The sequence below is a fragment of the Lathamus discolor genome, chromosome W, assembly GCF_037157495.1.
Source record: "Lathamus discolor isolate bLatDis1 chromosome W, bLatDis1.hap1, whole genome shotgun sequence".
Taxonomy (NCBI): domain Eukaryota; kingdom Metazoa; phylum Chordata; class Aves; order Psittaciformes; family Psittacidae; genus Lathamus; species Lathamus discolor.
The window spans coordinates 15,029,553-15,172,920 of record NC_088908.1 but is presented as its reverse complement, the minus strand read 5'-3'; positions in this window follow the sequence as shown (position 1 = coordinate 15,172,920).

Below are 143,368 nucleotides of genomic sequence, written 5' to 3'. Positions count from 1 at the left end.
GTGCATTTGAAACCATCGTTTCTGGTGCGCTCTCTCATTTCGAGAGGAGTTGTGACAGGGGAGGACGAGCGCTTGGACTCTAATCCCACAGCCGAAGGGCGAGCAGGGAAACTCCTGCTGGGCATCTTCAGCACACAGTGAGCTTTGCAACTCTGAAACACACATTGCTGTCACCTCTCACTTTCCTACCTGAAAGTCCAATTGAATCCTACTTCTCCTGTGCTTTGCTCCTTGTGAGCAGTAGCAGAATATAGCCCATACGTTTGGACTCTGCTGAAACAGCAGAAGAGACAGTCCAGAAAGTTCCCACTGATCATCTTCAGTGCACAGCGAGCTTTACAACTCTGCAACACACATTGCTGTCAGTCCTAAATTACCTGCCTGAAAGACGAACTGATTCCACCATCTCTGTGCCCGCTCTCTGCTGAGCAGCAACAGAGAGAGTAGAGCAGGAATGTTTAGCCTGGGCTAAAACAGCAGAAGAGCCTTGCAAAAAATCTCCTGCTTGATCATGTTTTGCACACAGTGAGCTTTAAACTGTGACACAAACATTGCTGTCACTCCTCACTTTATCTCCTAATAGTGCATTTGAATCCAAAGTTTCTGGTGCTCTCTCTCGTTTCGAGAGGAGTTGTGACAGGGGAGGAGCAGCGCTTGGACTCTAATCCCACAGACGAAGGGCCAGCAGGGAAACGCCTGCAGGGCATCTTCAGCACACAGTGAGCTTTGCAACTCTGCAAAACACATTGCTGTAACTCCTCCTTTTCCTGCCTGGAAGACCTATTGATTCCAACATCTCTGTGCCCACTCTCTGCTGAGCAGCAACAGAGAGAGTAGAGCAGGAATGTTTAGACTGGGCTAAAACAGCAGAAGAGCCTTGCAAAAAAGCTCCTCCTGATCATGTTTAGCACACAGTGAGCTTTAAACTGTGACACAAACATTGCTGTCACTCCTCACTTTATCTCCTAAAAGTGCATTTGAATCCAACGTTTCTGGTGCGCTCTATCGTTTCGAGAGGAGTTGTGACAGGGGTGGGCGAGCGCTTGGACTCTAATCCCACAGCCGAAGGGCCAGCATGGAAAATCCTGCTGGGCATCTTCAGCACACAGTGAGCTTTGCAACTCTGAAACACACATTGCTGTCACCTCTCACTTTCCTACCTGAAAGTCCAATTGAATCCTACATCTCCTGTGCTTGCTCTTTATGAGCAGTAGCAGAATATAGCACTTACGTTTGGACTCTGCAGAAACAGCAGAAGAGACAGTCCAGAAAGTACCCACTGATCATCTTCAGCGCACAGCGAGCTTTGCAACTCAGCAACACGCATTGCTGTCACTCCTCCCTTTCCTGCCTGAAAGAAAGACCAACTGAATCCACCATCTCTGTGCCCGCTCTCTACTGAGCAGCAACAGAGAGAGTAGAGCAGGAATGTTTAGCCTGGGCTAAAACAGCAGAAGAGCATTGCAAAAAAAGCTCCTGCTAATCATGTTTAGCACACAGTGATCTTTAAACTGTGACACAAACATTGCTGTCACTCCTCACTTTATCTCCTAAAAGTGCATTTGAAGCCAACGTTTCTGGTGCGCTCTCTCGTTTCGAGAGGAGTTGTGACAGGGGAGGAGCAGCGCTTGGGCTCTAATCCCACAGACGAAGGGCCAGCAGGGAAACTCCTGCAGGGCATCTTCAGCACACAGTGAGCTTTGCAACTCTGCAAAACACATTGCTGTAACTCCTCCTTTTCCTGCCTGAAAGACCAATTGATTCCAACATCTCTGTGCCCCCTCTCTGCTGAGCAGCAACAGAGAGAAGGAATGTTTAGACTGGGCTAAAACAGCAGAAGAGCCTTGCAAAAAAGCTCCTCCTGATCATGTTTAGCACACAGTGAGCTTTAAACTGTGACACAAACATTGCTGTCACTCTTCACTCTTTCTCCTAAAAGACCATTTCAATCCAAGAACTCCGTTGCCAGCACTCTGCTGAGGAGCAGAGTGAGCAGGAATGTCTGCAATCTGTAAGGCAGTGGAAGAGACAGGCTGAAGGCTGCTCTTGTGCTTCTTCAACACACTGAGCTTTACAACTTTGACACACACACTGTGGTCACTCCTCATTGTAGCTCCTAAAAGTGCATTTGAATCCAGCGTTTCTGGTCTCCACTCTCGTTTCAAGAGCAGCAGAGGAAGGTGAGCACGAGCGCTTGGAATCCGCTCCCAGTTCCGAAGGGCAGGGAGGGAAAGTCCTTGCAGATCATCTTCAGCGCACAGTGAGCTTTGCAACTCTGAAACACACATTGCTGTCACTCCTCACTTCATCTCCTAATAATCCGTTTGAATCCATGGTCTCTCCCGCCCTCTCTCGTTTGAACAGCAGCAGTGACAGGTGAACACGATCTCTTGGCCTCTGCTCCCACAGCCAAAGAGCCCGGAGTGAAAGCTCCGGCAGGGCATCTTCAGCACGCAGTCAGCTTTGCAACTGTGACACATATATTGCTCTCGCTCCGCACTTTCCTACCTCAAAGTCCAATTGAATCCAAAATCTCTGTGCCCTTTCTCTGCTGGGCAGAAGCAGAGTAGAGCAGGAACCTTTAGCCAATGCTAAAAGAGCAGAAGAGACAGTCCAGAAAGTTCCCACTGATCATCTTCAGCGCACAGCGAGCTTTGCAACTCTGCAACACACATTGCTGTCACTCCTCCCTTTTTGCCTGAAAGACCAGCTGAATCCACCATCTCTGTGCCCGCTCTCTGCTGAGCAGCAACAGAGAGAGTAGAGCAGGAATTTTTAGACCTGCCTAAAACAGCAGAAGAGCCTTGAAAAAAATCTCCTGCTTGATCATGTTTTGCACACAGTGAGCTTTAAACTGTGACACAAACATTGCTGTCACTCCTCACTTTATCTCCTAAAAGTGCATTTGAATCCAAAGTTTCTTGTGCGCTCTCTCGTTTCGAGAGGAGTTGTGACAGGGGAGGAGCAGCGCTTGGACTCTAATCCCACAGACGAAGGGCCAGCAGGGAAACGCCTGCAGGGCATCTTCAGCACACAGTGAGCTTTGCAATTCTGCAACAAACATTGCTGTAACTCCTCCTTCTCCTGCCTGGAAGACCAATTGACTCCAACATCTCTGTGCCCACTCTCTGCTGAGCAGCATCAGAGGGAGTAGAGCAGGAATGTTTAGACTGGGCTAAAACAGCAGAAGAGCCTTGCAAAAAAGCTCCTCCTGATCATGTTTAGCACACAGTGAGCTTTAAACTGTGACACAAACATTGCTGTCACTCTTCACTCTTTCTCCTAAAAGACCATTTCAATCCAAGAACTCCGTTGCCAGCACTCTGCTGAGGAGCAGAGTGAGCAGGAATGTCTGCAATCTGTAAGGCAGTGGAAGAGACAGGCTGAAGGCTGCTCTTGTGCTTCTTCAACACACTGAGCTTTACAACTTTGACACACACACTGTTGTCACTCCTCATTGTAGCTCCTAAAAGTGCATTTGAATCCAGCGTTTCTGGTCTCCACTCTCGTTTCCAGTGCAGCAGAGGCAGGTGAGCACGAGCGCTTGGAATCCGCTCCCAGTTCCGAAGGGCAGGGAGGGAAAGTCCTTGCAGATCATCTTCAGCGCACAGTGAGCTTTGCAACTCTGAAACACACATTGCTGTCACTCCTCACTTCATCTCCTAATAATCCGTTTGAATCCATGGTCTCTCCCGCCCTCTCTCGTTTGAACAGCAGCAGTGACAGGTGAACACGATCTCTTGGCCTCTGCTCCCACAGCCGAAGAGCCCGGAGTGAAAGCTCCGGCTTTGCATCTTCAGCACGCAGTCAGCTTTGCAACTGTGACACATATATTGCTCTCGCTCCGCACTTTCCTACCTCAAAGTCCAATTGAATCCAAAATCTCTGTGCCCTTTCTCTGCTGGGCAGAAGCAGAGTAGAGCAGGAACCTTTAGCCAATGCTAAAAGAGCAGAAGAGACAGTCCAGAAAGTTCCCACTGATCATCTTCAGCGCACAGCGAGCTTTGCAACTCTGCAACACACATTGCTGTCACTCCTCCCTTTTTGCCTGAAAGACCAGCTGAATCCACCATCTCTGTGCCCGCTCTCTGCTGAGCAGCAACAGAGATAGTAGAGCAGGAATTTTTAGACCTGCCTAAAACAGCAGAAGAGCCTTGAAAAAAATCTCCTGCTTGATCATGTTTTGCACACAGTGAGCTTTAAACTGTGACACAAACATTGCTGTCACTCCTCACTTTATCTCCTAAATGTGCATTTGAATCCAAAGTTTCTTGTGCGCTCTCTCGTTTCGAGAGGAGTTGTGACAGGGGAGGAGCAGCGCTTGGACTCTAATACCACAGACGAAGGGCCAGCAGGGAAACTCCTGCAGGGCATCTTCAGCACACAGTGAGCTTTGCAACTCTGCAAAACACATTGCTGTAACTCCTCCTTCTCCTGCCTGGAAGACCAATTGATTCCAACATCTCTGTGCCCACTCTCTGCTGAGCAGCATCAGAGAGAGTAGAGCAGGAATGTTTAGACTGGGCTAAAACAGCAGAAGAGCCTTGCAAAAAAGCTCCTCCTGATCATGTTTAGCACACAGTGAGCTTTAAACTGTGACACAAACATTGCTGTCACTCTTCACTCTTTCTCCTAAAAGACCATTTCAATCCAAGAACTCCGTTGCCAGCACTCTGCTGAGCAGCAGAGTGAGCAGGAATGTCTGCAATCTGTAAGGCAGTGGAAGAGACAGGCTGAAGGCTGCTCTTGTGCTTCTTCAACACACTGAGCTTTACAACTTTGACACACACACTGTTGTCACTCCTCATTGTAGCTCCTAAAAGTGCATTTGAATCCAGCGTTTCTGGTCTCCACTCTCGTTTCCAGTGCAGCAGAGGCAGGTGAGCACGAGCGCTTGGAATCCGCTCCCAGTTCCGAAGGGCAGGGAGGGAAAGTCCTTGCAGATCATCTTCAGCGCACAGTGAGCTTTGCAACTCTGAAACACACATTGCTGTCACTCCTCACTTCATCTCCTAATAATCCGTTTGAATCCATGGTCTCTCCCGCCCTCTCTCGTTTGAACAGCAGCAGTGACAGGTGAACACGATCTCTTGGCCTCTGCTCCCACAGCCGAAGAGCCCGGAGTGAAAGCTCCGGCAGGGCATCTTCAGCACGCAGTCAGCTTTGCAACTGTGACACATATATTGCTCTCGCTCCGCACTTTCCTACCTCAAAGTCCAATTGAATCCAAAATCTCTGTGCCCTTTCTCTGCTGGGCAGAAGCAGAGTAGAGCAGGAACCTTTAGCCAATGCTAAAAGAGCAGAAGAGACAGTCCAGAAAGTTCCCACTGATCATCTTCAGCGCACAGCGAGCTTTGCAACTCTGCAACACACATTGCTGTCACTCCTCCCTTTTTGCCTGAAAGACCAGCTGAATCCACCATCTCTGTGCCCGCTCTCTGCTGAGCAGCAACAGAGAGAGTAGAGCAGGAATTTTTAGACCTGCCTAAAACAGCAGAAGAGCCTTGAAAAAAATCTCCTGCTTGATCATGTTTTGCACACAGTGAGCTTTAAACTGTGACACAAACATTGCTGTCACTCCTCACTTTATCTCCTAAAAGTGCATTTGAATCCAAAGTTTCTTGTGCGCTCTCTCGTTTCGAGAGGAGTTGTGACAGGGGAGGAGCAGCGCTTGGACTCTAATACCACAGACGAAGGGCCAGCAGGGAAACTCCTGCAGGGCATCTTCAGCACACAGTGAGCTTTGCAACTCTGCAAAACACATTGCTGTAACTCCTCCTTCTCCTGCCTGGAAGACCAATTGATTCCAACATCTCTGTGCCCACTCTCTGCTGAGCAGCATCAGAGAGAGTAGAGCAGGAATGTTTAGACTGGGCTAAAACAGCAGAAGAGCCTTGCAGAAAAGCTCCTCCTGATCATGTTTAGCACACAGTGAGCTTTAAACTGTGACACAAACATTGCTGTCACTCTTCACTCTTTCTCCTAAAAGACCATTTCAATCCAAGAACTCCGTTGCCAGCACTCTGCTGAGCAGCAGAGTGAGCAGGAATGTCTGCAATCTGTAAGGCAGTGGAAGAGACAGGCTGAAGGCTGCTCTTGTGCTTCTTCAACACACTGAGCTTTACAACTTTGACACACACACTGTTGTCACGCCTCATTGTAGCTCCTAAAAGTGCATTTGAATCCAGCGTTTCTGGTCTCCACTCTCGTTTCCAGTGCAGCAGAGGCAGGTGAGCACGAGCGCTTGGAATCCGCTCCCAGTTCCGAAGGGCAGGGAGGGAAAGTCCTTGCAGATCATCTTCAGCGCACAGTGAGCTTTGCAACTCTGAAACACACATTGCTGTCACTCCTCACTTCATCTCCTAATAATCCGTTTGAATCCATGGTCTCTCCCGCCCTCTCTCGTTTGAACAGCAGCAGTGACAGGTGAACACGATCTCTTGGCCTCTGCTCCCACAGCCGAAGAGCCCGGAGTGAAAGCTCCGGCAGGGCATCTTCAGCACGCAGTCAGCTTTGCAACTGTGACACATATATTGCTCTCGCTCCGCACTTTCCTACCTCAAAGTCCAATTGAATCCAAAATCTCTGTGCCCTTTCTCTGCTGGGCAGAAGCAGAGTAGAGCAGGAACCTTTAGCCAATGCTAAAAGAGCAGAAGAGACAGTCCAGAAAGTTCCCACTGATCATCTTCAGCGCACAGCGAGCTTTGCAACTCTGCAACACACATTGCTGTCACTCCTCCCTTTTTGCCTGAAAGACCAGCTGAATCCACCATCTCTGTGCCCGCTCTCTGCTGAGCAGCAACAGAGAGAGTAGAGCAGGAATTTTTAGACCTGCCTAAAACAGCAGAAGAGCCTTGAAAAAAATCTCCTGCTTGATCATGTTTTGCACACAGTGAGCTTTAAACTGTGACACAAACATTGCTGTCACTCCTCACTTTATCTCCTAAAAGTGCATTTGAATCCAAAGTTTCTGGTGCGCTCTCTCGTTTCGAGAGGAGTTGTGACAGGGGAGGAGCAGCGCTTGGATTCTAATACCACAGACGAAGGGCCAGCAGGGAAACTCCTGCAGGGCATCTTCAGCACACAGTGAGCTTTGCAACTCTGCAAAACACATTGCTGTAACTCCTCCTTCTCCTGCCTGGAAGACCAATTGATTCCAACATCTCTGTGCCCACTCTCTGCTGAGCAGCATCAGAGAGAGTAGAGCAGGAATGTTTAGACTGGGCTAAAACAGCAGAAGAGCCTTGCAAAAAAGCTCCTCCTGATCATGTTTAGCACACAGTGAGCTTTAAACTGTGACACAAACATTGCTGTCACTCTTCACTCTTTCTCCTAAAAGACCATTTCAATCTAAGAACTCCGTTGCCAGCACTCTGCTGAGCAGCAGAGTGAGCAGGAATGTCTGCAATCTGTAAGGCAGTGGAAGAGACAGGCTGAAGGCTGCTCTTGTGCTTCTTCAACACACTGAGCTTTACAACTTTGACACACACACTGTTGTCACTCCTCATTGTAGCTCCTAAAAGTGCATTTGAATCCAGCGTTTCTGGTCTCCACTCTCGTTTCCAGTGCAGCAGAGGCAGGTGAGCACGAGCGCTTGGAATCCGCTCCCAGTTCCGAAGGGCAGGGAGGGAAAGTCCTTGCAGATCATCTTCAGCGCACAGTGAGCTTTGCAACTCTGAAACACACATTGCTGTCACTCCTCACTTCATCTCCTAATAATCCGTTTGAATCCATGGTCTCTCCCGCCCTCTCTCGTTTGAACAGCAGCAGTGACAGGTGAACACGATCTCTTGGCCTCTGCTCCCACAGCCGAAGAGCCCGGAGTGAAAGCTCCGGCAGGGCATCTTCAGCACGCAGTCAGCTTTGCAACTGTGACACATATATTGCTCTCGCTCCGCACTTTCCTACCTCAAAGTCCAATTGAATCCAAAATCTCTGTGCCCTTTCTCTGCTGGGCAGAAGCAGAGTAGAGCAGGAACCTTTAGCCAATGCTAAAAGAGCAGAAGAGACAGTCCAGAAAGTTCCCACTGATCATCTTCAGCGCACAGCGAGCTTTGCAACTCTGCAACACACATTGCTGTCACTCCTCCCTTTTTGCCTGAAAGACCAGCTGAATCCACCATCTCTGTGCCCGCTCTCTGCTGAGCAGCAACAGAGATAGTAGAGCAGGAATTTTTAGACCTGCCTAAAACAGCAGAAGAGCCTTGAAAAAAATCTCCTGCTTGATCATGTTTTGCACACAGTGAGCTTTAAACTGTGACACAAACATTGCTGTCACTCCTCACTTTATCTCCTAAAAGTGCATTTGAATCCAAAGTTTCTGGTGCGCTCTCTCGTTTCGAGAGGAGTTGTGACAGGGGAGGAGCAGCGCTTGGACTCTAATCCCACAGACGGAGGGCCAGCAGGGAAACTCCTGCAGGGCATCTTCAGCACACAGTGAGCATTGCAACTCTGCAAAACACATTGCTGTAACTCCTCCTTTTCCTGCCTGGAAGACCTATTGATTCCAACATCTCTGTGCCCACTCTCTGCTGAGCAGCAACAGAGAGAGTAGAGCAGGAATGTTTAGACTGGGCTAAAACAGCAGAAGAGCCTTGCAAAAAAGCTCCTCCTGATCATGTTTAGCACACAGTGAGCTTTAAACTGTGACACAAACATTGCTGTCACTCTTCACTCTTTCTCCTAAAAGACCATTTCAATCCAAGAACTCCGTTGCCAGCACTCTGCTGAGCAGCAGAGTGAGCAGGAATGTCTGCAATCTGTAAGGCAGTGGAAGAGACAGGCTGAAGGCTGCTCTTGTGCTTCTTCAACACACTGAGCTTTACAACTTTGACACACACACTGTTGTCACTCCTCATTGTAGCTCCTAAAAGTGCATTTGAATCCAGCGTTTCTGGTCTCCACTCTCGTTTCCAGTGCAGCAGAGGCAGGTGAGCACGAGCGCTTGGAATCCGCTCCCAGTTCCGAAGGGCAGGGAGGGAAAGTCCTTGCAGATCATCTTCAGCGCACAGTGAGCTTTGCAACTCTGAAACACACATTGCTGTCACTCCTCACTTCATCTCCTAATAATCCGTTTGAATCCATGGTCTCTCCCGCCCTCTCTCGTTTGAACAGCAGCAGTGACAGGTGAACACGATCTCTTGGCCTCTGCTCCCACAGCCGAAGAGCCCGGAGTGAAAGCTCCGGCAGGGCATCTTCAGCACGCAGTCAGCTTTGCAACTGTGACACATATATTGCTCTCGCTCCGCACTTTCCTACCTCAAAGTCCAATTGAATCCAAAATCTCTGTGCCCTTTCTCTGCTGGGCAGAAGCAGAGTAGAGCAGGAACCTTTAGCCAATGCTAAAAGAGCAGAAGAGACAGTCCAGAAAGTTCCCACTGATCATCTTCAGCGCACAGCGAGCTTTGCAACTCTGCAACACACATTGCTGTCACTCCTCCCTTTTTGCCTGAAAGACCAGCTGAATCCACCATCTCTGTGCCCGCTCTCTGCTGAGCAGCAACAGAGAGAGTAGAGCAGGAATTTTTAGACCTGCCTAAAACAGCAGAAGAGCCTTGAAAAAAATCTCCTGCTTGATCATGTTTTGCACACAGTGAGCTTTAAACTGTGACACAAACATTGCTGTCACTCCTCACTTTATCTCCTAAAAGTGCATTTGAATCCAAAGTTTCTTGTGCGCTCTCTCGTTTCGAGAGGAGTTGTGACAGGGGAGGAGCAGCGCTTGGACTCTAATACCACAGACGAAGGGCCAGCAGGGAAACTCCTGCAGGGCATCTTCAGCACACAGTGAGCTTTGCAACTCTGCAAAACACATTGCTGTAACTCCTCCTTCTCCTGCCTGGAAGACCAATTGATTCCAACATCTCTGTGCCCACTCTCTGCTGAGCAGCATCAGAGAGAGTAGAGCAGGAATGTTTAGACTGGGCTAAAACAGCAGAAGAGCCTTGCAAAAAAGCTCCTCCTGATCATGTTTAGCACACAGTGAGCTTTAAACTGTGACACAAACATTGCTGTCACTCTTCACTCTTTCTCCTAAAAGACCATTTCAATCCAAGAACTCCGTTGCCAGCACTCTGCTGAGCAGCAGAGTGAGCAGGAATGTCTGCAATCTGTAAGGCAGTGGAAGAGACAGGCTGAAGGCTGCTCTTGTGCTTCTTCAACACACTGAGCTTTACAACTTTGACACACACACTGTTGTCACTCCTCATTGTAGCTCCTAAAAGTGCATTTGAATCCAGCGTTTCTGGTCTCCACTCTCGTTTCCAGTGCAGCAGAGGCAGGTGAGCACGAGCGCTTGGAATCCGCTCCCAGTTCCGAAGGGCAGGGAGGGAAAGTCCTTGCAGATCATCTTCAGCGCACAGTGAGCTTTGCAACTCTGAAACACACATTGCTGTCACTCCTCACTTCATCTCCTAATAATCCGTTTGAATCCATGGTCTCTCCCGCCCTCTCTCGTTTGAACAGCAGCAGTGACAGGTGAACACGATCTCTTGGCCTCTGCTCCCACAGCCGAAGAGCCTGGAGTGAAAGCTCCGGCAGGGCATCTTCAGCACGCAGTCAGCTTTGCAACTGTGACACATATATTGCTCTCGCTCCGCACTTTCCTACCTCAAAGTCCAATTGAATCCAAAATCTCTGTGCCCTTTCTCTGCTGGGCAGAAGCAGAGTAGAGCAGGAACCTTTAGCCAATGCTAAAAGAGCAGAAGAGACAGTCCAGAAAGTTCCCACTGATCATCTTCAGCGCACAGCGAGCTTTGCAACTCTGCAACACACATTGCTGTCACTCCTCCCTTTTTGCCTGAAAGACCAGCTGAATCCACCATCTCTGTGCCCGCTCTCTGCTGAGCAGCAACAGAGATACTAGAGCAGGAATTTTTAGACCTGCCTAAAACAGCAGAAGAGCCTTGAAAAAAATCTCCTGCTTGATCATGTTTTGCACACAGTGAGCTTTAAACTGTGACACAAACATTGCTGTCACTCCTCACTTTATCTCCTAAAAGTGCATTTGAATCCAAAGTTTCTTGTGCGCTCTCTCGTTTCGAGAGGAGTTGTGACAGGGGAGGAGCAGCGCTTGGACTCTAATACCACAGACGAAGGGCCAGCAGGGAAACTCCTGCAGGGCATCTTCAGCACACAGTGAGCTTTGCAACTCTGCAAAACACATTGCTGTAACTCCTCCTTCTCCTGCCTGGAAGACCAATTGATTCCAACATCTCTGTGCCCACTCTCTGCTGAGCAGCATCAGAGAGAGTAGAGCAGGAATGTTTAGACTGGGCTAAAACAGCAGAAGAGCCTTGCAAAAAAGCTCCTCCTGATAATGTTTAGCACACAGTGAGCTTTAAACTGTGACACAAACATTGCTGTCACTCTTCACTCTTTCTCCTAAAAGACCATTTCAATCCAAGAACTCCGTTGCCAGCACTCTGCTGAGCAGCAGAGTGAGCAGGAATGTCTGCAATCTGTAAGGCAGTGGAAGAGACAGGCTGAAGGCTGCTCTTGTGCTTCTTCAACACACTGAGCTTTACAACTTTGACACACACACTGTTGTCACTCCTCATTGTAGCTCCTAAAAGTGCATTTGAATCCAGCGTTTCTGGTCTCCACTCTCGTTTCCAGTGCAGCAGAGGCAGGTGAGCACGAGCGCTTGGAATCCGCTCCCAGTTCCGAAGGGCAGGGAGGGAAAGTCCTTGCAGATCATCTTCAGCGCACAGTGAGCTTTGCAACTCTGAAACACACATTGCTGTCACTCCTCACTTCATCTCCTAATAATCCGTTTGAATCCATGGTCTCTCCCGCCCTCTCTCGTTTGAACAGCAGCAGTGACAGGTGAACACGATCTCTTGGCCTCTGCTCCCACAGCCGAAGAGCCCGGAGTGAAAGCTCCGGCAGGGCATCTTCAGCACGCAGTCAGCTTTGCAACTGTGACACATATATTGCTCTCGCTCCGCACTTTCCTACCTCAAAGTCCAATTGAATCCAAAATCTCTGTGCCCTTTCTCTGCTGGGCAGAAGCAGAGTAGAGCAGGAACCTTTAGCCAATGCTAAAAGAGCAGAAGAGACAGTCCAGAAAGTTCCCACTGATCATCTTCAGCGCACAGCGAGCTTTGCAACTCTGCAACACACATTGCTGTCACTCCTCCCTTTTTGCCTGAAAGACCAGCTGAATCCACCATCTCTGTGCCCGCTCTCTGCTGAGCAGCAACAGAGAGAGTAGAGCAGGAATTTTTAGACCTGCCTAAAACAGCAGAAGAGCCTTGAAAAAAATCTCCTGCTTGATCATGTTTTGCACACAGTGAGCTTTAAACTGTGACACAAACATTGCTGTCACTCCTCACTTTATCTCCTAAAAGTGCATTTGAATCCAAAGTTTCTGGTGCGCTCTCTCGTTTGGAGAGGAGGTGTGACAGGGGAGGAGCAGCGCTTGGACTCTAATCCCACAGACGAAGGGCCAGCAGGGAAACTCCTGCAGGGCATCTTCAGCACACAATGAGCTTTGCAACTCTGCAAAACACATTGCTGTAACTCCTCCTTTTCCTGCCTGGAAGACCAATTGATTCCAACATCTCTGTGCCCACTCTCTGCTGAGCAGCATCAGAGAGAGTAGAGCAGGAATGTTTAGACTGGGCTAAAACAGCAGAAGAGCCTTGCAAAAAAGCTCCTCCTGATCATGTTTAGCACACAGTGAGCTTTAAACTGTGACACAAACATTGCTGTCACTCTTCACTCTTTCTCCTAAAAGACCATTTCAATCCAAGAACTCCGTTGCCAGCACTCTGCTGAGCAGCAGAGTGAGCAGGAATGTCTGCAATCTGTAAGGCAGTGGAAGAGACAGGCTGAAGGCTGCTCTTGTGCTTCTTCAACACACTGAGCTTTACAACTTTGACACACACACTGTTGTCACTCCTCATTGTAGCTCCTAAAAGTGCATTTGAATCCAGCGTTTCTGGTCTCCACTCTCGTTTCCAGTGCAGCAGAGGCAGGTGAGCACGAGCGCTTGGAATCCGCTCCCAGTTCCGAAGGGCAGGGAGGGAAAGTCCTTGCAGATCATCTTCAGCGCACAGTGAGCTTTGCAACTCTGAAACACACATTGCTGTCACTCCTCACTTCATCTCCTAATAATCCGTTTGAATCCATGGTCTCTCCCGCCCTCTCTCGTTTGAACAGCAGCAGTGACAGGTGAACACGATCTCTTGGCCTCTGCTCCCACAGCCGAAGAGCCCGGAGTGAAAGCTCCGGCAGGGCATCTTCAGCACGCAGTCAGCTTTGCAACTGTGACACATACATTGCTCTCGCTCCGCACTTTCCTACCTCAAAGTCCAATTGAATCCAAAATCTCTGTGCCCTTTCTCTGCTGGGCAGAAGCAGAGTAGAGCAGGAACCTTTAGCCAATGCTAAAAGAGCAGAAGAGACAGTCCAGAAAGTTCCCACTGATCATCTTCAGCGCACAGCGAGCTTTGCAACTCTGCAACACACATTGCTGTCACTCCTCCCTTTTTGCCTGAAAGACCAGCTGAATCCACCATCTCTGTGCCCGCTCTCTGCTGAGCAGCAACAGAGATACTAGAGCAGGAATTTTTAGACCTGCCTAAAACAGCAGAAGAGCCTTGAAAAAAATCTCCTGCTTGATCATGTTTTGCACACAGTGAGCTTTAAACTGTGACACAAACATTGCTGTCACTCCTCACTTTATCTCCTAAAAGTGCATTTGAATCCAAAGTTTCTGGTGCGCTCTCTCGTTTCGAGAGCAGTTGTGACAGGGGAGGAGCAGCGCTTGGACTCTAATCCCACAGACGAAGGGCCAGCAGGGAAACTCCTGCAGGGCATCTTCAGCACACAGTGAGCTTTGCAACTCTGCAAAACACATTGCTGTAACTCCTCCTTCTCCTGCCTGGAAGACCAATTGATTCCAACATCTCTGTGCCCACTCTCTGCTGAGCAGCATCAGAGAGAGTAGAGCAGGAATGTTTAGACTGGGCTAAAACAGCAGAAGAGCCTTGCAAAAAAGCTCCTCCTGATCATGTTTAGCACACAGTGAGCTTTAAACTGTGACACAAACATTGCTGTCACTCTTCACTCTTTCTCCTAAAAGACCATTTCAATCCAAGAACTCCGTTGCCAGCACTCTGCTGAGCAGCAGAGTGAGCAGGAATGTCTGCAATCTGTAAGGCAGTGGAAGAGACAGGCTGAAGGCTGCTCTTGTGCTTCTTCAACACACTGAGCTTTACAACTTTGACACACACACTGTTGTCACTCCTCATTGTAGCTCCTAAAAGTGCATTTGAATCCAGCGTTTCTGGTCTCCACTCTCGTTTCCAGTGCAGCAGAGGCAGGTGAGCACGAGCGCTTGGAATCCGCTCCCAGTTCCGAAGGGCAGGGAGGGAAAGTCCTTGCAGATCATCTTCAGCGCACAGTGAGCTTTGCAACTCTGAAACACACATTGCTGTCACTCCTCACTTCATCTCCTAATAATCCGTTTGAATCCATGGTCTCTCCCGCCCTCTCTCGTTTGAACAGCAGCAGTGACAGGTGAACACGATCTCTTGGCCTCTGCTCCCACAGCCGAAGAGCCCGGAGTGAAAGCTCCGGCAGGGCATCTTCAGCACGCAGTCAGCTTTGCAACTGTGACACATATATTGCTCTCGCTCCGCACTTTCCTACCTCAAAGTCCAATTGAATCCAAAATCTCTGTGCCCTTTCTCTGCTGGGCAGAAGCAGAGTAGAGCAGGAACCTTTAGCCAATGCTAAAAGAGCAGAAGAGACAGTCCAGAAAGTTCCCACTGATCAGATTCAGCGCACAGCGAGCTTTGCAACTCTGCAACACACATTGCTGTCACTCCTCCCTTTTTGCCTGAAAGACCAGCTGAATCCACCATCTCTGTGCCCGCTCTCTGCTGAGCAGCAACAGAGATAGTAGAGCAGGAATTTTTAGACCTGCCTAAAACAGCAGAAGAGCCTTGAAAAAAATCTCCTGCTTGATCATGTTTTGCACACAGTGAGCTTTAAACTGTGACACAAACATTGCTGTCACTCCTCACTTTATCTCCTAAAAGTGCATTTGAATCCAAAGTTTCTGGTGCGCTCTCTCGTTTCGAGAGGAGTTGTGACAGGGGAGGAGCAGCGCTTGGACTCTAATCCCACAGACGGAGGGCCAGCAGGGAAACTCCTGCAGGGCATCTTCAGCACACAGTGAGCTTTGCAACTCTGCAAAACACATTGCTGTAACTCCTCCTTCTCCTGCCTGGAAGACCAATTGATTCCAACATCTCTGTGCCCACTCTCTGCTGAGCAGCATCAGAGAGAGTAGAGCAGGAATGTTTAGACTGGGCTAAAACAGCAGAAGAGCCTTGCAAAAAAGCTCCTCCTGATCATGTTTAGCACACAGTGAGCTTTAAACTGTGACACAAACATTGCTGTCACTCTTCACTCTTTCTCCTAAAAGACCATTTCAATCCAAGAACTCCGTTGCCAGCACTCTGCTGAGCAGCAGAGTGAGCAGGAATGTCTGCAATCTGTAAGGCAGTGGAAGAGACAGGCTGAAGGCTGCTCTTGTGCTTCTTCAACACACTGAGCTTTACAACTTTGACACACACACTGTTGTCACTCCTCATTGTAGCTCCTAAAAGTGCATTTGAATCCAGCGTTTCTGGTCTCCACTCTCGTTTCCAGTGCAGCAGAGGCAGGTGAGCACGAGCGCTTGGAATCCGCTCCCAGTTCCGAAGGGCAGGGAGGGAAAGTCCTTGCAGATCATCTTCAGCGCACAGTGAGCTTTGCAACTCTGAAACACACATTGCTGTCACTCCTCACTTCATCTCCTAATAATCCGTTTGAATCCATGGTCTCTCCCGCCCTCTCTCGTTTGAACAGCAGCAGTGACAGGTGAACACGATCTCTTGGCCTCTGCTCCCACAGCCGAAGAGCCCGGAGTGAAAGCTCCGGCAGGGCATCTTCAGCACGCAGTCAGCTTTGCAACTGTGACACATATATTGCTCTCGCTCCGCACTTTCCTACCTCAAAGTCCAATTGAATCCAAAATCTCTGTGCCCTTTCTCTGCTGGGCAGAAGCAGAGTAGAGCAGGAACCTTTAGCCAATGCTAAAAGAGCAGAAGAGACAGTCCAGAAAGTTCCCACTGATCATCTTCAGCGCACAGCGAGCTTTGCAACTCTGCAACACACATTGCTGTCACTCCTCCCTTTTTGCCTGAAAGACCAGCTGAATCCACCATCTCTGTGCCCGCTCTCTGCTGAGCAGCAACAGAGATACTAGAGCAGGAATTTTTAGACCTGCCTAAAACAGCAGAAGAGCCTTGAAAAAAATCTCCTGCTTGATCATGTTTTGCACACAGTGAGCTTTAAACTGTGACACAAACATTGCTGTCACTCCTCACTTTATCTCCTAAAAGTGCATTTGAATCCAAAGTTTCTGGTGCGCTCTCTCGTTTGGAGAGGAGTTGTGACAGTGGAGGAGCAGCGCTTGGACTCTAATCCCACAGACGAAGGGCCAGCAGGGAAACTCCTGCAGGGCATCTTCAGCACACAATGAGCTTTGCAACTATGCAAAACACATTGCTGTAACTCCTCCTTTTCCTGCCTGGAAGACCTATTGATTCCAACATCTCTGTGCCCACTCTCTGCTGAGCAGCAACAGAGAGAGTAGAGCAGGAATGTTTAGACTGGGCTAAAACAGCAGAAGAGCCTTGCAAAAAAGCTCCTCCTGATCATGTTTAGCACACAGTGAGCTTTAAACTGTGACACAAACATTGCTGTCACTCTTCACTCTTTCTCCTAAAAGACCATTTCAATCCAAGAACTCCGTTGCCAGCACTCTGCTGAGCAGCAGAGTGAGCAGGAATGTCTGCAATCTGTAAGGCAGTGGAAGAGACAGGCTGAAGGCTGCTCTTGTGCTTCTTCAACACACTGAGCTTTACAACTTTGACACACACACTGTTGTCACTCCTCATTGTAGCTCCTAAAAGTGCATTTGAATCCAGCGTTTCTGGTCTCCACTCTCGTTTCCAGTGCAGCAGAGGCAGGTGAGCACGAGCGCTTGGAATCCGCTCCCAGTTCCGAAGGGCAGGGAGGGAAAGTCCTTGCAGATCATCTTCAGCGCACAGTGAGCTTTGCAACTCTGAAACACACATTGCTGTCACTCCTCACTTCATCTCCCAATAATCCGTTTGAATCCATGGTCTCTCCCGCCCTCTCTCGTTTGAACAGCAGCAGTGACAGGTGAACACGATCTCTTGGCCTCTGCTCCCACAGCCGAAGAGCCCGGAGTGAAAGCTCCGGCAGGGCATCTTCAGCACGCAGTCAGCTTTGCAACTGTGACACATATATTGCTCTCGCTCCGCACTTTCCTACCTCAAAGTCCAATTGAATCCAAAATCTCTGTGCCCTTTCTCTGCTGGGCAGAAGCAGAGTAGAGCAGGAACCTTTAGCCAATGCTAAAAGAGCAGAAGAGACAGTCCAGAAAGTTCCCACTGATCAGATTCAGCGCACAGCGAGCTTTGCAACTCTGCAACACACATTGCTGTCACTCCTCCCTTTTTGCCTGAAAGACCAGCTGAATCCACCATCTCTGTGCCCGCTCTCTGCTGAGCAGCAACAGAGATAGTAGAGCAGGAATTTTTAGACCTGCCTAAAACAGCAGAAGAGCCTTGAAAAAAATCTCCTGCTTGATCATGTTTTGCACACAGTGAGCTTTAAACTGTGACACAAACATTGCTGTCACTCCTCACTTTATCTCCTAAAAGTGCATTTGAATCCAAAGTTTCTGGTGCGCTCTCTCGTTTCGAGAGGAGTTGTGACAGGGGAGGAGCAGCGCTTGGACTCTAATCCCACAGACGGAGGGCCAGCAGGGAAACTCCTGCAGGGCATCTTCAGCACACAGTGAGCTTTGCAACTCTGCAAAACACATTGCTGTAACTCCTCCTTCTCCTGCCTGGAAGACCAATTGATTCCAACATCTCTGTGCCCACTCTCTGCTGAGCAGCATCAGAGAGAGTAGAGCAGGAATGTTTAGACTGGGCTAAAACAGCAGAAGAGCCTTGCAAAAAAGCTCCTCCTGATCATGTTTAGCACACAGTGAGCTTTAAACTGTGACACAAACATTGCTGTCACTCTTCACTCTTTCTCCTAAAAGACCATTTCAATCCAAGAACTCCGTTGCCAGCACTCTGCTGAGCAGCAGAGTGAGCAGGAATGTCTGCAATCTGTAAGGCAGTGGAAGAGACAGGCTGAAGGCTGCTCTTGTGCTTCTTCAACACACTGAGCTTTACAACTTTGACACACACACTGTTGTCACTCCTCATTGTAGCTCCTAAAAGTGCATTTGAATCCAGCGTTTCTGGTCTCCACTCTCGTTTCCAGTGCAGCAGAGGCAGGTGAGCACGAGCGCTTGGAATCCGCTCCCAGTTCCGAAGGGCAGGGAGGGAAAGTCCTTGCAGATCATCTTCAGCGCACAGTGAGCTTTGCAACTCTGAAACACACATTGCTGTCACTCCTCACTTCATCTCCTAATAATCCGTTTGAATCCATGGTCTCTCCCGCCCTCTCTCGTTTGAACAGCAGCAGTGACAGGTGAACACGATCTCTTGGCCTCTGCTCCCACAGCCGAAGAGCCCGGAGTGAAAGCTCCGGCAGGGCATCTTCAGCACGCAGTCAGCTTTGCAACTGTGACACATACATTGCTCTCGCTCCGCACTTTCCTACCTCAAAGTCCAATTGAATCCAAAATCTCTGTGCCCTTTCTCTGCTGGGCAGAAGCAGAGTAGAGCAGGAACCTTTAGCCAATGCTAAAAGAGCAGAAGAGACAGTCCAGAAAGTTCCCACTGATCATCTTCAGCGCACAGCGAGCTTTGCAACTCTGCAACACACATTGCTGTCACTCCTCCCTTTTTGCCTGAAAGACCAGCTGAATCCACCATCTCTGTGCCCGCTCTCTGCTGAGCAGCAACAGAGATAGTAGAGCAGGAATTTTTAGACCTGCCTAAAACAGCAGAAGAGCCTTGAAAAAAATCTCCTGCTTGATCATGTTTTGCACACAGTGAGCTTTAAACTGTGACACAAACATTGCTGTCACTCCTCACTTTATCTCCTAAAAGTGCATTTGAATCCAAAGTTTCTGGTGCGCTCTCTCGTTTCGAGAGGAGTTGTGACAGGGGAGGAGCAGCGCTTGGACTCTAATCCCACAGACGGAGGGCCAGCAGGGAAACTCCTGCAGGGCATCTTCAGCACACAGTGAGCATTGCAACTCTGCAAAACACATTGCTGTAACTCCTCCTTTTCCTGCCTGGAAGACCTATTGATTCCAACATCTCTGTGCCCACTCTCTGCTGAGCAGCAACAGAGAGAGTAGAGCAGGAATGTTTAGACTGGGCTAAAACAGCAGAAGAGCCTTGCAAAAAAGCTCCTCCTGATCATGTTTAGCACACAGTGAGCTTTAAACTGTGACACAAACATTGCTGTCACTCTTCACTCTTTCTCCTAAAAGACCATTTCAATCCAAGAACTCCGTTGCCAGCACTCTGCTGAGCAGCAGAGTGAGCAGGAATGTCTGCAATCTGTAAGGCAGTGGAAGAGACAGGCTGAAGGCTGCTCTTGTGCTTCTTCAACACACTGAGCTTTACAACTTTGACACACACACTGTTGTCACTCCTCATTGTAGCTCCTAAAAGTGCATTTGAATCCAGCGTTTCTGGTCTCCACTCTCGTTTCCAGTGCAGCAGAGGCAGGTGAGCACGAGCGCTTGGAATCCGCTCCCAGTTCCGAAGGGCAGGGAGGGAAAGTCCTTGCAGATCATCTTCAGCGCACAGTGAGCTTTGCAACTCTGAAACACACATTGCTGTCACTCCTCACTTCATCTCCTAATAATCCGTTTGAATCCATGGTCTCTCCCGCCCTCTCTCGTTTGAACAGCAGCAGTGACAGGTGAACACGATCTCTTGGCCTCTGCTCCCACAGCCGAAGAGCCCGGAGTGAAAGCTCCGGCAGGGCATCTTCAGCACGCAGTCAGCTTTGCAACTGTGACACATATATTGCTCTCGCTCCGCACTTTCCTACCTCAAAGTCCAATTGAATCCAAAATCTCTGTGCCCTTTCTCTGCTGGGCAGAAGCAGAGTAGAGCAGGAACCTTTAGCCAATGCTAAAAGAGCAGAAGAGACAGTCCAGAAAGTTCCCACTGATCAGATTCAGCGCACAGCGAGCTTTGCAACTCTGCAACACACATTGCTGTCACTCCTCCCTTTTTGCCTGAAAGACCAGCTGAATCCACCATCTCTGTGCCCGCTCTCTGCTGAGCAGCAACAGAGATAGTAGAGCAGGAATTTTTAGACCTGCCTAAAACAGCAGAAGAGCCTTGAAAAAAATCTCCTGCTTGATCATGTTTTGCACACAGTGAGCTTTAAACTGTGACACAAACATTGCTGTCACTCCTCACTTTATCTCCTAAAAGTGCATTTGAATCCAAAGTTTCTGGTGCGCTCTCTCGTTTCGAGAGGAGTTGTGACAGGGGAGGAGCAGCGCTTGGACTCTAATCCCACAGACGGAGGGCCAGCAGGGAAACTCCTGCAGGGCATCTTCAGCACACAGTGAGCTTTGCAACTCTGCAAAACACATTGCTGTAACTCCTCCTTCTCCTGCCTGGAAGACCAATTGATTCCAACATCTCTGTGCCCACTCTCTGCTGAGCAGCATCAGAGAGAGTAGAGCAGGAATGTTTAGACTGGGCTAAAACAGCAGAAGAGCCTTGCAAAAAAGCTCCTCCTGATCATGTTTAGCACACAGTGAGCTTTAAACTGTGACACAAACATTGCTGTCACTCTTCACTCTTTCTCCTAAAAGACCATTTCAATCCAAGAACTCCGTTGCCAGCACTCTGCTGAGCAGCAGAGTGAGCAGGAATGTCTGCAATCTGTAAGGCAGTGGAAGAGACAGGCTGAAGGCTGCTCTTGTGCTTCTTCAACACACTGAGCTTTACAACTTTGACACACACACTGTTGTCACTCCTCATTGTAGCTCCTAAAAGTGCATTTGAATCCAGCGTTTCTGGTCTCCACTCTCGTTTCCAGTGCAGCAGAGGCAGGTGAGCACGAGCGCTTGGAATCCGCTCCCAGTTCCGAAGGGCAGGGAGGGAAAGTCCTTGCAGATCATCTTCAGCGCACAGTGAGCTTTGCAACTCTGAAACACACATTGCTGTCACTCCTCACTTCATCTCCTAATAATCCGTTTGAATCCATGGTCTCTCCCGCCCTCTCTCGTTTGAACAGCAGCAGTGACAGGTGAACACGATCTCTTGGCCTCTGCTCCCACAGCCGAAGAGCCCGGAGTGAAAGCTCCGGCAGGGCATCTTCAGCACGCAGTCAGCTTTGCAACTGTGACACATACATTGCTCTCGCTCCGCACTTTCCTACCTCAAAGTCCAATTGAATCCAAAATCTCTGTGCCCTTTCTCTGCTGGGCAGAAGCAGAGTAGAGCAGGAACCTTTAGCCAATGCTAAAAGAGCAGAAGAGACAGTCCAGAAAGTTCCCACTGATCATCTTCAGCGCACAGCGAGCTTTGCAACTCTGCAACACACATTGCTGTCACTCCTCCCTTTTTGCCTGAAAGACCAGCTGAATCCACCATCTCTGTGCCCGCTCTCTGCTGAGCAGCAACAGAGATAGTAGAGCAGGAATTTTTAGACCTGCCTAAAACAGCAGAAGAGCCTTGAAAAAAATCTCCTGCTTGATCATGTTTTGCACACAGTGAGCTTTAAACTGTGACACAAACATTGCTGTCACTCCTCACTTTATCTCCTAAAAGTGCATTTGAATCCAAAGTTTCTGGTGCGCTCTCTCGTTTCGAGAGGAGTTGTGACAGGGGAGGAGCAGCGCTTGGACTCTAATCCCACAGACGGAGGGCCAGCAGGGAAACTCCTGCAGGGCATCTTCAGCACACAGTGAGCATTGCAACTCTGCAAAACACATTGCTGTAACTCCTCCTTTTCCTGCCTGGAAGACCTATTGATTCCAACATCTCTGTGCCCACTCTCTGCTGAGCAGCAACAGAGAGAGTAGAGCAGGAATGTTTAGACTGGGCTAAAACAGCAGAAGAGCCTTGCAAAAAAGCTCCTCCTGATCATGTTTAGCACACAGTGAGCTTTAAACTGTGACACAAACATTGCTGTCACTCTTCACTCTTTCTCCTAAAAGACCATTTCAATCCAAGAACTCCGTTGCCAGCACTCTGCTGAGCAGCAGAGTGAGCAGGAATGTCTGCAATCTGTAAGGCAGTGGAAGAGACAGGCTGAAGGCTGCTCTTGTGCTTCTTCAACACACTGAGCTTTACAACTTTGACACACACACTGTTGTCACTCCTCATTGTAGCTCCTAAAAGTGCATTTGAATCCAGCGTTTCTGGTCTCCACTCTCGTTTCCAGTGCAGCAGAGGCAGGTGAGCACGAGCGCTTGGAATCCGCTCCCAGTTCCGAAGGGCAGGGAGGGAAAGTCCTTGCAGATCATCTTCAGCGCACAGTGAGCTTTGCAACTCTGAAACACACATTGCTGTCACTCCTCACTTCATCTCCTAATAATCCGTTTGAATCCATGGTCTCTCCCGCCCTCTCTCGTTTGAACAGCAGCAGTGACAGGTGAACACGATCTCTTGGCCTCTGCTCCCACAGCCGAAGAGCCCGGAGTGAAAGCTCCGGCAGGGCATCTTCAGCACGCAGTCAGCTTTGCAACTGTGACACATATATTGCTCTCGCTCCGCACTTTCCTACCTCAAAGTCCAATTGAATCCAAAATCTCTGTGCCCTTTCTCTGCTGGGCAGAAGCAGAGTAGAGCAGGAACCTTTAGCCAATGCTAAAAGAGCAGAAGAGACAGTCCAGAAAGTTCCCACTGATCATCTTCAGCGCACAGCGAGCTTTGCAACTCTGCAACACACATTGCTGTCACTCCTCCCTTTTTGCCTGAAAGACCAGCTGAATCCACCATCTCTGTGCCCGCTCTCTGCTGAGCAGCAACAGAGAGAGTAGAGCAGGAATTTTTAGACCTGCCTAAAACAGCAGAAGAGCCTTGAAAAAAATCTCCTGCTTGATCATGTTTTGCACACAGTGAGCTTTAAACTGTGACACAAACATTGCTGTCACTCCTCACTTTATCTCCTAAAAGTGCATTTGAATCCAAAGTTTCTGGTGCGCTCTCTCGTTTCGAGAGGAGTTGTGACAGGGGAGGACCAGCGCTTGGACTCTAATCCCACAGACGAAGGGCCAGCAGGGAAACTCCTGCAGGGCATCTTCAGCACACAGTGAGCTTTGCAATTCTGCAACACACATTGCTGTAACTCCTCCTTTTCCTGCCTGGAAGACCAATTGATTCCAACATCTCTGTGCCCACTCTCTGCTGAGCAGCAACAGAGAGAAGGAATGTTTAGACTGGGCTAAAACAGCAGAAGAGCCTTGCAAAAAAGCTCCTCCTGATCATGTTTAGCACACAGTGAGCTTTAAACTGTGACACAAACATTGCTGTCACTCTTCACTCTTTCTCCTAAAAGACCATTTCAATCCAAGAACTCCGTTGCCAGCACTCTGCTGAGCAGCAGAGTGAGCAGGAATGTCTGCAATCTGTAAGGCAGTGGAAGAGACAGGCCTGAAGGCTGCTCTTGTGCTTCTTCAACACACTGAGCTTTACAACTGTGACACACACACTGTTGTCACTCCTCATTGTAGCTCCTAAAAGTGCATTTGAATCCAGCGTTTCTGGTCTCCCCTCTCGTTTCAAGAGCAGCAGAGGAAGGTGAGCACGAGCGCTTGGAATCCGCTCCCAGTTCCGAAGGGCAGGGAGGGAAAGTCCTTGCAGATCATCTTCAGCGCACAGTGAGCTTTGCAACTCTGAAACACACATTGCTGTCACTCCTCACTTCATCTCCTAATAATCCGTTTGAATCCATGGTCTCTCCCGCCCTCTCTCGTTTGAACAGCAGCAGTGACAGGTGAACACGATCTCTTGGCCTCTGCTCCCACAGCCGAAGAGTCCGGAGTGAAAGCTCCGGCAGGGCATCTTCAGCACGCAGTCAGCTTTGCAACTGTGACACATATATTGCTCTCGCTCCGCACTTTCCTACCTCAAAGTCCAATTGAATCCAAAATCTCTGTGCCCTTTCTCTGCTGGGCAGAAGCAGAGTAGAGCAGGAACCTTTAGCCAATGCTAAAAGAGCAGAAGAGACAGTCCAGAAAGTTCCCACTGATCATCTTCAGCGCACAGCGAGCTTTGCAACTCTGCAACACACATTGCTGTCACTCCTCCCTTTTTGCCTGAAAGACCAGCTGAATCCACCATCTCTGTGCCCGCTCTCTGCTGAGCAGCAACAGAGAGAGTAGAGCAGGAATTTTTAGACCTGCCTAAAACAGCAGAAGAGCCTTGAAAAAAATCTCCTGCTTGATCATGTTTTGCACACAGTGAGCTTTAAACTGTGACACAAACATTGCTGTCACTCCTCACTTTATCTCCTAAAAGTGCATTTGAATCCAAAGTTTCTGGTGCGCTCTCTCGTTTGGAGAGGAGTTGTGACAGGGGAGGAGCAGCGCTTGGACTCTAATCCCACAGACGAAGGGCCAGCAGGGAAACTCCTGCAGGGCATCTTCAGCACACAATGAGCTTTGCAACTCTGCAAAAAACATTGCTGTAACTCCTCCTTTTCCTGCCTGGAAGACCAATTGATTCCAACATCTCTGTGCCCACTCTCTGCTGAGCAGCATCAGAGAGAAGGAATGTTTAGACTGGGCTAAAACAGCAGAAGAGCCTTGCAAAAAAGCTCCTCCTGATCATGTTTAGCACACAGTGAGCTTTAAACTGTGACACAAACATTGCTGTCACTCTTCACTCTTTCTCCTAAAAGACCATTTCAATCCAAGAACTCCGTTGCCAGCACTCTGCTGAGCAGCAGAGTGAGCAGGAATGTCTGCAATCTGTAAGGCAGTGGAAGAGACAGGCCTGAAGGCTGCTCTTGTGCTTCTTCAACACACTGAGCTTTACAACTGTGACACACACACTGTTGTCACTCCTCATTGTAGCTCCTAAAAGTGCATTTGAATCCAGCGTTTCTGGTCTCCCCTCTCGTTTCAAGAGCAGCAGAGGCAGGTGAGCACGAGCGCTTGGAATCCGCTCCCAGTTCCGAAGGGCAGGGAGGGAAAGTCCTTGCAGATCATCTTCAGCGCACAGTGAGCTTTGCAACTCTGAAACACACATTGCTGTCACTCCTCACTTCATCTCCTAATAATCCGTTTGAATCCATGGTCTCTCCCGCCCTCTCTCGTTTGAACAGCAGCAGTGACAGGTGAACACGATCTCTTGGCCTCTGCTCCCACAGCCGAAGAGCCCGGAGTGAAAGCTCCGGCAGGGCATCTTCAGCACGCAGTCAGCTTTGCAACTGTGACACATATATTGCTCTCGCTCCGCACTTTCCTACCTCAAAGTCCAATTGAATCCAAAATCTCTGTGCCCTTTCTCTGCTGGGCAGAAGCAGAGTAGAGCAGGAACCTTTAGCCAATGCTAAAAGAGCAGAAGAGACAGTCCAGAAAGTTCCCACTGATCATCTTCAGCGCACAGCGAGCTTTGCAACTCTGCAACACACATTGCTGTCACTCCTCCCTTTTTGCCTGAAAGACCAGCTGAATCCACCATCTCTGTGCCCGCTCTCTGCTGAGCAGCAACAGAGAGAGTAGAGCAGGAATTTTTAGACCTGCCTAAAACAGCAGAAGAGCCTTGAAAAAAATCTCCTGCTTGATCATGTTTTGCACACAGTGAGCTTTAAACTGTGACACAAACATTGCTGTCACTCCTCACTTTATCTCCTAAAAGTGCATTTGAATCCAAAGTTTCTGGTGCGCTCTCTCGTTTCGAGAGGAGTTGTGACAGGGGAGGAGCTGCGCTTGGACTCTAATCCCGCAGACGAAGGGCCAGCAGGGAAACGCCTGCAGGGCATCTTCAGCACACAGTGAGCTTTGCAACTCTGCAAAACACATTGCTGTAACTCCTCCTTCTCCTGCCTGGAAGACCAATTGATTCCAACATCTCTGTGCCCACTCTCTGCTGAGCAGCAACAGAGAGAGTAGAGCAGGAATGTTTAGACTGGGCTAAAACAGCAGAAGAGCCTTGCAAAAAAGCTCCTCCTGATCATGTTTAGCACACAGTGAGCTTTAAACTGTGACACAAACATTGCTGTCACTCTTCACTCTTTCTCCTAAAAGACCATTTCAATCCAAGAACTCCGTTGCCAGCACTCTGCTGAGCAGCAGAGTGAGCAGGAATGTCTGCAATCTGTAAGGCAGTGGAAGAGACAGGCCTGAAGGCTGCTCTTGTGCTTCTTCAACACACTGAGCTTTACAACTTTGACACACACACTGTTGTCACTCCTCATTGTAGCTCCTAAAAGTGCATTTGAATCCAGCGTTTCTGGTCTCCACTCTCGTTTCCAGTGCAGCAGAGGCAGGTGAGCACGAGCGCTTGGAATCCGCTCCCAGTTCCGAAGGGCAGGGAGGGAAAGTCCTTGCAGATCATCTTCAGCGCACAGTGAGCTTTGCAACTCTGAAACACACATTGCTGTCACTCCTCACTTCATCTCCTAATAATCCGTTTGAATCCATGGTCTCTCCCGCCCTCTCTCGTTTGAACAGCAGCAGTGACAGGTGAACACGATCTCTTGGCCTCTGCTCCCACAGCCGAAGAGCCCTGAGTGAAAGCTCCGGCAGGGCATCTTCAGCACGCAGTCAGCTTTGCAACTGTGACACATATATTGCTCTCGCTCCGCACTTTCCTACCTCAAAGTCCAATTGAATCCAAAATCTCTGTGCCCTTTCTCTGCTGGGCAGAAGCAGAGTAGAGCAGGAACCTTTAGCCAATGCTAAAAGAGCAGAAGAGACAGTCCAGAAAGTTCCCACTGATCATCTTCAGCGCACAGCGAGCTTTGCAACTCTGCAACACACATTGCTGTCACTCCTCCCTTTTTGCCTGAAAGACCAGCTGAATCCACCATCTCTGTGCCCGCTCTCTGCTGAGCAGCAACAGAGAGAGTAGAGCAGGAATTTTTAGACCTGCCTAAAACAGCAGAAGAGCCTTGAAAAAAATCTCCTGCTTGATCATGTTTTGCACACAGTGAGCTTTAAACTGTGACACAAACATTGCTGTCACTCCTCACTTTATCTCCTAAAAGTGCATTTGAATCCAAAGTTTCTGGTGCGCTCTCTCGTTTCGAGAGGAGTTGTGACAGGGGAGGAGCTGCGCTTGGACTCTAATCCCACAGACGAAGGGCCAGCAGGGAAACGCCTGCAGGGCATCTTCAGCACACAGTGAGCTTTGCAACTCTGCAAAACACATTGCTGTAACTCCTCCTTCTCCTGCCTGGAAGACCTATTGATTCCAACATCTCTGTGCCCACTCTCTGCTGAGCAGCAACAGAGAGAGTAGAGCAGGAATGTTTAGACTGGGCTAAAACAGCAGAAGAGCCTTGCAAAAAAGCTCCTCCTGATCATGTTTAGCACACAGTGAGCTTTAAACTGTGACACAAACATTGCTGTCACTCTTCACTCTTTCTCCTAAAAGACCATTTCAATCCAAGAACTCCGTTGCCAGCACTCTGCTGAGCAGCAGAGTGAGCAGGAATGTCTGCAATCTGTAAGGCAGTGGAAGAGACAGGCCTGAAGGCTGCTCTTGTGCTTCTTCAACACACTGAGCTTTACAACTGTGACACACACACTGTTGTCACTCCTCATTGTAGCTCCTAAAAGTGCATTTGAATCCAGCGTTTCTGGTCTCCACTCTCGTTTCAAGAGCAGCAGAGGCAGGTGAGCACGAGCGCTTGGAATCCGCTCCCAGTTCCGAAGGGCAGGGAGGGAAAGTCCTTGCAGATCATCTTCAGCGCACAGTGAGCTTTGCAACTCTGAAACACACATTGCTGTCACTCCTCACTTCATCTCCTAATAATCCGTTTGAATCCATGGTCTCTCCCGCCCTCTCTCGTTTGAACAGCAGCAGTGACAGGAGAACACGATCTCTTGGCCTCTGCTCCCACAGCCGAAGAGCCCGGAGTGAAAGCTCCGGCAGGGCATCTTCAGCACGCAGTCAGCTTTGCAACTGTGACACATATATTGCTCTCGCTCCGCACTTTCCTACCTCAAAGTCCAATTGAATCCAAAATCTCTGTGCCCTTTCTCTGCTGGGCAGAAGCAGAGTAGAGCAGGAACCTTTAGCCAATGCTAAAAGAGCAGAAGAGACAGTCCAGAAAGTTCCCACTGATCATCTTCAGCGCACAGCGAGCTTTGCAACTCTGCAACACACATTGCTGTCACTCCTCCCTTTTTGCCTGAAAGACCAGCTGAATCCACCATCTCTGTGCCCGCTCTCTGCTGAGCAGCAACAGAGATAGTAGAGCAGGAATTTTTAGACCTGCCTAAAACAGCAGAAGAGCCTTGAAAAAAATCTCCTGCTTGATCATGTTTTGCACACAGTGAGCTTTAAACTGTGACACAAACATTGCTGTCACTCCTCACTTTATCTCCTAAAAGTGCATTTGAATCCAAAGTTTCTGGTGCGCTCTCTCGTTTGGAGAGGAGTTGTGACAGGGGAGGAGCAGCGCTTGGACTCTAATCCCACAGACGAAGGGCCAGCAGGGAAACTCCTGCAGGGCATCTTCAGCACACAGTGAGCTTTGCAACTCTGCAAAACACATTGCTGTAACTCCTCCTTCTCCTGCCTGGAAGACCAATTGATTCCAACATCTCTGTGCCCACTCTCTGCTGAGCAGCATCAGAGAGAGTAGAGCAGGAATGTTTAGACTGGGCTAAAACAGCAGAAGAGCCTTGCAAAAAAGCTCCTCCTGATCATGTTTAGCACACAGTGAGCTTTAAACTGTGACACAAACATTGCTGTCACTCTTCACTCTTTCTCCTAAAAGACCATTTCAATCCAAGAACTCCGTTGCCAGCACTCTGCTGAGCAGCAGAGTGAGCAGGAATGTCTGCAATCTGTAAGGCAGTGGAAGAGACAGGCCTGAAGGCTGCTCTTGTGCTTCTTCAACACACTGAGCTTTACAACTGTGACACACACACTGTTGTCACTCCTCATTGTAGCTCCTAAAAGTGCATTTGAATCCAGCGTTTCTGGTCTCCACTCTCGTTTCAAGAGCAGCAGAGGCAGGTGAGCACGAGCGCTTGGAATCCGCTCCCAGTTCCGAAGGGCAGGGAGGGAAAGTCCTTGCAGATCATCTTCAGCGCACAGTGAGCTTTGCAACTCTGAAACACACATTGCTGTCACTCCTCACTTCATCTCCCAATAATCCGTTTGAATCCATGGTCTCTCCCGCCCTCTCTCGTTTGAACAGCAGCAGTGACAGGTGAACACGATCTCTTGGCCTCTGCTCCCACAGCCGAAGAGCCCGGAGTGAAAGCTCCGGCAGGGCATCTTCAGCACGCAGTCAGCTTTGCAACTGTGACACATATATTGCTCTCGCTCCGCACTTTCCTACCTCAAAGTCCAATTGAATCCAAAATCTCTGTGCCCTTTCTCTGCTGGGCAGAAGCAGAGTAGAGCAGGAACCTTTAGCCAATGCTAAAAGAGCAGAAGAGACAGTCCAGAAAGTTCCCACTGATCATCTTCAGCGCACAGCGAGCTTTGCAACTCTGCAACACACATTGCTGTCACTCCTCCCTTTTTGCCTGAAAGACCAGCTGAATCCACCATCTCTGTGCCCGCTCTCTGCTGAGCAGCAACAGAGAGAGTAGAGCAGGAATTTTTAGACCTGCCTAAAACAGCAGAAGAGCCTTGAAAAAAATCTCCTGCTTGATCATGTTTTGCACACAGTGAGCTTTAAACTGTGACACAAACATTGCTGTCACTCCTCACTTTATCTCCTAAAAGTGCATTTGAATCCAAAGTTTCTTGTGCGCTCTCTCGTTTCGAGAGGAGTTGTGACAGGGGAGGAGCAGCGCTTGGACTCTAATACCACAGACGAAGGGCCAGCAGGGAAACGCCTGCAGGGCATCTTCAGCACACAGTGAGCTTTGCAACTCTGCAAAACACATTGCTGTAACTCCTCCTTCTCCTGCCTGGAAGACCAATTGATTCCAACATCTCTGTGCCCACTCTCTGCTGAGCAGCAACAGAGAGAGTAGAGCAGGAATGTTTAGACTGGGCTAAAACAGCAGAAGAGCCTTGCAAAAAAGCTCCTCCTGATCATGTTTAGCACACAGTGAGCTTTAAACTGTGACACAAACATTGCTGTCACTCCTCACTTTATCTCCTAAAAGTGCATTTGAATCCAAAGTTTCTGGTGCGCTCTCTCGTTTCGAGAGGAGTTGTGACAGGGGAGGAGCTGCGCTTGGACTCTAATCCCACAGACAAAGGGCCAGCAGGGAAACGCCTGCAGGGCATCTTCAGCACACAGTGAGCTTTGCAACTCTGCAAAACACATTGCTGTAACTCCTCCTTTTCCTGCCTGGAAGACCTATTGATTCCAACATCTCTGTGCCCACTCTCTGCTGAGCAGCAACAGAGAGAGTAGAGCAGGAATGTTTAGACTGGGCTAAAACAGCAGAAGAGCCTTGCAAAAAAGCTCCTCCTGATCATGTTTAGCACACAGTGAGCTTTAAACTGTGACACAAACATTGCTGTCACTCTTCACTCTTTCTCCTAAAAGACCATTTCAATCCAAGAACTCCGTTGCCAGCACTCTGCTGAGCAGCAGAGTGAGCAGGAATGTCTGCAATCTGTAAGGCAGTGGAAGAGACAGGCCTGAAGGCTGCTCTTGTGCTTCTTCAACACACTGAGCTTTACAACTGTGACACACACACTGTTGTCACTCCTCATTGTAGGTCCTAAAAGTGCATTTGAATCCAGCGTTTCTGGTCTCCACTCTCGTTTCAAGAGCAGCAGAGGCAGGTGAGCACGAGCGCTTGGAATCCGCTCCCAGTTCCGAAGGGCAGGGAGGGAAAGTCCTTGCAGATCATCTTCAGCGCACAGTGAGCTTTGCAACTCTGAAACACACATTGCTGTCACTCCTCACTTCATCTCCCAATAATCCGTTTGAATCCATGGTCTCTCCCGCCCTCTCTCGTTTGAACAGCAGCAGTGACAGGTGAACACGATCTCTTGGCCTCTGCTCCCACAGCCGAAGAGCCCGGAGTGAAAGCTCCGGCAGGGCATCTTCAGCACGCAGTCAGCTTTGCAACTGTGACACATATATTGCTCTCGCTCCGCACTTTCCTACCTCAAAGTCCAATTGAATCCAAAATCTCTGTGCCCTTTCTCTGCTGGGCAGAAGCAGAGTAGAGCAGGAACCTTTAGCCAATGCTAAAAGAGCAGAAGAGACAGTCCAGAAAGTTCCCACTGATCATCTTCAGCGCACAGCGAGCTTTGCAACTCTGCAACACACATTGCTGTCACTCCTCCCTTTTTGCCTGAAAGACCAGCTGAATCCACCATCTCTGTGCCCGCTCTCTGCTGAGCAGCAACAGAGAGAGTAGAGCAGGAATTTTTAGACCTGCCTAAAACAGCAGAAGAGCCTTGAAAAAAATCTCCTGCTTGATCATGTTTTGCACACAGTGAGCTTTAAACTGTGACACAAACATTGCTGTCACTCCTCACTTTATCTCCTAAAAGTGCATTTGAATCCAAAGTTTCTGGTGCGCTCTCTCGTTTCGAGAGGAGTTGTGACAGGGGAGGAGCAGCGCTTGGACTCTAATACCACAGACGAAGGGCCAGCAGGGAAACGCCTGCAGGGCATCTTCAGCACACAGTGAGCTTTGCAACTCTGCAAAACACATTGCTGTAACTCCTCCTTCTCCTGCCTGGAAGACCAATTGATTCCAACATCTCTGTGCCCACTCTCTGCTGAGCAGCAACAGAGAGAGTAGAGCAGGAATGTTTAGACTGGGCTAAAACAGCAGAAGAGCCTTGCAAAAAAGCTCCTCCTGATCATGTTTAGCACACAGTGAGCTTTAAACTGTGACACAAACATTGCTGTCACTCCTCACTTTATCTCCTAAAAGTGCATTTGAATCCAAAGTTTCTGGTGCGCTCTCTCGTTTCGAGAGGAGTTGTGACAGGGGAGGAGCTGCGCTTGGACTCTAATCCCACAGACAAAGGGCCAGCAGGGAAACGCCTGCAGGGCATCTTCAGCACACAGTGAGCTTTGCAACTCTGCAAAACACATTGCTGTAACTCCTCCTTTTCCTGCCTGGAAGACCTATTGATTCCAACATCTCTGTGCCCACTCTCTGCTGAGCAGCAACAGAGAGAGTAGAGCAGGAATGTTTAGACTGGGCTAAAACAGCAGAAGAGCCTTGCAAAAAAGCTCCTCCTGATCATGTTTAGCACACAGTGAGCTTTAAACTGTGACACAAACATTGCTGTCACTCTTCACTCTTTCTCCTAAAAGACCATTTCAATCCAAGAACTCCGTTGCCAGCACTCTGCTGAGCAGCAGAGTGATCAGGAATGTCTGCAATCTGTAAGGCAGTGGAAGAGACAGGCCTGAAGGCTGCTCTTGTGCTTCTTCAACACACTGAGCTTTACAACTGTGACACACACACTGTTGTCACTCCTCATTGTAGCTCCTAAAAGTGCATTTGAATCCAGCGTTTCTGGTCTCCACTCTCGTTTCAAGAGCAGCAGAGGAAGGTGAGCACGAGCGCTTGGAATCCGCTCCCAGTTCCGAAGGGCAGGGAGGGAAAGTCCTTGCAGATCATCTTCAGCGCACAGTGAGCTTTGCAAGTCTGAAACACACATTGCTGTCACTCCTCACTTCATCTCCTAATAATCCGTTTGAATCCATGGTCTCTCCCGCCCTCTCTCGTTTGAACAGCAGCAGTGACAGGTGAACACGATCTCTTGGCCTCTGCTCCCACAGCCGAAGAGCCCGGAGTGAAAGCTCCGGCAGGGCATCTTCAGCACGCAGTCAGCTTTGCAACTGTGACACATATATTGCTCTCGCTCCGCACTTTCCTACCTCAAAGTCCAATTGAATCCAAAATCTCTGTGCCCTTTCTCTGCTGGGCAGAAGCAGAGTAGAGCAGGAACCTTTAGCCAATGCTAAAAGAGCAGAAGAGACAGTCCAGAAAGTTCCCACTGATCATCTTCAGCGCACAGCGAGCTTTGCAACTCTGCCACACACATTGCTGTCACTCCTCCCTTTTTGCCTGAAAGACCAGCTGAATCCACCATCTCTGTGCCCGCTCTCTGCTGAGCAGCAACAGAGATACTAGAGCAGGAATTTTTAGACCTGCCTAAAACAGCAGAAGAGCCTTGAAAAAAATCTCCTGCTTGATCATGTTTTGCACACAGTGAGCTTTAAACTGTGACACAAACATTGCTGTCACTCCTCACTTTATCTCCTAAAAGTGCATTTGAATCCAAAGTTTCTGGTGCGCTCTCTCGTTTCGAGAGGAGTTGTGACAGGGGAGGAGCTGCGCTTGGACTCTAATCCCGCAGACGAAGGGCCAGCAGGGAAACGCCTGCAGGGCATCTTCAGCACACAGTGAGCTTTGCAACTCTGCAAAACACATTGCTGTAACTCCTCCTTCTCCTGCCTGGAAGACCAATTGATTCCAACATCTCTGTGCCCACTCTCTGCTGAGCAGCAACAGAGAGAGTAGAGCAGGAATGTTTAGACTGGGCTAAAACAGCAGAAGAGCCTTGCAAAAAAGCTCCTCCTGATCATGTTTAGCACACAGTGAGCTTTAAACTGTGACACAAACATTGCTGTCACTCTTCACTCTTTCTCCTAAAAGACCATTTCAATCCAAGAACTCCGTTGCCAGCACTCTGCTGAGCAGCAGAGTGAGCAGGAATGTCTGCAATCTGTAAGGCAGTGGAAGAGACAGGCCTGAAGGCTGCTCTTGTGCTTCTTCAACACACTGAGCTTTACAACTGTGACACACAAACTGTTGTCACTCCTCATTGTAGCTCCTAAAAGTGCATTTGAATCCAGCGTTTCTGGTCTCCACTCTCGTTTCAAGAGCAGCAGAGGCAGGTGAGCACGAGCGCTTGGAATCCGCTCCCAGTTCCGAAGGGCAGGGAGGGAAAGTCCTTGCAGATCATCTTCAGCGCACAGTGAGCTTTGCAACTCTGAAACACACATTGCTGTCACTCCTCACTTCATCTCCTAATAATCCGTTTGAATCCATGGTCTCTCCCGCCCTCTCTCGTTTGAACAGCAGCAGTGACAGGTGAACACGATCTCTTGGCCTCTGCTCCCACAGCCGAAGAGCCCGGAGTGAAAGCTCCGGCAGGGCATCTTCAGCACGCAGTCAGCTTTGCAACTGTGACACATACATTGCTCTCGCTCCGCACTTTCCTACCTCAAAGTCCAATTGAATCCAAAATCTCTGTGCCCTTTCTCTGCTGGGCAGAAGCAGAGTAGAGCAGGAACCTTTAGCCAATGCTAAAAGAGCAGAAGAGACAGTCCAGAAAGTTCCCACTGATCATCTTCAGCGCACAGCGAGCTTTGCAACTCTGCAACACACATTGCTGTCACTCCTCCCTTTTTGCCTGAAAGACCAGCTGAATCCACCATCTCTGTGCCCGCTCTCTGCTGAGCAGCAACAGAGAGAGTAGAGCAGGAATTTTTAGACCTGCCTAAAACAGCAGAAGAGCCTTGAAAAAAATCTCCTGCTTGATCATGTTTTGCACACAGTGAGCTTTAAACTGTGACACAAACATTGCTGTCACTCCTCACTTTATCTCCTAAAAGTGCATTTGAATCCAAAGTTTCTGGTGCGCTCTCTCGTTTCGAGAGGAGTTGTGACAGGGGAGGAGCTGCGCTTGGACTCTAATCCCACAGACGAAGGGCCAGCAGGGAAACGCCTGCAGGGCATCTTCAGCACACAGTGAGCTTTGCAACTCTGCAAAACACATTGCTGTAACTCCTCCTTTTCCTGCCTGGAAGACCTATTGATTCCAACATCTCTGTGCCCACTCTCTGCTGAGCAGCAACAGAGAGAGTAGAGCAGGAATGTTTAGACTGGGCTAAAACAGCAGAAGAGCCTTGCAAAAAAGCTCCTCCTGATCATGTTTAGCACACAGTGAGCTTTAAACTGTGACACAAACATTGCTGTCACTCTTCACTCTTTCTCCTAAAAGACCATTTCAATCCAAGAACTCCGTTGCCAGCACTCTGCTGAGCAGCAGAGTGAGCAGGAATGTCTGCAATCTGTAAGGCAGTGGAAGAGACAGGCCTGAAGGCTGCTCTTGTGCTTCTTCAACACACTGAGCTTTACAACTGTGACACACACACTGTTGTCACTCCTCATTGTAGCTCCTAAAAGTGCATTTGAATCCAGCGTTTCTGGTCTCCACTCTCGTTTCAAGAGCAGCAGAGGCAGGTGAGCACGAGCGCTTGGAATCCGCTCCCAGTTCCGAAGGGCAGGGAGGGAAAGTCCTTGCAGATCATCTTCAGCGCACAGTGAGCTTTGCAACTCTGAAACACACATTGCTGTCACTCCTCACTTCATCTCCTAATAATCCGTTTGAATCCATGGTCTCTCCCGCCCTCTCTCGTTTGAACAGCAGCAGTGACAGGTGAACACGATCTCTTGGCCTCTGCTCCCACAGCCGAAGAGCCCGGAGTGAAAGCTCCGGCAGGGCATCTTCAGCACGCAGTCAGCTTTGCAACTGTGACACATATATTGCTCTCGCTCCGCACTTTCCTACCTCAAAGTCCAATTGAATCCAAAATCTCTGTGCCCTTTCTCTGCTGGGCAGAAGCAGAGTAGAGCAGGAACCTTTAGCCAATGCTAAAAGAGCAGAAGAGACAGTCCAGAAAGTTCCCACTGATCATCTTCAGCGCACAGCGAGCTTTGCAACTCTGCAACACACATTGCTGTCACTCCTCCCTTTTTGCCTGAAAGACCAGCTGAATCCACCATCTCTGTGCCCGCTCTCTGCTGAGCAGCAACAGAGATACTAGAGCAGGAATTTTTAGACCTGCCTAAAACAGCAGAAGAGCCTTGAAAAAAATCTCCTGCTTGATCATGTTTTGCACACAGTGAGCTTTAAACTGTGACACAAACATTGCTGTCACTCCTCACTTTATCTCCTAAAAGTGCATTTGAATCCAAAGTTTCTGGTGCGCTCTCTCGTTTTGAGAGGAGTTGTGACAGGGGAGGAGCAGCGCTTGGACTCTAATCCCACAGACGAAGGGCCAGCAGGGAAACGCCTGCAGGGCATCTTCAGCACACAGTGAGCTTTGCAACTCTGCAAAACACATTGCTGTAACTCCTCCTTCTCCTGCCTGGAAGACCAATTGATTCCAACATCTCTGTGCCCACTCTCTGCTGAGCAGCAACAGAGAGAGTAGAGCAGGAATGTTTAGACTGGGCTAAAACAGCAGAAGAGCCTTGCAAAAAAGCTCCTCCTGATCATGTTTAGCACACAGTGAGCTTTAAACTGTGACACAAACATTGCTGTCACTCTTCACTCTTTCTCCTAAAAGACCATTTCAATCCAAGAACTCCGTTGCCAGCACTCTGCTGAGCAGCAGAGTGAGCAGGAATGTCTGCAATCTGTAAGGCAGTGGAAGAGACAGGCCTGAAGGCTGCTCTTGTGCTTCTTCAACACACTGAGCTTTACAACTTTGACACACACACTGTTGTCACTCCTCATTGTAGCTCCTAAAAGTGCATTTGAATCCAGCGTTTCTGGTCTCCACTCTCGTTTCCAGTGCAGCAGAGGCAGGTGAGCACGAGCGCTTGGAATCCGCTCCCAGTTCCGAAGGGCAGGGAGGGAAAGTCCTTGCAGATCATCTTCAGCGCACAGTGAGCTTTGCAACTCTGAAACACACATTGCTGTCACTCCTCACTTCATCTCCTAATAATCCGTTTGAATCCATGGTCTCTCCCGCCCTCTCTCGTTTGAACAGCAGCAGTGACAGGTGAACACGATCTCTTGGCCTCTGCTCCCACAGCCGAAGAGCCCGGAGTGAAAGCTCCGGCAGGGCATCTTCAGCACGCAGTCAGCTTTGCAACTGTGACACATATATTGCTCTCGCTCCGCACTTTCCTACCTCAAAGTCCAATTGAATCCAAAATCTCTGTGCCCTTTCTCTGCTGGGCAGAAGCAGAGTAGAGCAGGAACCTTTAGCCAATGCTAAAAGAGCAGAAGAGACAGTCCAGAAAGTTCCCACTGATCATCTTCAGCGCACAGCGAGCTTTGCAACTCTGCAACACACATTGCTGTCACTCCTCCCTTTTTGCCTGAAAGACCAGCTGAATCCACCATCTCTGTGCCCGCTCTCTGCTGAGCAGCAACAGAGAGAGTAGAGCAGGAATTTTTAGACCTGCCTAAAACAGCAGAAGAGCCTTGAAAAAAATCTCCTGCTTGATCATGTTTTGCACACAGTGAGCTTTAAACTGTGACACAAACATTGCTGTCACTCCTCACTTTATCTCCTAAAAGTGCATTTGAATCCAAAGTTTCTTGTGCGCTCTCTCGTTTCGAGAGGAGTTGTGACAGGGGAGGAGCAGCGCTTGGACTCTAATCCCACAGACAAAGGGCCAGCAGGGAAACGCCTGCAGGGCATCTTCAGCACACAGTGAGCTTTGCAACTCTGCAAAACACATTGCTGTAACTCCTCCTTCTCCTGCCTGGAAGACCAATTGATTCCAACATCTCTGTGCCCACTCTCTGCTGAGCAGCATCAGAGAGAGTAGAGCAGGAATGTTTAGACTGGGCTAAAACAGCAGAAGAGCCTTGCAAAAAAGCTCCTCCTGATCATGTTTAGCACACAGTGAGCTTTAAACTGTGACACAAACATTGCTGTCACTCTTCACTCTTTCTCCTAAAAGACCATTTCAATCCAAGAACTCCGTTGCCAGCACTCTGCTGAGCAGCAGAGTGAGCAGGAATGTCTGCAATCTGTAAGGCAGTGGAAGAGACAGGCCTGAAGGCTGCTCTTGTGCTTCTTCAACACACTGAGCTTTACAACTGTGACACACATACTGTTGTCACTCCTCATTGTAGCTCCTAAAAGTGCATTTGAATCCAGCGTTTCTGGTCTCCACTCTCGTTTCAAGAGCAGCAGAGGAAGGTGAGCACGAGCGCTTGGAATCCGCTCCCAGTTCCGAAGGGCAGGGAGGGAAAGTCCTTGCAGATCATCTTCAGCGCACAGTGAGCTTTGCAACTCTGAAACACACATTGCTGTCACTCCTCACTTCATCTCCTAATAATCCGTTTGAATCCATGGTCTCTCCCGCCCTCTCTCGTTTGAACAGCAGCAGTGACAGGTGAACACGATCTCTTGGCCTCTGCTCCCACAGCCGAAGAGCCCGGAGTGAAAGCTCCGGCAGGGCATCTTCAGCACGCAGTCAGCTTTGCAACTGTGACACATATATTGCTCTCGCTCCGCACTTTCCTACCTCAAAGTCCAATTGAATCCAAAATCTCTGTGCCCTTTCTCTGCTGGGCAGAAGCAGAGTAGAGCAGGAACCTTTAGCCAATGCTAAAAGAGCAGAAGAGACAGTCCAGAAAGTTCCCACTGATCATCTTCAGCGCACAGCGAGCTTTGCAACTCTGCAACGCACATTGCTGTCACTCCTCCCTTTTTGCCTGAAAGACCAGCTGAATCCACCATCTCTGTGCCCGCTCTCTGCTGAGCAGCAACAGAGAGAGTAGAGCAGGAATTTTTAGACCTGCCTAAAGCAGCAGAAGAGCCTTGAAAAAAATCTCCTGCTTGATCATGTTTTGCACACAGTGAGCTTTAAACTGTGACACAAACATTGCTGTCACTCCTCACTTTATCTCCTAAAAGTGCATTTGAATCCAAAGTTTCTTGTGCGCTCTCTCGTTTCGAGAGGAGTTGTGACAGGGGAGGAGCAGCGCTTGGACTCTAATACCACAGACGAAGGGCCAGCAGGGAAACTCCTGCAGGGCATCTTCAGCACACAGTGAGCTTTGCAACTCTGCAAAACACATTGCTGTAACTCCTCCTTCTCCTGCCTGGAAGACCAATTGATTCCAACATCTCTGTGCCCACTCTCTGCTGAGCAGCATCAGAGAGAGTAGAGCAGGAATGTTTAGACTGGGCTAAAACAGCAGAAGAGCCTTGCAAAAAAGCTCCTCCTGATCATGTTTAGCACACAGGGAGCTTTAAACTGTGACACAAACATTGCTGTCACTCTTCACTCTTTCTCCTAAAAGACCATTTCAATCCAAGAACTCCGTTGCCAGCACTCTGCTGAGCAGCAGAGTGAGCAGGAATGTCTGCAATCTGTAAGGCAGTGGAAGAGACAGGCTGAAGGCTGCTCTTGTGCTTCTTCAACACACTGAGCTTTACAACTTTGACACACACACTGTTGTCACTCCTCATTGTAGCTCCTAAAAGTGCATTTGAATCCAGCGTTTCTGGTCTCCACTCTCGTTTCCAGTGCAGCAGAGGCAGGTGAGCACGAGCGCTTGGAATCCGCTCCCAGTTCCGAAGGGCAGGGAGGGAAAGTCCTTGCAGATCATCTTCAGCGCACAGTGAGCTTTGCAACTCTGAAACACACATTGCTGTCACTCCTCACTTCATCTCCTAATAATCCGTTTGAATCCATGGTCTCTCCCGCCCTTTCTCGTTTGAACAGCGGCAGTGACAGGTGAACACGATCTCTTGGCCTCTGCTCCCACAGCCGAAGAGCCCGGAGTGAAAGCTCCGGCAGGGCATCTTCAGCACGCAGTCAGCTTTGCAACTGTGACACATATATTGCTCTCGCTCCGCACTTTCCTACCTCAAAGTCCAATTGAATCCAAAATCTCTGTGCCCTTTCTCTGCTGGGCAGAAGCAGAGTAGAGCAGGAACCTTTAGCCAATGCTAAAAGAGCAGAAGAGACAGTCCAGAAAGTTCCCACTGATCATCTTCAGCGCACAGCGAGCTTTGCAACTCTGCAACACACATTGCTGTCACTCCTCCCTTTTTGCCTGAAAGACCAGCTGAATCCACCATCTCTGTGCCCGCTCTCTGCTGAGCAGCAACAGAGATAGTAGAGCAGGAATTTTTAGACCTGCCTAAAACAGCAGAAGAGCCTTGAAAAAAATCTCCTGCTTGATCATGTTTTGCACACAGTGAGCTTTAAACTGTGACACAAACATTGCTGTCACTCCTCACTTTATCTCCTAAAAGTGCATTTGAATCCAAAGTTTCTTGTGCGCTCTCTCGTTTCGAGAGGAGTTGTGACAGGGGAGGAGCAGCGCTTGGACTCTAATACCACAGACGAAGGGCCAGCAGGGAAACTCCTGCAGGGCATCTTCAGCACACAGTGAGCTTTGCAACTCTGCAAAACACATTGCTGTAACTCCTCCTTCTCCTGCCTGGAAGACCAATTGATTCCAACATCTCTGTGCCCACTCTCTGCTGAGCAGCATCAGAGAGAGTAGAGCAGGAATGTTTAGACTGGGCTAAAACAGCAGAAGAGCCTTGCAAAAAAGCTCCTCCTGATCATGTTTAGCACACAGTGAGCTTTAAACTGTGACACAAACATTGCTGTCACTCTTCACTCTTTCTCCTAAAAGACCATTTCAATCCAAGAACTCCGTTGCCAGCACTCTGCTGAGCAGCAGAGTGAGCAGGAATGTCTGCAATCTGTAAGGCAGTGGAAGAGACAGGCTGAAGGCTGCTCTTGTGCTTCTTCAACACACTGAGCTTTACAACTTTGACACACACACTGTTGTCACTCCTCATTGTAGCTCCTAAAAGTGCATTTGAATCCAGCGTTTCTGGTCTCCACTCTCGTTTCCAGTGCAGCAGAGGCAGGTGAGCACGAGCGCTTGGAATCCGCTCCCAGTTCCGAAGGGCAGGGAGGGAAAGTCCTTGCAGATCATCTTCAGCGCACAGTGAGCTTTGCAACTCTGAAACACACATTGCTGTCACTCCTCACTTCATCTCCTAATAATCCGTTTGAATCCATGGTCTCTCCCGCCCTCTCTCGTTTGAACAGCAGCAGTGACAGGTGAACACGATCTCTTGGCCTCTGCTCCCACAGCCGAAGAGCCCGGAGTGAAAGCTCCGGCAGGGCATCTTCAGCACGCAGTCAGCTTTGCAACTGTGACACATATATTGCTCTCGCTCCGCACTTTCCTACCTCAAAGTCCAATTGAATCCAAAATCTCTGTGCCCTTTCTCTGCTGGGCAGAAGCAGAGTAGAGCAGGAACCTTTAGCCAATGCTAAAAGAGCAGAAGAGACAGTCCAGAAAGTTCCCACTGATCATCTTCAGCGCACAGCGAGCTTTGCAACTCTGCAACACACATTGCTGTCACTCCTCCCTTTTTGCCTGAAAGACCAGCTGAATCCACCATCTCTGTGCCCGCTCTCTGCTGAGCAGCAACAGAGAGAGTAGAGCAGGAATTTTTAGACCTGCCTAAAACAGCAGAAGAGCCTTGAAAAAAATCTCCTGCTTGGTCATGTTTTGCACACAGTGAGCTTTAAACTGTGACACAAACATTGCTGTCACTCCTCACTTTATCTCCTAAAAGTGCATTTGAATCCAAAGTTTCTGGTGCGCTCTCTCGTTTCGAGAGGAGTTGTGACAGGGGAGGAGCAGCGCTTGGACTCTAATCCCACAGACGGAGGGCCAGCAGGGAAACTCCTGCAGGGCATCTTCAGCACACAGTGAGCTTTGCAACTCTGCAAAACACATTGCTGTAACTCCTCCTTCTCCTGCCTGGAAGACCAATTGATTCCAACATCTCTGTGCCCACTCTCTGCTGAGCAGCATCAGAGAGAGTAGAGCAGGAATGTTTAGACTGGGCTAAAACAGCAGAAGAGCCTTGCAAAAAAGCTCCTCCTGATCATGTTTAGCACACAGTGAGCTTTAAACTGTGACACAAACATTGCTGTCACTCTTCACTCTTTCTCCTAAAAGACCATTTCAATCCAAGAACTCCGTTGCCAGCACTCTGCTGAGCAGCAGAGTGAGCAGGAATGTCTGCAATCTGTAAGGCAGTGGAAGAGACAGGCTGAAGGCTGCTCTTGTGCTTCTTCAACACACTGAGCTTTACAACTTTGACACACACACTGTTGTCACTCCTCATTGTAGCTCCTAAAAGTGCATTTGAATCCAGCGTTTCTGGTCTCCACTCTCGTTTCCAGTGCAGCAGAGGCAGGTGAGCACGAGCGCTTGGAATCCGCTCCCAGTTCCGAAGGGCAGGGAGGGAAAGTCCTTGCAGATCATCTTCAGCGCACAGTGAGCTTTGCAACTCTGAAACACACATTGCTGTCACTCCTCACTTCATCTCCTAATAATCCGTTTGAATCCATGGTCTCTCCCGCCCTCTCTCGTTTGAACAGCAGCAGTGACAGGTGAACACGATCTCTTGGCCTCTGCTCCCACAGCCGAAGAGCCCGGAGTGAAAGCTCCGGCAGGGCATCTTCAGCACGCAGTCAGCTTTGCAACTGTGACACATATATTGCTCTCGCTCCGCACTTTCCTACCTCAAAGTCCAATTGAATCCAAAATCTCTGTGCCCTTTCTCTGCTGGGCAGAAGCAGAGTAGAGCAGGAACCTTTAGCCAATGCTAAAAGAGCAGAAGAGACAGTCCAGAAAGTTCCCACTGATCATCTTCAGCGCACAGCGAGCTTTGCAACTCTGCAACACACATTGCTGTCACTCCTCCCTTTTTGCCTGAAAGACCAGCTGAATCCACCATCTCTGTGCCCGCTCTCTGCTGAGCAGCAACAGAGAGAGTAGAGCAGGAATTTTTAGACCTGCCTAAAACAGCAGAAGAGCCTTGAAAAAAATCTCCTGCTTGGTCATGTTTTGCACACAGTGAGCTTTAAACTGTGACACAAACATTGCTGTCACTCCTCACTTTATCTCCTAAAAGTGCATTTGAATCCAAAGTTTCTGGTGCGCTCTCTCGTTTCGAGAGGAGTTGTGACAGGGGAGGAGCAGCGCTTGGACTCTAATCCCACAGACGGAGGGCCAGCAGGGAAACTCCTGCAGGGCATCTTCAGCACACAGTGAGCTTTGCAACTCTGCAAAACACATTGCTGTAACTCCTCCTTCTCCTGCCTGGAAGACCAATTGATTCCAACATCTCTGTGCCCACTCTCTGCTGAGCAGCATCAGAGAGAGTAGAGCAGGAATGTTTAGACTGGGCTAAAACAGCAGAAGAGCCTTGCAAAAAAGCTCCTCCTGATCATGTTTAGCACACAGTGAGCTTTAAACTGTGACACAAACATTGCTGTCACTCTTCACTCTTTCTCCTAAAAGACCATTTCAATCCAAGAACTCCGTTGCCAGCACTCTGCTGAGCAGCAGAGTGAGCAGGAATGTCTGCAATCTGTAAGGCAGTGGAAGAGACAGGCTGAAGGCTGCTCTTGTGCTTCTTCAACACACTGAGCTTTACAACTTTGACACACACACTGTTGTCACTCCTCATTGTAGCTCCTAAAAGTGCATTTGAATCCAGCGTTTCTGGTCTCCACTCTCGTTTCCAGTGCAGCAGAGGCAGGTGAGCACGAGCGCTTGGAATCCGCTCCCAGTTCCGAAGGGCAGGGAGGGAAAGTCCTTGCAGATCATCTTCAGCGCACAGTGAGCTTTGCAACTCTGAAACACACATTGCTGTCACTCCTCACTTCATCTCCTAATAATCCGTTTGAATCCATGGTCTCTCCCGCCCTTTCTCGTTTGAAAAGCGGCAGTGACAGGTTAACACGATCTCTTGGCCTCTGCTCCCACAGCCGAAGAGCCCGGAGTGAAAGCTCCGGCAGGGCATCTTCAGCACGCAGTCAGCTTTGCAACTGTGACACATATATTGCTCTCGCTCCGCACTTTCCTACCTCAAAGTCCAATTGAATCCAAAATCTCTGTGCCCTTTCTCTGCTGGGCAGAAGCAGAGTAGAGCAGGAACCTTTAGCCAATGCTAAAAGAGCAGAAGAGACAGTCCAGAAAGTTCCCACTGATCATCTTCAGCGCACAGCGAGCTTTGCAACTCTGCAACACACATTGCTGTCACTCCTCCCTTTTTGCCTGAAAGACCAGCTGAATCCACCATCTCTGTGCCCGCTCTCTGCTGAGCAGCAACAGAGATACTAGAGCAGGAATTTTTAGACCTGCCTAAAACAGCAGAAGAGCCTTGAAAAAAATCTCCTGCTTGATCATGTTTTGCACACAGTGAGCTTTAAACTGTGACACAAACATTGCTGTCACTCCTCACTTTATCTCCTAAAAGTGCATTTGAATCCAAAGTTTCTGGTGCGCTCTCTCGTTTCGAGAGGAGTTGTGACAGGGGAGGAGCAGCGCTTGGACTCTAATCCCACAGACGAAGGGCCAGCAGGGAAACTCCTGCAGGGCATCTTCAGCACACAGTGAGCTTTGCAACTCTGCAAAACACATTGCTGTAACTCCTCCTTCTCCTGCCTGGAAGACCAATTGATTCCAACATCTCTGTGCCCACTCTCTGCTGAGCAGCATCAGAGAGAGTAGAGCAGGAATGTTTAGACTGGGCTAAAACAGCAGAAGAGCCTTGCAAAAAAGCTCCTCCTGATCATGTTTAGCACACAGTGAGCTTTAAACTGTGACACAAACATTGCTGTCACTCTTCACTCTTTCTCCTAAAAGACCATTTCAATCCAAGAACTCCGTTGCCAGCACTCTGCTGAGCAGCAGAGTGAGCAGGAATGTCTGCAATCTGTAAGGCAGTGGAAGAGACAGGCTGAAGGCTGCTCTTGTGCTTCTTCAACACACTGAGCTTTACAACTTTGACACACACACTGTTGTCACTCCTCATTGTAGCTCCTAAAAGTGCATTTGAATCCAGCGTTTCTGGTCTCCACTCTCGTTTCCAGTGCAGCAGAGGCAGGTGAGCACGAGCGCTTGGAATCCGCTCCCAGTTCCGAAGGGCAGGGAGGGAAAGTCCTTGCAGATCATCTTCAGCGCACAGTGAGCTTTGCAACTCTGAAACACACATTGCTGTCACTCCTCACTTCATCTCCTAATAATCCGTTTGAATCCATGGTCTCTCCCGCCCTCTCTCGTTTGAAAAGCAGCAGTGACAGGTGAACACGATCTCTTGGCCTCTGCTCCCACAGCCGAAGAGCCCGGAGTGAAAGCTCCGGCAGGGCATCTTCAGCACGCAGTCAGCTTTGCAACTGTGACACATATATTGCTCTCGCTCCGCACTTTCCTACCTCAAAGTCCAATTGAATCCAAAACTCTGTGCCCTTTCTCTGCTGGGCAGAAGCAGAGTAGAGCAGGAACCTTTAGCCAATGCTAAAAGAGCAGAAGAGACAGTCCAGAAAGTTCCCACTGATCATCTTCAGCGCACAGCGAGCTTTGCAACTCTGCAACACACATTGCTGTCACTCCTCCCTTTTTGCCTGAAAGACCAGCTGAATCCACCATCTCTGTGCCCGCTCTCTGCTGTGCAGCAACAGAGATAGTAGAGCAGGAATTTTTAGACCTGCCTAAAACAGCAGAAGAGCCTTGAAAAAAATCTCCTGCTTGATCATGTTTTGCACACAGTGAGCTTTAAACTGTGACACAAACATTGCTGTCACTCCTCACTTTATCTCCTAAAAGTGCATTTGAATCCAAAGTTTCTGGTGCGCTCTCTCGTTTCGAGAGGAGTTGTGACAGGGGAGGAGCAGCGCTTGGACTCTAATCCCACAGACGAAGGGCCAGCAGGGAAACGCCTGCAGGGCATCTTCAGCACACAGTGAGCTTTGCAACTCTGCAAAACACATTGCTGTAACTCCTCCTTCTCCTGCCTGGAAGACCAATTGATTCCAACATCTCTGTGCCCACTCTCTGCTGAGCAGCATCAGAGAGAGTAGAGCAGGAATGTTTAGACTGGGCTAAAACAGCAGAAGAGCCTTGCAAAAAAGCTCCTCCTGATCATGTTTAGCACACAGTGAGCTTTAAACTGTGACACAAACATTGCTGTCACTCTTCACTCTTTCTCCTAAAAGACCATTTCAATCCAAGAACTCCGTTGCCAGCACTCTGCTGAGCAGCAGAGTGAGCAGGAATGTCTGCAATCTGTAAGGCAGTGGAAGAGACAGGCCTGAAGGCTGCTCTTGTGCTTCTTCAACACACTGAGCTTTACAACTGTGACACACACACTGTTGTCACTCCTCATTGTAGCTCCTAAAAGTGCATTTGAATCCAGCGTTTCTGGTCTCCACTCTCGTTTCAAGAGCAGCAGAGGAAGGTGAGCACGAGCGCTTGGAATCCGCTCCCAGTTCCGAAGGGCAGGGAGGGAAAGTCCTTGCAGATCATCTTCAGCGCACAGTGAGCTTTGCAACTCTGAAACACACATTGCTGTCACTCCTCACTTCATCTCCTAATAATCCGTTTGAATCCATGGTCTCTCCCGCCCTCTCTCGTTTGAACAGCAGCAGTGACAGGTGAACACGATCTCTTGGCCTCTGCTCCCACAGCCGAAGAGCCCGGAGTGAAAGCTCCGGCAGGGCATCTTCAGCACGCAGTCAGCTTTGCAACTGTGACACATATATTGCTCTCGCTCCGCACTTTCCTACCTCAAAGTCCAATTGAATCCAAAATCTCTGTGCCCTTTCTCTGCTGGGCAGAAGCAGAGTAGAGCAGGAACCTTTAGCCAATGCTAAAAGAGCAGAAGAGACAGTCCAGAAAGTTCCCACTGATCATCTTCAGCGCACAGCGAGCTTTGCAACTCTGCAACACACATTGCTGTCACTCCTCCCTTTTTGCCTGAAAGACCAGCTGAATCCACCATCTCTGTGCCCGCTCTCTGCTGAGCAGCAACAGAGAGAGTAGAGCAGGAATTTTTAGACCTGCCTAAAACAGCAGAAGAGCCTTGAAAAAAATCTCCTGCTTGGTCATGTTTTGCACACAGTGAGCTTTAAACTGTGACACAAACATTGCTGTCACTCCTCACTTTATCTCCTAAAAGTGCATTTGAATCCAACGTTTCTGGTGCGCTCTCTCGTTTCGAGAGGAGTTGTGACAGGGGAGGAGCAGCGCTTGGACTCTAATACCACAGACGAAGGGCCAGCAGGGAAACTCCTGCAGGGCATCTTCAGCACACAATGAGCTTTGCAACTCTGCAAAACACATTGCTGTAACTCCTCCTTCTCCTGCCTGGAAGACCTATTGATTCCAACATCTCTGTGCCCACTCTCTGCTGAGCAGCAACAGAGAGAGTAGAGCAGGAATGTTTAGACTGGGCTAAAACAGCAGAAGAGCCTTGCAAAAAAGCTCCTCCTGATCATGTTTAGCACACAGTGAGCTTTAAACTGTGACACAAACATTGCTGTCACTCTTCACTCTTTCTCCTAAAAGACCATTTCAATCCAAGAACTCCGTTGCCAGCACTCTGCTGAGCAGCAGAGTGAGCAGGAATGTCTGCAATCTGTAAGGCAGTGGAAGAGACAGGCTGAAGGCTGCTCTTGTGCTTCTTCAACACACTGAGCTTTACAACTTTGACACACACACTGTTGTCACTCCTCATTGTAGCTCCTAAAAGTGCATTTGAATCCAGCGTTTCTGGTCTCCACTCTCGTTTCCAGTGCAGCAGAGGCAGGTGAGCACGAGCGCTTGGAATCCGCTCCCATTTCCGAAGGGCAGGGAGGGAAAGTCCTTGCAGATCATCTTCAGCGCACAGTGAGCTTTGCAACTCTGAAACACACATTGCTGTCACTCCTCACTTCATCTCCTAATAATCCGTTTGAATCCATGGTCTCTCCCGCCCTTTCTCGTTTGAACAGCGGCAGTGACAGGTGAACACGATCTCTTGGCCTCTGCTCCCACAGCCGAAGAGCCCGGAGTGAAAGCTCCGGCAGGGCATCTTCAGCACGCAGTCAGCTTTGCAACTGTGACACATATATTGCTCTCGCTCCGCACTTTCCTACCTCAAAGTCCAATTGAATCCAAAATCTCTGTGCCCTTTCTCTGCTGGGCAGAAGCAGAGTAGAGCAGGAACCTTTAGCCAATGCTAAAAGAGCAGAAGAGACAGTCCAGAAAGTTCCCACTGATCATCTTCAGCGCACAGCGAGCTTTGCAACTCTGCAACACACATTGCTGTCACTCCTCCCTTTTTGCCTGAAAGACCAGCTGAATCCACCATCTCTGTGCCCGCTCTCTGCTGAGCAGCAACAGAGAGAGTAGAGCAGGAATTTTTAGACCTGCCTAAAACAGCAGAAGAGCCTTGAAAAAAATCTCCTGCTTGGTCATGTTTTGCACACAGTGAGCTTTAAACTGTGACACAAACATTGCTGTCACTCCTCACTTTATCTCCTAAAAGTGCATTTGAATCCAAAGTTTCTTGTGCGCTCTCTCGTTTCGAGAGGAGTTGTGACAGGGGAGGAGCAGCGCTTGGACTCTAATACCACAGACGAAGGGCCAGCAGGGAAACTCCTGCAGGGCATCTTCAGCACACAGTGAGCTTTGCAACTCTGCAAAACACATTGCTGTAACTCCTCCTTCTCCTGCCTGGAAGACCAATTGATTCCAACATCTCTGTGCCCACTCTCTGCTGAGCAGCATCAGAGAGAGTAGAGCAGGAATGTTTAGACTGGGCTAAAACAGCAGAAGAGCCTTGCAAAAAAGCTCCTCCTGATCTTGTTTAGCACACAGTGAGCTTTAAACTGTGACACAAACATTGCTGTCACTCTTCACTCTTTCTCCTAAAAGACCATTTCAATCCAAGAACTCCGTTGCCAGCACTCTGCTGAGCAGCAGAGTGAGCAGGAATGTCTGCAATCTGTAAGGCAGTGGAAGAGACAGGCTGAAGGCTGCTCTTGTGCTTCTTCAACACACTGAGCTTTACAACTTTGACACACACACTGTTGTCACTCCTCATTGTAGCTCCTAAAAGTGCATTTGAATCCAGCGTTTCTGGTCTCCACTCTCGTTTCCAGTGCAGCAGAGGCAGGTGAGCACGAGCGCTTGGAATCCGCTCCCAGTTCCGAAGGGCAGGGAGGGAAAGTCCTTGCAGATCATCTTCAGCGCACAGTGAGCTTTGCAACTCTGAAACACACATTGCTGTCACTCCTCACTTCATCTCCTAATAATCCGTTTGAATCCATGGTCTCTCCCGCCCTCTCTCGTTTGAACAGCAGCAGTGACAGGTGAACACGATCTCTTGGCCTCTGCTCCCACAGCCGAAGAGCCCGGAGTGAAAGCTCCGGCAGGGCATCTTCAGCACGCAGTCAGCTTTGCAACTGTGACACATATATTGCTCTCGCTCCGCACTTTCCTACCTCAAAGTCCAATTGAATCCAAAATCTCTGTGCCCTTTCTCTGCTGGGCAGAAGCAGAGTAGAGCAGGAACCTTTAGCCAATGCTAAAAGAGCAGAAGAGACAGTCCAGAAAGTTCCCACTGATCATCTTCAGCGCACAGCGAGCTTTGCAACTCTGCAACACACATTGCTGTCACTCCTCCCTTTTTGCCTGAAAGACCAGCTGAATCCACCATCTCTGTGCCCGCTCTCTGCTGAGCAGCAACAGAGATACTAGAGCAGGAATTTTTAGACCTGCCTAAAACAGCAGAAGAGCCTTGAAAAAAATCTCCTGCTTGATCATGTTTTGCACACAGTGAGCTTTAAACTGTGACACAAACATTGCTGTCACTCCTCACTTTATCTCCTAAAAGTGCATTTGAATCCAAAGTTTCTGGTGCGCTCTCTCGTTTGGAGAGGAGGTGTGACAGGGGAGGAGCAGCGCTTGGACTCTAATCCCACAGACGAAGGGCCAGCAGGGAAACTCCTGCAGGGCATCTTCAGCACACAATGAGCTTTGCAACTCTGCAAAACACATTGCTGTAACTCCTCCTTTTCCTGCCTGGAAGACCAATTGATTCCAACATCTCTGTGCCCACTCTCTGCTGAGCAGCATCAGAGAGAGTAGAGCAGGAATGTTTAGACTGGGCTAAAACAGCAGAAGAGCCTTGCAAAAAAGCTCCTCCTGATCATGTTTAGCACACAGTGAGCTTTAAACTGTGACACAAACATTGCTGTCACTCTTCACTCTTTCTCCTAAAAGACCATTTCAATCCAAGAACTCCGTTGCCAGCACTCTGCTGAGCAGCAGAGTGAGCAGGAATGTCTGCAATCTGTAAGGCAGTGGAAGAGACAGGCTGAAGGCTGCTCTTGTGCTTCTTCAACACACTGAGCTTTACAACTTTGACACACACACTGTTGTCACTCCTCATTGTAGCTCCTAAAAGTGCATTTGAATCCAGCGTTTCTGGTCTCCACTCTCGTTTCCAGTGCAGCAGAGGCAGGTGAGCACGAGCGCTTGGAATCCGCTCCCAGTTCCGAAGGGCAGGGAGGGAAAGTCCTTGCAGATCATCTTCAGCGCACAGTGAGCTTTGCAACTCTGAAACACACATTGCTGTCACTCCTCACTTCATCTCCTAATAATCCGTTTGAATCCATGGTCTCTCCCGCCCTCTCTCGTTTGAACAGCAGCAGTGACAGGTGAACACGATCTCTTGGCCTCTGCTCCCACAGCCGAAGAGCCCGGAGTGAAAGCTCCGGCAGGGCATCTTCAGCACGCAGTCAGCTTTGCAACTGTGACACATATATTGCTCTCGCTCCGCACTTTCCTACCTCAAAGTCCAATTGAATCCAAAATCTCTGTGCCCTTTCTCTGCTGGGCAGAAGCAGAGTAGAGCAGGAACCTTTAGCCAATGCTAAAAGAGCAGAAGAGACAGTCCAGAAAGTTCCCACTGATCATCTTCAGCGCACAGCGAGCTTTGCAACTCTGCAACACACATTGCTGTCACTCCTCCCTTTTTGCCTGAAAGACCAGCTGAATCCACCATCTCTGTGCCCGCTCTCTGCTGAGCAGCAACAGAGATAGTAGAGCAGGAATTTTTAGACCTGCCTAAAACAGCAGAAGAGCCTTGAAAAAAATCTCCTGCTTGATCATGTTTTGCACACAGTGAGCTTTAAACTGTGACACAAACATTGCTGTCACTCCTCACTTTATCTCCTAAAAGTGCATTTGAATCCAAAGTTTCTGGTGCGATCTCTCGTTTCGAGAGGAGTTGTGACAGGGGAGGAGCAGCGCTTGGACTCTAATCCCACAGACGGAGGGCCAGCAGGGAAACTCCTGCAGGGCATCTTCAGCACACAGTGAGCTTTGCAACTCTGCAAAACACATTGCTGTAACTCCTCCTTTTCCTGCCTGGAAGACATTATTGATTCCAACATCTCTGTGCCCACTCTCTGCTGAGCAGCAACAGAGAGAGTAGAGCAGGAATGTTTAGACTGGGCTAAAACAGCAGAAGAGCCTTGCAAAAAAGCTCCTCCTGATCATGTTTAGCACACAGTGAGCTTTAAACTGTGACACAAACATTGCTGTCACTCTTCACTCTTTCTCCTAAAAGACCATTTCAATCCAAGAACTCCGTTGCCAGCACTCTGCTGAGCAGCAGAGAGAGCAGGAATGTCTGCAATCTGTAAGGCAGTGGAAGAGACAGGCTGAAGGCTGCTCTTGTGCTTCTTCAACACACTGAGCTTTACAACTTTGACACACACACTGTTGTCACTCCTCATTGTAGCTCCTAAAAGTGCATTTGAATCCAGCGTTTCTGGTCTCCACTCTCGTTTCCAGTGCAGCAGAGGCAGGTGAGCACGAGCGCTTGGAATCCGCTCCCAGTTCCGAAGGGCAGGGAGGGAAAGTCCTTGCAGATCATCTTCAGCGCACAGTGAGCTTTGCAACTCTGAAACACACATTGCTGTCACTCCTCACTTCATCTCCTAATAATCCGTTTGAATCCATGGTCTCTCCCGCCCTCTCTCGTTTGAACAGCAGCAGTGACAGGTGAACACGATCTCTTGGCCTCTGCTCCCACAGCCGAAGTGCCCGGAGTGAAAGCTCCGGCAGGGCATCTTCAGCACGCAGTCAGCTTTGCAACTGTGACACATATATTGCTCTCGCTCCGCACTTTCCTACCTCAAAGTCCAATTGAATCCAAAATCTCTGTGCCCTTTCTCTGCTGGGCAGAAGCAGAGTAGAGCAGGAACCTTTAGCCAATGCTAAAAGAGCAGAAGAGACAGTCCAGAAAGTTCCCACTGATCATCTTCAGCGCACAGCGAGCTTTGCAACTCTGCAACACACATTGCTGTCACTCCTCCCTTTTTGCCTGAAAGACCAGCTGAATCCACCATCTCTGTGCCCGCTCTCTGCTGAGCAGCAACAGAGAGAGTAGAGCAGGAATTTTTAGACCTGCCTAAAACAGCAGAAGAGCCTTGAAAAAAATCTCCTGCTTGATCATGTTTTGCACACAGTGAGCTTTAAACTGTGACACAAACATTGCTGTCACTCCTCACTTTATCTCCTAAAAGTGCATTTGAATCCAAAGTTTCTGGTGCGCTCTCTCGTTTCGAGAGGAGTTGTGACAGGGGAGGAGCAGCGCTTGGACTCTAATCCCACAGACGGAGGGCCAGCAGGGAAACTCCTGCAGGGCATCTTCAGCACACAGTGAGCTTTGCAACTCTGCAAAACACATTGCTGTAACTCCTCCTTTTCCTGCCTGGAAGACCTATTGATTCCAACATCTCTGTGCCCACTCTCTGCTGAGCAGCATCAGAGAGAGTAGAGCAGGAATGTTTAGACTGGGCTAAAACAGCAGAAGAGCCTTGCAAAAAAGCTCCTCCTGATCATGTTTAGCACACAGTGAGCTTTAAACTGTGACACAAACATTGCTGTCACTCTTCACTCTTTCTCCTAAAAGACCATTTCAATCCAAGAACTCCGTTGCCAGCACTCTGCTGAGCAGCAGAGTGAGCAGGAATGTCTGCAATCTGTAAGGCAGTGGAAGAGACAGGCTGAAGGCTGCTCTTGTGCTTCTTCAACACACTGAGCTTTACAACTTTGACACACACACTGTTGTCACTCCTCATTGTAGCTCCTAAAAGTGCATTTGAATCCAGCGTTTCTGGTCTCCACTCTCGTTTCCAGTGCAGCAGAGGCAGGTGAGCACGAGCGCTTGGAATCCGCTCCCAGTTCCGAAGGGCAGGGAGGGAAAGTCCTTGCAGATCATCTTCAGCGCACAGTGAGCTTTGCAACTCTGAAACACACATTGCTGTCACTCCTCACTTCATCTCCTAATAATCCGTTTGAATCCATGGTCTCTCCCGCCCTCTCTCGTTTGAACAGCAGCAGTGACAGGTGAACACGATCTCTTGGCCTCTGCTCCCACAGCCGAAGAGCCCGGAGTGAAAGCTCCGGCAGGGCATCTCCAGCACGCAGTCAGCTTTGCAACTGTGACACATATATTGCTCTCGCTCCGCACTTTCCTACCTCAAAGTCCAATTGAATCCAAAATCTCTGTGCCCTTTCTCTGCTGGGCAGAAGCAGAGTAGAGCAGGAACCTTTAGCCAATGCTAAAAGAGCAGAAGAGACAGTCCAGAAAGTTCCCACTGATCATCTTCAGCGCACAGCGAGCTTTGCAACTCTGCAACACACATTGCTGTCACTCCTCCCTTTTTGCCTGAAAGACCAGCTGAATCCACCATCTCTGTGCCCGCTCTCTGCTGAGCAGCAACAGAGAGAGTAGAGCAGGAATTTTTAGACCTGCCTAAAACAGCAGAAGAGCCTTGAAAAAAATCTCCTGCTTGATCATGTTTTGCACACAGTGAGCTTTAAACTGTGACACAAACATTGCTGTCACTCCTCACTTTATCTCCTAAAAGTGCATTTGAATCCAAAGTTTCTGGTGCGCTCTCTCGTTTGGAGAGGAGGTGTGACAGGGGAGGAGCAGCGCTTGGACTCTAATCCCACAGACGAAGGGCCAGCAGGGAAACTCCTGCAGGGCATCTTCAGCACACAATGAGCTTTGCAACTCTGCAAAAAACATTGCTGTAACTCCTCCTTTTCCTGCCTGGAAGACCAATTGATTCCAACATCTCTGTGCCCACTCTCTGCTGAGCAGCATCAGAGAGAAGGAATGTTTAGACTGGGCTAAAACAGCAGAAGAGCCTTGCAAAAAAGCTCCTCCTGATCATGTTTAGCACACAGTGAGCTTTAAACTGTGACACAAACATTGCTGTCACTCTTCACTCTTTCTCCTAAAAGACCATTTCAATCCAAGAACTCCGTTGCCAGCACTCTGCTGAGCAGCAGAGTGAGCAGGAATGTCTGCAATCTGTAAGGCAGTGGAAGAGACAGGCCTGAAGGCTGCTCTTGTGCTTCTTCAACACACTGAGCTTTACAACTGTGACACACACACTGTTGTCACTCCTCATTGTAGCTCCTAAAAGTGCATTTGAATCCAGCGTTTCTGGTCTCCCCTCTCGTTTCAAGAGAAGCAGAGGAAGGTGAGCACGAGCGCTTGGAATCCGCTCCCAGTTCCGAAGGGCAGGGAGGGAAAGTCCTTGCAGATCATCTTCAGCGCACAGTGAGCTTTGCAACTCTGAAACACACATTGCTGTCACTCCTCACTTCATCTCCTAATAATCCGTTTGAATCCATGGTCTCTCCCGCCCTCTCTCGTTTGAACAGCAGCAGTGACAGGTGAACACGATCTCTTGGCCTCTGCTCCCACAGCCGAAGAGCCCGGAGTGAAAGCTCCGGCAGGGCATCTTCAGCACGCAGTCAGCTTTGCAACTGTGACACATATATTGCTCTCGCTCCGCACTTTCCTACCTCAAAGTCCAATTGAATCCAAAATCTCTGTGCCCTTTCTCTGCTGGGCAGAAGCAGAGTAGAGCAGGAACCTTTAGCCAATGCTAAAAGAGCAGAAGAGACAGTCCAGAAAGTTCCCACTGATCATCTTCAGCGCACAGCGAGCTTTGCAACTCTGCAACACACATTGCTGTCACTCCTCCCTTTTTGCCTGAAAGACCAGCTGAATCCACCATCTCTGTGCCCGCTCTCTGCTGAGCAGCAACAGAGATACTAGAGCAGGAATTTTTAGACCTGCCTAAAACAGCAGAAGAGCCTTGAAAAAAATCTCCTGCTTGATCATGTTTTGCACACAGTGAGCTTTAAACTGTGACACAAACATTGCTGTCACTCCTCACTTTATCTCCTAAAAGTGCATTTGAATCCAAAGTTTCTGGTGCGCTCTCTCGTTTCGAGAGGAGTTGTGACAGGGGAGGAGCTGCGCTTGGACTCTAATCCCGCAGACGAAGGGCCAGCAGGGAAACGCCTGCAGGGCATCTTCAGCACACAGTGAGCTTTGCAACTCTGCAAAACACATTGCTGTAACTCCTCCTTCTCCTGCCTGGAAGACCAATTGATTCCAACATCTCTGTGCCCACTCTCTGCTGAGCAGCAACAGAGAGAGTAGAGCAGGAATGTTTAGACTGGGCTAAAACAGCAGAAGAGCCTTGCAAAAAAGCTCCTCCTGATCATGTTTAGCACACAGTGAGCTTTAAACTGTGACACAAACATTGCTGTCACTCTTCACTCTTTCTCCTAAAAGACCATTTCAATCCAAGAACTCCGTTGCCAGCACTCTGCTGAGCAGCAGAGTGAGCAGGAATGTCTGCAATCTGTAAGGCAGTGGAAGAGACAGGCTGAAGGCTGCTCTTGTGCTTCTTCAACACACTGAGCTTTACAACTTTGACACACACACTGTTGTCACTCCTCATTGTAGCTCCTAAAAGTGCATTTGAATCCAGCGTTTCTGGTCTCCACTCTCGTTTCCAGTGCAGCAGAGGCAGGTGAGCACGAGCGCTTGGAATCCGCTCCCAGTTCCGAAGGGCAGGGAGGGAAAGTCCTTGCAGATCATCTTCAGCGCACAGTGAGCTTTGCAACTCTGAAACACACATTGCTGTCACTCCTCACTTCATCTCCTAATAATCCGTTTGAATCCATGGTCTCTCCCGCCCTCTCTCGTTTGAACAGCAGCAGTGACAGGTGAACACGATCTCTTGGCCTCTGCTCCCACAGCCGAAGAGCCCGGAGTGAAAGCTCCGGCAGGGCATCTTCAGCACGCAGTCAGCTTTGCAACTGTGACACATATATTGCTCTCGCTCCGCACTTTCCTACCTCAAAGTCCAATTGAATCCAAAATCTCTGTGCCCTTTCTCTGCTGGGCAGAAGCAGAGTAGAGCAGGAACCTTTAGCCAATGCTAAAAGAGCAGAAGAGACAGTCCAGAAAGTTCCCACTGATCATCTTCAGCGCACAGCGAGCTTTGCAACTCTGCAACACACATTGCTGTCACTCCTCCCTTTTTGCCTGAAAGACCAGCTGAATCCACCATCTCTGTGCCCGCTCTCTGCTGAGCAGCAACAGAGAGAGTAGAGCAGGAATTTTTAGACCTGCCTAAAACAGCAGAAGAGCCTTGAAAAAAATCTCCTGCTTGATCATGTTTTGCACACAGTGAGCTTTAAACTGTGACACAAACATTGCTGTCACTCCTCACTTTATCTCCTAAAAGTGCATTTGAATCCAAAGTTTCTGGTGCGCTCTCTCGTTTCGAGAGGAGTTGTGACAGGGGAGGAGCTGCGCTTGGACTCTAATCCCACAGACGAAGGGCCAGCAGGGAAACGCCTGCAGGGCATCTTCAGCACACAGTGAGCTTTGCAACTCTGCAAAACACATTGCTGTAACTCCTCCTTTTCCTGCCTGGAAGACCTATTGATTCCAACATCTCTGTGCCCACTCTCTGCTGAGCAGCATCAGAGAGAGTAGAGCAGGAATGTTTAGACTGGGCTAAAACAGCAGAAGAGCCTTGCAAAAAAGCTCCTCCTGATCATGTTTAGCACACAGTGAGCTTTAAACTGTGACACAAACATTGCTGTCACTCTTCACTCTTTCTCCTAAAAGACCATTTCAATCCAAGAACTCCGTTGCCAGCACTCTGCTGAGCAGCAGAGTGAGCAGGAATGTCTGCAATCTGTAAGGCAGTGGAAGAGACAGGCCTGAAGGCTGCTCTTGTGCTTCTTCAACACACTGAGCTTTACAACTGTGACACACACACTGTTGTCACTCCTCATTGTAGCTCCTAAAAGTGCATTTGAATCCAGCGTTTCTGGTCTCCACTCTCGTTTCAAGAGCAGCAGAGGCAGGTGAGCACGAGCGCTTGGAATCCGCTCCCAGTTCCGAAGGGCAGGGAGGGAAAGTCCTTGCAGATCATCTTCAGCGCACAGTGAGCTTTGCAACTCTGAAACACACATTGCTGTCACTCCTCACTTCATCTCCTAATAATCCGTTTGAATCCATGGTCTCTCCCGCCCTCTCTCGTTTGAACAGCAGCAGTGACAGGAGAACACGATCTCTTGGCCTCTGCTCCCACAGCCGAAGAGCCCGGAGTGAAAGCTCCGGCAGGGCATCTTCAGCACGCAGTCAGCTTTGCAACTGTGACACATATATTGCTCTCGCTCCGCACTTTCCTACCTCAAAGTCCAATTGAATCCAAAATCTCTGTGCCCTTTCTCTGCTGGGCAGAAGCAGAGTAGAGCAGGAACCTTTAGCCAATGCTAAAAGAGCAGAAGAGACAGTCCAGAAAGTTCCCACTGATCATCTTCAGCGCACAGCGAGCTTTGCAACTCTGCAACACACATTGCTGTCACTCCTCCCTTTTTGCCTGAAAGACCAGCTGAATCCACCATCTCTGTGCCCGCTCTCTGCTGAGCAGCAACAGAGATAGTAGAGCAGGAATTTTTAGACCTGCCTAAAACAGCAGAAGAGCCTTGAAAAAAATCTCCTGCTTGATCATGTTTTGCACACAGTGAGCTTTAAACTGTGACACAAACATTGCTGTCACTCCTCACTTTATCTCCTAAAAGTGCATTTGAATCCAAAGTTTCTGGTGCGCTCTCTCGTTTGGAGAGGAGTTGTGACAGGGGAGGAGCAGCGCTTGGACTCTAATCCCACAGACGAAGGGCCAGCAGGGAAACTCCTGCAGGGCATCTTCAGCACACAGTGAGCTTTGCAACTCTGCAAAACACATTGCTGTAACTCCTCCTTCTCCTGCCTGGAAGACCAATTGATTCCAACATCTCTGTGCCCACTCTCTGCTGAGCAGCATCAGAGAGAGTAGAGCAGGAATGTTTAGACTGGGCTAAAACAGCAGAAGAGCCTTGCAAAAAAGCTCCTCCTGATCATGTTTAGCACACAGTGAGCTTTAAACTGTGACACAAACATTGCTGTCACTCTTCACTCTTTCTCCTAAAAGACCATTTCAATCCAAGAACTCCGTTGCCAGCACTCTGCTGAGCAGCAGAGTGAGCAGGAATGTCTGCAATCTGTAAGGCAGTGGAAGAGACAGGCCTGAAGGCTGCTCTTGTGCTTCTTCAACACACTGAGCTTTACAACTGTGACACACACACTGTTGTCACTCCTCATTGTAGCTCCTAAAAGTGCATTTGAATCCAGCGTTTCTGGTCTCCACTCTCGTTTCAAGAGCAGCAGAGGCAGGTGAGCACGAGCGCTTGGAATCCGCTCCCAGTTCCGAAGGGCAGGGAGGGAAAGTCCTTGCAGATCATCTTCAGCGCACAGTGAGCTTTGCAACTCTGAAACACACATTGCTGTCACTCCTCACTTCATCTCCCAATAATCCGTTTGAATCCATGGTCTCTCCCGCCCTCTCTCGTTTGAACAGCAGCAGTGACAGGTGAACACGATCTCTTGGCCTCTGCTCCCACAGCCGAAGAGCCCGGAGTGAAAGCTCCGGCAGGGCATCTTCAGCACGCAGTCAGCTTTGCAACTGTGACACATATATTGCTCTCGCTCCGCACTTTCCTACCTCAAAGTCCAATTGAATCCAAAACTCTGTGCCCTTTCTCTGCTGGGCAGAAGCAGAGTAGAGCAGGAACCTTTAGCCAATGCTAAAAGAGCAGAAGAGACAGTCCAGAAAGTTCCCACTGATCATCTTCAGCGCACAGCGAGCTTTGCAACTCTGCAACACACATTGCTGTCACTCCTCCCTTTTTGCCTGAAAGACCAGCTGAATCCACCATCTCTGTGCCCGCTCTCTGCTGTGCAGCAACAGAGATAGTAGAGCAGGAATTTTTAGACCTGCCTAAAACAGCAGAAGAGCCTTGAAAAAAATCTCCTGCTTGATCATGTTTTGCACACAGTGAGCTTTAAACTGTGACACAAACATTGCTGTCACTCCTCACTTTATCTCCTAAAAGTGCATTTGAATCCAAAGTTTCTTGTGCGCTCTCTCGTTTCGAGAGGAGTTGTGACAGGGGAGGAGCAGCGCTTGGACTCTAATACCACAGACGAAGGGCCAGCAGGGAAACGCCTGCAGGGCATCTTCAGCACACAGTGAGCTTTGCAACTCTGCAAAACACATTGCTGTAACTCCTCCTTCTCCTGCCTGGAAGACCAATTGATTCCAACATCTCTGTGCCCACTCTCTGCTGAGCAGCAACAGAGAGAGTAGAGCAGGAATGTTTAGACTGGGCTAAAACAGCAGAAGAGCCTTGCAAAAAAGCTCCTCCTGATCATGTTTAGCACACAGTGAGCTTTAAACTGTGACACAAACATTGCTGTCACTCCTCACTTTATCTCCTAAAAGTGCATTTGAATCCAAAGTTTCTGGTGCGCTCTCTCGTTTCGAGAGGAGTTGTGACAGGGGAGGAGCTGGGCTTGGACTCTAATCCCACAGACAAAGGGCCAGCAGGGAAACGCCTGCAGGGCATCTTCAGCACACAGTGAGCTTTGCAACTCTGCAAAACACATTGCTGTCACTCCTCCTTTTCCTGCCTGGAAGACCTATTGATTCCAACATCTCTGTGCCCACTCTCTGCTGAGCAGCAACAGAGAGAGTAGAGCAGGAATGTTTAGACTGGGCTAAAACAGCAGAAGAGCCTTGCAAAAAAGCTCCTCCTGATCATGTTTAGCACACAGTGAGCTTTAAACTGTGACACAAACATTGCTGTCACTCTTCACTCTTTCTCCTAAAAGACCATTTCAATCCAAGAACTCCGTTGCCAGCACTCTGCTGAGCAGCAGAGTGATCAGGAATGTCTGCAATCTGTAAGGCAGTGGAAGAGACAGGCCTGAAGGCTGCTCTTGTGCTTCTTCAACACACTGAGCTATACAACTGTGACACACACACTGTTGTCACTCCTCATTGTAGCTCCTAAAAGTGCATTTGAATCCAGCGTTTCTGGTCTCCACTCTCGTTTCAAGAGCAGCAGAGGAAGGTGAGCACGAGCGCTTGGAATCCGCTCCCAGTTCCGAAGGGCAGGGAGGGAAAGTCCTTGCAGATCATCTTCAGCGCACAGTGAGCTTTGCAACTCTGAAACACACATTGCTGTCACTCCTCACTTCATCTCCTAATAATCCGTTTGAATCCATGGTCTCTCCCGCCCTCTCTCGTTTGAACAGCAGCAGTGACAGGTGAACACGATCTCTTGGCCTCTGCTCCCACAGCCGAAGAGCCCGGAGTGAAAGCTCCGGCAGGGCATCTTCAGCACGCAGTCAGCTTTGCAACTGTGACACATATATTGCTCTCGCTCCGCACTTTCCTACCTCAAAGTCCAATTGAATCCAAAATCTCTGTGCCCTTTCTCTGCTGGGCAGAAGCAGAGTAGAGCAGGAACCTTTAGCCAATGCTAAAAGAGCAGAAGAGACAGTCCAGAAAGTTCCCACTGATCATCTTCAGCGCACAGCGAGCTTTGCAACTCTGCAACACACATTGCTGTCACTCCTCCCTTTTTGCCTGAAAGACCAGCTGAATCCACCATCTCTGTGCCCGCTCTCTGCTGAGCAGCAACAGAGATACTAGAGCAGGAATTTTTAGACCTGCCTAAAACAGCAGAAGAGCCTTGAAAAAAATCTCCTGCTTGATCATGTTTTGCACACAGTGAGCTTTAAACTGTGACACAAACATTGCTGTCACTCCTCACTTTATCTCCTAAAAGTGCATTTGAATCCAAAGTTTCTGGTGCGCTCTCTCGTTTCGAGAGGAGTTGTGACAGGGGAGGAGCTGCGCTTGGACTCTAATCCCGCAGACGAAGGGCCAGCAGGGAAACGCCTGCAGGGCATCTTCAGCACACAGTGAGCTTTGCAACTCTGCAAAACACATTGCTGTAACTCCTCCTTCTCCTGCCTGGAAGACCAATTGATTCCAACATCTCTGTGCCCACTCTCTGCTGAGCAGCAACAGAGAGAGTAGAGCAGGAATGTTTAGACTGGGCTAAAACAGCAGAAGAGCCTTGCAAAAAAGCTCCTCCTGATCATGTTTAGCACACAGTGAGCTTTAAACTGTGACACAAACATTGCTGTCACTCTTCACTCTTTCTCCTAAAAGACCATTTCAATCCAAGAACTCCGTTGCCAGCACTCTGCTGAGCAGCAGAGTGAGCAGGAATGTCTGCAATCTGTAAGGCAGTGGAAGAGACAGGCCTGAAGGCTGCTCTTGTGCTTCTTCAACACACTGAGCTTTACAACTGTGACACACAAACTGTTGTCACTCCTCATTGTAGCTCCTAAAAGTGCATTTGAATCCAGCGTTTCTGGTCTCCACTCTCGTTTCAAGAGCAGCAGAGGCAGGTGAGCACGAGCGCTTGGAATCCGCTCCCAGTTCCGAAGGGCAGGGAGGGAAAGTCCTTGCAGATCATCTTCAGCGCACAGTGAGCTTTGCAACTCTGAAACACACATTGCTGTCACTCCTCACTTCATCTCCTAATAATCCGTTTGAATCCATGGTCTCTCCCGCCCTCTCTCGTTTGAACAGCAGCAGTGACAGGTGAACACGATCTCTTGGCCTCTGCTCCCACAGCCGAAGAGCCCTGAGTGAAAGCTCCGGCAGGGCATCTTCAGCACGCAGTCAGCTTTGCAACTGTGACACATATATTGCTCTCGCTCCGCACTTTCCTACCTCAAAGTCCAATTGAATCCAAAATCTCTGTGCCCTTTCTCTGCTGGGCAGAAGCAGAGTAGAGCAGGAACCTTTAGCCAATGCTAAAAGAGCAGAAGAGACAGTCCAGAAAGTTCCCACTGATCATCTTCAGCGCACAGCGAGCTTTGCAACTCTGCAACACACATTGCTGTCACTCCTCCCTTTTTGCCTGAAAGACCAGCTGAATCCACCATCTCTGTGCCCGCTCTCTGCTGAGCAGCAACAGAGAGAGTAGAGCAGGAATTTTTAGACCTGCCTAAAACAGCAGAAGAGCCTTGAAAAAAATCTCCTGCTTGATCATGTTTTGCACACAGTGAGCTTTAAACTGTGACACAAACATTGCTGTCACTCCTCACTTTATCTCCTAAAAGTGCATTTGAATCCAAAGTTTCTGGTGCGCTCTCTTGTTTCGAGAGGAGTTGTGACAGGGGAGGAGCTGCGCTTGGACTCTAATCCCACAGACGAAGGGCCAGCAGGGAAACGCCTGCAGGGCATCTTCAGCACACAGTGAGCTTTGCAACTCTGCAAAACACATTGCTGTAACTCCTCCTTTTCCTGCCTGGAAGACCTATTGATTCCAACATCTCTGTGCCCACTCTCTGCTGAGCAGCAACAGAGAGAGTAGAGCAGGAATGTTTAGACTGGGCTAAAACAGCAGAAGAGCCTTGCAAAAAAGCTCCTCCTGATCATGTTTAGCACACAGTGAGCTTTAAACTGTGACACAAACATTGCTGTCACTCTTCACTCTTTCTCCTAAAAGACCATTTCAATCCAAGAACTCCGTTGCCAGCACTCTGCTGAGCAGCAGAGTGAGCAGGAATGTCTGCAATCTGTAAGGCAGTGGAAGAGACAGGCCTGAAGGCTGCTCTTGTGCTTCTTCAACACACTGAGCTTTACAACTGTGACACACACACTGTTGTCACTCCTCATTGTAGCTCCTAAAAGTGCATTTGAATCCAGCGTTTCTGGTCTCCACTCTCGTTTCAAGAGCAGCAGAGGCAGGTGAGCACGAGCGCTTGGAATCCGCTCCCAGTTCCGAAGGGCAGGGAGGGAAAGTCCTTGCAGATCATCTTCAGCGCACAGTGAGCTTTGCAACTCTGAAACACACATTGCTGTCACTCCTCACTTCATCTCCTAATAATCCGTTTGAATCCATGGTCTCTCCCGCCCTCTCTCGTTTGAACAGCAGCAGTGACAGGTGAACACGATCTCTTGGCCTCTGCTCCCACAGCCGAAGAGCCCTGAGTGAAAGCTCCGGCAGGGCATCTTCAGCACGCAGTCAGCTTTGCAACTGTGACACATATATTGCTCTCGCTCCGCACTTTCCTACCTCAAAGTCCAATTGAATCCAAAATCTCTGTGCCCTTTCTCTGCTGGGCAGAAGCAGAGTAGAGCAGGAACCTTTAGCCAATGCTAAAAGAGCAGAAGAGACAGTCCAGAAAGTTCCCACTGATCATCTTCAGCGCACAGCGAGCTTTGCAACTCTGCAACACACATTGCTGTCACTCCTCCCTTTTTGCCTGAAAGACCAGCTGAATCCACCATCTCTGTGCCCGCTCTCTGCTGAGCAGCAACAGAGATACTAGAGCAGGAATTTTTAGACCTGCCTAAAACAGCAGAAGAGCCTTGAAAAAAATCTCCTGCTTGATCATGTTTTGCACACAGTGAGCTTTAAACTGTGACACAAACATTGCTGTCACTCCTCACTTTATCTCCTAAAAGTGCATTTGAATCCAAAGTTTCTGGTGCGCTCTCTCGTTTTGAGAGGAGTTGTGACAGGGGAGGAGCAGCGCTTGGACTCTAATCCCACAGACGAAGGGCCAGCAGGGAAACGCCTGCAGGGCATCTTCAGCACACAGTGAGCTTTGCAACTCTGCAAAACACATTGCTGTAACTCCTCCTTCTCCTGCCTGGAAGACCAATTGATTCCAACATCTCTGTGCCCACTCTCTGCTGAGCAGCAACAGAGAGAGTAGAGCAGGAATGTTTAGACTGGGCTAAAACAGCAGAAGAGCCTTGCAAAAAAGCTCCTCCTGATCATGTTTAGCACACAGTGAGCTTTAAACTGTGACACAAACATTGCTGTCACTCTTCACTCTTTCTCCTAAAAGACCATTTCAATCCAAGAACTCCGTTGCCAGCACTCTGCTGAGCAGCAGAGTGAGCAGGAATGTCTGCAATCTGTAAGGCAGTGGAAGAGACAGGCCTGAAGGCTGCTCTTGTGCTTCTTCAACACACTGAGCTTTACAACTGTGACACACAAACTGTTGTCACTCCTCATTGTAGCTCCTAAAAGTGCATTTGAATCCAGCGTTTCTGGTCTCCACTCTCGTTTCAAGAGCAGCAGAGGCAGGTGAGCACGAGCGCTTGGAATCCGCTCCCAGTTCCGAAGGGCAGGGAGGGAAAGTCCTTGCAGATCATCTTCAGCGCACAGTGAGCTTTGCAACTCTGAAACACACATTGCTGTCACTCCTCACTTCATCTCCTAATAATCCGTTTGAATCCATGGTCTCTCCCGCCCTCTCTCGTTTGAACAGCAGCAGTGACAGGTGAACACGATCTCTTGGCCTCTGCTCCCACAGCCGAAGAGCCCTGAGTGAAAGCTCCGGCAGGGCATCTTCAGCACGCAGTCAGCTTTGCAACTGTGACACATATATTGCTCTCGCTCCGCACTTTCCTACCTCAAAGTCCAATTGAATCCAAAATCTCTGTGCCCTTTCTCTGCTGGGCAGAAGCAGAGTAGAGCAGGAACCTTTAGCCAATGCTAAAAGAGCAGAAGAGACAGTCCAGAAAGTTCCCACTGATCATCTTCAGCGCACAGCGAGCTTTGCAACTCTGCAACACACATTGCTGTCACTCCTCCCTTTTTGCCTGAAAGACCAGCTGAATCCACCATCTCTGTGCCCGCTCTCTGCTGAGCAGCAACAGAGATACTAGAGCAGGAATTTTTAGACCTGCCTAAAACAGCAGAAGAGCCTTGAAAAAAATCTCCTGCTTGATCATGTTTTGCACACAGTGAGCTTTAAACTGTGACACAAACATTGCTGTCACTCCTCACTTTATCTCCTAAAAGTGCATTTGAATCCAAAGTTTCTGGTGCGCTCTCTCGTTTTGAGAGGAGTTGTGACAGGGGAGGAGCAGCGCTTGGACTCTAATCCCACAGACGAAGGGCCAGCAGGGAAACGCCTGCAGGGCATCTTCAGCACACAGTGAGCTTTGCAACTCTGCAAAACACATTGCTGTAACTCCTCCTTCTCCTGCCTGGAAGACCAATTGATTCCAACATCTCTGTGCCCACTCTCTGCTGAGCAGCAACAGAGAGAGTAGAGCAGGAATGTTTAGACTGGGCTAAAACAGCAGAAGAGCCTTGCAAAAAAGCTCCTCCTGATCATGTTTAGCACACAGTGAGCTTTAAACTGTGACACAAACATTGCTGTCACTCTTCACTCTTTCTCCTAAAAGACCATTTCAATCCAAGAACTCCGTTGCCAGCACTCTGCTGAGCAGCAGAGTGAGCAGGAATGTCTGCAATCTGTAAGGCAGTGGAAGAGACAGGCCTGAAGGCTGCTCTTGTGCTTCTTCAACACACTGAGCTTTACAACTGTGACACACAAACTGTTGTCACTCCTCATTGTAGCTCCTAAAAGTGCATTTGAATCCAGCGTTTCTGGTCTCCACTCTCGTTTCAAGAGCAGCAGAGGCAGGTGAGCACGAGCGCTTGGAATCCGCTCCCAGTTCCGAAGGGCAGGGAGGGAAAGTCCTTGCAGATCATCTTCAGCGCACAGTGAGCTTTGCAACTCTGAAACACACATTGCTGTCACTCCTCACTTCATCTCCTAATAATCCGTTTGAATCCATGGTCTCTCCCGCCCTCTCTCGTTTGAACAGCAGCAGTGACAGGTGAACACGATCTCTTGGCCTCTGCTCCCACAGCCGAAGAGCCCTGAGTGAAAGCTCCGGCAGGGCATCTTCAGCACGCAGTCAGCTTTGCAACTGTGACACATATATTGCTCTCGCTCCGCACTTTCCTACCTCAAAGTCCAATTGAATCCAAAATCTCTGTGCCCTTTCTCTGCTGGGCAGAAGCAGAGTAGAGCAGGAACCTTTAGCCAATGCTAAAAGAGCAGAAGAGACAGTCCAGAAAGTTCCCACTGATCATCTTCAGCGCACAGCGAGCTTTGCAACTCTGCAACACACATTGCTGTCACTCCTCCCTTTTTGCCTGAAAGACCAGCTGAATCCACCATCTCTGTGCCCGCTCTCTGCTGAGCAGCAACAGAGAGAGTAGAGCAGGAATTATTAGACCTGCCTAAAACAGCAGAAGAGCCTTGAAAAAAATCTCCTGCTTGATCATGTTTTGCACACAGTGAGCTTTAAACTGTGACACAAACATTGCTGTCACTCCTCACTTTATCTCCTAAAAGTGCATTTGAATCCAACGTTTCTGGTGCGCTCTCTCGTTTCGAGAGCAGTTGTGACAGGGGAGGAGCAGCGCTTGGACTCTAATACCACAGACGAAGGGCCAGCAGGGAAACTCCTGCAGGGCATCTTCAGCACACAGTGAGCTTTGCAACTCTGCAAAACACATTGCTGTAACTCCTCCTTCTCCTGCCTGGAAGACCAATTGATTCCAACATCTCTGTGCCCACTCTCTGCTGAGCAGCATCAGAGAGAGTAGAGCAGGAATGTTTAGACTGGGCTAAAACAGCAGAAGAGCCTTGCAAAAAAGCTCCTCCTGATAATGTTTAGCACACAGTGAGCTTTAAACTGTGACACAAACATTGCTGTCACTCTTCACTCTTTCTCCTAAAAAACCATTTCAATCCAAGAACTCCGTTGCCAGCACTCTGCTGAGCAGCAGAGTGAGCAGGAATGTCTGCAATCTGTAAGGCAGTGGAAGAGACAGGCTGAAGGCTGCTCTTGTGCTTCTTCAACACACTGAGCTTTACAACTTTGACACACACACTGTTGTCACTCCTCATTGTAGCTCCTAAAAGTGCATTTGAATCCAGCGTTTCTGGTCTCCACTCTCGTTTCCAGTGCAGCAGAGGCAGGTGAGCACGAGCGCTTGGAATCCGCTCCCAGTTCCGAAGGGCAGGGAGGGAAAGTCCTTGCAGATCATCTTCAGCGCACAGTGAGCTTTGCAACTCTGAAACACACATTGCTGTCACTCCTCACTTCATCTCCTAATAATCCGTTTGAATCCATGGTCTCTCCCGCCCTCTCTCGTTTGAACAGCAGCAGTGACAGGTGAACACGATCTCTTGGCCTCTGCTCCCACAGCCGAAGAGCCCGGAGTGAAAGCTCCGGCAGGGCATCTTCAGCACGCAGTCAGCTTTGCAACTGTGACACATATATTGCTCTCGCTCCGCACTTTCCTACCTCAAAGTCCAATTGAATCCAAAATCTCTGTGCCCTTTCTCTGCTGGGCAGAAGCAGAGTAGAGCAGGAACCTTTAGCCAATGCTAAAAGAGCAGAAGAGACAGTCCAGAAAGTTCCCACTGATCATCTTCAGCGCACAGCGAGCTTTGCAACTCTGCAACACACATTGCTGTCACTCCTCCCTTTTTGCCTGAAAGACCAGCTGAATCCACCATCTCTGTGCCCGCTCTCTGCTGAGCAGCAACAGAGAGAGTAGAGCAGGAATTTTTAGACCTGCCTAAAACAGCAGAAGAGCCTTGAAAAAAATCTCCTGCTTGATCATGTTTTGCACACAGTGAGCTTTAAACTGTGACACAAACATTGCTGTCACTCCTCACTTTATCTCCTAAAAGTGCATTTGAATCCAAAGTTTCTGGTGCGCTCTCTCGTTTCGAGAGGAGTTGTGACAGGGGAGGAGCAGCGCTTGGACTCTAATCCCACAGACGAAGGGCCAGCAGGGAAACGCCTGCAGGGCATCTTCAGCACACAGTGAGCTTTGCAACTCTGCAAAACACATTGCTGTAACTCCTCTTTCTCCTGCCTGGAAGACCAATTGATTCCAACATCTCTGTGCCCACTCTCTGCTGAGCAGCATCAGAGAGAGTAGGGCAGGAATGTTTAGACTGGGCTAAAACAGCAGAAGAGCCTTGCAAAAAAGCTCCTCCTGATCATGTTTAGCACACAGTGAGCTTTAAACTGTGACACAAACATTGCTGTCACTCTTCACTCTTTCTCCTAAAAGACCATTTCAATCCAAGAACTCCGTTGCCAGCACTCTGCTGAGCAGCAGAGTGAGCAGGAATGTCTGCAATCTGTAAGGCAGTGGAAGAGACAGGCCTGAAGGCTGCTCTTGTGCTTCTTCAACACACTGAGCTTTACAACTGTGACACACATACTGTTGTCACTCCTCATTGTAGCTCCTAAAAGTGCATTTGAATCCAGCGTTTCTGGTCTCCACTCTCGTTTCAAGAGCAGCAGAGGAAGGTGAGCACGAGCGCTTGGAATCCGCTCCCAGTTCCGAAGGGCAGGGAGGGAAAGTCCTTGCAGATCATCTTCAGCGCACAGTGAGCTTTGCAACTCTGAAACACACATTGCTGTCACTCCTCACTTCATCTCCTAATAATCCGTTTGAATCCATGGTCTCTCCCGCCCTCTCTCGTTTGAACAGCAGCAGTGACAGGTGAACACGATCTCTTGGCCTCTGCTCCCACAGCCGAAGAGCCCGGAGTGAAAGCTCCGGCAGGGCATCTTCAGCACGCAGTCAGCTTTGCAACTGTGACACATATATTGCTCTCGCTCCGCACTTTCCTACCTCAAAGTCCAATTGAATCCAAAATCTCTGTGCCCTTTCTCTGCTGGGCAGAAGCAGAGTAGAGCAGGAACCTTTAGCCAATGCTAAAAGAGCAGAAGAGACAGTCCAGAAAGTTCCCACTGATCATCTTCAGCGCACAGCGAGCTTTGCAACTCTGCAACACACATTGCTGTCACTCCTCCCTTTTTGCCTGAAAGACCAGCTGAATCCACCATCTCTGTGCCCGCTCTCTGCTGAGCAGCAACAGAGAGAGTAGAGCAGGAATTTTTAGACCTGCCTAAAACAGCAGAAGAGCCTTGAAAAAAATCTCCTGCTTGATCATGTTTTGCACACAGTGAGCTTTAAACTGTGACACAAACATTGCTGTCACTCCTCACTTTATCTCCTAAAAGTGCATTTGAATCCAAAGTTTCTGGTGCGCTCTCTCGTTTCGAGAGGAGTTGTGACAGGGGAGGAGCAGCGCTTGGACTCTAATCCCACAGACAAAGGGCCAGCAGGGAAACGCCTGCAGGGCATCTTCAGCACACAGTGAGCTTTGCAACTCTGCAAAACACATTGCTGTAACTCCTCCTTCTCCTGCCTGGAAGACCAATTGATTCCAACATCTCTGTGCCCACTCTCTGCTGAGCAGCAACAGAGAGAGTAGAGCAGGAATGTTTAGACTGGGCTAAAACAGCAGAAGAGCCTTGCAAAAAAGCTCCTCCTGATCATGTTTAGCACACAGTGAGCTTTAAACTGTGACACAAACATTGCTGTCACTCTTCACTCTTTCTCCTAAAAGACCATTTCAATCCAAGAACTCCGTTGCCAGCACTCTGCTGAGCAGCAGAGTGAGCAGGAATGTCTGCAATCTGTAAGGCAGTGGAAGAGACAGGCCTGAAGGCTGCTCTTGTGCTTCTTCAACACACTGAGCTTTACAACTGTGACACACACACTGTTGTCACTCCTCATTGTAGCTCCTAAAAGTGCATTTGAATCCAGCGTTTCTGGTCTCCACCTTCGTTTCAAGAGCAGCAGAGGCAGGTGAGCACGAGCGCTTGGAATCCGCTCCCAGTTCCGAAGGGCAGGGAGGGAAAGTCCTTGCAGATCATCTTCAGCGCACAGTGAGCTTTGCAACTCTGAAACACACATTGCTGTCACTCCTCACTTCATCTCCTAATAATCCGTTTGAATCCATGGTCTCTCCCGCCCTCTCTCGTTTGAACAGCAGCAGTGACAGGTGAACACGATCTCTTGGCCTCTGCTCCCACAGCCGAAGAGCCCTGAGTGAAAGCTCCGGCAGGGCATCTTCAGCACGCAGTCAGCTTTGCAACTGTGACACATATATTGCTCTCGCTCCGCACTTTCCTACCTCAAAGTCCAATTGAATCCAAAATCTCTGTGCCCTTTCTCTGCTGGGCAGAAGCAGAGTAGAGCAGGAACCTTTAGCCAATGCTAAAAGAGCAGAAGAGACAGTCCAGAAAGTTCCCACTGATCATCTTCAGCGCACAGCGAGCTTTGCAACTCTGCAACACACATTGCTGTCACTCCTCCCTTTTTGCCTGAAAGACCAGCTGAATCCACCATCTCTGTGCCCGCTCTCTGCTGAGCAGCAACAGAGATACTAGAGCAGGAATTTTTAGACCTGCCTAAAACAGCAGAAGAGCCTTGAAAAAAATCTCCTGCTTGATCATGTTTTGCACACAGTGAGCTTTAAACTGTGACACAAACATTGCTGTCACTCCTCACTTTATCTCCTAAAAGTGCATTTGAATCCAAAGTTTCTGGTGCGCTCTCTCGTTTTGAGAGGAGTTGTGACAGGGGAGGAGCAGCGCTTGGACTCTAATCCCACAGACGAAGGGCCAGCAGGGAAACGCCTGCAGGGCATCTTCAGCACACAGTGAGCTTTGCAACTCTGCAAAACACATTGCTGTAACTCCTCCTTCTCCTGCCTGGAAGACCAATTGATTCCAACATCTCTGTGCCCACTCTCTGCTGAGCAGCAACAGAGAGAGTAGAGCAGGAATGTTTAGACTGGGCTAAAACAGCAGAAGAGCCTTGCAAAAAAGCTCCTCCTGATCATGTTTAGCACACAGTGAGCTTTAAACTGTGACACAAACATTGCTGTCACTCTTCACTCTTTCTCCTAAAAGACCATTTCAATCCAAGAACTCCGTTGCCAGCACTCTGCTGAGCAGCAGAGTGAGCAGGAATGTCTGCAATCTGTAAGGCAGTGGAAGAGACAGGCCTGAAGGCTGCTCTTGTGCTTCTTCAACACACTGAGCTTTACAACTGTGACACACAAACTGTTGTCACTCCTCATTGTAGCTCCTAAAAGTGCATTTGAATCCAGCGTTTCTGGTCTCCACTCTCGTTTCAAGAGCAGCAGAGGCAGGTGAGCACGAGCGCTTGGAATCCGCTCCCAGTTCCGAAGGGCAGGGAGGGAAAGTCCTTGCAGATCATCTTCAGCGCACAGTGAGCTTTGCAACTCTGAAACACACATTGCTGTCACTCCTCACTTCATCTCCTAATAATCCGTTTGAATCCATGGTCTCTCCCGCCCTCTCTCGTTTGAACAGCAGCAGTGACAGGTGAACACGATCTCTTGGCCTCTGCTCCCACAGCCGAAGAGCCCGGAGTGAAAGCTCCGGCAGGGCATCTTCAGCACGCAGTCAGCTTTGCAACTGTGACACATATATTGCTCTCGCTCCGCACTTTCCTACCTCAAAGTCCAATTGAATCCAAAATCTCTGTGCCCTTTCTCTGCTGGGCAGAAGCAGAGTAGAGCAGGAACCTTTAGCCAATGCTAAAAGAGCAGAAGAGACAGTCCAGAAAGTTCCCACTGATCATCTTCAGCGCACAGCGAGCTTTGCAACTCTGCAACACACATTGCTGTCACTCCTCCCTTTTTGCCTGAAAGACCAGCTGAATCCACCATCTCTGTGCCCGCTCTCTGCTGAGCAGCAACAGAGAGAGTAGAGCAGGAATTTTTAGACCTGCCTAAAACAGCAGAAGAGCCTTGAAAAAAATCTCCTGCTTGATCATGTTTTGCACACAGTGAGCTTTAAACTGTGACACAAACATTGCTGTCACTCCTCACTTTATCTCCTAAAAGTGCATTTGAATCCAAAGTTTCTGGTGCGCTCTCTCGTTTTGAGAGGAGTTGTGACAGGGGAGGAGCAGCGCTTGGACTCTAATCCCACAGACGAAGGGCCAGCAGGGAAACGCCTGCAGGGCATCTTCAGCACACAGTGAGCTTTGCAACTCTGCAAAACACATTGCTGTAACTCCTCTTTCTCCTGCCTGGAAGACCAATTGATTCCAACATCTCTGTGCCCACTCTCTGCTGAGCAGCATCAGAGAGAGTAGGGCAGGAATGTTTAGACTGGGCTAAAACAGCAGAAGAGCCTTGCAAAAAAGCTCCTCCTGATCATGTTTAGCACACAGTGAGCTTTAAACTGTGACACAAACATTGCTGTCACTCTTCACTCTTTCTCCTAAAAGACCATTTCAATCCAAGAACTCCGTTGCCAGCACTCTGCTGAGCAGCAGAGTGAGCAGGAATGTCTGCAATCTGTAAGGCAGTGGAAGAGACAGGCCTGAAGGCTGCTCTTGTGCTTCTTCAACACACTGAGCTTTACAACTGTGACACACATACTGTTGTCACTCCTCATTGTAGCTCCTAAAAGTGCATTTGAATCCAGCGTTTCTGGTCTCCACTCTCGTTTCAAGAGCAGCAGAGGAAGGTGAGCACGAGCGCTTGGAATCCGCTCCCAGTTCCGAAGGGCAGGGAGGGAAAGTCCTTGCAGATCATCTTCAGCGCACAGTGAGCTTTGCAACTCTGAAACACACATTGCTGTCACTCCTCACTTCATCTCCTAATAATCCGTTTGAATCCATGGTCTCTCCCGCCCTCTCTCGTTTGAACAGCAGCAGTGACAGGTGAACACGATCTCTTGGCCTCTGCTCCCACAGCCGAAGAGCCCGGAGTGAAAGCTCCGGCAGGGCATCTTCAGCACGCAGTCAGCTTTGCAACTGTGACACATATATTGCTCTCGCTCCGCACTTTCCTACCTCAAAGTCCAATTGAATCCAAAATCTCTGTGCCCTTTCTCTGCTGGGCAGAAGCAGAGTAGAGCAGGAACCTTTAGCCAATGCTAAAAGAGCAGAAGAGACAGTCCAGAAAGTTCCCACTGATCATCTTCAGCGCACAGCGAGCTTTGCAACTCTGCAACACACATTGCTGTCACTCCTCCCTTTTTGCCTGAAAGACCAGCTGAATCCACCATCTCTGTGCCCGCTCTCTGCTGAGCAGCAACAGAGAGAGTAGAGCAGGAATTTTTAGACCTGCCTAAAACAGCAGAAGAGCCTTGAAAAAAATCTCCTGCTTGATCATGTTTTGCACACAGTGAGCTTTAAACTGTGACACAAACATTGCTGTCACTCCTCACTTTATCTCCTAAAAGTGCATTTGAATCCAAAGTTTCTGGTGCGCTCTCTCGTTTCGAGAGGAGTTGTGACAGGGGAGGAGCAGCGCTTGGACTCTAATCCCACAGACAAAGGGCCAGCAGGGAAACGCCTGCAGGGCATCTTCAGCACACAGTGAGCTTTGCAACTCTGCAAAACACATTGCTGTAACTCCTCCTTCTCCTGCCTGGAAGACCAATTGATTCCAACATCTCTGTGCCCACTCTCTGCTGAGCAGCATCAGAGAGAGTAGAGCAGGAATGTTTAGACTGGGCTAAAACAGCAGAAGAGCCTTGCAAAAAAGCTCCTCCTGATCATGTTTAGCACACAGTGAGCTTTAAACTGTGACACAAACATTGCTGTCACTCTTCACTCTTTCTCCTAAAAGACCATTTCAATCCAAGAACTCCGTTGCCAGCACTCTGCTGAGCAGCAGAGTGAGCAGGAATGTCTGCAATCTGTAAGGCAGTGGAAGAGACAGGCCTGAAGGCTGCTCTTGTGCTTCTTCAACACACTGAGCTTTACAACTGTGACACACATACTGTTGTCACTCCTCATTGTAGCTCCTAAAAGTGCATTTGAATCCAGCGTTTCTGGTCTCCACTCTCGTTTCAAGAGCAGCAGAGGAAGGTGAGCACGAGCGCTTGGAATCCGCTCCCAGTTCCGAAGGGCAGGGAGGGAAAGTCCTTGCAGATCATCTTCAGCGCACAGTGAGCTTTGCAACTCTGAAACACACATTGCTGTCACTCCTCACTTCATCTCCTAATAATCCGTTTGAATCCATGGTCTCTCCCGCCCTCTCTCGTTTGAACAGCAGCAGTGACAGGTGAACACGATCTCTTGGCCTCTGCTCCCACAGCCGAAGAGCCCGGAGTGAAAGCTCCGGCAGGGCATCTTCAGCACGCAGTCAGCTTTGCAACTGTGACACATATATTGCTCTCGCTCCGCACTTTCCTACCTCAAAGTCCAATTGAATCCAAAATCTCTGTGCCCTTTCTCTGCTGGGCAGAAGCAGAGTAGAGCAGGAACCTTTAGCCAATGCTAAAAGAGCAGAAGAGACAGTCCAGAAAGTTCCCACTGATCATCTTCAGCGCACAGCGAGCTTTGCAACTCTGCAACACACATTGCTGTCACTCCTCCCTTTTTGCCTGAAAGACCAGCTGAATCCACCATCTCTGTGCCCGCTCTCTGCTGAGCAGCAACAGAGATAGTAGAGCAGGAATTTTTAGACCTGCCTAAAACAGCAGAAGAGCCTTGAAAAAAATCTCCTGCTTGATCATGTTTTGCACACAGTGAGCTTTAAACTGTGACACAAACATTGCTGTCACTCCTCACTTTATCTCCTAAAAGTGCATTTGAATCCAAAGTTTCTGGTGCGCTCTCTCGTTTCGAGAGGAGTTGTGACAGGGGAGGAGCAGCGCTTGGACTCTAATCCCACAGACAGAGGGCCAGCAGGGAAACTCCTGCAGGGCATCTTCAGCACACAGTGAGCATTGCAACTCTGCAAAACACATTGCTGTAACTCCTCCCTTTTTGCCTGAAAGACCAGCTGAATCCACCATCTCTGTGCCCGCTCTCTGCTGAGCAGCAACAGAGAGAGTAGAGCAGGAATTTTTAGACCTGCCTAAAACAGCAGAAGAGCCTTGAAAAAAATCTCCTGCTTGATCATGTTTTGCACACAGTGAGCTTTAAACTGTGACACAAACATTGCTGTCACTCCTCACTTTATCTCCTAAAAGTGCATTTGAATCCAAAGTTTCTGGTGCGCTCTCTCGTTTGGAGAGGAGTTGTGACAGGGGAGGAGCAGCGCTTGGACTCTAATCCCACAGACAGAGGGCCAGCAGGGAAACTCCTGCAGGGCATCTTCAGCACACAGTGAGCATTGCAACTCTGCAAAACACATTGCTGTAACTCCTCCTTTTCCTGCCTGGAAGACCAATTGATTCCAACATCTCTGTGCCCACTCTCTGCTGAGCAGCAACAGAGAGTGTAGAGCAGGAATGTTTAGACTGGGCTAAAACAGCAGAAGAGCCTTGCAAAAAAGCTCCTCCTGATCATGTTTAGCACACAGTGAGCTTTAAACTGTGACACAAACATTGCTGTCACTCTTCACTCTTTCTCCTAAAAGACCATTTCAATCCAAGAACTCCGTTGCCAGCACTCTGCTGAGCAGCAGAGTGAGCAGGAATGTCTGCAATCTGTAAGGCAGTGGAAGAGACAGGCTGAAGGCTGCTCTTGTGCTTCTTCAACACACTGAGCTTTACAACTTTGACACACACACTGTTGTCACTCCTCATTGTAGCTCCTAAAAGTGCATTTGAATCCAGCGTTTCTGGTCTCCACTCTCGTTTCCAGTGCAGCAGAGGCAGGTGAGCACGAGCGCTTGGAATCCGCTCCCAGTTCCGAAGGGCAGGGAGGGAAAGTCCTTGCAGATCATCTTCAGCGCACAGTGAGCTTTGCAACTCTGAAACACACATTGCTGTCACTCCTCACTTCATCTCCTAATAATCCGTTTGAATCCATGGTCTCTCCCGCCCTCTCTCGTTTGAACAGCAGCAGTGACAGGTGAACACGATCTCTTGGCCTCTGCTCCCACAGCCGAAGAGCCCGGAGTGAAAGCTCCGGCAGGGCATCTTCAGCACGCAGTCAGCTTTGCAACTGTGACACATATATTGCTCTCGCTCCGCACTTTCCTACCTCAAAGTCCAATTGAATCCAAAATCTCTGTGCCCTTTCTCTGCTGGGCAGAAGCAGAGTAGAGCAGGAACCTTTAGCCAATGCTAAAAGAGCAGAAGAGACAGTCCAGAAAGTTCCCACTGATCATCTTCAGCGCACAGCGAGCTTTGCAACTCTGCAACACACATTGCTGTCACTCCTCCCTTTTTGCCTGAAAGACCAGCTGAATCCACCATCTCTGTGCCCGCTCTCTGCTGAGCAGCAACAGAGAGAGTAGAGCAGGAATTTTTAGACCTGCCTAAAACAGCAGAAGAGCCTTGAAAAAAATCTCCTGCTTGATCATGTTTTGCACACAGTGAGCTTTAAACTGTGACACAAACATTGCTGTCACTCCTCACTTTATCTCCTAAAAGTGCATTTGAATCCAAAGTTTCTGGTGCGCTCTCTCGTTTCGAGAGGAGTTGTGACAGGGGAGGAGCAGCGCTTGGACTCTAATCCCACAGACAAAGGGCCAGCAGGGAAACGCCTGCAGGGCATCTTCAGCACACAGTGAGCTTTGCAACTCTGCAAAACACATTGCTGTAACTCCTCCTTCTCCTGCCTGGAAGACCAATTGATTCCAACATCTCTGTGCCCACTCTCTGCTGAGCAGCATCAGAGAGAGTAGAGCAGGAATGTTTAGACTGGGCTAAAACAGCAGAAGAGCCTTGCAAAAAAGCTCCTCCTGATCATGTTTAGCACACAGTGAGCTTTAAACTGTGACACAAACATTGCTGTCACTCTTCACTCTTTCTCCTAAAAGACCATTTCAATCCAAGAACTCCGTTGCCAGCACTCTGCTGAGCAGCAGAGTGAGCAGGAATGTCTGCAATCTGTAAGGCAGTGGAAGAGACAGGCCTGAAGGCTGCTCTTGTGCTTCTTCAACACACTGAGCTTTACAACTGTGACACACATACTGTTGTCACTCCTCATTGTAGCTCCTAAAAGTGCATTTGAATCCAGCGTTTCTGGTCTCCACTCTCGTTTCAAGAGCAGCAGAGGAAGGTGAGCACGAGCGCTTGGAATCCGCTCCCAGTTCCGAAGGGCAGGGAGGGAAAGTCCTTGCAGATCATCTTCAGCGCACAGTGAGCTTTGCAACTCTGAAACACACATTGCTGTCACTCCTCACTTCATCTCCTAATAATCCGTTTGAATCCATGGTCTCTCCCGCCCTCTCTCGTTTGAACAGCGGCAGTGACAGGTGAACACGATCTCTTGGCCTCTGCTCCCACAGCCGAAGAGCCCGGAGTGAAAGCTCCGGCAGGGCATCTTCAGCACGCAGTCAGCTTTGCAACTGTGACACATATATTGCTCTCGCTCCGCACTTTCCTACCTCAAAGTCCAATTGAATCCAAAATCTCTGTGCCCTTTCTCTGCTGGGCAGAAGCAGAGTAGAGCAGGAACCTTTAGCCAATGCTAAAAGAGCAGAAGAGACAGTCCAGAAAGTTCCCACTGATCATCTTCAGCGCACAGCGAGCTTTGCAACTCTGCAACACACATTGCTGTCACTCCTCCCTTTTTGCCTGAAAGACCAGCTGAATCCACCATCTCTGTGCCCGCTCTCTGCTGAGCAGCAACAGAGATAGTAGAGCAGGAATTTTTAGACCTGCCTAAAACAGCAGAAGAGCCTTGAAAAAAATCTCCTGCTTGATCATGTTTTGCACACAGTGAGCTTTAAACTGTGACACAAACATTGCTGTCACTCCTCACTTTATCTCCTAAAAGTGCATTTGAATCCAAAGTTTCTTGTGCGCTCTCTCGTTTCGAGAGGAGTTGTGACAGGGGAGGAGCAGCGCTTGGACTCTAATACCACAGACGAAGGGCCAGCAGGGAAACTCCTGCAGGGCATCTTCAGCACACAGTGAGCTTTGCAACTCTGCAAAACACATTGCTGTAACTCCTCCTTCTCCTGCCTGGAAGACCAATTGATTCCAACATCTCTGTGCCCACTCTGCTGAGCAGCATCAGAGAGAGTAGAGCAGGAATGTTTAGACTGGGCTAAAACAGCAGAAGAGCCTTGCAAAAAAGCTCCTCCTGATCATGTTTAGCACACAGTGAGCTTTAAACTGTGACACAAACATTGCTGTCACTCTTCACTCTTTCTCCTAAAAGACCATTTCAATCCAAGAACTCCGTTGCCAGCACTCTGCTGAGCAGCAGAGTGAGCAGGAATGTCTGCAATCTGTAAGGCAGTGGAAGAGACAGGCTGAAGGCTGCTCTTGTGCTTCTTCAACACACTGAGCTTTACAACTTTGACACACACACTGTTGTCACTCCTCATTGTAGCTCCTAAAAGTGCATTTGAATCCAGCGTTTCTGGTCTCCACTCTCGTTTCCAGTGCAGCAGAGGCAGGTGAGCACGAGCGCTTGGAATCCGCTCCCAGTTCCGAAGGGCAGGGAGGGAAAGTCCTTGCAGATCATCTTCAGCGCACAGTGAGCTTTGCAACTCTGAAACACACATTGCTGTCACTCCTCACTTCATCTCCTAATAATCCGTTTGAATCCATGGTCTCTCCCGCCCTCTCTCGTTTGAACAGCAGCAGTGACAGGTGAACACGATCTCTTGGCCTCTGCTCCCACAGCCGAAGAGCCCGGAGTGAAAGCTCCGGCAGGGCATCTTCAGCACGCAGTCAGCTTTGCAACTGTGACACATATATTGCTCTCGCTCCGCACTTTCCTACCTCAAAGTCCAATTGAATCCAAAATCTCTGTGCCCTTTCTCTGCTGGGCAGAAGCAGAGTAGAGCAGGAACCTTTAGCCAATGCTAAAAGAGCAGAAGAGACAGTCCAGAAAGTTCCCACTGATCATCTTCAGCGCACAGCGAGCTTTGCAACTCTGCAACACACATTGCTGTCACTCCTCCCTTTTTGCCTGAAAGACCAGCTGAATCCACCATCTCTGTGCCCGCTCTCTGCTGAGCAGCAACAGAGATAGTAGAGCAGGAATTTTTAGACCTGCCTAAAACAGCAGAAGAGCCTTGAAAAAAATCTGCTTGATCATGTTTTGCACACAGTGAGCTTTAAACTGTGACACAAACATTGCTGTCACTCCTCACTTTATCTCCTAAAAGTGCATTTGAATCCAAAGTTTCTGGTGCGCTCTCTCGTTTCGAGAGGAGTTGTGACAGGGGAGGAGCAGCGCTTGGACTCTAATCCCACAGACGGAGGGCCAGCAGGGAAACTCCTGCAGGGCATCTTCAGCACACAGTGAGCTTTGCAACTCTGCAAAACACATTGCTGTAACTCCTCCTTCTCCTGCCTGGAAGACCAATTGATTCCAACATCTCTGTGCCCACTCTCTGCTGAGCAGCATCAGAGAGAGTAGAGCAGGAATGTTTAGACTGGGCTAAAACAGCAGAAGAGCCTTGCAAAAAAGCTCCTCCTGATCATGTTTAGCACACAGTGAGCTTTAAACTGTGACACAAACATTGCTGTCACTCTTCACTCTTTCTCCTAAAAGACCATTTCAATCCAAGAACTCTGTTGCCAGCACTCTGCTGAGCAGCAGAGTGAGCAGGAATGTCTGCAATCTGTAAGGCAGTGGAAGAGACAGGCTGAAGGCTGCTCTTGTGCTTCTTCAACACACTGAGCTTTACAACTTTGACACACACACTGTTGTCACTCCTCATTGTAGCTCCTAAAAGTGCATTTGAATCCAGCGTTTCTGGTCTCCACTCTCGTTTCCAGTGCAGCAGAGGCAGGTGAGCACGAGCGCTTGGAATCCGCTCCCAGTTCCGAAGGGCAGGGAGGGAAAGTCCTTGCAGATCATCTTCAGCGCACAGTGAGCTTTGCAACTCTGAAACACACATTGCTGTCACTCCTCACTTCATCTCCTAATAATCCGTTTGAATCCATGGTCTCTCCCGCCCTCTCTCGTTTGAACAGCAGCAGTGACAGGTGAACACGATCTCTTGGCCTCTGCTCCCACAGCCAAAGAGCCCGGAGTGAAAGCTCCGGCAGGGCATCTTCAGCACGCAGTCAGCTTTGCAACTGTGACACATACATTGCTCTCGCTCCGCACTTTCCTACCTCAAAGTCCAATTGAATCCAAAATCTCTGTGCCCTTTCTCTGCTGGGCAGAAGCAGAGTAGAGCAGGAACCTTTAGCCAATGCTAAAAGAGCAGAAGAGACAGTCCAGAAAGTTCCCACTGATCATCTTCAGCGCACAGCGAGCTTTGCAACTCTGCAACACACATTGCTGTCACTCCTCCCTTTTTGCCTGAAAGACCAGCTGAATCCACCATCTCTGTGCCCGCTCTCTGCTGAGCAGCAACAGAGATAGTAGAGCAGGAATTGTTAGACCTGCCTAAAACAGCAGAAGAGCCTTGAAAAAAATCTCCTGCTTGATCATGTTTTGCACACAGTGAGCTTTAAACTGTGACACAAACATTGCTGTCACTCCTCACTTTATCTCCTAAAAGTGCATTTGAATCCAAAGTTTCTGGCGCGCACTCTCGTTTCGAGAGGAGTTGTGACAGGGGAGGAGCAGCGCTTGGACTCTAATCCCACAGACGGAGGGCCAGCAGGGAAACTCCTGCAGGGCATCTTCAGCACACAGTGAGCTTTGCAACTCTGCAAAACACATTGCTGTAACTCCTCCTTCTCCTGCCTGGAAGACCAATTGATTCCAACATCTCTGTGCCCACTCTCTGCTGAGCAGCATCAGAGAGAGTAGAGCAGGAATGTTTAGACTGGGCTAAAACAGCAGAAGAGCCTTGCAAAAAAGCTCCTCCTGATCATGTTTAGCACACAGTGAGCTTTAAACTGTGACACAAACATTGCTGTCACTCTTCACTCTTTCTCCTAAAAGACCATTTCAATCCAAGAACTCCGTTGCCAGCACTCTGCTGAGCAGCAGAGTGAGCAGGAATGTCTGCAATCTGTAAGGCAGTGGAAGAGACAGGCTGAAGGCTGCTCTTGTGCTTCTTCAACACACTGAGCTTTACAACTTTGACACACACACTGTTGTCACTCCTCATTGTAGCTCCTAAAAGTGCATTTGAATCCAGCGTTTCTGGTCTCCACTCTCGTTTCCAGTGCAGCAGAGGCAGGTGAGCACGAGCGCTTGGAATCCGCTCCCAGTTCCGAAGGGCAGGGAGGGAAAGTCCTTGCAGATCATCTTCAGCGCACAGTGAGCTTTGCAACTCTGAAACACACATTGCTGTCACTCCTCACTTCATCTCCTAATAATCCGTTTGAATCCATGGTCTCTCCCGCCCTCTCTCGTTTGAACAGCAGCAGTGACAGGTGAACACGATCTCTTGGCCTCTGCTCCCACAGCCAAAGAGCCCGGAGTGAAAGCTCCGGCAGGGCATCTTCAGCACGCAGTCAGCTTTGCAACTGTGACACATACATTGCTCTCGCTCCGCACTTTCCTACCTCAAAGTCCAATTGAATCCAAAATCTCTGTGCCCTTTCTCTGCTGGGCAGAAGCAGAGTAGAGCAGGAACCTTTAGCCAATGCTAAAAGAGCAGAAGAGACAGTCCAGAAAGTTCCCACTGATCATCTTCAGCGCACAGCGAGCTTTGCAACTCTGCAACACACATTGCTGTCACTCCTCCCTTTTTGCCTGAAAGACCAGCTGAATCCACCATCTCTGTGCCCGCTCTCTGCTGAGCAGCAACAGAGATAGTAGAGCAGGAATTGTTAGACCTGCCTAAAACAGCAGAAGAGCCTTGAAAAAAATCTCCTGCTTGATCATGTTTTGCACACAGTGAGCTTTAAACTGTGACACAAACATTGCTGTCACTCCTCACTTTATCTCCTAAAAGTGCATTTGAATCCAAAGTTTCTGGTGCGCACTCTCGTTTCGAGAGGAGTTGTGACAGGGGAGGAGCAGCGCTTGGACTCTAATACCACAGACGAAGGGCCAGCAGGGAAACTCCTGCAGGGCATCTTCAGCACACAGTGAGCTTTGCAACTCTGCAAAACACATTGCTGTAACTCCTCCTTCTCCTGCCTGGAAGACCAATTGATTCCAACATCTCTGTGCCCACTCTCTGCTGAGCAGCATCAGAGAGAGTAGAGCAGGAATGTTTAGACTGGGCTAAAACAGCAGAAGAGCCTTGCAAAAAAGCTCCTCCTGATCATGTTTAGCACACAGTGAGCTTTAAACTGTGACACAAACATTGCTGTCACTCTTCACTCTTTCTCCTAAAAGACCATTTCAATCCAAGAACTCCGTTGCCAGCACTCTGCTGAGCAGCAGAGTGAGCAGGAATGTCTGCAATCTGTAAGGCAGCGGAAGAGACAGGCTGAAGGCTGCTCTTGTGCTTCTTCAACACACTGAGCTTTACAACTTTGACACACACACTGTTGTCACTCCTCATTGTAGCTCCTAAAAGTGCATTTGAATCCAGCGTTTCTGGTCTCCACTCTCGTTTCCAGTGCAGCAGAGGCAGGTGAGCACGAGCGCTTGGAATCCGCTCCCAGTTCCGAAGGGCAGGGAGGGAAAGTCCTTGCAGATCATCTTCAGCGCACAGTGAGCTTTGCAACTCTGAAACACACATTGCTGTCACTCCTCACTTCATCTCCTAATAATCCGTTTGAATCCATGGTCTCTCCCGCCCTCTCCCGTTTGAACAGCAGCAGTGACAGGTGAACACGATCTCTTGGCCTCTGCTCCCACAGCCAAAGAGCCCGGAGTGAAAGCTCCGGCAGGGCATCTTCAGCACGCAGTCAGCTTTGCAACTGTGACACATATATTGCTCTCGCTCCGCACTTTCCTACCTCAAAGTCCAATTGAATCCAAAATCTCTGTGCCCTTTCTCTGCTGGGCAGAAGCAGAGTAGAGCAGGAACCTTTAGCCAATGCTAAAAGAGCAGAAGAGACAGTCCAGAAAGTTCCCACTGATCATCTTCAGCGCACAGCGAGCTTTGCAACTCTGCAACACACATTGCTGTCACTCCTCCCTTTTTGCCTGAAAGACCAGCTGAATCCACCATCTCTGTGCCCGCTCTCTGCTGAGCAGCAACAGAGATAGTAGAGCAGGAATTTTTAGACCTGCCTAAAACAGCAGAAGAGCCTTGAAAAAAATCTCCTGCTTGATCATGTTTTGCACACAGTGAGCTTTAAACTGTGACACAAACATTGCTGTCACTCCTCACTTTATCTCCTAAAAGTGCATTTGAATCCAAAGTTTCTGGTGCGCTCTCTCGTTTCGAGAGGAGTTGTGACAGGGGAGGAGCAGCGCTTGGACTCTAATCCCACAGACAGAGGGCCAGCAGGGAAACTCCTGCAGGGCATCTTCAGCACACAGTGAGCATTGCAACTCTGCAAAACACATTGCTGTAACTCCTCCTTTTCCTGCCTGGAAGACCTATTGATTCCAACATCTCTGTGCCCACTCTCTGCTGAGCAGCAACAGAGAGAGTAGAGCAGGAATGTTTAGACTGGGCTAAAACAGCAGAAGAGCCTTGCAAAAAAGCTCCTCCTGATCATGTTTAGCACACAGTGAGCTTTAAACTGTGACACAAACATTGCTGTCACTCTTCACTCTTTCTCCTAAAAGACCATTTCAATCCAAGAACTCCGTTGCCAGCACTCTGCTGAGCAGCAGAGTGAGCAGGAATGTCTGCAATCTGTAAGGCAGTGGAAGAGACAGGCTGAAGGCTGCTCTTGTGCTTCTTCAACACACTGAGCTTTACAACTTTGACACACACACTGTTGTCACTCCTCATTGTAGCTCCTAAAAGTGCATTTGAATCCAGCGTTTCTGGTCTCCACTCTCGTTTCCAGTGCAGCAGAGGCAGGTGAGCACGAGCGCTTGGAATCCGCTCCCAGTTCCGAAGGGCAGGGAGGGAAAGTCCTTGCAGATCATCTTCAGCGCACAGTGAGCTTTGCAACTCTGAAACACACATTGCTGTCACTCCTCACTTCATCTCCTAATAATCCGTTTGAATCCATGGTCTCTCCCGCCCTCTCTCGTTTGAACAGCAGCAGTGACAGGTGAACACGATCTCTTGGCCTCTGCTCCCACAGCCGAAGAGCCCGGAGTGAAAGCTCCGGCAGGGCATCTTCAGCACGCAGTCAGCTTTGCAACTGTGACACATATATTGCTCTCGCTCCGCACTTTCCTACCTCAAAGTCCAATTGAATCCAAAATCTCTGTGCCCTTTCTCTGCTGGGCAGAAGCAGAGTAGAGCAGGAACCTTTAGCCAATGCTAAAAGAGCAGAAGAGACAGTCCAGAAAGTTCCCACTGATCATCTTCAGCGCACAGCGAGCTTTGCAACTCTGCAACACACATTGCTGTCACTCCTCCCTTTTTGCCTGAAAGACCAGCTGAATCCACCATCTCTGTGCCCGCTCTCTGCTGAGCAGCAACAGAGATAGTAGAGCAGGAATTTTTAGACCTGCCTAAAACAGCAGAAGAGCCTTGAAAAAAATCTCCTGCTTGATCATGTTTTGCACACAGTGAGCTTTAAACTGTGACACAAACATTGCTGTCACTCCTCACTTTATCTCCTAAAAGTGCATTTGAATCCAAAGTTTCTGGTGCGCTCTCTCGTTTCGAGAGCAGTTGTGACAGGGGAGGAGCAGCGCTTGGACTCTAATCCCACAGACGAAGGGCCAGCAGGGAAACTCCTGCAGGGCATCTTCAGCACACAGTGAGCTTTGCAATTCTGCAAAACACATTGCTGTAACTCCTCCTTTTCCTGCCTGGAAGACCAATTGATTCCAACATCTCTGTGCCCACTCTCTGCTGAGCAGCAACAGAGAGCAGGAATGTTTAGACTGGGCTAAAACAGCAGAAGAGCCTTGCAAAAAAGCTCCTCCTGATCATGTTTAGCACACAGTGAGCTTTAAACTGTGACACAAACATTGCTGTCACTCTTCACTCTTTCTCCTAAAAGACCATTTCAATCCAAGAACTCCATTGCCAGCACTCTGCTGAGCAGCAGAGTGAGCAGGAATGTCTGCAATCTGTAAGGCAGTGGAAGAGACAGGCCTGAAGGCTGCTCTTGTGCTTCTTCAACACACTGAGCTTTACAACTGTGACACACATACTGTTGTCACTCCTCATTGTAGCTCCTAAAAGTGCATTTGAATCCAGCGTTTCTGGTCTCCACTCTCGTTTCAAGAGCAGCAGAGGAAGGTGAGCACGAGCGCTTGGAATCCGCTCCCAGTTCCGAAGGGCAGGGAGGGAAAGTCCTTGCAGATCATCTTCAGCGCACAGTGAGCTTTGCAACTCTGAAACACACATTGCTGTCACTCCTCACTTCATCTCCTAATAATCCGTTTGAATCCATGGTCTCTCCCGCCCTCTCTCGTTTGAACAGCAGCAGTGACAGGTGAACACGATCTCTTGGCCTCTGCTCCCACAGCCGAAGAGCCCGGAGTGAAAGCTCCGGCAGGGCATCTTCAGCACGCAGTCAGCTTTGCAACTGTGACACATATATTGCTCTCGCTCCGCACTTTCCTACCTCAAAGTCCAATTGAATCCAAAATCTCTGTGCCCTTTCTCTGCTGGGCAGAAGCAGAGTAGAGCAGGAACCTTTAGCCAATGCTAAAAGAGCAGAAGAGACAGTCCAGAAAGTTCCCACTGATCATCTTCAGCGCACAGCGAGCTTTGCAACTCTGCAACACACATTGCTGTCACTCCTCCCTTTTTGCCTGAAAGACCAGCTGAATCCACCATCTCTGTGCCCGCTCTCTGCTGAGCAGCAACAGAGAGAGTAGAGCAGGAATTTTTAGACCTGCCTAAAACAGCAGAAGAGCCTTGAAAAAAATCTCCTGCTTGATCATGTTTTGCACACAGTGAGCTTTAAACTGTGACACAAACATTGCTGTCACTCCTCACTTTATCTCCTAAAAGTGCATTTGAATCCAACGTTTCTGGTGCGCTCTCTCGTTTCGAGAGGAGTTGTGACAGGGGAGGAGCAGCGCTTGGACTCTAATACCACAGACGAAGGGCCAGCAGGGAAACTCCTGCAGGGCATCTTCAGCACACAGTGAGCTTTGCAACTCTGCAAAACACATTGCTGTAACTCCTCCTTCTCCTGCCTGGAAGACCAATTGATTCCAACATCTCTGTGCCCACTCTCTGCTGAGCAGCATCAGAGAGAGTAGAGCAGGAATGTTTAGACTGGGCTAAAACAGCAGAAGAGCCTTGCAAAAAAGCTCCTCCTGATCATGTTTAGCACACAGTGAGCTTTAAACTGTGACACAAACATTGCTGTCACTCTTCACTCTTTCTCCTAAAAGACCATTTCAATCCAAGAACTCCGTTGCCAGCACTCTGCTGAGCAGCAGAGTGAGCAGGAATGTCTGCAATCTGTAAGGCAGTGGAAGAGACAGGCTGAAGGCTGCTCTTGTGCTTCTTCAACACACTGAGCTTTACAACTTTGACACACACACTGTTGTCACTCCTCATTGTAGCTCCTAAAAGTGCATTTGAATCCAGCGTTTCTGGTCTCCACTCTCGTTTCCAGTGCAGCAGAGGCAGGTGAGCACGAGCGCTTGGAATCCGCTCCCAGTTCCGAAGGGCAGGGAGGGAAAGTCCTTGCAGATCATCTTCAGCGCACAGTGAGCTTTGCAACTCTGAAACACACATTGCTGTCACTCCTCACTTCATCTCCTAATAATCCGTTTGAATCCATGGTCTCTCCCGCCCTTTCTCGTTTGAACAGCGGCAGTGACAGGTGAACACGATCTCTTGGCCTCTGCTCCCACAGCCGAAGAGCCCGGAGTGAAAGCTCCGGCAGGGCATCTTCAGCACGCAGTCAGCTTTGCAACTGTGACACATATATTGCTCTCGCTCCGCACTTTCCTACCTCAAAGTCCAATTGAATCCAAAATCTCTGTGCCCTTTCTCTGCTGGGCAGAAGCAGAGTAGAGCAGGAACCTTTAGCCAATGCTAAAAGAGCAGAAGAGACAGTCCAGAAAGTTCCCACTGATCATCTTCAGCGCACAGCGAGCTTTGCAACTCTGCAACACACATTGCTGTCACTCCTCCCTTTTTGCCTGAAAGACCAGCTGAATCCACCATCTCTGTGCCCGCTCTCTGCTGAGCAGCAACAGAGATAGTAGAGCAGGAATTTTTAGACCTGCCTAAAACAGCAGAAGAGCCTTGAAAAAAATCTCCTGCTTGATCATGTTTTGCACACAGTGAGCTTTAAACTGTGACACAAACATTGCTGTCACTCCTCACTTTATCTCCTAAAAGTGCATTTGAATCCAAAGTTTCTTGTGCGCTCTCTCGTTTCGAGAGGAGTTGTGACAGGGAAGGAGCAGCGCTTGGACTCTAATACCACAGACGAAGGGCCAGCAGGGAAACTCCTGCAGGGCATCTTCAGCACACAGTGAGCTTTGCAACTCTGCAAAACACATTGCTGTAACTCCTCCTTCTCCTGCCTGGAAGACCAATTGATTCCAACATCTCTGTGCCCACTCTCTGCTGAGCAGCATCAGAGAGAGTAGAGCAGGAATGTTTAGACTGGGCTAAAACAGCAGAAGAGCCTTGCAAAAAAGCTCCTCCTGATCATGTTTAGCACACAGTGAGCTTTAAACTGTGACACAAACATTGCTGTCACTCTTCACTCTTTCTCCTAAAAGACCATTTCAATCCAAGAACTCCGTTGCCAGCACTCTGCTGAGCAGCAGAGTGAGCAGGAATGTCTGCAATCTGTAAGGCAGTGGAAGAGACAGGCTGAAGGCTGCTCTTGTGCTTCTTCAACACACTGAGCTTTACAACTTTGACACACACACTGTTGTCACTCCTCATTGTAGCTCCTAAAAGTGCATTTGAATCCAGCGTTTCTGGTCTCCACTCTCGTTTCCAGTGCAGCAGAGGCAGGTGAGCACGAGCGCTTGGAATCCGCTCCCAGTTCCGAAGGGCAGGGAGGGAAAGTCCTTGCAGATCATCTTCAGCGCACAGTGAGCTTTGCAACTCTGAAACACACATTGCTGTCACTCCTCACTTCATCTCCTAATAATCCGTTTGAATCCATGGTCTCTCCCGCCCTCTCTCGTTTGAACAGCAGCAGTGACAGGTGAACACGATCTCTTGGCCTCTGCTCCCACAGCCGAAGAGCCCGGAGTGAAAGCTCCGGCAGGGCATCTTCAGCACGCAGTCAGCTTTGCAACTGTGACACATATATTGCTCTCGCTCCGCACTTTCCTACCTCAAAGTCCAATTGAATCCAAAATCTCTGTGCCCTTTCTCTGCTGGGCAGAAGCAGAGTAGAGCAGGAACCTTTAGCCAATGCTAAAAGAGCAGAAGAGACAGTCCAGAAAGTTCCCACTGATCATCTTCAGCGCACAGCGAGCTTTGCAACTCTGCAACACACATTGCTGTCACTCCTCCCTTTTTGCCTGAAAGACCAGCTGAATCCACCATCTCTGTGCCCGCTCTCTGCTGAGCAGCAACAGAGAGAGTAGAGCAGGAATTTTTAGACCTGCCTAAAACAGCAGAAGAGCCTTGAAAAAAATCTCCTGCTTGATCATGTTTTGCACACAGTGAGCTTTAAACTGTGACACAAACATTGCTGTCACTCCTCACTTTATCTCCTAAAAGTGCATTTGAATCCAAAGTTTCTGGTGCGCTCTCTCGTTTCGAGAGGAGTTGTGACAGGGGAGGAGCAGCGCTTGGACTCTAATCCCACAGACGAAGGGCCAGCAGGGAAACGCCTGCAGGGCATCTTCAGCACACAGTGAGCTTTGCAACTCTGCAAAACACATTGCTGTAACTCCTCCTTCTCCTGCCTGGAAGACCAATTGATTCCAACATCTCTGTGCCCACTCTCTGCTGAGCAGCAACAGAGAGAGTAGAGCAGGAATGTTTAGACTGGGCTAAAACAGCAGAAGAGCCTTGCAAAAAAGCTCCTCCTGATCATGTTTAGCACACAGTGAGCTTTAAACTGTGACACAAACATTGCTGTCACTCTTCACTCTTTCTCCTAAAAGACCATTTCAATCCAAGAACTCCGTTGCCAGCACTCTGCTGAGCAGCAGAGTGAGCAGGAATGTCTGCAATCTGTAAGGCAGTGGAAGAGACAGGCTGAAGGCTGCTCTTGTGCTTCTTCAACACACTGAGCTTTACAACTGTGACACACACACTGTTGTCACTCCTCATTGTAGCTCCTAAAAGTGCATTTGAATCCAGCGTTTCTGGTCTCCACTCTCGTTTCCAGTGCAGCAGAGGCAGGTGAGCACGAGCGCTTGGAATCCGCTCCCAGTTCCGAAGGGCAGGGAGGGAAAGTCCTTGCAGATCATCTTCAGCGCACAGTGAGCTTTGCAACTCTGAAACACACATTGCTGTCACTCCTCACTTCATCTCCTAATAATCCGTTTGAATCCATGGTCTCTCCCGCCCTCTCTCGTTTGAACAGCAGCAGTGACAGGTGAACACGATCTCTTGGCCTCTGCTCCCACAGCCGAAGAGCCCGGAGTGAAAGCTCCGGCAGGGCATCTTCAGCACGCAGTCAGCTTTGCAACTGTGACACATATATTGCTCTCGCTCCGCACTTTCCTACCTCAAAGTCCAATTGAATCCAAAATCTCTGTGCCCTTTCTCTGCTGGGCAGAAGCAGAGTAGAGCAGGAACCTTTAGCCAATGCTAAAAGAGCAGAAGAGACAGTCCAGAAAGTTCCCACTGATCATCTTCTGCGCACAGCGAGCTTTGCAACTCTGCAACACACATTGCTGTCACTCCTCCCTTTTTGCCTGAAAGACCAGCTGAATCCACCATCTCTGTGCCCGCTCTCTGCTGAGCAGCAACAGAGAGAGTAGAGCAGGAATTTTTAGACCTGCCTAAAACAGCAGAAGAGCCTTGAAAAAAATCTCCTGCTTGATCATGTTTTGCACACAGTGAGCTTTAAACTGTGACACAAACATTGCTGTCACTCCTCACTTTATCTCCTAAAAGTGCATTTGAATCCAAAGTTTCTGGTGCGCTCTCTCGTTTCGAGAGGAGTTGTGACAGGGGAGGAGCAGCGCTTGGACTCTAATCCCACAGACGAAGGGCCAGCAGGGAAACTCCTGCAGGGCATCTTCAGCACACAGTGAGCTTTGCAATTCTGCAACACACATTGCTGTAACTCCTCCTTTTCCTGCCTGGAAGACCAATTCATTCCAACATCTCTGTGCCCACTCTCTGCTGAGCAGCAACAGAGAGAGTAGAGCAGGAATGTTTAGACTGGGCTAAAACAGCAGAAGAGCCTTGCAAAAAAGCTCCTCCTGATCATGTTTAGCACACAGTGAGCTTTAAACTGTGACACAAACATTGCTGTCACTCTTCACTCTTTCTCCTAAAAGACCATTTCAATCCAAGAACTCCGTTGCCAGCACTCTGCTGAGCAGCAGAGTGAGCAGGAATGTCTGCAATCTGTAAGGCAGTGGAAGAGACAGGCTGAAGGCTGCTCTTGTGCTTCTTCAACACACTGAGCTTTACAACTGTGACACACACACTGTTGTCACTCCTCATTGTAGCTCCTAAAAGTGCATTTGAATCCAGCGTTTCTGGTCTCCACTCTCGTTTCCAGTGCAGCAGAGGCAGGTGAGCACGAGCGCTTGGAATCCGCTCCCAGTTCCGAAGGGCAGGGAGGGAAAGTCCTTGCAGATCATCTTCAGCGCACAGTGAGCTTTGCAACTCTGAAACACACATTGCTGTCACTCCTCACTTCATCTCCTAATAATCCGTTTGAATCCATGGTCTCTCCCGCCCTCTCTCGTTTGAACAGCAGCAGTGACAGGTGAACACGATCTCTTGGCCTCTGCTCCCACAGCCGAAGAGCCCGGAGTGAAAGCTCCGGCAGGGCATCTTCAGCACGCAGTCAGCTTTGCAACTGTGACACATATATTGCTCTCGCTCCGCACTTTCCTACCTCAAAGTCCAATTGAATCCAAAATCTCTGTGCCCTTTCTCTGCTGGGCAGAAGCAGAGTAGAGCAGGAACCTTTAGCCAATGCTAAAAGAGCAGAAGAGACAGTCCAGAAAGTTCCCACTGATCATCTTCAGCGCACAGCGAGCTTTGCAACTCTGCAACACACATTGCTGTCACTCCTCCCTTTTTGCCTGAAAGACCAGCTGAATCCACCATCTCTGTGCCCGCTCTCTGCTGAGCAGCAACAGAGAGAGTAGAGCAGGAATTTTTAGACCTGCCTAAAACAGCAGAAGAGCCTTGAAAAAAATCTCCTGCTTGATCATGTTTTGCACACAGTGAGCTTTAAACTGTGACACAAACATTGCTGTCACTCCTCACTTTATCTCCTAAAAGTGCATTTGAATCCAAAGTTTCTGGTGCGCTCTCTCGTTTCGAGAGGAGTTGTGACAGGGGAGGAGCAGCGCTTGGACTCTAATCCCACAGACGAAGGGCCAGCAGGGAAACTCCTGCAGGGCATCTTCAGCACACAGTGAGCTTTGCAACTCTGCAACACACATTGCTGTAACTCCTCCTTCTCCTGCCTGGAAGACCAATTGATTCCAACATCTCTGTGCCCACTCTCTGCTGAGCAGCATCAGAGAGAGTAGAGCAGGAATGTTTAGACTGGGCTAAAACAGCAGAAGAGCCTTGCAAAAAAGCTCCTCCTGATCATGTTTAGCACACAGTGAGCTTTAAACTGTGACACAAACATTGCTGTCACTCTTCACTCTTTCTCCTAAAAGACCATTTCAATCCAAGAACTCCGTTGCCAGCACTCTGCTGAGCAGCAGAGTGAGCAGGAATGTCTGCAATCTGTAAGGCAGTGGAAGAGACAGGCTGAAGGCTGCTCTTGTGCTTCTTCAACACACTGAGCTTTACAACTGTGACACACACACTGTTGTCACTCCTCATTGTAGCTCCTAAAAGTGCATTTGAATCCAGCGTTTCTGGTCTCCACTCTCGTTTCCAGTGCAGCAGAGGCAGGTGAGCACGAGCGCTTGGAATCCGCTCCCAGTTCCGAAGGGCAGGGAGGGAAAGTCCTTGCAGATCATCTTCAGCGCACAGTGAGCTTTGCAACTCTGAAACACACATTGCTGTCACTCCTCACTTCATCTCCTAATAATCCGTTTGAATCCATGGTCTCTCCCGCCCTCTCTCGTTTGAACAGCGGCAGTGACAGGTGAACACGATCTCTTGGCCTCTGCTCCCACAGCCGAAGAGCCCGGAGTGAAAGCTCCGGCAGGGCATCTTCAGCACGCAGTCAGCTTTGCAACTGTGACACATATATTGCTCTCGCTCCGCACTTTCCTACCTCAAAGTCCAATTGAATCCAAAATCTCTGTGCCCTTTCTCTGCTGGGCAGAAGCAGAGTAGAGCAGGAACCTTTAGCCAATGCTAAAAGAGCAGAAGAGACAGTCCAGAAAGTTCCCACTGATCATCTTCAGCGCACAGCGAGCTTTGCAACTCTGCAACACACATTGCTGTCACTCCTCCCTTTTTGCCTGAAAGACCAGCTGAATCCACCATCTCTGTGCCCGCTCTCTGCTGAGCAGCAACAGAGAGAGTAGAGCAGGAATTTTTAGACCTGCCTAAAACAGCAGAAGAGCCTTGAAAAAAATCTCCTGCTTGATCATGTTTTGCACACAGTGAGCTTTAAACTGTGACACAAACATTGCTGTCACTCCTCACTTTATCTCCTAAAAGTGCATTTGAATCCAAAGTTTCTGGTGCGCTCTCTCGTTTCGAGAGGAGTTGTGACAGGGGAGGAGCAGCGCTTGGACTCTAATCCCACAGACGAAGGGCCAGCAGGGAAACTCCTGCAGGGCATCTTCAGCACACAGTGAGCTTTGCAATTCTGCAACACACATTGCTGTAACTCCTCCTTTTCCTGCCTGGAAGACCAATTCATTCCAACATCTCTGTGCCAACTCTCTGCTGAGCAGCAACAGAGAGAGTAGAGCAGGAATGTTTAGACTGGGCTAAAACAGCAGAAGAGCCTTGCAAAAAAGCTCCTCCTGATCATGTTTAGCACACAGTGAGCTTTAAACTGTGACACAAACATTGCTGTCACTCTTCACTCTTTCTCCTAAAAGACCATTTCAATCCAAGAACTCCGTTGCCAGCACTCTGCTGAGCAGCAGAGTGAGCAGGAATGTCTGCAATCTGTAAGGCAGTGGAAGAGACAGGCTGAAGGCTGCTCTTGTGCTTCTTCAACACACTGAGCTTTACAACTGTGACACACACACTGTTGTCACTCCTCATTGTAGCTCCTAAAAGTGCATTTGAATCCAGCGTTTCTGGTCTCCACTCTCGTTTCCAGTGCAGCAGAGGCAGGTGAGCACGAGCGCTTGGAATCCGCTCCCAGTTCCGAAGGGCAGGGAGGGAAAGTCCTTGCAGATCATCTTCAGCGCACAGTGAGCTTTGCAACTCTGAAACACACATTGCTGTCACTCCTCACTTCATCTCCTAATAATCCGTTTGAATCCATGGTCTCTCCCGCCCTCTCTCGTTTGAACAGCAGCAGTGACAGGTGAACACGATCTCTTGGCCTCTGCTCCCACAGCCGAAGAGCCCGGAGTGAAAGCTCCGGCAGGGCATCTTCAGCACGCAGTCAGCTTTGCAACTGTGACACATATATTGCTCTCGCTCCGCACTTTCCTACCTCAAAGTCCAATTGAATCCAAAATCTCTGTGCCCTTTCTCTGCTGGGCAGAAGCAGAGTAGAGCAGGAACCTTTAGCCAATGCTAAAAGAGCAGAAGAGACAGTCCAGAAAGTTCCCACTGATCATCTTCAGCGCACAGCGAGCTTTGCAACTCTGCAACACACATTGCTGTCACTCCTCCCTTTTTGCCTGAAAGACCAGCTGAATCCACCATCTCTGTGCCCGCTCTCTGCTGAGCAGCAACAGAGATAGTAGAGCAGGAATTGTTAGACCTGCCTAAAACAGCAGAAGAGCCTTGAAAAAAATCTCCTGCTTGATCATGTTTTGCACACAGTGAGCTTTAAACTGTGACACAAACATTGCTGTCACTCCTCACTTTATCTCCTAAAAGTGCATTTGAATCCAAAGTTTCTGGTGAGCTCTCTCGTTTCGAGAGGAGTTGTGACAGGGGAGGAGCAGCGCTTGGACTCTAATCCCACAGACGAAGGGCCAGCAGGGAAACTCCTGCAGGGCATCTTCAGCACACAGTGAGCTTTGCAATTCTGCAACACACATTGCTGTAACTCCTCCTTTTCCTGCCTGGAAGACCAATTGATTCCAACATCTCTGTGCCCACTCTCTGCTGAGCAGCAACAGAGAGCAGGAATGTTTAGACTGGGCTAAAACAGCAGAAGAGCCTTGCAAAAAAGCTCCTCCTGATCATATTTAGCACACAGTGAGCTTTAAACTGTGACACAAACATTGCTGTCACTCTTCACTCTTTCTCCTAAAAGACCATTTCAATCCAAGAACTCCGTTGCCAGCACTCTGCTGAGCAGCAGAGTGAGCAGGAATGTCTGCAATCTGTAAGGCAGTGGAAGAGACAGGCCTGAAGGCTGCTCTTGTGCTTCTTCAACACACTGAGCTTTACAACTGTGACACACACACTGTTGTCACTCCTCATTGTAGCTCCTAAAAGTGCATTTGAATCCAGCGTTTCTGGTCTCCACTCTCGTTTCAAGAGCAGCAGAGGAAGGTGAGCACGAGCGCTTGGAATCCGCTCCCAGTTCCGAAGGGCAGGGAGGGAAAGTCCTTGCAGATCATCTTCAGCGCACAGTGAGCTTTGCAACTCTGAAACACACACTGCTGTCACTCCTCACTTCATCTCCTAATAATCCGTTTGAATCCATGGTCTCTCCCGCCCTCTCTCGTTTAAACAGCAGCAGTGACAGGTGAACACGATCTCTTGGCCTCTGCTCCCACAGCCAAAGAGCCCGGAGTGAAAGCTCCGGCAGGGCATCTTCAGCACGCAGTCAGCTTTGCAACTGTGACACATATATTGCTCTCGCTCCGCACTTTCCTACCTCAAAGTCCAATTGAATCCAAAATCTCTGTGCCCTTTCTCTGCTGGGCAGAAGCAGAGTAGAGCAGGAACCTTTAGCCAATGCTAAAAGAGCAGAAGAGACAGTCCAGAAAGTTCCCACTGATCATCTTCAGCGCACAGCGAGCTTTGCAACTCTGCAACACACATTGCTGTCACTCCTCCCTTTTTGCCTGAAAGACCAGCTGAATCCACCATCTCTGTGCCCGCTCTCTGCTGAGCAGCAACAGAGATAGTAGAGCAGGAATTTTTAGACCTGCCTAAAACAGCAGAAGAGCCTTGAAAAAAATCTCCTGCTTGATCATGTTTTGCACACAGTGAGCTTTAAACTGTGACACAAACATTGCTGTCACTCCTCACTTTATCTCCTAAAAGTGCATTTGAATCCAACGTTTCTGGTGCGCTCTCTCGTTTCGAGAGGAGTTGTGACAGGGGAGGAGCAGCGCTTGGACTCTAATACCACAGACGAAGGGCCAGCAGGGAAACTCCTGCAGGGCATCTTCAGCACACAGTGAGCTTTGCAACTCTGCAAAACACATTGCTGTAACTCCTCCTTCTCCTGCCTGGAAGACCAATTGATTCCAACATCTCTGTGCCCACTCTCTGCTGAGCAGCATCAGAGAGAGTAGAGCAGGAATGTTTAGACTGGGCTAAAACAGCAGAAGAGCCTTGCAAAAAAGCTCCTCCTGATCATGTTTAGCACACAGTGAGCTTTAAACTGTGACACAAACATTGCTGTCACTCTTCACTCTTTCTCCTAAAAGACCATTTCAATCCAAGAACTCCGTTGCCAGCACTCTGCTGAGCAGCAGAGTGAGCAGGAATGTCTGCAATCTGTAAGGCAGTGGAAGAGACAGGCTGAAGGCTGCTCTTGTGCTTCTTCAACACACTGAGCTTTACAACTTTGACACACACACTGTTGTCACTCCTCATTGTAGCTCCTAAAAGTGCATTTGAATCCAGCGTTTCTGGTCTCCACTCTCGTTTCCAGTGCAGCAGAGGCAGGTGAGCACGAGCGCTTGGAATCCGCTCCCAGTTCCGAAGGGCAGGGAGGGAAAGTCCTTGCAGATCATCTTCAGCGCACAGTGAGCTTTGCAACTCTGAAACACACATTGCTGTCACTCCTCACTTCATCTCCTAATAATCCGTTTGAATCCATGGTCTCTCCCGCCCTCTCTCGTTTGAACAGCAGCAGTGACAGGTGAACACGATCTCTTGGCCTCTGCTCCCACAGCCGAAGAGCCCGGAGTGAAAGCTCCGGCAGGGCATCTTCAGCACGCAGTCAGCTTTGCAACTGTGACACATATATTGCTCTCGCTCCGCACTTTCCTACCTCAAAGTCCAATTGAATCCAAAATCTCTGTGCCCTTTCTCTGCTGGGCAGAAGCAGAGTAGAGCAGGAACCTTTAGCCAATGCTAAAAGAGCAGAAGAGACAGTCCAGAAAGTTCCCACTGATCATCTTCAGCGCACAGCGAGCTTTGCAACTCTGCAACACACATTGCTGTCACTCCTCCCTTTTTGCCTGAAAGACCAGCTGAATCCACCATCTCTGTGCCCGCTCTCTGCTGAGCAGCAACAGAGAGAGTAGAGCAGGAATTTTTAGACCTGCCTAAAACAGCAGAAGAGCCTTGAAAAAAATCTCCTGCTTGATCATGTTTTGCACACAGTGAGCTTTAAACTGTGACACAAACATTGCTGTCACTCCTCACTTTATCTCCTAAAAGTGCATTTGAATCCAAAGTTTCTGGTGCGCTCTCTCGTTTCGAGAGGAGTTGTGACAGGGGAGGAGCAGCGCTTGGACTCTAATCCCACAGACGAAGGGCCAGCAGGGAAACTCCTGCAGGGCATCTTCAGCACACAGTGAGCTTTGCAATTCTGCAACACACATTGCTGTAACTCCTCCTTTTCCTGCCTGGAAGACCAATTGATTCCAACATCTCTGTGCCCACTCTCTGCTGAGCAGCAACAGAGAGCAGGAATGTTTAGACTGGGCTAAAACAGCAGAAGAGCCTTGCAAAAAAGCTCCTCCTGATCATGTTTAGCACACAGTGAGCTTTAAACTGTGACACAAACATTGCTGTCACTCTTCACTCTTTCTCCTAAAAGACCATTTCAATCCAAGAACTCCGTTGCCAGCACTCTGCTGAGCAGCAGAGTGAGCAGGAATGTCTGCAATCTGTAAGGCAGTGGAAGAGACAGGCCTGAAGGCTGCTCTTGTGCTTCTTCAACACACTGAGCTTTACAACTGTGACACACACACTGTTGTCACTCCTCATTGTAGCTCCTAAAAGTGCATTTGAATCCAGCGTTTCTGGTCTCCACTCTCGTTTCAAGAGCAGCAGAGGAAGGTGAGCATGAGCGCTTGGAATCCGCTCCCAGTTCCGAAGGGCAGGGAGGGAAAGTCCTTGCAGATCATCTTCAGCGCACAGTGAGCTTTGCAACTCTGAAACACACATTGCTGTCACTCCTCACTTCATCTCCTAATAATCCGTTTGAATCCATGGTCTCTCCCGCCCTCTCTCGTTTAAACAGCAGCAGTGACAGGTGAACACGATCTCTTGGCCTCTGCTCCCACAGCCGAAGAGCCCGGAGTGAAAGCTCCGGCAGGGCATCTTCAGCACGCAGTCAGCTTTGCAACTGTGACACATATATTGCTCTCGCTCCGCACTTTCCTACCTCAAAGTCCAATTGAATCCAAAATCTCTGTGCCCTTTCTCTGCTGGGCAGAAGCAGAGTAGAGCAGGAACCTTTAGCCAATGCTAAAAGAGCAGAAGAGACAGTCCAGAAAGTTCCCACTGATCATCTTCAGCGCACAGCGAGCTTTGCAACTCTGCAACACACATTGCTGTCACTCCTCCCTTTTTGCCTGAAAGACCAGCTGAATCCACCATCTCTGTGCCCGCTCTCTGCTGAGCAGCAACAGAGAGAGTAGAGCAGGAATTTTTAGACCTGCCTAAAACAGCAGAAGAGCCTTGAAAAAAATCTCCTGCTTGATCATGTTTTGCACACAGTGAGCTTTAAACTGTGACACAAACATTGCTGTCACTCCTCACTTTATCTCCTAAAAGTGCATTTGAATCCAACGTTTCTGGTGCGCTCTCTCGTTTCGAGAGGAGTTGTGACAGGGGAGGAGCAGCGCTTGGACTCTAATACCACAGACGAAGGGCCAGCAGGGAAACTCCTGCAGGGCATCTTCAGCACACAGTGAGCTTTGCAACTCTGCAAAACACATTGCTGTAACTCCTCCTTCTCCTGCCTGGAAGACCAATTGATTCCAACATCTCTGTGCCCACTCTCTGCTGAGCAGCATCAGAGAGAGTAGAGCAGGAATGTTTAGACTGGGCTAAAACAGCAGAAGAGCCTTGCAAAAAAGCTCCTCCTGATCATGTTTAGCACACAGTGAGCTTTAAACTGTGACACAAACATTGCTGTCACTCTTCACTCTTTCTCCTAAAAGACCATTTCAATCCAAGAACTCCGTTGCCAGCACTCTGCTGAGCAGCAGAGTGAGCAGGAATGTCTGCAATCTGTAAGGCAGTGGAAGAGACAGGCTGAAGGCTGCTCTTGTGCTTCTTCAACACACTGAGCTTTACAACTTTGACACACACACTGTTGTCACTCCTCATTGTAGCTCCTAAAAGTGCATTTGAATCCAGCGTTTCTGGTCTCCACTCTCGTTTCCAGTGCAGCAGAGGCAGGTGAGCACGAGCGCTTGGAATCCGCTCCCAGTTCCGAAGGGCAGGGAGGGAAAGTCCTTGCAGATCATCTTCAGCGCACAGTGAGCTTTGCAACTCTGAAACACACATTGCTGTCACTCCTCACTTCATCTCCTAATAATCCGTTTGAATCCATGGTCTCTCCCGCCCTTTCTCGTTTGAACAGCGGCAGTGACAGGTGAACACGATCTCTTGGCCTCTGCTCCCACAGCCGAAGAGCCCGGAGTGAAAGCTCCGGCAGGGCATCTTCAGCACGCAGTCAGCTTTGCAACTGTGACACATATATTGCTCTCGCTCCGCACTTTCCTACCTCAAAGTCCAATTGAATCCAAAATCTCTGTGCCCTTTCTCTGCTGGGCAGAAGCAGAGTAGAGCAGGAACCTTTAGCCAATGCTAAAAGAGCAGAAGAGACAGTCCAGAAAGTTCCCACTGATCATCTTCAGCGCACAGCGAGCTTTGCAACTCTGCAACACACATTGCTGTCACTCCTCCCTTTTTGCCTGAAAGACCAGCTGAATCCACCATCTCTGTGCCCGCTCTCTGCTGAGCAGCAACAGAGATAGTAGAGCAGGAATTTTTAGACCTGCCTAAAACAGCAGAAGAGCCTTGAAAAAAATCTCCTGCTTGATCATGTTTTGCACACAGTGAGCTTTAAACTGTGACACAAACATTGCTGTCACTCCTCACTTTATCTCCTAAAAGTGCATTTGAATCCAAAGTTTCTTGTGCGCTCTCTCGTTTCGAGAGGAGTTGTGACAGGGGAGGAGCAGCGCTTGGACTCTAATCCCACAGACGAAGGGCCAGCAGGGAAACTCCTGCAGGGCATCTTCAGCACACAGTGAGCTTTGCAACTCTGCAAAACACATTGCTGTAACTCCTCCTTCTCCTGCCTGGAAGACCAATTGATTCCAACATCTCTGTGCCCACTCTCTGCTGAGCAGCATCAGAGAGAGTAGAGCAGGAATGTTTAGACTGGGCTAAAACAGCAGAAGAGCCTTGCAAAAAAGCTCCTCCTGATCATGTTTAGCACACAGTGAGCTTTAAACTGTGACACAAACATTGCTGTCACTCTTCACTCTTTCTCCTAAAAGACCATTTCAATCCAAGAACTCCGTTGCCAGCACTCTGCTGAGCAGCAGAGTGAGCAGGAATGTCTGCAATCTGTAAGGCAGTGGAAGAGACAGGCTGAAGGCTGCTCTTGTGCTTCTTCAACACACTGAGCTTTACAACTTTGACACACACACTGTTGTCACTCCTCATTGTAGCTCCTAAAAGTGCATTTGAATCCAGCGTTTCTGGTCTCCACTCTCGTTTCCAGTGCAGCAGAGGCAGGTGAGCACGAGCGCTTGGAATCCGCTCCCAGTTCCGAAGGGCAGGGAGGGAAAGTCCTTGCAGATCATCTTCAGCGCACAGTGAGCTTTGCAACTCTGAAACACACATTGCTGTCACTCCTCACTTCATCTCCTAATAATCCGTTTGAATCCATGGTCTCTCCCGCCCTCTCTCGTTTGAACAGCAGCAGTGACAGGTGAACACGATCTCTTGGCCTCTGCTCCCACAGCCGAAGAGCCCGGAGTGAAAGCTCCGGCAGGGCATCTTCAGCACGCAGTCAGCTTTGCAACTGTGACACATATATTGCTCTCGCTCCGCACTTTCCTACCTCAAAGTCCAATTGAATCCAAAATCTCTGTGCCCTTTCTCTGCTGGGCAGAAGCAGAGTAGAGCAGGAACCTTTAGCCAATGCTAAAAGAGCAGAAGAGACAGTCCAGAAAGTTCCCACTGATCATCTTCAGCGCACAGCGAGCTTTGCAACTCTGCAACACACATTGCTGTCACTCCTCCCTTTTTGCCTGAAAGACCAGCTGAATCCACCATCTCTGTGCCCGCTCTCTGCTGAGCAGCAACAGAGAGAGTAGAGCAGGAATTTTTAGACCTGCCTAAAACAGCAGAAGAGCCTTGAAAAAAATCTCCTGCTTGATCATGTTTTGCACACAGTGAGCTTTAAACTGTGACACAAACATTGCTGTCACTCCTCACTTTATCTCCTAAAAGTGCATTTGAATCCAAAGTTTCTGGTGCGCTCTCTCGTTTGGAGAGGAGGTGTGACAGGGGAGGAGCAGCGCTTGGACTCTAATCCCACAGACGAAGGGCCAGCAGGGAAACTCCTGCAGGGCATCTTCAGCACACAATGAGCTTTGCAACTCTGCAAAACACATTGCTGTAACTCCTCCTTTTCCTGCCTGGAAGACCAATTGATTCCAACATCTCTGTGCCCACTCTCTGCTGAGCAGCATCAGAGAGAGTAGAGCAGGAATGTTTAGACTGGGCTAAAACAGCAGAAGAGCCTTGCAAAAAAGCTCCTCCTGATCATGTTTAGCACACAGTGAGCTTTAAACTGTGACACAAACATTGCTGTCACTCTTCACTCTTTCTCCTAAAAGACCATTTCAATCCAAGAACTCCGTTGCCAGCACTCTGCTGAGCAGCAGAGTGAGCAGGAATGTCTGCAATCTGTAAGGCAGTGGAAGAGACAGGCTGAAGGCTGCTCTTGTGCTTCTTCAACACACTGAGCTTTACAACTTTGACACACACACTGTTGTCACTCCTCATTGTAGCTCCTAAAAGTGCATTTGAATCCAGCGTTTCTGGTCTCCACTCTCGTTTCCAGTGCAGCAGAGGCAGGTGAGCACGAGCGCTTGGAATCCGCTCCCAGTTCCGAAGGGCAGGGAGGGAAAGTCCTTGCAGATCATCTTCAGCGCACAGTGAGCTTTGCAACTCTGAAACACACATTGCTGTCACTCCTCACTTCATCTCCTAATAATCCGTTTGAATCCATGGTCTCTCCCGCCCTTTCTCGTTTGAACAGCGGCAGTGACAGGTGAACACGATCTCTTGGCCTCTGCTCCCACAGCCGAAGAGCCCGGAGTGAAAGCTCCGGCAGGGCATCTTCAGCACGCAGTCAGCTTTGCAACTGTGACACATATATTGCTCTCGCTCCGCACTTTCCTACCTCAAAGTCCAATTGAATCCAAAATCTCTGTGCCCTTTCTCTGCTGGGCAGAAGCAGAGTAGAGCAGGAACCTTTAGCCAATGCTAAAAGAGCAGAAGAGACAGTCCAGAAAGTTCCCACTGATCATCTTCAGCGCACAGCGAGCTTTGCAACTCTGCAACACACATTGCTGTCACTCCTCCCTTTTTGCCTGAAAGACCAGCTGAATCCACCATCTCTGTGCCCGCTCTCTGCTGAGCAGCAACAGAGATAGTAGAGCAGGAATTTTTAGACCTGCCTAAAACAGCAGAAGAGCCTTGAAAAAAATCTCCTGCTTGATCATGTTTTGCACACAGTGAGCTTTAAACTGTGACACAAACATTGCTGTCACTCCTCACTTTATCTCCTAAAAGTGCATTTGAATCCAAAGTTTCTTGTGCGCTCTCTCGTTTCGAGAGGAGTTGTGACAGGGGAGGAGCAGCGCTTGGACTCTAATCCCACAGACGAAGGGCCAGCAGGGAAACTCCTGCAGGGCATCTTCAGCACACAGTGAGCTTTGCAACTCTGCAAAACACATTGCTGTAACTCCTCCTTCTCCTGCCTGGAAGACCAATTGATTCCAACATCTCTGTGCCCACTCTCTGCTGAGCAGCATCAGAGAGAGTAGAGCAGGAATGTTTAGACTGGGCTAAAACAGCAGAAGAGCCTTGCAAAAAAGCTCCTCCTGATCATGTTTAGCACACAGTGAGCTTTAAACTGTGACACAAACATTGCTGTCACTCTTCACTCTTTCTCCTAAAAGACCATTTCAATCCAAGAACTCCGTTGCCAGCACTCTGCTGAGCAGCAGAGTGAGCAGGAATGTCTGCAATCTGTAAGGCAGTGGAAGAGACAGGCTGAAGGCTGCTCTTGTGCTTCTTCAACACACTGAGCTTTACAACTTTGACACACACACTGTTGTCACTCCTCATTGTAGCTCCTAAAAGTGCATTTGAATCCAGCGTTTCTGGTCTCCACTCTCGTTTCCAGTGCAGCAGAGGCAGGTGAGCACGAGCGCTTGGAATCCGCTCCCAGTTCCGAAGGGCAGGGAGGGAAAGTCCTTGCAGATCATCTTCAGCGCACAGTGAGCTTTGCAACTCTGAAACACACATTGCTGTCACTCCTCACTTCATCTCCTAATAATCCGTTTGAATCCATGGTCTCTCCCGCCCTCTCTCGTTTGAACAGCAGCAGTGACAGGTGAACACGATCTCTTGGCCTCTGCTCCCACAGCCGAAGAGCCCGGAGTGAAAGCTCCGGCAGGGCATCTTCAGCACGCAGTCAGCTTTGCAACTGTGACACATATATTGCTCTCGCTCCGCACTTTCCTACCTCAAAGTCCAATTGAATCCAAAATCTCTGTGCCCTTTCTCTGCTGGGCAGAAGCAGAGTAGAGCAGGAACCTTTAGCCAATGCTAAAAGAGCAGAAGAGACAGTCCAGAAAGTTCCCACTGATCATCTTCAGCGCACAGCGAGCTTTGCAACTCTGCAACACACATTGCTGTCACTCCTCCCTTTTTGCCTGAAAGACCAGCTGAATCCACCATCTCTGTGCCCGCTCTCTGCTGAGCAGCAACAGAGAGAGTAGAGCAGGAATTTTTAGACCTGCCTAAAACAGCAGAAGAGCCTTGAAAAAAATCTCCTGCTTGATCATGTTTTGCACACAGTGAGCTTTAAACTGTGACACAAACATTGCTGTCACTCCTCACTTTATCTCCTAAAAGTGCATTTGAATCCAAAGTTTCTGGTGCGCTCTCTCGTTTGGAGAGGAGGTGTGACAGGGGAGGAGCAGCGCTTGGACTCTAATCCCACAGACGAAGGGCCAGCAGGGAAACTCCTGCAGGGCATCTTCAGCACACAATGAGCTTTGCAACTCTGCAAAACACATTGCTGTAACTCCTCCTTTTCCTGCCTGGAAGACCAATTGATTCCAACATCTCTGTGCCCACTCTCTGCTGAGCAGCATCAGAGAGAGTAGAGCAGGAATGTTTAGACTGGGCTAAAACAGCAGAAGAGCCTTGCAAAAAAGCTCCTCCTGATCATGTTTAGCACACAGTGAGCTTTAAACTGTGACACAAACATTGCTGTCACTCTTCACTCTTTCTCCTAAAAGACCATTTCAATCCAAGAACTCCGTTGCCAGCACTCTGCTGAGCAGCAGAGTGAGCAGGAATGTCTGCAATCTGTAAGGCAGTGGAAGAGACAGGCTGAAGGCTGCTCTTGTGCTTCTTCAACACACTGAGCTTTACAACTTTGACACACACACTGTTGTCACTCCTCATTGTAGCTCCTAAAAGTGCATTTGAATCCAGCGTTTCTGGTCTCCACTCTCGTTTCCAGTGCAGCAGAGGCAGGTGAGCACGAGCGCTTGGAATCCGCTCCCAGTTCCGAAGGGCAGGGAGGGAAAGTCCTTGCAGATCATCTTCAGCGCACAGTGAGCTTTGCAACTCTGAAACACACATTGCTGTCACTCCTCACTTCATCTCCTAATAATCCGTTTGAATCCATGGTCTCTCCCGCCCTCTCTCGTTTGAACAGCAGCAGTGACAGGTGAACACGATCTCTTGGCCTCTGCTCCCACAGCCGAAGAGCCCGGAGTGAAAGCTCCGGCAGGGCATCTTCAGCACGCAGTCAGCTTTGCAACTGTGACACATATATTGCTCTCGCTCCGCACTTTCCTACCTCAAAGTCCAATTGAATCCAAAATCTCTGTGCCCTTTCTCTGCTGGGCAGAAGCAGAGTAGAGCAGGAACCTTTAGCCAATGCTAAAAGAGCAGAAGAGACAGTCCAGAAAGTTCCCACTGATCATCTTCAGCGCACAGCGAGCTTTGCAACTCTGCAACACACATTGCTGTCACTCCTCCCTTTTTGCCTGAAAGACCAGCTGAATCCACCATCTCTGTGCCCGCTCTCTGCTGAGCAGCAACAGAGAGAGTAGAGCAGGAATTTTTAGACCTGCCTAAAACAGCAGAAGAGCCTTGAAAAAAATCTCCTGCTTGATCATGTTTTGCACACAGTGAGCTTTAAACTGTGACACAAACATTGCTGTCACTCCTCACTTTATCTCCTAAAAGTGCATTTGAATCCAAAGTTTCTGGTGCGCTCTCTCGTTTGGAGAGGAGGTGTGACAGGGGAGGAGCAGCGCTTGGACTCTAATCCCACAGACGAAGGGCCAGCAGGGAAACTCCTGCAGGGCATCTTCAGCACACAATGAGCTTTGCAACTCTGCAAAACACATTGCTGTAACTCCTCCTTTTCCTGCCTGGAAGACCAATTGATTCCAACATCTCTGTGCCCACTCTCTGCTGAGCAGCATCAGAGAGAGTAGAGCAGGAATGTTTAGACTGGGCTAAAACAGCAGGAGAGCCTTGCAAAAAAGCTCCTCCTGATCATGTTTAGCACACAGTGAGCTTTAAACTGTGACACAAACATTGCTGTCACTCTTCACTCTTTCTCCTAAAAGACCATTTCAATCCAAGAACTCCGTTGCCAGCACTCTGCTGAGCAGCAGAGTGAGCAGGAATGTCTGCAATCTGTAAGGCAGTGGAAGAGACAGGCTGAAGGCTGCTCTTGTGCTTCTTCAACACACTGAGCTTTACAACTTTGACACACACACTGTTGTCACTCCTCATTGTAGCTCCTAAAAGTGCATTTGAATCCAGCGTTTCTGGTCTCCACTCTCGTTTCCAGTGCAGCAGAGGCAGGTGAGCACGAGCGCTTGGAATCCGCTCCCAGTTCCGAAGGGCAGGGAGGGAAAGTCCTTGCAGATCATCTTCAGCGCACAGTGAGCTTTGCAACTCTGAAACACACATTGCTGTCACTCCTCACTTCATCTCCTAATAATCCGTTTGAATCCATGGTCTCTCCCGCCCTCTTTCGTTTGAACAGCAGCAGTGACAGGTGAACACGATCTCTTGGCCTCTGCTCCCACAGCCGAAGAGCCCGGAGTGAAAGCTCCGGCAGGGCATCTTCAGCACACAGTCAGCTTTGCAACTGTGACACATACATTGCTCTCGCTCCGCACTTTCCTACCTCAAAGTCCAATTGAATCCAAAATCTCTGTGCCCTTTCTCTGCTGGGCAGAAGCAGAGTAGAGCAGGAACCTTTAGCCAATGCTAAAAGAGCAGAAGAGACAGTCCAGAAAGTTCCCACTGATCATCTTCAGCGCACAGCGAGCTTTGCAACTCTGCAACACACATTGCTGTCACTCCTCCCTTTTTGCCTGAAAGACCAGCTGAATCCACCATCTCTGTGCCCGCTCTCTGCTGAGCAGCAACAGAGATAGTAGAGCAGGAATTTTTAGACCTGCCTAAAACAGCAGAAGAGCCTTGAAAAAAATCTCCTGCTTGATCATGTTTTGCACACAGTGAGCTTTAAACTGTGACACAAACATTGCTGTCACTCCTCACTTTATCTCCTAAAAGTGCATTTGAATCCAAAGTTTCTGGTGCGCTCTCTCGTTTCGAGAGCAGTTGTGACAGGGGAGGAGCAGCGCTTGGACTCTAATCCCACAGACGAAGGGCCAGCAGGGAAACTTTTGCAGGGCATCTTCAGCACACAGTGAGCTTTGCAACTCTGCAAAACACATTGCTGTAACTCCTCCTTCTCCTGCCTGGAAGACCAATTGATTCCAACATCTCTGTGCCCACTCTCTGCTGAGCAGCATCAGAGAGAGTAGAGCAGGAATGTTTAGACTGGGCTAAAACAGCAGAAGAGCCTTGCAAAAAAGCTCCTCCTGATCATGTTTAGCACACAGTGAGCTTTAAACTGTGACACAAACATTGCTGTCACTCTTCACTCTTTCTCCTAAAAGACCATTTCAATCCAAGAACTCCGTTGCCAGCACTCTGCTGAGCAGCAGAGTGAGCAGGAATGTCTGCAATCTGTAAGGCAGTGGAAGAGACAGGCTGAAGGCTGCTCTTGTGCTTCTTCAACACACTGAGCTTTACAACTGTGACACACACACTGTTGTCACTCCTCATTGTAGCTCCTAAAAGTGCATTTGAATCCAGCGTTTCTGGTCTCCACTCTCGTTTCAAGAGCAGCAGAGGCAGGTGAGCACGAGCGCTTGGAATCCGCTCCCAGTTCCGAAGGGCAGGGAGGGAAAGTCCTTGCAGATCATCTTCAGCGCACAGTGAGCTTTGCAACTCTGAAACACACATTGCTGTCACTCCTCACTTCATCTCCTAATAATCCGTTTGAATCCATGGTCTCTCCCGCCCTCTCTCGTTTGAACAGCAGCAGTGACAGGTGAACACGATCTCTTGGCCTCTGCTCCCACAGCCGAAGAGCCCGGAGTGAAAGCTCCGGCAGGGCATCTTCAGCACGCAGTCAGCTTTGCAACTGTGACACATATATTGCTCTCGCTCCGCACTTTCCTACCTCAAAGTCCAATTGAATCCAAAATCTCTGTGCCCTTTCTCTGCTGGGCAGAAGCAGAGTAGAGCAGGAACCTTTAGCCAATGCTAAAAGAGCAGAAGAGACAGTCCAGAAAGTTCCCACTGATCATCTTCAGCGCACAGCGAGCTTTGCAACTCTGCAACACACATTGCTGTCACTCCTCCCTTTTTGCCTGAAAGACCAGCTGAATCCACCATCTCTGTGCCCGCTCTCTGCTGAGCAGCAACAGAGAGAGTAGAGCAGGAATTTTTAGACCTGCCTAAAACAGCAGAAGAGCCTTGAAAAAAATCTCCTGCTTGATCATGTTTTGCACACAGTGAGCTTTAAACTGTGACACAAACATTGCTGTCACTCCTCACTTTATCTCCTAAAAGTGCATTTGAATCCAACGTTTCTGGTGCGCTCTCTCGTTTCGAGAGCAGTTGTGACAGGGGAGGAGCAGCGCTTGGACTCTAATACCACAGACGAAGGGCCAGCAGGGAAACTCCTGCAGGGCATCTTCAGCACACAGTGAGCTTTGCAACTCTGCAAAACACATTGCTGTAACTCCTCCTTCTCCTGCCTGGAAGACCAATTGATTCCAACATCTCTGTGCCCACTCTCTGCTGAGCAGCATCAGAGAGAGTAGAGCAGGAATGTTTAGACTGGGCTAAAACAGCAGAAGAGCCTTGCAAAAAAGCTCCTCCTGATCATGTTTAGCACACAGTGAGCTTTAAACTGTGACACAAACATTGCTGTCACTCTTCACTCTTTCTCCTAAAAGACCATTTCAATCCAAGAACTCCGTTGCCAGCACTCTGCTGAGCAGCAGAGTGAGCAGGAATGTCTGCAATCTGTAAGGCAGTGGAAGAGACAGGCTGAAGGCTGCTCTTGTGCTTCTTCAACACACTGAGCTTTACAACTTTGACACACACACTGTTGTCACTCCTCATTGTAGCTCCTAAAAGTGCATTTGAATCCAGCGTTTCTGGTCTCCACTCTCGTTTCCAGTGCAGCAGAGGCAGGTGAGCACGAGCGCTTGGAATCCGCTCCCAGTTCCGAAGGGCAGGGAGGGAAAGTCCTTGCAGATCATCTTCAGCGCACAGTGAGCTTTGCAACTCTGAAACACACATTGCTGTCACTCCTCACTTCATCTCCTAATAATCCGTTTGAATCCATGGTCTCTCCCGCCCTCTCTCGTTTGAACAGCAGCAGTGACAGGTGAACACGATCTCTTGGCCTCTGCTCCCACAGCCGAAGAGCCCGGAGTGAAAGCTCCAGCAGGGCATCTTCAGCACGCAGTCAGCTTTGCAACTGTGACACATATATTGCTCTCGCTCCGCACTTTCCTACCTCAAAGTCCAATTGAATCCAAAATCTCTGTGCCCTTTCTCTGCTGGGCAGAAGCAGAGTAGAGCAGGAACCTTTAGCCAATGCTAAAAGAGCAGAAGAGACAGTCCAGAAAGTTCCCACTGATCATCTTCAGCGCACAGCGAGCTTTGCAACTCTGCAACACACATTGCTGTCACTCCTCCCTTTTTGCCTGAAAGACCAGCTGAATCCACCATCTCTGTGCCCGCTCTCTGCTGAGCAGCAACAGAGATAGTAGAGCAGGAATTTTTAGACCTGCCTAAAACAGCAGAAGAGCCTTGAAAAAAATCTCCTGCTTGATCATGTTTTGCACACAGTGAGCTTTAAACTGTGACACAAACATTGCTGTCACTCCTCACTTTATCTCCTAAAAGTGCATTTGAATCCAAAGTTTCTGGTGCGCTCTCTCGTTTGGAGAGGAGTTGTGACAGGGGAGGAGCAGCGCTTGGACTCTAATCCCACAGACGAAGGGCCAGCAGGGAAACTCCTGCAGGGCATCTTCAGCACACAGTGAGCTTTGCAACTCTGCAAAACACATTGCTGTAACTCCTCCTTTTCCTGCCTGGAAGACCTATTGATTCCAACATCTCTGTGCCCACTCTCTGCTGAGCAGCAACAGAGAGAGTAGAGCAGGAATGTTTAGACTGGGCTAAAACAGCAGAAGAGCCTTGCAAAAAAGCTCCTCCTGATCATGTTTAGCACACAGTGAGCTTTAAACTGTGACACAAACATTGCTGTCACTCTTCACTCTTTCTCCTAAAAGACCATTTCAATCCAAGAACTCCGTTGCCAGCACTCTGCTGAGCAGCAGAGTGAGCAGGAATGTCTGCAATCTGTAAGGCAGTGGAAGAGACAGGCCTGAAGGCTGCTCTTGTGCTTCTTCAACACACTGAGCTTTACAACTGTGACACACACACTGTTGTCACTCCTCATTGTAGCTCCTAAAAGTGCATTTGAATCCAGCGTTTCTGGTCTCCACTCTCGTTTCAAGAGCAGCAGAGGAAGGTGAGCACGAGCGCTTGGAATCCGCTCCCAGTTCCGAAGGGCAGGGAGGGAAAGTCCTTGCAGATCATCTTCAGCGCACAGTGAGCTTTGCAACTCTGAAACACACATTGCTGTCACTCCTCACTTCATCTCCTAATAATCCGTTTGAATCCATGGTCTCTCCCGCCCTCTCTCGTTTGAACAGCAGCAGTGACAGGTGAACACGATCTCTTGGCCTCTGCTCCCACAGCCGAAGAGCCCGGAGTGAAAGCTCCGGCAGGGCATCTTCAGCACGCAGTCAGCTTTGCAACTGTGACACATATATTGCTCTCGCTCCGCACTTTCCTACCTCAAAGTCCAATTGAATCCAAAATCTCTGTGCCCTTTCTCTGCTGGGCAGAAGCAGAGTAGAGCAGGAACCTTTAGCCAATGCTAAAAGAGCAGAAGAGACAGTCCAGAAAGTTCCCACTGATCATCTTCAGCGCACAGCGAGCTTTGCAACTCTGCAACACACATTGCTGTCACTCCTCCCTTTTTGCCTGAAAGACCAGCTGAATCCACCATCTCTGTGCCCGCTCTCTGCTGAGCAGCAACAGAGAGAGTAGAGCAGGAATTTTTAGACCTGCCTAAAACAGCAGAAGAGCCTTGAAAAAAATCTCCTGCTTGATCATGTTTTGCACACAGTGAGCTTTAAACTGTGACACAAACATTGCTGTCACTCCTCACTTTATCTCCTAAAAGTGCATTTGAATCCAGTTTCTGGTGCGCTCTCTCGTTTGGAGAGGAGTTGTGACAGGGGAGGAGCAGCGCTTGGACTCTAATCCCACAGACGAAGGGCCAGCAGGGAAACTCCTGCAGGGCATCTTCAGCACACAGTGAGCTTTGCAACTCTGCAAAACACATTGCTGTAACTCCTCCTTCTCCTGCCTGGAAGACCAATTGATTCCAACATCTCTGTGCCCACTCTCTGCTGAGCAGCATCAGAGAGAGTAGAGCAGGAATGTTTAGACTGGGCTAAAACAGCAGAAGAGCCTTGCAAAAAAGCTCCTCCTGATCATGTTTAGCACACAGTGAGCTTTAAACTGTGACACAAACATTGCTGTCACTCTTCACTCTTTCTCCTAAAAGACCATTTCAATCCAAGAACTCCGTTGCCAGCACTCTGCTGAGCAGCAGAGTGAGCAGGAATGTCTGCAATCTGTAAGGCAGTGGAAGAGACAGGCCTGAAGGCTGCTCTTGTGCTTCTTCAACACACTGAGCTTTACAACTGTGACACACACACTGTTGTCACTCCTCATTGTAGGTCCTAAAAGTGCATTTGAATCCAGCGTTTCTGGTCTCCACTCTCGTTTCAAGAGCAGCAGAGGCAGGTGAGCACGAGCGCTTGGAATCCGCTCCCAGTTCCGAAGGGCAGGGAGGGAAAGTCCTTGCAGATCATCTTCAGCGCACAGTGAGCTTTGCAACTCTGAAACACACATTGCTGTCACTCCTCACTTCATCTCCTAATAATCCGTTTGAATCCATGGTCTCTCCCGCCCTCTCTCGTTTGAACAGCAGCAGTGACAGGTGAACACGATCTCTTGGCCTCTGCTCCCACAGCCGAAGAGCCCGGAGTGAAAGCTCCGGCAGGGCATCTTCAGCACGCAGTCAGCTTTGCAACTGTGACACATATATTGCTCTCGCTCCGCACTTTCCTACCTCAAAGTCCAATTGAATCCAAAACTCTGTGCCCTTTCTCTGCTGGGCAGAAGCAGAGTAGAGCAGGAACCTTTAGCCAAAGCTAAAAGAGCAGAAGAGACAGTCCAGAAAGTTCCCACTGATCATCTTCAGCGCACAGCGAGCTTTGCAACTCTGCAACACACATTGCTGTCACTCCTCCCTTTTTGCCTGAAAGACCAGCTGAATCCACCATCTCTGTGCCCGCTCTCTGCTGAGCAGCAACAGAGATAGTAGAGCAGGAATTTTTAGACCTGCCTAAAACAGCAGAAGAGCCTTGAAAAAAATCTCCTGCTTGATCATGTTTTGCACACAGTGAGCTTTAAACTGTGACACAAACATTGCTGTCACTCCTCACTTTATCTCCTAAAAGTGCATTTGAATCCAAAGTTTCTGGTGCGCTCTCTCGTTTCGAGAAAAGTTGTGACAGGGGAGGAGCAGCGCTTGGACTCTAATCCCACAGACGAAGGGCCAGCAGGGAAACTCCTGCAGGGCATCTTCAGCACACAGTGAGCTTTGCAACTCTGCAAAACACATTGCTGTAACTCCTCCTTTTCCTGCCTGGAAGACCTATTGATTCCAACATCTCTGTGCCCACTCTCTGCTGAGCAGCAACAGAGAGAGTAGAGCAGGAATGTTTAGACTGGGCTAAAACAGCAGAAGAGCCTTGCAAAAAAGCTCCTCCTGATCATGTTTAGCACACAGTGAGCTTTAAACTGTGACACAAACATTGCTGTCACTCTTCACTCTTTCTCCTAAAAGACCATTTCAATCCAAGAACTCCGTTGCCAGCACTCTGCTGAGCAGCAGAGTGAGCAGGAATGTCTGCAATCTGTAAGGCAGTGGAAGAGACAGGCCTGAAGGCTGCTCTTGTGCTTCTTCAACACACTGAGCTTTACAACTGTGACACACACACTGTTGTCACTCCTCATTGTAGCTCCTAAAAGTGCATTTGAATCCAGCGTTTCTGGTCTCCACTCTCGTTTCAAGAGCAGCAGAGGAAGGTGAGCACGAGCGCTTGGAATCCGCTCCCAGTTCCGAAGGGCAGGGAGGGAAAGTCCTTGCAGATCATCTTCAGCGCACAGTGAGCTTTGCAACTCTGAAACACACATTGCTGTCACTCCTCACTTCATCTCCTAATAATCCGTTTGAATCCATGGTCTCTCCCGCCCTCTCTCGTTTGAACAGCAGCAGTGACAGGTGAACACGATCTCTTGGCCTCTGCTCCCACAGCCGAAGAGCCCGGAGTGAAAGCTCCGGCAGGGCATCTTCAGCACGCAGTCAGCTTTGCAACTGTGACACATATATTGCTCTCGCTCCGCACTTTCCTACCTCAAAGTCCAATTGAATCCAAAATCTCTGTGCCCTTTCTCTGCTGGGCAGAAGCAGAGTAGAGCAGGAACCTTTAGCCAATGCTAAAAGAGCAGAAGAGACAGTCCAGAAAGTTCCCACTGATCATCTTCAGCGCACAGCGAGCTTTGCAACTCTGCAACACACATTGCTGTCACTCCTCCCTTTTTGCCTGAAAGACCAGCTGAATCCACCATCTCTGTGCCCGCTCTCTGCTGAGCAGCAACAGAGATAGTAGAGCAGGAATTTTTAGACCTGCCTAAAACAGCAGAAGAGCCTTGAAAAAAATCTCCTGCTTGATCATGTTTTGCACACAGTGAGCTTTAAACTGTGACACAAACATTGCTGTCACTCCTCACTTTATCTCCTAAAAGTGCATTTGAATCCAAAGTTTCTGGTGCGCTCTCTCGTTTCGAGAGGAGTTGTGACAGGGGAGGAGCAGCGCTTGGACTCTAATCCCACAGACGAAGGGCCAGCAGGGAAACTCCTGCAGGGCATCTTCAGCACACAGTGAGCTTTGCAACTCTGCAAAACACATTGCTGTAACTCCTCCTTCTCCTGCCTGGAAGACCAATTGATTCCAACATCTCTGTGCCCACTCTCTGCTGAGCAGCATCAGAGAGAGTAGAGCAGGAATGTTTAGACTGGGCTAAAACAGCAGAAGAGCCTTGCAAAAAAGCTCCTCCTGATCATGTTTAGCACACAGTGAGCTTTAAACTGTGACACAAACATTGCTGTCACTCTTCACTCTTTCTCCTAAAAGACCATTTCAATCCAAGAACTCCGTTGCCAGCACTCTGCTGAGCAGCAGAGTGAGCAGGAATGTCTGCAATCTGTAAGGCAGTGGAAGAGACAGGCCTGAAGGCTGCTCTTGTGCTTCTTCAACACACTGAGCTTTACAACTTTGACACACACAATGTTGTCACTCCTCATTGTAGCTCCTAAAGGTGCATTTGAATCCAGCGTTTCTGGTCTCCACTCTCGTTTCAAGAGCAGCAGAGGCAGGTGAGCACGAGCGCTTGGAATCCGCTCCCAGTTCCGAAGGGCAGGGAGGGAAAGTCCTTGCAGATCATCTTCAGCGCACAGTGAGCTTTGCAACTCTGAAACACACATTGCTGTCACTCCTCACTTCATCTCCTAATAATCCGTTTGAATCCATGGTCTCTCCCGCCCTCTCTCGTTTGAACAGCAGCAGTGACAGGTGAACACGATCTCTTGGCCTCTGCTCCCACAGCCGAAGAGCCCGGAGTGAAAGCTCCGGCAGGGCATCTTCAGCACGCAGTCAGCTTTGCAACTGTGACACATATATTGCTCTCGCTCCGCACTTTCCTACCTCAAAGTCCAATTGAATCCAAAACTCTGTGCCCTTTCTCTGCTGGGCAGAAGCAGAGTAGAGCAGGAACCTTTAGCCAATGCTAAAAGAGCAGAAGAGACAGTCCAGAAAGTTCCCACTGATCATCTTCAGCGCACAGCGAGCTTTGCAACTCTGCAACACACATTGCTGTCACTCCTCCCTTTTTGCCTGAAAGACCAGCTGAATCCACCATCTCTGTGCCCGCTCTCTGCTGTGCAGCAACAGAGATAGTAGAGCAGGAATTTTTAGACCTGCCTAAAACAGCAGAAGAGCCTTGAAAAAAATCTCCTGCTTGATCATGTTTTGCACACAGTGAGCTTTAAACTGTGACACAAACATTGCTGTCACTCCTCACTTTATCTCCTAAAAGTGCATTTGAATCCAAAGTTTCTTGTGCGCTCTCTCGTTTCGAGAGGAGTTGTGACAGGGGAGGAGCAGCGCTTGGACTCTAATACCACAGACGAAGGGCCAGCAGGGAAACGCCTGCAGGGCATCTTCAGCACACAGTGAGCTTTGCAACTCTGCAAAACACATTGCTGTAACTCCTCCTTCTCCTGCCTGGAAGACCAATTGATTCCAACATCTCTGTGCCCACTCTCTGCTGAGCAGCATCAGAGAGAGTAGAGCAGGAATGTTTAGACTGGGCTAAAACAGCAGAAGAGCCTTGCAAAAAAGCTCCTCCTGATCATGTTTAGCACACAGTGAGCTTTAAACTGTGACACAAACATTGCTGTCACTCTTCACTCTTTCTCCTAAAAGACCATTTCAATCCAAGAACTCCGTTGCCAGCACTCTGCTGAGCAGCAGAGTGAGCAGGAATGTCTGCAATCTGTAAGGCAGTGGAAGAGACAGGCTGAAGGCTGCTCTTGTGCTTCTTCAACACACTGAGCTTTACAACTGTGACACACACACTGTTGTCACTCCTCATTGTAGCTCCTAAAAGTGCATTTGAATCCAGCGTTTCTGGTCTCCACTCTCGTTTCAAGAGCAGCAGAGGCAGGTGAGCACGAGCGCTTGGAATCCGCTCCCAGTTCCGAAGGGCAGGGAGGGAAAGTCCTTGCAGATCATCTTCAGCGCACAGTGAGCTTTGCAACTCTGAAACACACATTGCTGTCACTCCTCACTTCATCTCCTAATAATCCGTTTGAATCCATGGTCTCTCCCGCCCTCTCTCGTTTGAACAGCAGCAGTGACAGGTGAACACGATCTCTTGGCCTCTGCTCCCACAGCCGAAGAGCCCGGAGTGAAAGCTCCGGCAGGGCATCTTCAGCACGCAGTCAGCTTTGCAACTGTGACACATATATTGCTCTCGCTCCGCACTTTCCTACCTCAAAGTCCAATTGAATCCAAAATCTCTGTGCCCTTTCTCTGCTGGGCAGAAGCAGAGTAGAGCAGGAACCTTTAGCCAATGCTAAAAGAGCAGAAGAGACAGTCCAGAAAGTTCCCACTGATCATCTTCAGCGCACAGCGAGCTTTGCAACTCTGCAACACACATTGCTGTCACTCCTCCCTTTTTGCCTGAAAGACCAGCTGAATCCACCATCTCTGTGCCCGCTCTCTGCTGAGCAGCAACAGAGAGAGTAGAGCAGGAATTTTTAGACCTGCCTAAAACAGCAGAAGAGCCTTGAAAAAAATCTCCTGCTTGATCATGTTTTGCACACAGTGAGCTTTAAACTGTGACACAAACATTGCTGTCACTCCTCACTTTATCTCCTAAAAGTGCATTTGAATCCAACGTTTCTGGTGCGCTCTCTCGTTTCGAGAGCAGTTGTGACAGGGGAGGAGCAGCGCTTGGACTCTAATACCACAGACGAAGGGCCAGCAGGGAAACTCCTGCAGGGCATCTTCAGCACACAGTGAGCTTTGCAACTCTGCAAAACACATTGCTGTAACTCCTCCTTCTACTGCCTGGAAGACCAATTGATTCCAACATCTCTGTGCCCACTCTCTGCTGAGCAGCATCAGAGAGAGTAGAGCAGGAATGTTTAGACTGGGCTAAAACAGCAGAAGAGCCTTGCAAAAAAGCTCCTCCTGATCATGTTTAGCACACAGTGAGCTTTAAACTGTGACACAAACATTGCTGTCACTCTTCACTCTTTCTCCTAAAAGACCATTTCAATCCAAGAACTCCGTTGCCAGCACTCTGCTGAGCAGCAGAGTGAGCAGGAATGTCTGCAATCTGTAAGGCAGTGGAAGAGACAGGCTGAAGGCTGCTCTTGTGCTTCTTCAACACACTGAGCTTTACAACTTTGACACACACACTGTTGTCACTCCTCATTGTAGCTCCTAAAAGTGCATTTGAATCCAGCGTTTCTGGTCTCCACTCTCGTTTCCAGTGCAGCAGAGGCAGGTGAGCACGAGCGCTTGGAATCCGCTCCCAGTTCCGAAGGGCAGGGAGGGAAAGTCCTTGCAGATCATCTTCAGCGCACAGTGAGCTTTGCAACTCTGAAACACACATTGCTGTCACTCCTCACTTCATCTCCTAATAATCCGTTTGAATCCATGGTCTCTCCCGCCCTCTCTCGTTTGAACAGCAGCAGTGACAGGTGAACACGATCTCTTGGCCTCTGCTCCCACAGCCGAAGAGCCCGGAGTGAAAGCTCCAGCAGGGCATCTTCAGCACGCAGTCAGCTTTGCAACTGTGACACATATATTGCTCTCGCTCCGCACTTTCCTACCTCAAAGTCCAATTGAATCCAAAATCTCTGTGCCCTTTCTCTGCTGGGCAGAAGCAGAGTAGAGCAGGAACCTTTAGCCAATGCTAAAAGAGCAGAAGAGACAGTCCAGAAAGTTCCCACTGATCATCTTCAGCGCACAACGAGCTTTGCAACTCTGCAACACACATTGCTGTCACTCCTCCCTTTTTGCCTGAAAGACCAGCTGAATCCACCATCTCTGTGCCCGCTCTCTGCTGAGCAGCAACAGAGATAGTAGAGCAGGAATTTTTAGACCTGCCTAAAACAGCAGAAGAGCCTTGAAAAAAATCTCCTGCTTGATCATGTTTTGCACACAGTGAGCTTTAAACTGTGACACAAACATTGCTGTCACTCCTCACTTTATCTCCTAAAAGTGCATTTGAATCCAAAGTTTCTGGTGCGCTCTCTCGTTTGGAGAGGAGTTGTGACAGGGGAGGAGCAGCGCTTGGACTCTAATCCCACAGACGAAGGGCCAGCAGGGAAACGCCTGCAGGGCATCTTCAGCACACAATGAGCTTTGCAACTCTGCAAAACACATTGCTGTAACTCCTCCTTTTCCTGCCTGGAAGACCTATTGATTCCAACATCTCTGTGCCCACTCTCTGCTGAGCAGCAACAGAGAGAGTAGAGCAGGAATGTTTAGACTGGGCTAAAACAGCAGAAGAGCCTTGCAAAAAAGCTCCTCCTGATCATGTTTAGCACACAGTGAGCTTTAAACTGTGACACAAACATTGCTGTCACTCTTCACTCTTTCTCCTAAAAGACCATTTCAATCCAAGAACTCCGTTGCCAGCACTCTGCTGAGCAGCAGAGTGAGCAGGAATGTCTGCAATCTGTAAGGCAGTGGAAGAGACAGGCCTGAAGGCTGCTCTTGTGCTTCTTCAACACACTGAGCTTTACAACTGTGACACACACACTGTTGTCACTCCTCATTGTAGCTCCTAAAAGTGCATTTGAATCCAGCGTTTCTGGTCTCCACTCTCGTTTCAAGAGCAGCAGAGGAAGGTGAGCACGAGCGCTTGGAATCCGCTCCCAGTTCCGAAGGGCAGGGAGGGAAAGTCCTTGCAGATCATCTTCAGCGCACAGTGAGCTTTGCAACTCTGAAACACACATTGCTGTCACTCCTCACTTCATCTCCTAATAATCCGTTTGAATCCATGGTCTCTCCCGCCCTCTCTCGTTTGAACAGCAGCAGTGACAGGTGAACACGATCTCTTGGCCTCTGCTCCCACAGCCGAAGAGCCCGGAGTGAAAGCTCCGGCAGGGCATCTTCAGCACGCAGTCAGCTTTGCAACTGTGACACATATATTGCTCTCGCTCCGCACTTTCCTACCTCAAAGTCCAATTGAATCCAAAATCTCTGTGCCCTTTCTCTGCTGGGCAGAAGCAGAGTAGAGCAGGAACCTTTAGCCAATGCTAAAAGAGCAGAAGAGACAGTCCAGAAAGTTCCCACTGATCATCTTCAGCGCACAGCGAGCTTTGCAACTCTGCAACACACATTGCTGTCACTCCTCCCTTTTTGCCTGAAAGACCAGCTGAATCCACCATCTCTGTGCCCGCTCTCTGCTGAGCAGCAACAGAGAGAGTAGAGCAGGAATTTTTAGACCTGCCTAAAACAGCAGAAGAGCCTTGAAAAAAATCTCCTGCTTGATCATGTTTTGCACACAGTGAGCTTTAAACTGTGACACAAACATTGCTGTCACTCCTCACTTTATCTCCTAAAAGTGCATTTGAATCCAGTTTCTGGTGCGCTCTCTCGTTTGGAGAGGAGTTGTGACAGGGGAGGAGCAGCGCTTGGACTCTAATCCCACAGACGAAGGGCCAGCAGGGAAACTCCTGCAGGGCATCTTCAGCACACAGTGAGCTTTGCAACTCTGCAAAACACATTGCTGTAACTCCTCCTTCTCCTGCCTGGAAGACCAATTGATTCCAACATCTCTGTGCCCACTCTCTGCTGAGCAGCATCAGAGAGAGTAGAGCAGGAATGTTTAGACTGGGCTAAAACAGCAGAAGAGCCTTGCAAAAAAGCTCCTCCTGATCATGTTTAGCACACAGTGAGCTTTAAACTGTGACACAAACATTGCTGTCACTCTTCACTCTTTCTCCTAAAAGACCATTTCAATCCAAGAACTCCGTTGCCAGCACTCTGCTGAGCAGCAGAGTGAGCAGGAATGTCTGCAATCTGTAAGGCAGTGGAAGAGACAGGCCTGAAGGCTGCTCTTGTGCTTCTTCAACACACTGAGCTTTACAACTTTGACACACACAATGTTGTCACTCCTCATTGTAGCTCCTAAAGGTGCATTTGAATCCAGCGTTTCTGGTCTCCACTCTCGTTTCAAGAGCAGCAGAGGCAGGTGAGCACGAGCGCTTGGAATCCGCTCCCAGTTCCGAAGGGCAGGGAGGGAAAGTCCTTGCAGATCATCTTCAGCGCACAGTGAGCTTTGCAACTCTGAAACACACATTGCTGTCACTCCTCACTTCATCTCCTAATAATCCGTTTGAATCCATGGTCTCTCCCGCCCTCTCTCGTTTGAACAGCAGCAGTGACAGGTGAACACGATCTCTTGGCCTCTGCTCCCACAGCCGAAGAGCCCGGAGTGAAAGCTCCGGCAGGGCATCTTCAGCACGCAGTCAGCTTTGCAACTGTGACACATATATTGCTCTCGCTCCGCACTTTCCTACCTCAAAGTCCAATTGAATCCAAAATCTCTGTGCCCTTTCTCTGCTGGGCAGAAGCAGAGTAGAGCAGGAACCTTTAGCCAATGCTAAAAGAGCAGAAGAGACAGTCCAGAAAGTTCCCACTGATCATCTTCAGCGCACAGCGAGCTTTGCAACTCTGCAACACACATTGCTGTCACTCCTCCCTTTTTGCCTGAAAGACCAGCTGAATCCACCATCTCTGTGCCCGCTCTCTGCTGAGCAGCAACAGAGAGAGTAGAGCAGGAATTTTTAGACCTGCCTAAAACAGCAGAAGAGCCTTGAAAAAAATCTCCTGCTTGATCATGTTTTGCACACAGTGAGCTTTAAACTGTGACACAAACATTGCTGTCACTCCTCACTTTATCTCCTAAAAGTGCATTTGAATCCAAAGTTTCTGGTGCGCTCTCTCGTTTGGAGAGGAGTTGTGACAGGGGAGGAGCAGCGCTTGGACTCTAATCCCACAGACGAAGGGCCAGCAGGGAAACGCCTGCAGGGCATCTTCAGCACACAATGAGCTTTGCAACTCTGCAAAACACATTGCTGTAACTCCTCCTTTTCCTGCCTGGAAGACCTATTGATTCCAACATCTCTGTGCCCACTCTCTGCTGAGCAGCAACAGAGAGAGTAGAGCAGGAATGTTTAGACTGGGCTAAAACAGCAGAAGAGCCTTGCAAAAATGCTCCTCCTGATCATGTTTAGCACACAGTGAGCTTTAAACTGTGACACAAACATTGCTGTCACTCTTCACTCTTTCTCCTAAAAGACCATTTCAATCCAAGAACTCCGTTGCCAGCACTCTGCTGAGCAGCAGAGTGAGCAGGAATGTCTGCAATCTGTAAGGCAGTGGAAGAGACAGGCCTGAAGGCTGCTCTTGTGCTTCTTCAACACACTGAGCTTTACAACTGTGACACACACACTGTTGTCACTCCTCATTGTAGGTCCTAAAAGTGCATTTGAATCCAGCGTTTCTGGTCTCCACTCTCGTTTCAAGAGCAGCAGAGGCAGGTGAGCACGAGCGCTTGGAATCCGCTCCCAGTTCCGAAGGGCAGGGAGGGAAAGTCCTTGCAGATCATCTTCAGCGCACAGTGAGCTTTGCAACTCTGAAACACACATTGCTGTCACTCCTCACTTCATCTCCTAATAATCCGTTTGAATCCATGGTCTCTCCCGCCCTCTCTCGTTTGAACAGCAGCAGTGACAGGTGAACACGATCTCTTGGCCTCTGCTCCCACAGCCGAAGAGCCCGGAGTGAAAGCTCCGGCAGGGCATCTTCAGCACGCAGTCAGCTTTGCAACTGTGACACATATATTGCTCTCGCTCCGCACTTTCCTACCTCAAAGTCCAATTGAATCCAAAACTCTGTGCCCTTTCTCTGCTGGGCAGAAGCAGAGTAGAGCAGGAACCTTTAGCCAAAGCTAAAAGAGCAGAAGAGACAGTCCAGAAAGTTCCCACTGATCATCTTCAGCGCACAGCGAGCTTTGCAACTCTGCAACACACATTGCTGTCACTCCTCCCTTTTTGCCTGAAAGACCAGCTGAATCCACCATCTCTGTGCCCGCTCTCTGCTGTGCAGCAACAGAGATAGTAGAGCAGGAATTTTTAGACCTGCCTAAAACAGCAGAAGAGCCTTGAAAAAAATCTCCTGCTTGATCATGTTTTGCACACAGTGAGCTTTAAACTGTGACACAAACATTGCTGTCACTCCTCACTTTATCTCCTAAAAGTGCATTTGAATCCAAAGTTTCTTGTGCGCTCTCTCGTTTCGAGAGGAGTTGTGACAGGGGAGGAGCAGCGCTTGGACTCTAATACCACAGACGAAGGGCCAGCAGGGAAACGCCTGCAGGGCATCTTCAGCACACAGTGAGCTTTGCAACTCTGCAAAACACATTGCTGTAACTCCTCCTTCTCCTGCCTGGAAGACCAATTGATTCCAACATCTCTGTGCCCACTCTCTGCTGAGCAGCATCAGAGAGAGTAGAGCAGGAATGTTTAGACTGGGCTAAAACAGCAGAAGAGCCTTGCAAAAAAGCTCCTCCTGATCATGTTTAGCACACAGTGAGCTTTAAACTGTGACACAAACATTGCTGTCACTCTTCACTCTTTCTCCTAAAAGACCATTTCAATCCAAGAACTCCGTTGCCAGCACTCTGCTGAGCAGCAGAGTGAGCAGGAATGTCTGCAATCTGTAAGGCAGTGGAAGAGACAGGCTGAAGGCTGCTCTTGTGCTTCTTCAACACACTGAGCTTTACAACTGTGACACACACACTGTTGTCACTCCTCATTGTAGCTCCTAAAAGTGCATTTGAATCCAGCGTTTCTGGTCTCCACTCTCGTTTCAAGAGCAGCAGAGGCAGGTGAGCACGAGCGCTTGGAATCCGCTCCCAGTTCCGAAGGGCAGGGAGGGAAAGTCCTTGCAGATCATCTTCAGCGCACAGTGAGCTTTGCAACTCTGAAACACACATTGCTGTCACTCCTCACTTCATCTCCTAATAATCCGTTTGAATCCATGGTCTCTCCCGCCCTCTCTCGTTTGAACAGCGGCAGTGACAGGTGAACACGATCTCTTGGCCTCTGCTCCCACAGCCGAAGAGCCCGGAGTGAAAGCTCCGGCAGGGCATCTTCAGCACGCAGTCAGCTTTGCAACTGTGACACATATATTGCTCTCGCTCCGCACTTTCCTACCTCAAAGTCCAATTGAATCCAAAATCTCTGTGCCCTTTCTCTGCTGGGCAGAAGCAGAGTAGAGCAGGAACCTTTAGCCAATGCTAAAAGAGCAGAAGAGACAGTCCAGAAAGTTCCCACTGATCATCTTCAGCGCACAGCGAGCTTTGCAACTCTGCAACACACATTGCTGTCACTCCTCCCTTTTTGCCTGAAAGACCAGCTGAATCCACCATCTCTGTGCCCGCTCTCTGCTGAGCAGCAACAGAGAGAGTAGAGCAGGAATTTTTAGACCTGCCTAAAACAGCAGAAGAGCCTTGAAAAAAATCTCCTGCTTGATCATGTTTTGCACACAGTGAGCTTTAAACTGTGACACAAACATTGCTGTCACTCCTCACTTTATCTCCTAAAAGTGCATTTGAATCCAAAGTTTCTTGTGCGCTCTCTCGTTTCGAGAGGAGTTGTGACAGGGGAGGAGCTGCGCTTGGACTCTAATCCCACAGACGAAGGGCCAGCAGGGAAACGCCTGCAGGGCATCTTCAGCACACAGTGAGCTTTGCAACTCTGCAAAACACATTGCTGTAACTCCTCCTTTTCCTGCCTGGAAGACCTATTGATTCCAACATCTCTGTGCCCACTCTCTGCTGAGCAGCAACAGAGAGAGTAGAGCAGGAATGTTTAGACTGGGCTAAAACAGCAGAAGAGCCTTGCAAAAAAGCTCCTCCTGATCATGTTTAGCACACAGTGAGCTTTAAACTGTGACACAAACATTGCTGTCACTCTTCACTCTTTCTCCTAAAAGACCATTTCAATCCAAGAACTCCGTTGCCAGCACTCTTCTGAGCAGCAGAGTGAGCAGGAATGTCTGCAATCTGTAAGGCAGTGGAAGAGACAGGCCTGAAGGCTGCTCTTGTGCTTCTTCAACACACTGAGCTTTACAACTGTGACACACACACTGTTGTCACTCCTCATTGTAGCTCCTAAAAGTGCATTTGAATCCAGCGTTTCTGGTCTCCACTCTCGTTTCAAGAGCAGCAGAGGCAGGTGAGCACGAGCGCTTGGAATCCGCTCCCAGTTCCGAAGGGCAGGGAGGGAAAGTCCTTGCAGATCATCTTCAGCGCACAGTGAGCTTTGCAACTCTGAAACACACATTGCTGTCACTCCTCACTTCATCTCCTAATAATCCGTTTGAATCCATGGTCTCTCCCGCCCTCTCTCGTTTGAACAGCAGCAGTGACAGGTGAACACGATCTCTTGGCCTCTGCTCCCACAGCCGAAGAGCCCGGAGTGAAAGCTCCGGCAGGGCATCTTCAGCACGCAGTCAGCTTTGCAACTGTGACACATATATTGCTCTCGCTCCGCACTTTCCTACCTCAAAGTCCAATTGAATCCAAAACTCTGTGCCCTTTCTCTGCTGGGCAGAAGCAGAGTAGAGCAGGAACCTTTAGCCAATGCTAAAAGAGCAGAAGAGACAGTCCAGAAAGTTCCCACTGATCATCTTCAGCGCACAGCGAGCTTTGCAACTCTGCAACACACATTGCTGTCACTCCTCCCTTTTTGCCTGAAAGACCAGCTGAATCCACCATCTCTGTGCCCGCTCTCTGCTGAGCAGCAACAGAGATACTAGAGCAGGAATTTTTAGACCTGCCTAAAACAGCAGAAGAGCCTTGAAAAAAATCTCCTGCTTGATCATGTTTTGCACACAGTGAGCTTTAAACTGTGACACAAACATTGCTGTCACTCCTCACTTTATCTCCTAAAAGTGCATTTGAATCCAAAGTTTCTGGTGCGCTCTCTCGTTTCGAGAGGAGTTGTGACAGGGGAGGAGCTGCGCTTGGACTCTAATCCCACAGACGAAGGGCCAGCAGGGAAACGCCTGCAGGGCATCTTCAGCACACAGTGAGCTTTGCAACTCTGCAAAACACATTGCTGTAACTCCTCCTTTTCCTGCCTGGAAGACCTATTGATTCCAACATCTCTGTGCCCACTCTCTGCTGAGCAGCAACAGAGAGAGTAGAGCAGGAATGTTTAGACTGGGCTAAAATAGCAGAAGAGCCTTGCAAAAAAGCTCCTCCTGATCATGTTTAGCACACAGTGAGCTTTAAACTGTGACACAAACATTGCTGTCACTCTTCACTCTTTCTCCTAAAAGACCATTTCAATCCAAGAACTCCGTTGCCAGCACTCTGCTGAGCAGCAGAGTGAGCAGGAATGTCTGCAATCTGTAAGGCAGTGGAAGAGACAGGCCTGAAGGCTGCTCTTGTGCTTCTTCAACACACTGAGCTTTACAACTGTGACACACACACTGTTGTCACTCCTCATTGTAGCTCCTAAAAGTGCATTTGAATCCAGCGTTTCTGGTCTCCACTCTCGTTTCAAGAGCAGCAGAGGCAGGTGAGCACGAGCGCTTGGAATCCGCTCCCAGTTCCGAAGGGCAGGGAGGGAAAGTCCTTGCAGATCATCTTCAGCGCACAGTGAGCTTTGCAACTCTGAAACACACATTGCTGTCACTCCTCACTTCATCTCCTAATAATCCGTTTGAATCCATGGTCTCTCCCGCCCTCTCTTGTTTGAACAGCAGCAGTGACAGGTGAACACGATCTCTTGGCCTCTGCTCCCACAGCCGAAGAGCCCTGAGTGAAAGCTCCGGCTGGGCATCTTCAGCACGCAGTCAGCTTTGCAACTGTGACACATATATTGCTCTCGCTCCGCACTTTCCTACCTCAAAGTCCAATTGAATCCAAAATCTCTGTGCCCTTTCTCTGCTGGGCAGAAGCAGAGTAGAGCAGGAACCTTTAGCCAATGCTAAAAGAGCAGAAGAGACAGTCCAGAAAGTTCCCACTGATCATCTTCAGCGCACAGCGAGCTTTGCAACTCTGCAACACACATTGCTGTCACTCCTCCCTTTTTGCCTGAAAGACCAGTTGAATCCACCATCTCTGTGCCCGCTCTCTGCTGAGCAGCAACAGAGAGAGTAGAGCAGGAATTTTTAGACCTGCCTAAAACAGCAGAAGAGCCTTGAAAAAAATCTCCTGCTTGATCATGTTTTGCACACAGTGAGCTTTAAACTGTGACACAAACATTGCTGTCACTCCTCACTTTATCTCCTAAAAGTGCATTTGAATCCAAAGTTTCTGGTGCGCTCTCTCGTTTCGAGAGGAGTTGTGACAGGGGAGGAGCAGCGCTTGGACTCTAATCCCACAGACGAAGGGCCAGCAGGGAAACGCCTGCAGGGCATCTTCAGCACACAGTGAGCTTTGCAACTCTGCAAAACACATTGCTGTAACTCCTCCTTCTCCTGCCTGGAAGACCAATTGATTCCAACATCTCTGTGCCCACTCTCTGCTGAGCAGCAACAGAGAGAGTAGAGCAGGAATGTTTAGACTGGGCTAAAACAGCAGAAGAGCCTTGCAAAAAAGCTCCTCCTGATCATGTTTAGCACACAGTGAGCTTTAAACTGTGACACAAACATTGCTGTCACTCTTCACTCTTTCTCCTAAAAGACCATTTCAATCCAAGAACTCCGTTGCCAGCACTCTGCTGAGCAGCAGAGTGAGCAGGAATGTCTGCAATCTGTAAGGCAGTGGAAGAGACAGGCCTGAAGGCTGCTCTTGTGCTTCTTCAACACACTGAGCTTTACAACTGTGACACACACACTGTTGTCACTCCTCATTGTAGCTCCTAAAAGTGCATTTGAATCCAGCGTTTCTGGTCTCCACTCTCGTTTCAAGAGCAGCAGAGGCAGGTGATCACGAGCGCTTGGAATCCGCTCCCAGTTCCGAAGGGCAGGGAGGGAAAGTCCTTGCAGATCATCTTCAGCGCACAGTGAGCTTTGCAACTCTGAAACACACATTGCTGTCACTCCTCACTTCATCTCCTAATAATCCGTTTGAATCCATGGTCTCTCCCGCCCTCTCTCGTTTGAACAGCAGCAGTGACAGGTGAACACGATCTCTTGGCCTCTGCTCCCACAGCCGAAGAGCCCGGAGTGAAAGCTCCGGCAGGGCATCTTCAGCACGCAGTCAGCTTTGCAACTGTGACACATATATTGCTCTCGCTCCGCACTTTCCTACCTCAAAGTCCAATTGAATCCAAAATCTCTGTGCCCTTTCTCTGCTGGGCAGAAGCAGAGTAGAGCAGGAACCTTTAGCCAATGCTAAAAGAGCAGAAGAGACAGTCCAGAAAGTTCCCACTGATCATCTTCAGCGCACAGCGAGCTTTGCAACTCTGCAACACACATTGCTGTCACTCCTCCCTTTTTGCCTGAAAGACCAGCTGAATCCACCATCTCTGTGCCCGCTCTCTGCTGAGCAGCAACAGAGAGAGTAGAGCAGGAATTTTTAGACCTGCCTAAAACAGCAGAAGAGCCTTGAAAAAAATCTCCTGCTTGATCATGTTTTGCACACAGTGAGCTTTAAACTGTGACACAAACATTGCTGTCACTCCTCACTTTATCTCCTAAAAGTGCATTTGAATCCAAAGTTTCTTGTGCGCTCTCTCGTTTCGAGAGGAGTTGTGACAGGGGAGGAGCAGCGCTTGGACTCTAATAACACAGACGAAGGGCCAGCACACAGTGAGCTTTGCAACTCTGCAAAACACATTGCTGTAACTCCTCCTTCTCCTGCCTGGAAGACCAATTGATTCCAACATCTCTGTGCCCACTCTCTGCTGAGCAGCAACAGAGAGAGTAGAGCAGGAATGTTTAGACTGGGCTAAAACAGCAGAAGAGCCTTGCAAAAAAGTTCCTCCTGATCATGTTTAGCACACAGTGAGCTTTAAACTGTGACACAAACATTGCTGTCACTCTTCACTCTTTCTCCTAAAAGACCATTTCAATCCAAGAACTCCGTTGCCAGCACTCTGCTGAGCAGCAGAGTGAGCAGGAATGTCTGCAATCTGTAAGGCAGTGGAAGAGACAGGCCTGAAGGCTGCTCTTGTGCTTCTTCAACACACTGAGCTTTACAACTGTGACACACACACTGTTGTCACTCCTCATTGTAGCTCCTAAAAGTGCATTTGAATCCAGCGTTTCTGGTCTCCCCTCTCGTTTCAAGAGCAGCAGAGGAAGGTGAGCACGAGCGCTTGGAATCCGCTCCCAGTTCCGAAGGGCAGGGAGGGAAAGCCCTTGCAGATCATCTTCAGCGCACAGTGAGCTTTGCAACTCTGAAACACACATTGCTGTCACTCCTCACTTCATCTCCTAATAATCCGTTTGAATCCATGGTCTCTCCCGCCCTCTCTCGTTTGAACAGCAGCAGTGACAGGTGAACACGATCTCTTGGCCTCTGCTCCCACAGCCGAAGAGCCCGGAGTGAAAGCTCCGGCAGGGCATCTTCAGCACGCAGTCAGCTTTGCAACTGTGACACATATATTGCTCTCGCTCCGCACTTTCCTACCTCAAAGTCCAATTGAATCCAAAATCTCTGTGCCCTTTCTCTGCTGGGCAGAAGCAGAGTAGAGCAGGAACCTTTAGCCAATGCTAAAAAAGCAGAAGAGACAGTCCAGAAAGTTCCCACTGATCATCTTCAGCGCACAGCGAGCTTTGCAACTCTGCAACACACATTGCTGTCACTCCTCCCTTTTTGCCTGAAAGACCAGCTGAATCCACCATCTCTGTGCCCGCTCTCTGCTGAGCAGCAACAGAGAGAGTAGAGCAGGAATTTTTAGACCTGCCTAAAACAGCAGAAGAGCCTTGAAAAAAATCTCCTGCTTGATCATGTTTTGCACACAGTGAGCTTTAAACTGTGACACAAACATTGCTGTCACTCCTCACTTTATCTCCTAAAAGTGCATTTGAATCCAAAGTTTCTGGTACGCACTCTCGTTTGGAGAGGAGTTGTGACAGGGGAGGAGCAGCGCTTGGACTCTAATCCCACAGACAAAGGGCCAGCAGGGAAACGCCTGCAGGGCATCTTCAGCACACAGTGAGCTTTGCAACTCTGCAAAACACATTGCTGTAACTCCTCCTTCTCCTGCCTGGAAGACCAATTGATTCCAACATCTCTGTGCCCACTCTCTGCTGAGCAGCAACAGAGAGAGTAGAGCAGGAATGTTTAGACTGGGCTAAAACAGCAGAAGAGCCTTGCAAAAAAGCTCCTCCTGATCATGTTTAGCACACAGTGAGCTTTAAACTGTGACACAAACATTGCTGTCACTCTTCACTCTTTCTCCTAAAAGACCATTTCAATCCAAGAACTCCGTTGCCAGCACTCTGCTGAGCATCAGAGTGAGCAGGAATGTCTGCAATCTGTAAGGCAGTGGAAGAGACAGGCCTGAAGGCTGCTCTTGTGCTTCTTCAACACACTGAGCTTTACAACTGTGACACACACACTGTTGTCACTCCTCATTGTAGCTCCTAAAAGTGCATTTGAATCCAGCGTTTCTGGTCTCCACTCTCGTTTCAAGAGCAGCAGAGGCAGGTGATCACGAGCGCTTGGAATCCGCTCCCAGTTCCGAAGGGCAGGGAGGGAAAGTCCTTGCAGATCATCTTCAGCGCACAGTGAGCTTTGCAACTCTGAAACACACATTGCTGTCACTCCTCACTTCATCTCCTAATAATCCGTTTGAATCCATGGTCTCTCCCGCCCTCTCTCGTTTGAACAGCAGCAGTGACAGGTGAACACGATCTCTTGGCCTCTGCTCCCACAGCCGAAGAGCCCGGAGTGAAAGCTCCGGCAGGGCATCTTCAGCACGCAGTCAGCTTTGCAACTGTGACACATATATTGCTCTCGCTCCGCACTTTCCTACCTCAAAGTCCAATTGAATCCAAAATCTCTGTGCCCTTTCTCTGCTGGGCAGAAGCAGAGTAGAGCAGGAACCTTTAGCCAATGCTAAAAGAGCAGAAGAGACAGTCCAGAAAGTTCCCACTGATCATCTTCAGCGCACAGCGAGCTTTGCAACTCTGCAACACACATTGCTGTCACTCCTCCCTTTTTGCCTGAAAGACCAGCTGAATCCACCATCTCTGTGCCCGCTCTCTGCTGAGCAGCAACAGAGAGAGTAGAGCAGGAATTTTTAGACCTGCCTAAAACAGCAGAAGAGCCTTGAAAAAAATCTCCTGCTTGATCATGTTTTGCACACAGTGAGCTTTAAACTGTGACACAAACATTGCTGTCACTCCTCACTTTATCTCCTAAAAGTGCATTTGAATCCAAAGTTTCTGGTGCGCTCTCTCGTTTGGAGAGGAGTTGTGACAGGGGAGGAGCAGCGCTTGGACTCTAATACCACAGACGAAGGGCCAGCAGGGAAACTCCTGCAGGGCATCTTCAGCACACAGTGAGCTTTGCAATTCTGCAACACACATTGCTGTAACTCCTCCTTTTCCTGCCTGGAAGACCAATTGATTCCAACATCTCTGTGCCCACTCTCTGCTGAGCAGCAACAGAGAGAAGGAATGTTTAGACTGGGCTAAAACAGCAGAAGAGCCTTGCAAAAAAGCTCCTCCTGATCATGTTTAGCACACAGTGAGCTTTAAACTGTGACACAAACATTGCTGTCACTCTTCACTCTTTCTCCTAAAAGACCATTTCAATCCAAGAACTCCGTTGCCAGCACTCTGCTGAGCAGCAGAGTGAGCAGGAATGTCTGCAATCTGTAAGGCAGTGGAAGAGACAGGCCTGAAGGCTGCTCTTGTGCTTCTTCAACACACTGAGCTTTACAACTGTGACACACACACTGTTGTCACTCCTCATTGTAGCTCCTAAAAGTGCATTTGAATCCAGCGTTTCTGGTCTCCACTCTCGTTTCAAGAGCAGCAGAGGAAGGTGAGCACGAGCGCTTGGAATCCGCTCCCAGTTCCGAAGGGCAGGGAGGGAAAGTCCTTGCAGATCATCTTCAGCGCACAGTGAGCTTTGCAAGTCTGAAACACACATTGCTGTCACTCCTCACTTCATCTCCTAATAATCCGTTTGAATCCATGGTCTCTCCCGCCCTCTCTCGTTTGAACAGCAGCAGTGACAGGTGAACACGATCTCTTGGCCTCTGCTCCCACAGCCGAAGAGCCCGGAGTGAAAGCTCCGGCAGGGCATCTTCAGCACGCAGTCAGCTTTGCAACTGTGACACATATATTGCTCTCGCTCCGCACTTTCCTACCTCAAAGTCCAATTGAATCCAAAATCTCTGTGCCCTTTCTCTGCTGGGCAGAAGCAGAGTAGAGCAGGAACCTTTAGCCAATGCTAAAAGAGCAGAAGAGACAGTCCAGAAAGTTCCCACTGATCATCTTCAGCGCACAGCGAGCTTTGCAACTCTGCAACACACATTGCTGTCACTCCTCCCTTTTTGCCTGAAAGACCAGCTGAATCCACCATCTCTGTGCCCGCTCTCTGCTGAGCAGCAACAGAGATAGTAGAGCAGGAATTTTTAGACCTGCCTAAAACAGCAGAAGAGCCTTGAAAAAAATCTCCTGCTTGATCATGTTTTGCACACAGTGAGCTTTAAACTGTGACACAAACATTGCTGTCACTCCTCACTTTATCTCCTAAAAGTGCATTTGAATCCAAAGTTTCTGGTGCGCTCTCTCGTTTGGAGAGGAGTTGTGACAGGGGAGGAGCAGCGCTTGGACTCTAATACCACAGACGAAGGGCCAGCAGGGAAACTCCTGCAGGGCATCTTCAGCACACAGTGAGCTTTGCAATTCTGCAACACACATTGCTGTAACTCCTCCTTTTCCTGCCTGGAAGACCAATTGATTCCAACATCTCTGTGCCCACTCTCTGCTGAGCAGCAACAGAGAGAAGGAATGTTTAGACTGGGCTAAAACAGCAGAAGAGCCTTGCAAAAAAGCTCCTCCTGATCATGTTTAGCACACAGTGAGCTTTAAACTGTGACACAAACATTGCTGTCACTCTTCACTCTTTCTCCTAAAAGACCATTTCAATCCAAGAACTCCGTTGCCAGCACTCTGCTGAGCAGCAGAGTGAGCAGGAATGTCTGCAATCTGTAAGGCAGTGGAAGAGACAGGCCTGAAGGCTGCTCTTGTGCTTCTTCAACACACTGAGCTTTACAACTGTGACACACACACTGTTGTCACTCCTCATTGTAGCTCCTAAAAGTGCATTTGAATCCAGCGTTTCTGGTCTCCACTCTCGTTTCAAGAGCAGCAGAGGCAGGTGAGCACGAGCGCTTGGAATCCGCTCCCAGTTCCGAAGGGCAGGGAGGGAAAGTCCTTGCAGATCATCTTCAGCGCACAGTGAGCTTTGCAAGTCTGAAACACACATTGCTGTCACTCCTCACTTCATCTCCTAATAATCCGTTTGAATCCATGGTCTCTCCCGCCCTCTCTCGTTTGAACAGCAGCAGTGACAGGTGAACACGATCTCTTGGCCTCTGCTCCCACAGCCGAAGAGCCCGGAGTGAAAGCTCCGGCAGGGCATCTTCAGCACGCAGTCAGCTTTGCAACTGTGACACATATATTGCTCTCGCTCTGCACTTTCCTACCTCAAAGTCCAATTGAATCCAAAATCTCTGTGCCCTTTCTCTGCTGGGCAGAAGCAGAGTAGAGCAGGAACCTTTAGCCAATGCTAAGAGAGCAGAAGAGACAGTCCAGAAAGTTCCCACTGATCATCTTCAGCGCACAGCGAGCTTTGCAACTCTGCAACACACATTGCTGTCACTCCTCCCTTTTTGCCTGAAAGACCAATTGATTCCAACACCTCTGTGCCCGCTCTCTGCTGAGCAGCAACAGAGAGAGTAGAGCAGGAATGTTTAGCCTGGGCTAAAACAGCAGAAGAGCCTTGCAAAAAATCTCCTGCTTGATCATGTTTTGCACACAGTGAGCTTTAAACTGTGACACAAACATTGCTGTCACTCCTCACTTTATCTCCTAAAAGTGCATTTGAATCCAAAGTTTCTTGTGCGCTCTCTCGTTTCGAGAGGAGTTGTGACAGGGGAGGAGCAGCGCTTGGACTCTAATACCACAGACGAAGGGCCAGCAGGGAAACTCCTGCAGGGCATCTTCAGCACACAGTGAGCTTTGCAACTCTGCAAAACACATTGCTGTAACTCCTCCTTCTCCTGCCTGGAAGACCAATTGATTCCAACATCTCTGTGCCCACTCTCTGCTGAGCAGCATCAGAGAGAGTAGAGCAGGAATGTTTTGACTGGGCTAAAACAGCAGAAGAGCCTTGCAAAAAAGCTCCTCCTGATCATGTTTAGCACACAGTGAGCTTTAAACTGTGACACAAACATTGCTGTCACTCTTCACTCTTTCTCCTAAAAGACCATTTCAATCCAAGAACTCCGTTGCCAGCACTCTGCTGAGCAGCAGAGTGAGCAGGAATGTCTGCAATCTGTAAGGCAGTGGAAGAGACAGGCTGAAGGCTGCTCTTGTGCTTCTTCAACACACTGAGCTTTACAACTTTGACACACACACTGTTGTCACTCCTCATTGTAGCTCCTAAAAGTGCATTTGAATCCAGCGTTTCTGGTCTCCACTCTCGTTTCCAGTGCAGCAGAGGCAGGTGAGCACGAGCGCTTGGAATCCGCTCCCAGTTCCGAAGGGCAGGGAGGGAAAGTCCTTGCAGATCATCTTCAGCGCACAGTGAGCTTTGCAAGTCTGAAACACACATTGCTGTCACTCCTCACTTCATCTCCTAATAATCCGTTTGAATCCATGGTCTCTCCCGCCCTCTCTCGTTTGAACAGCAGCAGTGACAGGTGAACACGATCTCTTGGCCTCTGCTCCCACAGCCGAAGAGCCCGGAGTGAAAGCTCCGGCAGGGCATCTTCAGCACGCAGTCAGCTTTGCAACTGTGACACATATATTGCTCTCGCTCCGCACTTTCCTACCTCAAAGTCCAATTGAATCCAAAATCTCTGTGCCCTTTCTCTGCTGGGCAGAAGCAGAGTAGAGCAGGAACCTTTAGCCAATGCTAAAAGAGCAGAAGAGACAGTCCAGAAAGTTCCCACTGATCATCTTCAGCGCACAGCGAGCTTTGCAACTCTGCAACACACATTGCTGTCACTCCTCCTTCTCCTGCCTGGAAGACCAATTGATTCCAACATCTCTGTGCCCACTCTCTGCTGAGCAGCATCAGAGAGAGTAGAGCAGGAATGTTTAGACTGGGCTAAAACAGCAGAAGAGCCTTGCAAAAAAGCTCCTCCTGATCATGTTTAGCACACAGTGAGCTTTAAACTGTGACACAAACATTGCTGTCACTCTTCACTCTTTCTCCTAAAAGACCATTTCAATCCAAGAACTCCGTTGCCAGCACTCTGCTGAGCAGCCGAGTGAGCAGGAATGTCTGCAATCTGTAAGGCAGTGGAAGAGACAGGCTGAAGGCTGCTCTTGTGCTTCTTCAACACACTGAGCTTTACAACTTTGACACACACACTGTTGTCACTCCTCATTGTAGCTCCTAAAAGTGCATTTGAATCCAGCGTTTCTGGTCTCCACTCTCGTTTTAAGAGCAGCAGAGGTAGGTGAGCACGAGCGCTTGGAATCCGCTCCCAGTTCCGAAGGGCAGGGAGGGAAAGTCCTTGCAGATCATCTTCAGCGCACAGTGAGCTTTGCAAGTCTGAAACACACATTGCTGTCACTCCTCACTTCATCTCCTAATAATCCGTTTGAATCCATGGTCTCTCCCGCCCTCTCTCGTTTGAACAGCAGCAGTGACAGGTGAACACGATCTCTTGGCCTCTGCTCCCACAGCCGAAGAGCCCGGAGTGAAAGCTCCGGCAGGGCATCTTCAGCACGCAGTCAGCTTTGCAACTGTGACACATATATTGCTCTCGCTCCGCACTTTCCTACCTCAAAGTCCAATTGAATCCAAAACTCTGTGCCCTTTCTCTGCTGGGCAGAAGCAGAGTAGAGCAGGAACCTTTAGCCAATGCTAAAAGAGCAGAAGAGACAGTCCAGAAAGTTCCCACTGATCATCTTCAGCGCACAGCGAGCTTTGCAATTCTGCAATACACATTGCTGTCACTCCTCCCTTTTTGCCTGAAAGACCAGCTGAATCCACCATCTGTGTGCCCGCTCTCTGCTGAGCAGCAACAGAGATAGTAGAGCAGGAATTTTTAGACCTGCCTAAAACAGCAGAAGAGCCTTGAAAAAAATCTCCTGCTTGATCATGTTTTGCACACAGTGAGCTTTAAACTGTGACACAAACATTGCTGTCACTCCTCACTTTATCTCCTAAAAGTGCATTTGAATCCAAAGTTTCTGGTGCGCTCTCTCGTTTCGAGAGGAGTTGTGACAGGGGAGGAGCAGCGCTTGGACTCTAATCCCACAGACGAAGGGCCAGCAGGGAAACTCCTGCAGGGCATCTTCAGCACACAGTGAGCTTTGCAACTCTGCAAAACACATTGCTGTAACTCCTCCTTTTCCTGCCTGGAAGACCTATTGATTCCAACATCTCTGTGCCCACTCTCTGCTGAGCAGCATCAGAGAGAGTAGAGCAGGAATGTTTAGACTGGGCTGAAACAGCAGAAGAGCCTTGCAAAAAAGCTCCTCCTGATCATGTTTAGCACACAGTGAGCTTTAAACTGTGACACAAACATTGCTGTCACTCTTCACTCTTTCTCCTAAAAGACCATTTCAATCCAAGAACTCCGTTGCCAGCACTCTGCTGAGCAGCAGAGTGAGCAGGAATGTCTGCAATCTGTAAGGCAGTGGAAGAGACAGGCCTGAAGGCTGCTCTTGTGCTTCTTCAACACACTGAGCTTTACAACTTTGACACACACACTGTTGTCACTCCTCATTGTAGCTCCTAAAAGTGCATTTGAATCCAGCGTTTCTGGTCTCCACTCTCGTTTCCAGTGCAGCAGAGGCAGGTGAGCACGAGCGCTTGGAATCCGCTCCCAGTTCCGAAGGGCAGGGAGGGAAAGTCCTTGCAGATCATCTTCAGCGCACAGTGAGCTTTGCAACTCTGAAACACACATTGCTGTCACTCCTCACTTTATCTCCTAAAAGTGCATTTCAAGCCAACGTTTCTGGTGCGCTCTCTCGCTTCGAGAGCAGTTGTGACAGGGGTGGACGAGCGCTTGGATTCAAATTTCACAGCCGAAGGGCCAGCATGGAAACTACTGCTGGGCATCTTCAGCACACATTGTGATTCGCAACTCTGAAACACATATTGCTGTCACCTCTCACTTTCCTACCTGAAAGTCCAATTGAATAATACATCTCCTGTGCTTGCTCTTTGTGAGCAGTAGCAGAATATAGCACTTACGTTTGGACTCTGCTGAAACAGCAGAAGAGACAGTCCAGAAAGTTCCCACTGATCATCTTCAGCACACAGTGAGCTTTGCAACTCTGCAACACACATAGCTGTCACTCCCCCCTTTCCTGCCTGAAAGACCAACTGAATCCACCATCTCTGTGCCCGCTCTCTGCTGAGCAACAACAGAGAGAGCAGAGCAGGAATGTTTGGACTGGGCTAAAACAGCAGAAGAGCCTTGCAAAAAATCTCCTGCTTGATCATGTTTTGCACTCAGTGAGCTTTAAACTGTGACACAAACATTGCTGTCACTCCTCACTTTATCTCCTTAAAGTGCATTTGAATCCAAATTTTATGGTGCGCTCTCTCGTTTCGAGAGCAGATGTCACAGGGGAGGACGAGTGTTTGGACTCTAATTTCACAGACGAATTGCCAGCATGGAAACTCTTGCAGGGCATCTTCAGCACCCAGTGAGCTTTGCAACTCTGAAACACAAATAGCTGTCACCTCTCACTTTCCTACCTCGAAGTCCAATTGAATCCTACATCTCCTGTGCTTGCTCTTTGTGAGCAGTAGCAGAATATAGCACTTACGTTTGGACTCTGAAGAAACAGCAGAAGAGACAGTCCAGAAAGTTCCCACTGATCATCTTCAGCGAACAGCGAGCTTTGCAACTCTGCAACACACATTGCTGTCACTTCTTTTCCTGCCTGAAAGACCAATTGATTCCAACATCTCTGTGCCCGCTCTCTGCTGAGCAGCAAAAGAGAGAGTAGAGCAGGAATGTGTAGCCTGGGCTAAAACAGCAGAAGAGCCTTGCAAAAAATCTCCTGCTTGATCATGTTTTGCACACAGTGAGCTTTAAACTGTGACACAAACATTGCTGTCACTCCTCACTTTATCTAATAAAAGTGCATTTGAATCCAAAGTTTCTGGTGCGCTCTCACGTTTCGAGAGGAGTTGTGACAGGGGAGGAGCAGCGCTTGGACTCTAATCCCACAGACGAAGGGCCAGCAGGGAAACTCCTGCAGGGCATCTTCAACACACAGTGAGCTTTGCAATTCTGCAACACACATTGCTGTAACTTCTTTTCCTGCCTGGAAGACCAATTGATTCCAACATCTCTGTGCCCACTCTCTGCTGAGCAGCAACAGAGAGAAGGAATGTTTAGACTGGGCTAAAACAGCAGAAGAGCCTTGCAAAAAAGCTCCTCCTGATCATGTTTAGCACACAGTGAGCTTTAAACTGTGACACAAACATTGCTGTCACTCTTCACTCTTTCTCCTAAAAGACCATTTCAATCCGAGAACTCCGTTGCCAGCACTCTGCTGAGCAGCAAAGTGAGCAGGAATGTCTGCAATCTGTAAGGCAGTGGAAGAGACAGGCTGAAGGCTGCTCTTGTGCTTCTTCCACACACTGAGCTTTACAACTTTGACACACACACTGTTGTCACTCCTCATTGTAGCTCCTAAAAGTGCATTTGTGTAGAGAGCTTAACAACTGAATGGCTAAGTAACAAAGGGCATGATACCGTGCAGCTGGTGGAAATGTAGGCCCCCAGGGCACAGCAATCTCGTGGTTAATGTTTACCCTGATTTGCTTAAGAAACAGGATATGCATCTTGCTGAGATAAGAGCAAGGGTATCTTGCTGGAATAGCACAATGGTCTTGCTTGGGCAAGTTGGGACATGTCGAGACATGTTGAAACAAGAAGTGGTCACAGTTACCTGGAGACCCCTGCATCGACACAGGCTGACCAATGATTTTGCTGTATCTTATCAGACAATGTAACTAACCCTGCAAGCTATAAAAGTGGATGTGTCTAGCTAAATAAACGAGGCTTGCTGACCATGAGAGCATGAGGCTTGTCTCCCGCGACTCCAACAACATCTTGCTAAATAAACGAGACTTGCTGACCATGAGAGCTTGAGGCTTGTCTCCCGCGACTCCAACAACTGGCGCCCCAACAGGGACACTTCCCTTTGCCTGAAGGAGTTGCGTTGGGTGCAGGTCTCGATTTAAAGACGGCTTCTGCAGAACGGGAGTGCTACATCGGTGGGCTGCTCGTCTCCTGCTTTGGCCCAGAGTGCTGCATCGGCAGGCTCTGCTGCTACGCGCTGCCGACGCCTGGAGGGTGCAACGGATCCGGTAAATATGGACAGGCAAGCGGCGTATGATCTTTTTACTGCCTTCCTCCGTCGTCGGGGGGTAAAAGGCTTAGATTTTGATAAGGACCTCCCTGCCCTTCTTTCCCATGCTCGGTCCCTCGGTATTTTTAGTGACCCCCACTCTATTCACCAATTATCGGAATGGCGCCGCTACGGCGATAAATTATGGGACCTTACGATAGACGATGATAAAATTGCTAAAAAATTATCCAAATTATGGCGCTTGATACATAACGAACTCTTGATGGTACAGGCAGAGAAACGTGCGGCCGAAAGTGCCCGTCTGGCACAAAATCAAAATCGTCACTATGATCCTTCTGCCCCTAATCCGCCGACCGTTTCGACAGTCGAGATACCCCCCCCCCCCCCCCCTCCCCCCTCGGATACCCCCCCCCCCCCTCCTCCCCCTCTTCCCTCTCCCCCGTCTGCCTCTATTATGGAAAACGGACCATCTGAGTCTCCTCCAAACTCCCTTCCTTTGTCTCCTAATGCCACGGAGCCGTTCCCCGGAGCCCTTTCGGACCTCGCGGAGGCTATGGCAAGTCAGAGACGGGAAGTTTGGGCTGCTCTGGCACGCCACGGAGTCGAAAACGGAGACAGGGTCCTTGCCGACGCGGCACAAGACCATGTTGCTACTTCTATGGCCTTTCCTGTTATTTTCCACCCTCGACCAGGCGGCGGTCATAGGGTAGATATCACTCAAATGGATTGGAAAATATTGGCACAACTCCGAGCTACAGTCTCTCAATTCGGGGTTACTAGTGAACCGGCCAAGCAGATGCTTGATTACTTATTTAATTCAATGATTCTCCTGCCTGTAGACATCAAGGGTATCGCTCGTTTAATTTATACCCCTCATCAGAAACTTACATTTGATGCAAGATGGGGGGAGGAAGCGGCTGCTTCAGTAGCATTACCTCGTGCCCAAGGAGACCCCCTTTTTGGAATTACAATGAATGAATTACTAGGAAACGGTGATTATACTCGAACAGATGCCCAGGCTGGTATAGGAGTAGAAAAATTAAGAGAGGTCATGCGGGTGGCAAAAAGGGCAATGGACAAAATTCGGGAGCCGGGGGGGCCCCCTATGTATATGAACATTAAACAAGGCCGAGAGGAACCCCTTGGGTCATTCATTGACAAATTGATGCAAGCCCTTTCTAAAGCTGGTGTTGCGGAGCACATGCAGGACGCACTCCTAAAGCAGTGTGTTATACAAAATGGTAATCAAGTCACACGCTCCCTTATCGCTACTGCTCCTGGCAACTGGGTAATTCAAGACCTCTTAGATAAAGCAAATACTCTCCCCTTAAGCAGTCAAATTTTTGTAGTGGAAGCCCTTAACAAAATTGGTGAAGGCCTTAACGCCCAGTCTAAAGTTCAAAGCCAAGTTTTGGCAGCCCTTGCACCTCTTCAGGCGGCAGTTGCGCAGACTCGCCCAGCAGCTCCAGCCACCCGAATGAAGTGTTTTCGATGCGGAAAATTAGGCCACATTCGTCGCGACTGTCAGGCCCCTGGTGTTTGGACCCAAGTGGATCCCTGCTCGCTGGACTCGAGCTGCTCAATCGAATGGACAGCCCAGAACTCCGTCGTCGTCATCGTCTGCAGCTGATCCTTCGTCCGTTGCTGGAACCACTTGAAAGACATTTTGGGATTCGCTTTTCCTATTCGACTCAAGAAGAGGCAGAACTCCATTTGTTTTGGGAACTTATGAGAACATTTGATCGGATTTTGTCTCCTACTCGTTATTGTTTAGAGTGTTTACAAGATTATCATAGGGCTTGGATCAAAATTAAGTGTGGAAATTGTCACCAAAAGGTTTGGGTGTCCCAAAGCCAATTACAGGCACATGGTGCTTGTGTAAACTGTACCTGGAATCCCCATCATAATTACAATCCTTATAGAGCACTGCTGGCAGAGGCAGGTATAACTCCTCCCATAAATCTACCCTTAACGTATCTATTAGTCGAGAATCGGGAAGATCTGGAACAACGATATTTGAAATATCGGGTTCAGGAGATTCTCTCCCAGATTCAAACCACACTAGCCACAGTGCCTCTAGAGATTAAGTGCGGTAAAGATGTGGGTATTCCGCTTTTGTGGCAAGTTAAACCTGAAGATTGGGATCGTGCTTGTCGCCGTTTCCGGCCTCAACACAGGAGCTTGGGACACTCTAAACAAAATAGAGGAACGAAAAAACATGTGGGTCACTTGGGCTGAAAAAGTTAACCAAAGTAGTTTATGCCTTGCTCTTGCTAAAGCTTCTGACCCCTTTAGAACCTGTTTGATAGGCGTCCCAGCCAATTTTACCTTTCAGCTCAATATAAGAAAAAATGTCTCTGAAATCCAAGAATTTCACCTGCTTGGTTCTGCGCCTGCACAATATTGTTTTCACTTTGACTCTTGGAAGGACCCTTTTGGGCTTCCACATAACACAGTAAATGTTTCCTCAAATAGGCCTGGCTTGTTACCCTAATAGAAAAAATTGTTTTGGTGGTGGTTGTAATATTATTAGCAGTATTGCTTTTGCCGTGTATTATGCAGTGTTTACAAAAAATGATATCGAACGCTTTTAATCATAAAATGGCTATGCTTGCTGTTAAAGAAAACAGGGGAAGTGTAGAGAGCTTAACAACTGAATGGCTAAGTAACAAAGGGCATGATACCGTGCAGCTGGTGGAAATGTAGGCCCCCAGGGCACAGCAATCTCGTGGTTAATGTTTACCCTGATTTGCTTAAGAAACAGGATATGCATCTTGCTGAGATAAGAGCAAGGGTATCTTGCTGGAATAGCACAATGGTCTTGCTTGGGCAAGTTGGGACATGTCGAGACATGTTGAAACAAGAAGTGGTCACAGTTACCTGGAGACCCCTGCATCGACACAGGCTGACCAATGATTTTGCTGTATCTTATCAGACAATGTAACTAACCCTGCAAGCTATAAAAGTGGATGTGTCTTGCTAAATAAACGAGGCTTGATGACCATGAGAGCATGAGGCTTGTCTCCCGCGACTCCAACACATTTGAATCCAGCGTTTCTGGTCTCCACTCTCGTTTCAAGAGCAGCAGAGGTAGGTGAGCACGAGCGCTTGGAATCCGCTCCCAGTTCCGAAGGGCAGGGAGGGAAAGTCCTTGCAGATCATCTTCAGCGCACAGTGAGCTTTGCAACTCTGAAACACACATTGCTGTCACTCCTCACTTCATCTCCTAATAATCCGTTTGAATCCATGGTCTCTCCCGCCCTCTCTCGTTTGAACAGCAGCAGTGACAGGTGAACACGATCTCTTGGCCTCTGCTCCCACAGCCGAAGAGCCCGGAGTGAAAGCTCCGGCAGGGCATCTTCAGCACGCAGTCAGCTTTGCAACTGTGACACATATATTGCTCTCGCTCCGCACTTTCCTACCTCAAAGTCCAATTGAATCCAAAATCTCTGTGCCCTTTCTCTGCTGGGCAGAAGCAGAGAGAGTAGAGCAGGAACCTTTAGCCAATGCTAAAAGAGCAGAAGAGACAGTCCAGAAAGTTCCCACTGATCATCTTCAGCGCACAGCGAGCTTTGCAACTCTGCAACACACATTGCTGTCACTCCTCCCTTTTTGCCTGAAAGACCAGCTGAATCCACCATCTCTGTGCCCGCTCTCTGCTGAGCAGCAACAGAGAGAGTAGAGCAGGAATTTTTAGACCTGCCTAAAACAGCAGAAGAGCCTTGAAAAAAATCTCCTGCTTGATCATGTTTTGCACACAGTGAGCTTTAAACTGTGACACAAACATTGCTGTCACTCCTCACTTTATCTCCTAAAAGTGCATTTGAATCCAAAGTTTCTGGTACGCACTCTCGTTTGGAGAGGAGTTGTGACAGGGGAGGAGCAGCGCTTGGACTCTAATCCCACAGACGAAGGGCCAGCAGGGAAACTCCTGCAGGGCATCTTCAGCACACAGTGAGCTTTGCAACTCTGCAAAACACATTGCTGTAACTCCTCCTTTTCCTGCCTGGAAGACCTATTGATTCCAACATCTCTGTGCCCACTCTCTGCTGAGCAGCAACAGAGAGAGTAGAGCAGGAATGTTTAGACTGGGCTAAAACAGCAGAAGAGCCTTGCAAAAAAGCTCCTCCTGATCATGTTTAGCACACAGTGAGCTTTAAACTGTGACACAAACATTGCTGTCACTCTTCACTCTTTCTCCTAAAAGACCATTTCAATCCGAGAACTCCGTTGCCAGCACTCTTCTGAGCAGCAGAGTGAGCAGGAATGTCTGCAATCTGTAAGGCAGTGGAAGAGACAGGCCTGAAGGCTGCTCTTGTGCTTCTTCAACACACTGAGCTTTACAACTTTGACACACACACTGTTGTCACTCCTCATTGTAGCTCCTAAAAGTGCATTTGAATCCAGCGTTTCTGGTCTCCACTCTCGTTTCCAGTGCAGCAGAGGCAGGTGAGCACGAGCGCTTGGAATCCGCTCCCAGTTCCGAAGGGCAGGGAGGGAAAGTCCTTGCAGATTATCTTCAGCGCACAGTGAGCTTTGCAACTCTGAAACACACATTGCTGTCACTCCTCACTTTATCTCCTAAAAGTGCATTTCAAGCCAACGTTTCTGGTGCGCTCTCTCGCTTCGAGAGCAGTTGTGACAGGGGAGGACGAGCGCTTGGATTCTAATTTCACAGCCGAAGGGCCAGCATGGAAACTACTGCTGGGCATCTTCAGCACACATTGAGATTCACAACTCTGAAACACATATTGCTGTCACCTCTCACTTTCCTACCTGAAAGTCCAATTGAATAATACATCTCCTGTGCTTGCTCTTTGTGAGCAGTAGCAGAATATAGCACTTACGTTTGGACTCTGCTGAAACAGCAGAAGAGACAGTCCAGAAAGTTCCCACTGATCATCTTCAGCACACAGTGAGCTTTGCAACTCTGCAACACACATTGCTGTCTCTTCTTTTCCTGCCTGAAAGACCAATTGATTCCAACACCTCTGTGCCCGCTCTCTGCTGAGCAGCAACAGAGAGAGTAGAGCAGGAATGTTTAGCCTGGGCTAAAACAGCAGAAGAGCCTTGCAAAAAATCTCCTGCTTGATCATGTTTTGCACACAGTGAGCTTTAAACTGTGACACAAACATTGCTGTCACTCCTCACTTTATCTCCTAAAAGTGCATTTGAATCCAAAGTTTCTGGTGCGCTCTCACGTTTCGAGAGGAGTTGTGACAGGGGAGGAGCAGCGCTTGGACTCTAATCCCACAGACGAAGGGCCAGCAGGGAAACTCCTGCAGGGCATCTTCAACACACAGTGAGCTTTGCCATTCTGCAACACACATTGCTGTAACTCCTTTTCCTGCCTGGAAGACCAATTGATTCCAACATCTCTGTGCCCACTCTCTGCTGAGCAGCAACAGAGAGAAGGAATGTTTAGACTGGGCTAAAACAGCAGAAGAGCCTTGCAAAAAAGCTCCTCCTGATCATGTTTAGCACACAGTGAGCTTTAAACTGTGACACAAACATTGCTGTCACTCTTCACTCTTTCTCCTAAAAGACCATTTCAATCCAAGAACTCCGTTGCCAGCACTCTGCTGAGCAGCAGAGTGAGCAGGAATGTCTGCAATCTGTAAGGCAGTGGAAGAGACAGGCCTGAAGGCTGCTCTTGTGCTTCTTCAACACACTGAGCTTTACAACTGTGACACACACACTGTTGTCACTCCTCATTGTAGCTCCTAAAAGTGCATTTGAATCCAGCGTTTCTGGTCTCCACTCTCGTTTCAAGAGCAGCAGAGGCAGGTGAGCACGAGCGCTTGGAATCCGCTCCCAGTTCCGAAGGGCAGGGAGGGAAAGTCCTTGCAGATCATCTTCAGCGCACAGTGAGCTTTGCAACTCTGAAACACACATTGCTGTCACTCCTCACTTTATCTCCTAAAAGTGCATTTCAAGCCAACGTTTCTGGTGCGCTCTCTCGCTTCGAGAGCAGTTGTGACAGGGGAGGACGAGCGCTTGGATTCTAATTTCACAGCCGAAGGGCCAGCATGGAAACTACTGCTGGGCATCTTCAGCACACATTGTGATTCGCAACTCTGAAACACATATTGCTGTCACCTCTCACTTTCCTACCTGAAAGTCCAATTGAATCCTACATCTCCTGTGCTTGCTCCTTGTGAGCAGTAGCAGAATATAGCACTTACGTTTGCACTCAGCTGAAACAGCAGAAGAGACAGTCCTGAAAGTTCCCACTGATCATCTTCAGCGCACAGCGAGCTTTGCAACTCTGCAACACACATTGCTGTCACTCCTCCCTTTCCTGCCTGAAAGACCAACTGAATCCACCATCTCTGTGCCCGCCCTCTGCTTAGCAGCAACAGGGAGAGTATAGCAGGAATATTTAGACTGTGCAAAAACAGCAGAAGAGCCTTGCAAAAAAGCTCCTGCTGATCATGTTTAGCACACAGTGAGCTTTAAACTGCGACAAAAACATTGCTGTCACTCACTTTATCTCCTAAAAGTGCATTTGACTCCATCGTTTCTGGTGCGCACTCTTGTTTCCAGAGGAGTTGTGACAGGGGAGGACGAGCGCGTGGACTCTAATCCCA